We start from the raw sequence: 133,315 nt of genomic DNA, 5'->3' as shown, positions 1-133,315 counted from the left end.
AAAGAAGCAACTGAGGCGAGTGACTATGTTTAGAAACGGTGACACTTTATCACGCCGTTTGCCTACCGTAAAGTTGCCCGCAAAACGGTGCCTCGGAGCCTGTAACTGCTGCGCTAGCTGCTGCAGGCCGCGAGCCATTAAATCTTGTGATAAAAATGTCCTTTTGGGTTGCTATTTTCAGCGCCAGATTTTTCCATGCCCAACTTGTAATCCACCAATATGATTTTTTGATCGGTTGTATGATTTTAGCACAAGGTAATGAAAGCTGGATTTGACCTCTCCGGCGGGCCGACAGTGGGTCAGAAAATATTGAGTAAGAGAGCTAACCTTTTACTGGCCCGAAACAGAGCTAAGAGCATTATTTTAATGTTTTCTTCGGATTCGGATTCAAATCAATACAAATAACGTGTCTTCCATGCTGTCAGTCCACTTGTACACCAGCTTGCATGCATGACTGACAGCCTTTACAGTTTGATTGCACGCAAAGAATTTAAAGATTCACGGTGCAACGGCAACAAATATCCGTTTTGTGGGCAATTTTTACGTAAACACGTTCGGCCAAAAGTAATTTGAATAAATTTGATTTGATTTATTAAGATTTGCCAAGTACACCTTCTTTCGCAACGCACCAAACACACGCCCGTTCACCGTCGTCAAATCGGCCGCCCTTCGGCGGCCCGCTAGTATTAATAGTAATTATTTGAAATTTAACGTAATGCTGTTCCTAAAAATTGCTCCTACCCGTTCTCCGGTATTATCACGCAACGGTTTTTTGTAGTTTTGCTCAAGTAGTTGCATTCCGTCCGCTCGAAGCTCGAAGATCTTCGGCACTCGACAAAAGCGAAAATCAGACAGCTCTATTCTGATAAGCTTACTCGTCCGCCTTTGATGTCCATCGGACGCATATGCTAGTGGTGGGGAGCAGTTCTCTTCACACTGCGTCACCTCATGTTCCCCGCCACGCCAGTGTGGTCAATTTCAATTGTAATAGTACCTACTTACATACTATGCGTTAAAGAGTTTAAATTCTAGATTCCGCGCGGGACATATTCCGCGCGGGTTCTCCGCACGGCCTACCACTACCCTAGAGAAGAGAATAAATAGAAAAAACGTTCTAATCATACTCCTTCCGATAGTGCTGCGGACTGCGGATCGCCAAATGTAACCAACTCCGTTCCGTGGCCCCCGGGCCACAGCACCGGAGGGTCGTAGCGCAGCGCTTAATCATAATTGCAGGTTTTTGGTATTGTTTCACTCAGCGACTACCCTAGGAGCGAATTGTGAATAATTTGTGGTTTGTTAATTGTAAAGTTTGCGATATAACAGTTTTGGTTTAATTGTTTGCTCATGTAGTGTTGGTGTGTTTACGTGTTAATGTCGCGTTTTGTCTCGTAAGGCATTGTTTACTTATTCACGTGATAAAAATCCTGACTCTGGGACGTGTTCCATACCTTGGCGCTGGCAACATAAACAGAACCGCCTTTTCGACGACCAGGTCACGCAACCGAACGCAACGAATCAAGTACAACTCGGACCCCGATGGGACTCTACTTAAGATGGTGTAATTATCTGTAAAAATTGACTACAAAACGACTACGTAGCAATAGCGAAGCGCTAATGCCACGGAACAATACTGAACTCTCTACTCACTTACTAGCTGTGCAACGCAAAACGCCTACAGTTGCGACCTCTGACTCAAAAGATAAAACTCAGTTTCGCTGAAAATCCGAAGGGCACGAAAAGCCAAGCCGAATCTAGGTCTCCACCAGGACGTGCGTGAAGAGGTTGTGCAGTTTCAGGCCAACCTGCTTGTAGACCAGCGAATTTAGGCCGTCGGTGTGGAAGCGCAGCTTGCCGTTTTTGAGGAACGCATGCCGATCCTTGTTCGGCGCCTCCTTCCGGTGCTTCAGCATCGTGTACTGGCTGTAGGCCGGGCTGAAGCGACAGATTTCGATCTGTTTGTTTTGCAACCGGGCGTACAGATCGTCATCTTCGCCGCCCCAACCGCTAAACATGTTCGACATGCCGTTAATGTTGAGGAACACGCTCGACTCGATCGCAACCGCTCCACCGAACAGCCCGCGATACGGCAGATTGTACCGGAACACGTCCAAACTCGAGCACATGTGGCGCGGTTTTCGCGAGCACGCGTACAGATGGCCCAGGTTCATTGGCATCAGGTCGACATCCTGCAGAACCAGGCATGGGTAGTCGAGGCTCATGGCAATCAGTGCTCCGATGTTGAAAAGCTTCGCCCGGTTGAATGGTTTCGGGTCGTACTGTTCGATCACGAAAATCCGGTAGTGGATCCGCTGCCGTCGCAGATAGTTGTGCATGTAGATGAGGAACTGATTCAGTTGGCGCTCGCGCTGCCGGTACGGTATAATGATGGCCGTAGACATAGACGGTAGACACTCCTCGGGGTAGTACTCGCCCCCGAGCCGCACATTGTTGTTGATGATCTCTTCCGTGAACGGGGGCCGGAAGAGGGACAGATTTTCCTCAATAACCTCACTGTAGTCACACCGGAGACCGTTGCGCATCTGAGAGATGTTTTTCGTCGTCTTGCGGATCAGCTGATCGTAAATGTTCTCTCCCTCGATGTACTCGTACACGCTGGCGAACCGTCCCGGCCACAGGAAGTACACCATCAGGACAAGGTACGCCACGTAAGCGTACACACTGCTCGACACCCGGAAGGTAATCATCGTGTATTACGCCAACCGATTTTCACTCCGCAAACGCGTGGAGACCACTTTTCCGGGGCACGGAAGACGGGAGAGAAGTGAGGTCGGTCAGTGTAGGACGAAAGCTGTATGGAAAGGATTCGAGCGGTACCTCAAGGATTGGCAGGAAGTGAACGTAAACCGGACCAACAGCACCGACACAGGGCAAGGACCAACACATACAAAAAGTGCATTCGGCAGTGCGGCCAGAGAGAGGGACGGAGTACGGAACAACGAGAACACAAACAATTAGGACGAAAAGGTGAACGTTTGTGCACGTAGCTGTGTGTGTGCGTGCGTCTGTGTTTGGGGCCAACAGTGTGCTAACAGAGAGAGGCCGGAAAGTAGTCCATTGGACGGGAAAAAACGGGCCACCCTACTAACGTCGGACTCTTCGATTGCACTTCGGCATGCTCGTCGGCACCGGTTTGGGCTGCTATGATGATTTTGCTGATTGTGTCGATGACGATGAAGTGAATGATTATCGCGAACACCGGCTGTCCTGCTCGGATTTCCTGGGCTTATGTTTTGGTCCCGTCTACCACCGCCGCACGGAACAACAAACGGAAAACGTTTTCGTAACGAAATTACAACTCCACCGTCGCACTACGTCCTTCAGTAGGGACTTCAGCTCGATCCGGACGTCTGCCTTCTTGCCAGACTCTAAACTCTCGACTGCAATTAGTTGTCCTTTTCCAATGTTCTATGCGGCGCGAGTCCTGACAGTGCGGCACATCAGAATCGGATTGTTTGTTTCCGAAGCACACTCGAAACAAACACGAAGCGGGAACAGTAAAGTGAGTAAATACCAAAGTGGCTTATTCAGGATTGCGTGAAACTGAGACTACCTTACTACGGAATTCTTTACATTCTGTGTTTTTTTGTGTTACTCGTAACTGTTTGTAGGGTCAGATGGGAGAAATCCATCGCACCGACAACAAAAACTGTTGTTGCAAAAACAAAACAGAAAATTGACAGCTGCTCAAGCGTTTGTACGAAACATCCGATAGCGTTTATGACTACGTGGCCACGGCTGCAGCACCCGGTCAAGGTGTTTGGAGATAGCATCCCAAGCGACCCGTTTACGCATTAAGATACCTTTTATTATACTCAATATTTTAAACATAACCTGCGTTCGTGGTTTGACTCAACAACCGTTTTGCGGCTCACACCGTAATCATCGTTGCGGTTGCCTCGGTTAATTAACTCTCCGTTGAGGCTGCTGCATTGCCAACATGCAATCTTGAAATGCTCCCGAGAGCGCCGATCTATTCGTCGTCCATGTCGGCAAAGAAATCGCGTGTATTCGTACGCTGCGAAGAGGGCAAGTTGTGCTTGACGGCCCGTTTGTCTGGTCGGCTGTTGCACTGGATGTCATCGAAGTCTTCGAAGTATTTTACATTCCAGAACCGCACGTCATTGTCGTGCGAGCTGGTCGCGATCAGCTCCCCACTGCCACTGATGTCCATCGTGTCGACCGCCATCGAATGTTGGCCAACGATGCCCAGCATCCTGCCTGGCACCATGTGCATCGCTCGAATAACTCCGTCTTCACCGGCCATCACCGCAATCTGATCGGTGATCGGCACCATCCGATTGGCACTCGGTTTCGGTCCGCTAAACGCATCGCAATGGTACGCAAACTGGTTCCAGTTGAACGTGTAGTAGTTACCCTTCGAGGTACCGACCACCACTTTGCTTTCGCGCTTGAACAACCCCATGCAGTTCATTTCCTCCTCGTAAGGTTCAGATTGAATGTAAAGCCTCCTAAAATAAGAAAGTGATGAAAAAAGTTTTTAAAAAACCAACAAAACACTGGGTCTCTCCCATCGCCCGTTACCGTTGAGCAATGTTGATCGTCGTCAGCAATCCATCACCGCTAGTCGTTAACAGGTACTTTTGTTGCTGATCGGTCGTGCAGATCGACGAAATAAAGTCTTCCGCCAAGCGGAGCGAAAACACCGGCTCCTTCTGGCGCACATCCCACAGCTTCAGCGTGCCGTCGTCGTCACCAGTGGCGAACGTGTGCACGTCGATGTTGGCCATACTGTAGACTGGTTCCTCGTGTGCCGCTTCCCAGCAGCGTGTCAACTTGCCCGTCGCGACGTCCGTCACCATTATTGATCGCTCGCGGCCGGTCGTGATGAGGGCCCGTCCATCGCGCGAAAACTCCACACAACGCACCGATTTCGTGTGCAGTTCATGTGTGGCTTCGAGTTTGTTCTCCTCGTTTGCATACCGATAGAAAAGCACATCGCCAACGGACGTGCCGATCGCAAGCAAATCCTCTCGGGTGTGAAACGACAGATCGATGACGAAATCGTCGGTCCGGATGTCGGGTGGTTTCGAACGGGGCTTCTTAATCTCCGCAATGATTGCCTTCACCACATCGTCCTCTTCCATCTCTTCGTCGTAATCATCAATAGCACGATGGGTAGCGGTCGTCCCGCTCTCACAATTGGGAGAAGGCGGACTGGAGGAGATACTTCCAACGATACTGGGATCAGAATCTTCGTAACTGTCCGTAGAGTCATCGGACTGTTCTGCTTCTTCCTCCTCGTCTACAACCTCAAGCGTAAAATCCGAATCGTTCGAAGCGTCCCCCATGTCGTTGCCCTGCGCGGTATCGTTCTCTCCCAACTGTTCCTCCGGCCCACCGAACTGCTCCAGCAGGTAAGGGTCGTCCACTAATAAGTCCTCGTCCTCGTTTTCGCTGGCCGCATCATTGAAATGGGGCGATTGAAAATTCCTCCTACAAAAAACGAGAGTTCTCGTGCTCCAGTTGCAGGCTTTCTAGGTTATGGTGCTTACATTGGCCAGAGCCACGGTTTGCGGTTACGAGCCAAACACTTACATGGCCACTAGTTGCCCACCGCAGAATGCTAACAGCGTTCTCTGCCTACGGCCCTCGCACACTGCCCGTTCCACTGCAACAATAGACGCAGGTACGCCGTAACAAACAACAACTAAAGACGAGCAGCACAATGCATACAACAGCGCGTTTTCCGTACTGTGCAGACTGTGACGATTTTTGTACGTCGTAGTCTTTGTTGTGACAGCACAAGCAGCCGCCGGCACAGGGTGCCGAATGGCGAAACATGCTCATAGCACTCAATCGCATTAATTGGTGCAGCTCGGTCTACTTTATTTACTGATTAAATGCCAAATGGCCCTTATTCAAAGCAAATCTACATGTTTAAAACAATTCTACTCCAAACAAAGGCGACTGGCGATCAAAATCACTTCACTAGCCGCCTGCTGGTCGGCGCAGTGCCCTGTCGCCCGCCATCTGACAGCCGCCCGTTGTCGATGTGTCAGAAAATATTTACGTGAACTGGTTTCTCCGAGCTCCGTTGAGTTTCGTCCCCAAAGCAGAAAACAACGCTTCCTGGTGCTTCCCGGACGTGTGCTCTACTGTTTCGCGCACTAAAAGCGATTCTATGTTGTGCGGGCAGCTCGTGTCCGCCGTACGGCATCTGTGAACTTCAGTTGGCCAGTCTTTTCGCCTCCGCTCTGCGCGCCGTGCTCGAGAACGCGTGTGTGCCTGTGTGTGTTTACTAGTGTTTCCCTTCGGAGGTCGATCGAGAAACTATCGAGTGGACCGTGAAAGTGGGTGCAGTGAATCATCGGAGCGGGCGAGGTTTCTGCGACTTATCCTTATCGCTCTGCGTCAAATTTGGACACAATCGCCCACGGTACGGGACGTTCGTTGCGGGTTTCATCCGGAGGATCGCAACTTTCCAACGGTGTCTGCGCCAAGGGAAGCCCCCCGAAAGCAAGCGATGACAATGGGAGACGATGCGCCCGTCGTCACATCCCTGGTGCTTCCGATCCTGATACGACCGATTCTGTCACAGGTAATGTGTCGCTTCTACCGATCGTTCGACGCCATCAATCCGCGGCCGATTCCGTGATCAGCCACGGGGAAGCCCGAATACATGGTGCAGGGAAAGCCGTTTTACTAGTTTTAGCGACGCAACAGCGGCAGCGAAACCACGGCCACAGGCTGCCGTTTGTCGTACGACGTATATTTAGCATAAACCACTTTTTTCCTTCCTGCTTTGTACGCCCGCTAATGGAACAGGCTCTGGTCGGTCGGTCGGGGCGGGTTTCTATCTACGGACCAAACGGTGCTGCACCGCAGTCCATTACCAGGATGTTTACGATTCACTTTTCATCGCTAAACGTTTGATTATGGTGTGCCAGTCCGGCGATGAAAGGTCCGGTCTTCCACTCGGTCCACTCCGCTTGACGAATGAATTAAATTTGATGCGCTCACGTTCCCCATGCGCTCTGCTGGAGGAACCGGATGTCACCGGTTTAGTGCCCGATGCCGATCGTTAGCGTTCGCAGTGAAGGGATTGGTTTGCAAAACAAATGGTAGCCACAGCCACAGTGACATTTATCGCCCCGTTAAAATCTAATTTCGAAAACCATTTCGTTGCATAATGATGTATCTCGTCTTTTCCGATTCAGCTCGAACGGCGCGATGTGGTTGCATCGCAGACACTGCGGGCCGCACTGACCAAAGCGGAACAGAGCCACCCGGGCCTGACGTACGATCTGGTGATGGGCATCATCAAGAAGGGCGACATTAACGTTAACATGAACGAGAGCATCCTTCGGCTACAGGGTGCCGCCACCGATACGGACCGTGAGTGTTTGCCCATCGCGTGTAACGCTGATTGATCAATTGGTTCTTGCTGACTTCTAGTGATCGAATATCGCCTCAACCGGACGGAGGATGCGTTCCAGGAGCTGAACAAAAAGTCTGCCGCCCTCAAGCGAATTTTGAGCCGAATTCCGGACGAGATTGCCGATCGAAAAACATTCCTGGAGACGATCAAGTATGTGAGGAAAAGGGGCACTCGGGCCACTCCAAATTACGCTCATTGTTTGTATTTCTTTGCAGAGAAATAGCTAGTGCCATTAAAAAGCTGCTCGATGCGGTGAACGAGGTGGTTGGCTTCATACCCGGTTCCTCCGGCAAGCAGGCGGTCGAGCAGCGCAAGAAAGAGTTCGTCAAATATTCGAAAAAGTTCAGCACCACTTTGAAGGAGTACTTCAAGGAAGGAGAGTAAGTTGTCACCGACCGTCGAGTGCGCAATTCACCCTTACCCGAGCACAATAATGTTCCACTTTCTCTCATCCTTTCAGAGCGAATGCCGTTTTCGTAAGTGCCCTGTACCTGATACACCAAACAAACCAGATAATGATCACGGTGAAGAATAAGTGCGAGTAGAATCGTTACATTACACCGTCGCCCCTAGCGGCCTAAATTCTAGGCACATTCAAACGGCCCGCACCGGTAGCAGCAGTAGTACCGAATGTGGCGAATGTTATGAACGAATGGGTGCCTAACGCTAGGGTTTTGTTGTTTGATTCCAATTATTTTAGGCTTAACGTTATTATGATTACTTTCATTTGTTTTTCTCTTACTCTACATCTTCCCGTGCACAGAAGGAAGGCACCGTGTTTGTTTTCCTTATTGTTGACAGTGTTGTTAAAGACAAGTAGTGAGTGTCCGTGCGGTGTTAGGTTCCGCACGGATTATGTGAGTTCACTACAACCAGTTCGAAAGGATGCCTCCTTTCGTAGATCAGTAATGCGACACAGTACAGCACTAATTTAATATTTACATTGCAATAGGAATCATAGAGGTGCGAATATTACATTAAACCATATAGGCAAAAGATATAGAACGAAAGAGGTAAATGAAGGTAAAAGATTGGCGCAACACGTTAGTGAGAAGCTATATACTATTATTACGATTAATGCTATTAATAAAAATATTACTGTTTATTTGAACGATCCTACAAGCCAACGGCGTGGATAGTGAAATAGGGAGCAAAAAATAGAAACCGTATCTAAAGAGGAAACTGTGGCGTCTTTCAGTAGTCCGCTGGCCGTTTGGATGACGCGAAATTTGTCGTTCGTTCTACTGCACTCGAGGCTATTGTGGTGGAGCAGAAAATCCAATAAAACAGTATAGTTTTACATTCTCGATGTGTGACTAGCGTTTCCTTTATCCTGCGTTTATCGCCTGACATACGTCTTTCGAGTTGTGCAAATTAAAGCCAAGGTCATGGTCTCTGTCCTCTCCGAGGGCGTCGTGGGTGCAAGAAAGTCACTTGATTTCCACCAGGACGCACATCAACGATAAAATGCAACAGTGCAAACGTTAATGAAGCTCCTACGGGCCATTTCATGCCACACTGGTCAGTAGCTTGATGTTTCAATTAAATGTCGACCCACCAGTGGGAACAAGCGGACGTAACTCGTGGCGCCGCATGCATTGTATCGTTGGTTCGTTGGTCCGACAAGTGGTCATTAATTAAATTTTCCTCTTGAAAAGTCATGCTCATGCCAGGAGCTTGGCCGGAAATCGCTGCTGCCGACGCGAAGAAAATTAAAACTAGAATAAGGGGCCTCCATATTCAAGCCGGACAAAAGGAGTTTTTGACCTTGAGTCAACATGGAAACAGTGGATTTTTATTTTTAAACAGGTAGGATATGGGCAACTCAAATGAAATGCTCCGTTGAACAAATCAACATGGAAATTGGTCTACGGTTCGATTGGGAATTTAGCTCCCTCCGAGCCAGATTAAAAATTTATTTGCAAAACGAGAATGCAGGTAGCTTGTATAGCTTTTTAATTACTATTTATGTTATGAAAACCTCAGGAAACTTGCCAAGTTTGTGCCTTGTACAGCTTTCCCATTTGGCTAAAGTTATTTGCAAATGACCAACTATCTGCAAGTAATCGGATTATGGCAATTAAATGCAAATGTGCGACCTGCGATAGGTTCGCTGTTGTATTGCAATTAAAAGTTTGTCGCAATTTATCGGAGCGTTCCATTCGCTTAGAGAAAGTGGTATCCTTTCGTAAGGAACCTCCTCTTGACATGATGGTTCACGAATGGCAGGACCAATATGGCCAGGTTTGTTGAGAAATAACACCATTAAGCTTCACTCACCCCCCAAATAACTTCCTCGGATGGAACTCGGATAGATATTCGTCGAAATACAAAGCCCACCTGTCCGTTTAACATCACGTAGTCCCGTAGTCGTACCCGATCACGTATCAACCCTTTTGGCTGTTGTTTTAAAACACATGAACGCGCTTCGATTCGCGCTTTGCTCTCGCATCAGCAAATTGTTGAACATGTCGATTCCGAATATGCTTCGAACGTCTGTGATTCGCTTCCGAAGGCACCATCCGATTCGTCCCACGCCGGAAGCGTTGACGCTAATTGCGTTTTCACCGGAAAATTCAAAGAACCCGGAAAGTGTTGGCCCGGTAGATATGCATCGATAAACAACATGTGTTGCCGTTTGTTCGCAACTTGTAGGGCGTTTTGTTTGCCTAGCAAGAATTCCAAAATTTAATTTTATTTTTGATTTGCAAAATAATAACTTCAACCATAATACGTGCATCTTCTATATTAAAAATTACATGTCCTTCCAGGAACATTAAAAACAACGTGCATTGTTTCACCGAAAATAGCACGCACTATTTGAAGCTCCGTTTTCGCAGGAACTGCGTTTAAGTGCGAAACGCAAAACCAAACACGTTGCCGCACATTGTTATCACGTGTTTTACGCAGAGACGTCCTCGTCGACTGTTCGACATCGTGCTCAGAAACAGTGCCGAAGGAAATGCAAGAAATGCCATGCGTTCTCCCGAACAGGGCCCTCGCGATTGGGGTGATGTAACGGGCAATCCGTCCGCCTCCAGCCATGCCAAGCAACCGACCGAACCAACGAAGCATGTTTTGAGGAGATTCAACATTTGCATCTTGAGACGCCGACAACGTCCGCGTGAGATGGCGAAGATTCGGAGCTGAAGGGTAGGGCCTTATGTTGTCAGCCTTGGGACCTTTGGGGTGGATTTTTGGGGCGCATATCAGACCACAGCATGTCGCTTGGCGGGTGAGCAATACACGTGGGAACGTGTGTGCAAATGTAAATGTAATGGCCTCCGCAAGTATGCTGCCGGCCGGAGGCTATGTGATAGACATCGCCACTAAAAAGCGATGCGATATCAACAGATGCCCGCCTCTCCGGGGAGGCCCAGAAACCGGGGTAGTAATGGGAGCCGGGTCGCGGGACGTCGCTGGGGTGGCGAACAGAAACATGAGCTTGCCCAAGCGCACGTTGCCGGTCCACGTGAAACACTCGCCGTCGGGTTAAGCTGTACAGGCGAGTGTGTGCGTGTCTGATGATTTGTTTTGTATACGGACCCTAAGCCTATGTACAGACAACACGGAGTGCAAACATTTGCAATAATTTTTTTTCGCGCTTCAAAACCCGCTCTCTGGGCCGAACAGACGACTCCATGTTGTGTTAGTGCGCGAAATGCGCATAGCGATCCGGCGACTTACGTATTGCGTTTCGGTTGAATAAAACATTGACCAATAACGATGGGTAGTAGTATTTGCACTCTCAACCGGATGCTCCTCTAACGGCGTTCTGGGTGAAGTCGAGCCTGAGAGAAGGCGAAATAAAATGTTCAATATGTGTCACAAGCACATAAGGGGTGGGAACCGACCGATTTACGTCCACAGTAACTCGATTAGACTTTTCTAAATTTTTAATTCCATCTCATTCATGGCGCGTCCCTGGACACCCTGAAACAGAGCACGCACAGAATTGTGCAACACCAGCGGAGCAGTGGATGTAAATAACATTGGCATACATTTGATGGTCCAAATGAATAGATTTCTGTTACACGTTTCGATCTTAATTTGGGAATTATACATGTATCGGTAGCCGACAGATGGAATGGTTTACCAAAAAAAAGCGTGTACTAAAAAGTGGGTTCAGACATTAGTACACCCTTTTAGAACAAATCTCAGTAGTCGCGCGCAGTGAACCGCAATCGACGACCGGGCCCTCTAGGATGATTTGTACATAGGCTACTAACGTTCCCTTTCGCTCACTCCTCACTCGACTCACGCGTTCTACTCTCCTACCGTCCTACTCGCACTCCCGTGGTGACACTTTCATTCAATAAGCCACCCATTCGCGCGCCGTTTGCTAGTGGCCCCGTTTTGTTGTCCCGCTTTCGCGCGCTCACTCCTCATTTCGCAGGTCCTTTTCGTTCGGTTCATTTCCGGATCCTACGGAGCCGAGCAAGATCCGAACTCGTGACGGAATCCTGCGTCGTCGGGCGGTTCGAAACACACGCCAACAACCCGCCGGGATCACTTAACGCCAGCGAGCAGTCAGCAACGGTCATTCGTTTCGGAAGGATCCCTCTGGTTACGCGGAGGTATCTCGAGGTTCGAATCGAGGGGAAGTTGTAGCGCACCGTGCCCGAGAGATAGCCATCCAGTTGTGCATCGTACGCCGTCCAGTGCGGGAGCTGTAACGCGGAGCTCACCTTCTACTACCTAACTACTCATTGTGGTTTGCGCAAATCCAAGGTCCACTTCTATGTGCAGCTAAAGTCTCTTAGAGAAAGTAGGCAACTAACAGAGGTGGATTGTCAAGCAGATTGTCACCGGTGGAGTGGTTAGAGTGAAATTTAGTGCAAAGTTCGAACAAGTTTCGTCAGTTGCGGATTGAAAAATAGAACACTAGAAAGGGAGAATGAGAACAGTAACGCAATAGAATCGCTTGAACCGATCACTACCAGCCAGCAACCGTGTATGTGTTGGCGTAACGACTATCAGCGGTATCTGCCCGACGGCGTCTCACTCACCTTCCGCGCCACCCTAGAATCTGGCCATCCACTCACACAACGGTAGAGCAGTTACAGATCAAATTACCCGCAATAGACACTTGCACGACGTAATCGTGCCGCGATCTGTGCATGTGTTGTGCATGTAAAAGAAGAGGAAAAATACCCCGTTTGCAATCACGTTTTTGCATCGCGGTACGTCATTCTCTGGACAATCATCGTCACTCGGAACCGGCTCCCAGCCATTTCAAGTGGTCGTTGGTACGATCTGTATGTGATGAAGTGGCGCGTATGTGAAACCTTATCGTGCCCATCGAAGCCAGTGATCGTTGGTCTGTTCTAAGCCGTGATCGTGTAGAGGCGAACGGAACGAAAACCAATAGAAAGACAGGGTTAGGGTGTTAAGAGATCCCATCGGTCAATTTAGTGTCGGTCAAGAACTAATTCTTCCGGGAAGTGCACGGCGAACGAGCAGTCCTGCGGTAAAAGCAATTTGAAATCGACCACCACAACGCCAACGATCTGTGACGTGTGTCACTTCGCATGCAACGGAACCAGAAGAAGGTAGGTACCGCATGTCACATGTTCTGACCAACGTTGTCCAACGGTCATCGGTTTGTCTTGCACATGTCCTCTGCGTACGGGAGTGGGGTTGTGTAACGATTGCGTTGGTCCTTCTGCTGCTCGTGTGCAAACACCACATGAGGTGCAAACAGATTGGCCACCAGTTGGACCATTGGGTGTTATAAACAGCAATATGGGACGGCTTCCAAGAAACACCGGCACCGGCAGACCAAATCCGTTCAGTCAGAAATCGGAATGCCACTAACGCTGCTGTCGATCATCTTCCACGTGAAAGGAGTCGGATATTACCGTGGCTGAAGCATAAATGGCGCATCACTGAGGGTCGTTATTTGTTATCTACTTGCAGGATTAGAGCGCCGCGTCAAAGTTCAAAGCCTTCGGGAAAGCATCTTCACCCACATTAAGCAAATCCTTGAATTCTTCGAAAGAGGGATGCTTTCTGAGTGGCACTCAGTGAAACGACGTTAGGGCTGAGAGGATGTTGATGCCACCACGTCGAACAAACATCATTCGTTGTTGGTTCCGGTTAAGATTCGGATCAAACGCTTCGGAGAATATTTAACATTCATATCCGCTGCATTGTGGAACGATTTGGAGCTTAGTGTTTCTATCGGAAGAGCGAAATCTCCCTTTGCTTTGTTTCGTCGGATTATACAACAACTTACTCTAAATAACTTCCCACTGCTAATTAGGGGACTTAGGGAGATGCCCAGGATAGCAATCTGAGTTTGTGTTCCTCATCGATCCATCCCTCCGATATCTCTCTGGTCGACAATAGTTGGCTGATTTTGTTAAACTTTTCCAACTATTACGCTACCCACGGATCCGACCGAATGGTATGTGGTCGGACGTGCGTGGACTGTGAATATCAAATGAAATCAATTTCAATCAGAAAAAGGTTGCAAAACTTTACGTTCAGTTTCGCTGTCTTGTACGCAATGAAAAGTTCTACTTTCCCTCTTTTTTTATCGAATTATTTAAAATTTCCAAAAACTCCCAAAACTCAATAAGACCCTCGGTGATTGTTGCATTGCCTTGACTAAAGCAGGTTTATGAAATAATTAGAGTTCATTTGTTACCTTAATGTTCAATTTGAACAAATAAATTTTCATTAGTCACTCGTCACACGATGAGCACTCAAGTGCTCCTCCGAGTTGCAACCTTAATGGGATATTGGCTGAATTTCACTATTGACATCGAACGGCAAACCGCCGTAACAAAAACGTGACAAACTTACGTGAACGCCGTTTCTCACCCACACGGACAGTCGCAATATGATTGTCCGCACATGCACGACGAGAGAGGCAACTGATGTCTGGGCGAGCGTTAGTTATAAGAGTGTCCGCAATGGATACCTTACTAAGAAAATAAGCCCATAGTTGGGGGAAATAGAAAATTGGAACCAAAAATTAATGGACAAACTTAATTTTCTGAAATCCCTGTTAAAGGAAGGTACTTTGGTGAGTGAATGAAGTGGCCACCTTTGAATTTTGTTGCGCGGAAAGGTCAAACGGTAGATCTTGATTATTTAAGAATACACGAGAGTCGTATTACTTTATCACCTTGGCGTTAGTTTCATTCTAGTCGGGAATCAAATACTCGACTGACGAAAACAATAACAAGCATCCGTTCGAAAGGGACATTAATTAGCAGGTTCGGTGTGCAGTTTTTCTTTCACGTAACCCGACAGTTATTTTTGCCAACGGACAGAAACATCGTTCAGCGGGTTTGTAAATTTTGCTTCCTTTTATTTTTATTTTAATGCCACAAACTGTGTCATGTCGACCTTCGAATTTTTTTTTTTTTTTTAGATTAAAACCCTTCAAGCGAGAATGTTTTCCAAGAAGGAACACTTCAATACTTCATCTAGTGCAGCCACCCGGGCCAATATTTGCATCGCATCTCTTGTCTTGACCATCTCTTCATCTGGGTATTGGATCCACGGTTTTACATCCCGATTGTAACCCAGAAATTCCGCGGGTACCCTCGAAAGTATTTCGCATTATGTCGGGCGACCAGAACGATTATTTTCAGCATTGCAAAACGTGCCAAAGTCCTTTTGGGCTCAAAACACAAGTCCACTTCTAGACTGCGTGCGGGAAAATACCGTTTTGAGGCATGTTCAGGCGAACGCAAAGCAACAGACGAACGTGCCGGTTCAAGAAGGACTGCAATCTCGAGGATCATAGGATTTCCAGTCTAAGAACTCTATTTCCGTCCCGACCGTGGCTGGCAATCCTTCGCGGCTCAGTTCTGCTCCACTTCAAATGCCTTGTCGTGTCCTAGAAACTCTTCTATTGTGTACGACTATGCTATTTTGGCCCAACCACGAGACCACGGTGGGAGTTCTATTTATTTCATGCACTCCGTTGACAATGGAATCCACGTGGGAAGCGGTAACGAAAGTTTGCGCCTCGAAATGCCGTCTCAGAAGGGAACAACAGCGGAGCAGTTTTTGTTTAACAATCTAAGGTCTAAGGTTTCCGAGAGGAGTCAACTTTGTTGCTGACAATTTTAACATCGCCCTTTCCCCAGGCTCGCCACGTGAAAGTGAGGCTAATTTAAGCGTTCTAAACTCGGTTACAAAGCGAGTCCTTTTTTAAACGCTGAATCGCCAAGACCGGCTCCTTCTGGCTCCTTGTCCTGTTGAGGTGTTTGCAGAACTTTTCCAGACTGTGTTGTGAGAAGTTTTCCGACCATCAGCGCAGGTGCTTTCAACGTGCCGGGCGACGTAACATAAGCACACAGCGTGCACACCGGCCTGGTGGCACGTTTCGACGTGAGTGCTGTGGAGCAGTCTGTCGGCCGGGACCATGTGCTTGACATTTTGTCCTTTGCCCGCCCGAGCAACAGATTTCTCGAAGCCCGGAAGCTGTATCATAATTCTGCAGTTCACGATTGAGACGCGGAGGACACGGAAAGTTATTATATTGTCAAGTGTCAATCGCACACCAAACTGATCAACACCCACGGGTCGGTCAGGGCTTCCGCAAACCGCGGGAGCGCTGAGTCTGGCACGTTGCGAGTGAAGCGTAGTCGATGGCTTAATGAAGCACGTTGTGTGTTTTCCACCGCCGTGTGCTTTCTTCACAATTTTCCGATACTCAGCGGTCTGCCGAGCCGGCAGAGTTCACTTGTGGATGGCTATTATGTACCACTTCAGGCCCCAAACGGGAGCTCCGTTCGTGTAAGTGGAGGTGGTTTAACAACGACATCGACATCGAACAGGATTTGTAACGGTCCCTGCGGTTTCGGCTGGCCCTTTGCTATGGCTTCCTGCGTGGGCCACAAAACAGCCGAACGGAAGGTGGGCAGCTAACAAAGACTGGACCCAGCACGATAGCAGAACCGCCCCCGGTGACTGATAGTCTGGTAGTATGGCCATATCCGATTTATAACAATTTTGTTTCGCTTCATCGCGCGTCGGCAATTTTTATTTGACGGCTCCGAAGATTGGACAGAAAGGTCAGCGAAAGGACAACATTATTCCATACATGGACATTCCGGCGGATTAAGGCGAGCAGCAGGCTAGAAATCAGGCAGGTTCCAATAGCTCGCGCTTAGATGGTTATGCCACACAATGCCCAAAACCTAAAAACGACTGTTACATAAATTTGCTTAAGATTGCAGCGAGCGTTGGCTTCTTTCAGGGAAGTGGAATTAGAATATGGAAATTCGTTCGGAATGCCAAACAAGGATATTTTTTTTCGGAAAGGTCACGATGAGCCATTCCTTCGACGCATTGGTAACAGGAATTCCGCTACAGCGGCAAACGTTTAAGAATAGCGTTTCATGATTGAGGACTGGTGTTAGTCCTGTTAAAGTAATTTTAAAGTGTTAAAATATAGACGCATCGAGAGGCTACTGGTTTTTAATGATTTGCCTTCAATCGAGGCCTTCAAAATGGAGGACACGAGAACGAGAACTTTCAGACAATGTTTAATTTTAAATACCTTTTGAATATTTATTTCGTTCTAAGCGACCGGACCCAATGGATACAGCACCTCGCTACCAGCAATCAGATCCTTGTTCCCACGGTGTCATCGTCCATTCAAAATATTATCCTTCCAAAGAAGCCTAGAGCGAAAACGAGCCAACCTCCCAGTCCCGAAAGCACCCGAATAGGTCACCGGCCGCCGGTCAGTGTTTTCTTTCCATTGCCGTGCGTCGGCTTGCTGGCTCTTTGAAGCGGAACGTGTCCCTCCCTGCCGTCCCTGCGGTCCAACAAGCCCCCGGCTTCACTGTCGTGACACGAAACAGAGGAACCACTTCCCGTTAGAGCATCAGGCCTCGCCATGGAATGGCTGCTAGCGAACCCGCAGATCAACAGCACGTTCGGCTCGCTCGGCACGCACGTCGACGATGCGTTCCACGTGCGGGAGGACTGTCTGGTCACGCTGGAGGAAATCATCTGTAAGCTGGCGGTGGAGGATGCGACCCTGCGCACGTTTCGCCGGGCGATCGGCTTCGGGCAGAACGTGAAGAACGACATCGTGCCGCTGCTGGTGAACGCGAAGGATGCGAAAGTGATCGACACCACCATCCGGCTGCTGGTGAATCTGACCGTGCCGGTGGAGTGTCTGCTTCCGGTGGACCTCGTGTCCAAGTCGGAGATCGGCCGGCACACGATCTTCGAGCTGAACAAGCTGCTGATCACGAGCAAGGAAGCGTTCGTCGACTGGAAGACCACCAAGGCGGTGATCGACCACATGAAGGGAGTGCTCGAGCGGGACAGCAAGCTGTCGATCCAGCAGTGCGACAGCATGAACAACTGTTTGCTGTTGCTGCGCAACATCCTGCACGTGCCGGAGCTGGGCCTGCACACGGCCGGCCACAGCACCTCGTTCCAGAACCAGATCATCTGGAACCTGTTCACGCAGAGCATCGACAAGCTGCTGATCTACCTGATGTCCTGCCCGCAGCGGGCGTACTGGGGCGTTACGATGGCCCAGCTCGTGGCGCTCATGTACAAGGACCAGCACATCAGCACACTGCAGAAGCTGCTGAACTTGTGGTTCGAGTCGACGCTCTCGGAGAGCTCGGAGGACAACGAGAGCAACACGTCGCCCCCGAAACAGTGCAGCGGGGACTCGAGCCCCATGCTCACGTCCGACCCGACCTCCGATTCCTCCGACAATGGTGAATGTCCACGCAGGCGGACCCCACCCCACCTGCACCACCAACCCGACAGTCTTATGAACGCTGTTTGCATTTTAGGCAGTGGCAACACGCCCTCGTCCATGAGCAAGGATTCGTCCGAGCCGGCACAGACCCTTTTCTCGCGCGCGATCAAGTCCCACCAGATGTACCACCACAGCCAGTCGATGAAGGCCAACGCCGTCGGACCGTCGTCGGACTGTAGCCCCAGTAGCACCCACAGCAGCAGCAGCGGCGGCAGCAGCCATCAGCAGTACTGCGAGAATCCGCCGCAACCTCGGAACAGTGCTACGGACGCACAGGAAGTTGGCCGAAACTTTGTATGTCCTCGTGCACTGTGCTGGGTTTTTAATTTATTAACTTTTGCTTTCAGACCAAAAAGTCCAAATGTGCGGCCAAGGGTCCATTGGAATCGTTGGTCCCCTCTACCTCCGGGTCCTCCGGCTTTTCCAGCGCACCGCAGCACCACCACCACCACCACCACCACCAACCGGCGACCGGCAGTGAGCCGGCATCATCGCCGGCCGGGGCCACCGAAAGTGGTTTCTCGTCGCAGGGCCAGCAGTCATCGCCCGCTTCCGGTGGTTCGCCAACGGCGGCTCAGCAGACGAAGCAGAGCCAGGTTTCGCTGTCGGAAAACTCCGACTGTGGCTACGGGACGCAGGTGGAGAAGGAGTCCATCTCGACGTCGAGCAACGAAGACGACAGCCCGCAGCAGAAGCCGGTCCATCAGAAGCCACCGACAAACCAGAAGCAGCGTTTCAATGCCGCAAATAAGCACCGCAATCCCACGTCGACACAGGAGAAGAAGGAACTGCGGCGCAAGAAGCTGGTGAAGCGGGGCAAGAGCAACATGTCAGTAGGAAGGGCCCCGGTTTGTTCGCAACGGCGTGTAGTAACTGAAATTTCCGTCCTTTTCCAGCATCAACATGAAGGGCCTGATGCACCACGTCCCGACGGACGATGACATATCGCATATCCTGAAGGAGTTCACGGTGGACTTTCTGCTCAAAGGCTACGGTTATCTGGTGCAGGAACTGCATACCCAGTTGCTGTCGGATTTGGTGAGTCCTGGTTCCTGCGGTTTGTGGAGAAGGTCCACTGTGACGTTTAATAATTCCGTTCCAATCCCTCTTTCAGCAAGTGCAGATCGATACGTCGCACTTTTTCTGGCTGGTGACGTACTTCCTGAAGTTCGCCACGCAGCTAGAGCTGGACCTGGAGCACATCAGTTCGGTGCTGAACATCGACATCATCAGCTACCTAACGTACGAGGGTGTGATGCTGTGCGAGCAGCTGGAGCAGCTGAGCCGTGTCACCGAAACCGACATTAAGCCCTGCCTGAGAAGAATTCATTTGGTACGTGACCGCCAATTCGAAGACTGTGCGATGATTATTAATGTACTCTGCCCACAGGTTGTAACGGCGATCCGCGAGTTTCTGCATGCGCTCGATACCTACAAGAAGAGTACACATCTATCGGCGGTAAGTTGGGACTCACCGGAATACCCACCACAATGCTGACCGTGGCCAATCTCTGTACCGCAACAGGAAGACAAGGAGAAGCTCAAGCTACTCCAGCAGCAAATCAGCTGCACGGAGGACCTGCGCTGTCTGTTCGTGTTGCTGCTCCGATGCTACAACCCCAACATCCAAAGCCGCCAGTACCTGCAGGATCTGATCGTGACGAACCACACGCTGTTGCTGTTGCTCGACGGGGTCCGCGAGCTGAACGCCGATGCCATGCCGGGCGACATGTTGGTCCACATTAAACAGTGCGTAGAGTGCTGGGCTTTCGGGAGGTTACTGCTTGCCAACTTCACCGTTCCTGTCTTGTTGTAGATTTGCCACCGTGGAGATCATGCACCAGTACGGGCTGCTGTTGGAGGACTTCCGCGAGAATGGGGCGTACGTGAACGATTGCATCTTCACCATGATGCACCACGTCGGAGGCGACCTGGGACAGATCAATGTGCTGTTCCAGCCCAGCATCCTCAAGACGTACTCACAAATCTGGGAAACGGAGTACGAGCTGTGTGATGTGAGTGTTCGCTTCGCGGAGTCCGAAAAGTTTCCATGCTAATGTCCGGTCCTTTACCCCACCACGATGAACAGGATTGGTCCGATTTGATCGAGTATGTGATCCACAAGTTCATCAACACACCGCAACCGGCACCGCTGACGCTCTCGACGACGCTGCCCGAGATCAGCACCCAGCTGCGGACGGGCAACCTGCTCGGGTGGACCCAGGAAGAGAAGGACTCGCTACACTGGTACTACGTGCAGTGCCGCCAGAGTAAGTGTCTGGTGGGCGACATTCTGAAGCTGTTCCAGGAGAACGGCAACCAGCAGAAGACGCGCCTCTCCATCATCGAGCAGCTGCTCGAGCAGGACATTATCGCGCTCGCCCAGTACGACGATCTGATGAAGCTGGAGAACCCGGAGTACGAGCGCAACGTGCAGACGCCGGCCCTCTCGGTGGCATCGGTCGATTCGGCGGGCCGCCGGGACGATGGTGACTCCAAGTCATCGCCCAAAGCCGTGGACGACATTCAGGTGTTGCGCGACCGGCTGCAGAAGGAGAACCGGGGCAAACTGATCGCCTGGCTGCAGAAGAGCCTGCTGGACTGTTGCTTCGTCAAGCTGAACCTCCTGAGCGGCCACGATCACGTGTGCGCCCCGAACACCGGCCCGTCACCGTCCGTCATGGAACCGGTGTCCTTCCACTGCATCCGTAAGAATCCGTCCTCCGGTTGTAAGCTATCGCAGGGGGACAAAGATACTGATACTTTTGCCTCTGTCGAATTTTCTGTGTCAACCACAGTGAAGAAGAAGTCGATCCCGGTGGTGCCCTGGAACCAGGACCAGTTCGCGGTCCTCTCGTACCAACCGTTCATCCTGCTGCTCCACAAGCTCGGCTTCCATCTGCCGGCCGACGCGAAGAAGATGTTTGTCCGCATCCCGGAATTCTGGACCGCCGACATCCTCTACAATATCGCCCGCAAGCTGGGACCGCTGGACAAATGTAAGCCGAGAGACCCGAGAGCCGTCCACGAGCCGCCGGGAATGGATCGCCCGCTCCGCCCCGTCCCCCTTGTGGAGCTGTACCGATAAACTGGTTTCTGTTTTTTTTTGTCTGTCTTTTTATCTGGACCTCGGCACGGCCCGCCTCCGCTTTCGGTTTCTTCGCGCGTGACCTCCGACGTGATTCGACAGCGATTCTTAAGTTCGATCTCAAGTACCTCAACAAGGTGCTCTCGATGGAAAAGCAAGCCAAGGCCGACTCTTGCCCGCCGACCGATTCTCGGTTAGAGAACTTTGGATTATCAAGGTCCAGTTAGCCAAGTCCTACCATCAGGTTAACTACTTTCAGTTTGATGTTTTGAGGATGCCGCGTCAGGGGTCGGCGCACTGCCGGCCCCTGACCGCTGCAGGCCCGGTGCAACGCCCCCCGCCCCCGCCCCCACAGGGGGTGGTTTGACCGTCCGTGGCGCCCGGGCCTGCACTTAAAACTATCATATCGAATCGTTTGTGTCGTTGCCGTAACCGTTTCGCTTCTGTTTGTGTTTGTTTTCTAATGAGTTTTGTACACCACCCGCACACCACCACCAGAGGAGTAGCATTTCATCTGCACTTTCGGCATGTTTCCGTGTCCGTGTCCCCACCGCGGAAGATCCATAAACAAAACACAAAGCATAAAGAAGCATAATCTTCTACATCCCGATCCCAATTGGCGTCGAGAGCAGGATGCACCACCCACCCGCCCACCACATTAGTATGTTCGCTCTGCACACCTACGCACGCACACACATGCACGATTCTCACGCCGCACAATTCATTTGTAGCGCCCGTCACCCGTCATTAACTTACCCTCACTGACCGGGCGACGAGGACGAGCTGCTGTTACGGGAGCGAGAAGTGGCCCCCGAGCTGGTGTGGCCAGGGTCAGTGTTTCCACCGTTAATTTGCTGATCCTGACCGTACCAAAAACCCTACTCGAAGGCCACATTCGCGTTCCCGTCAACAACGCCGTCGTCGTCGTCGTCGTCTCAGTAGTAGCCGCATCATAATCCGCATCCATAGGAAAAAGGCGCCGTGATTAATAATGTTTCCTTCGCCTCTCTGGTTCATCCGCAGGTTCACTCCGCAGATCACCACCAACTGGCTCGATGTAGTGATGCGCAGTAAGGCCGCCCAAAGGTAGGTCCAGTCTGGAGGGATCCTCCGAATTCTAATGTCTAACGAGTCTGTCTGTCCGGACTTCCGGAACTCCTTCTTCGCGCAGCGGAAAGCGTAAGTTCGATCTCGCCGGACCATCGAAGGTGATCGAAACGGCGAACGCTGCCCATCCGGGGGCCAAAGCGGGCGGTAAGTTGCCCCCCGCCCAGACGAAGCTACTGCACGACCTCTCGATCATCGTCGAGTCGAACGATGACGATGACGACGAGCTGCCGGAGGATGACGATGGGCTGGACAGCACCGAGGTGCCGGTGCTGGAGGAACACGACGTCGTCAGGTGCGTTCATTGCCAAGCGGTTAGGTCGCGAGGCCACCCCGAACCTCCGATGGCCTCCGAGGGATAAATTATTCGTTCAAGCAATTTTCCAGCGCGAATCGATCAGTGCGGGCGCCCCTAACTACTGTGCCACTGTGAGCCCAACATGGGCACTCGAATTAGTGCAACGACCAAAAAGCGCGGTAAACGGTTTTGTCGTGTAAGGTCAGCTGCTGTAGGGCCCCCCCAACAGCTGACATGATTTTGCTTTCACGTGGTCCGAAAAAAAACGGAGCGTCAAATCAAACATGGGAGCCCTTCGTCGAATGATCGATCGATTGGACAAATTATGCTACACTCGCGTTGGCCGGGAACCCTTGAAGGCGGCCGGCTACTGATTCGCGGGGGGGGTTCGAAAGATCATTTATTTTCATTTTTTACCTCCCCGAAACCTACCCCTGCGTTCGCATAACTTATGTTCTGTGGCACGTTAGTTTTCGTAACCGACGACGTGGCCGACGGTTAGTAAACATAATTCTTTTCTAACAACTTCCTTCCAACAACGGGAGTGAATGGCCACCAGCTCATGCATAAGTCAAACAACACACTCACCCAAGGGTTTGGCTGGACGAGTGACTAGTGCGTCTAGAACAGGCAACCGCAGCATAGCCATGGGTCCGCCCGGGGGCGGACGGATTGAAATGTTCACTTAATGGTGATTTATTTCCAACAACGACTGCCGCAGCCGCTGCTGCCACGGCACGGTGAGGTAAGGCATGCCGATGTTTGACTTTGGGCATGCTTTTGCTCCGTGATCCCCGTGTGCCGTGATCGGTTTCGGTGCAGCATAATTGATTGATTTTCGTGACGATCGTTGTACGATCGCGCAGGATATAGGCTAGCAAGGCTCACAGGCTCAATTGAACCGGGAGGATCAAAGTTCGAAATTAAAACAGTGGCTTCGTGAAATGTAATCTCTCTCACTCACGCGATCACCTTTGCTCTCTCTCTCCCTCTACAGTGCCTGCGAAACGGCTTCCGTTGCGTCGGACCTGACGCGTATGTACGTGAGCGATGAGGACGACAAGCACGACATCGTTCCGCCGATTCTGTAAGGAGCCACCGACATAAGACACAAAGCAATTCGCGACCAACGCAAAACCCCGAACCACACGGCACACTGTGCGGAGACGAACTGATCGAGGATTGGATCGAGTTGTGGAACCAAAATTTGCAATTTAGTGCCCAATGAACCATCTCCAGTTCCAGTTCCATCTCAACGTGTTAGGTGCAACGCACACATATCCTTCGGTGTCATCGTATATCACGCTCCATCTCCAGCATCACCAGAAGCAGCTTCGTACAAAATCCATCCACACTGATTGCCCCAGAAATAGAAATCGAACAATGCAATCGTTAGCCAAACTCTGCTCCTTGGCGCACATCGGAAGGATACTCCACAGATAGAGAGTGAGATGGATAGAGAGAAATAGAGAGAGAGAGGGAAGAACCAAAATCAGCAAATAAATTCTCCCAAGCAATGCTGGTACAAAGCATTTCAGTATCTTTGGTCAAACCAAAGCCCTAATGGTAGTGGTAGCGGTAGTAGCAGTAGCAGTAGTAGTAGTAGCAGCAGTGTCGGCTAGAATGGCAACGTTTGCGCTGCAAAAGATGTATTTTTAATATTTCGCTGTTTATTGCTCTCCATTGGCTGTTGAAAAGGAAACCCATCCATCCGCCGTTCCAAGCGAGGGAGCGAACCTGAACGGGACCGAGTGGGAATGGAGGAAAATTAGAGGAAAAAAGGATTATATTTACAAGCGAGCGAGAGGTTCGGTCCAGTACCAGTTTTACACACTCCAAAAGCTGCTGTTACCAGTTCCGGTGCCTTTTTGTTAGTGCACCGTGTTTTTGCATACTTTCTAGTGTTGATGTTTTCGTTATCGTTTCCCTATCGGCTAGTGTCCCGGAACACTGGGCCATCCACTTGGGGGGCCTGTCAGCAGGGTCTTTTTAAATCCCAATTTGCAAGCAGCCCTCGAAGCATAGTAAAGTACTGGCCACAGCTTCGTCGTGATGTGATTCGAATTGGCTTACCGAACATCGAACAAAACTTAGAGCTTTATTTTATTCGTACGCATGCCGCTCCGTTTGGGAGGGCCTACGTGGTGATAAGGATGTTGTGTGTTAGAGATTAAAAGTGGATTTAAAATAAATGTAGTTACTTTGGTGGATTTACGGTGATCGATTTACTGTTTGTTTCTCCCGAGAAAAGCTAACGACGAAAGCGGTGAGTAAAGGGAATGAAGTTAAAGGGATTAAACATCAAGTAAAGCATGGCCCAGTTGGTTTGATCTTGGTTTTCCGTCCACGGGTGCAAATTCATTACCAGATCATTAGATTCCGTGCATTTATTGGCGAATACAAGTTTGAATTTGAAGGGGACATCTTCCCGTGCCGTGGTGAGATAAAATTTTGGCCCACGAAGCTGTCCAAAATCCATTTTCACGTATGTTTCGTCGTCCAAAAGCAAGCATCCTTTTTAACTCGTAGGAACCTTCTCGTACAACTTTAGAGTTAGAACAATAGTCCGAACCGAAAGTCCAGGATTTTGCTTGATTGATCGCAAAACCTTCCAGTTCAGCTGCCGGTTCACTACGATGTCTACTCTGAATCTTTCGGTCTACGGTATTAGGTTCCCGAAAACGGTAAAACACAGCATATACAGTTGATTTTGCGAATTTTCGTGTTTTTTGTGCGCATAATTATTTATCTTCTTTCGAGTTCCATTAAGCACAACTTTTAAAAAAACTACGCGTACCAAAATGAAACTTTCAGCACCGAAAGTCGAATGTTTGCTAAAGATGTAACTACCAAAACATTTTAAATCCGACTACTAGAGGCGCTGCAAGAAGACTTTTCCCGATTCTAAGTAGGCCATGCTTTACAGGCAAGGAATAGTAACTATCAAACTAGAAGATTAACCGAACATAGAGCAAACCAACCAACAATCAAATGAAACTGGTAAATATTCTTCTTCTTCTTCTTCTTTGGCACTACAACCGCTGTGCGGTCTTGGCCTGCACCAGAGACAATTGTTAATGTCAATTATCCCTGGTGCTATCTGTAATACAGTTCGTTTTTACGGGCGGGGTTGTTGGTCCCGCGCCAACCCCCTCTGTCAGCGCCGGTATTGGGAATCGAAACCATGGCCGGTTGAGTGACAACCGATCCCGGGATTCGAACCCTGGTCAGCTGCGCTGACAGCGAAGAGCGTTACCGACTGGTAAATATTAAAGCCCTTTAAATCAACGCTACAAACTGAAGCGAAAAATTGATGAACCAACCAGGTACATCGAACCCCCGGGTGGCCGATCCTAACCGACAGCCTGTCATGTCCACACACGTCCTGTCATCCCGTGTGTGCGGTGTTCGTGTGCTGTGTCCGAGTCCGAAGGTGCCCACCGTTATCGGATCGCCGGTGCCGGTGACAGCCAATTGCTTCATCTTTCGTCACCATCACCAGAAGCCCGGCCGGGATCGGACCCCCGAGAGAATGCAGGTGGCCGGTACGACTTCGGTTGACAGTTACCGGTGCAGCTGTCCACACCGCCGTAACACGTGTTGGTGGAGTTTGCAAACGCAGCGCGAAACCTGAGACAAAACCTGAGCCCCCGTTTCACGTCCTTTGGCCCAATGCGGCCCATGTCTAATTGAAAAGTCGTGACCGATCGACGTGCGCGGTTTCGCGAGCCAAAATGTCACGTTACCTACATCTGGCATCGCATGCTAATGACCCGTGTGCCGCCATGCTGCTATCCGATAGCGGCCGACCGACCGAAAAGTAGCAAGGGTTTCGAGCTCTCAGAACTCTCCCCAATCGGCTCCACCGGCGGCGCCCCGGAGGGCAATTTTCTTCCGATGACACGTCCACGCCCTCGATGGCAAAACAGCGGTCGGCTAACGAGCCACAGCCCGGCTGCCAATGGCGGTTCAATCGACGATCGAAATGGAAAACGCCATTGCGCCACCATCAAACACGTCACGCGGACTGCGATCAGGTGTCACAGTTGATGCTCGGCTCAATTCGTCACGTACGTGTGCTTCGTGTGCGGCAAGCCAAGCATAGCCCCAGGGGCTGCGGACACGGAATTATGACATAAATAATGTATGTATCATAAACCGGAGCCGAAGTCGAAGTCGCACATTGCAATCAAACGAGCGGCAACCCGGCATTTCTTTTCTCCCAGCCCATCGGAGCCCATCGGAACACAGGCGGTCGTGGCCGCGGTCAGACCGCGTGGCAATTAGCCGAAGATCAAGACTGTTTCCGGACGTTAAAAATCGATTACCCGAGCCTCGCCTGGCCATGCATTATTGATGCGAACTCATCGAGTTCGACACTAGGTTTTTGGTGCCGGTGACGCAACGACACGCGTGCCCGGTCAAGGAGAAGGTGAAAAGGCGCCGTTTGCGACGAAGAAAGCCCCGTTGGGTGAACTTGAACTTCACGGTCGTTTTGGTCGACTGGCCCGGAGGCCCACTGGGCAGTTTGTTGGGCTGTCGTCGTCGTCGTCGTCGTGGCATTACATCGCCTCAAAACATCCGCTTTCGAGTCGCTTCGTCCACTTTACTAGCCACTTCCGGCCGTTGTTGCGAAACTGCCGCTTGGCGCCAGAAAGGGTCCCAACGGCGAGAGTCGCTGAGGTTCGGAGTTGCCAAGCGAGGTGTTTGAATTAATGCGATCACCTCCTCGCCACACGGGCCTGTGGGGACAATAGTGAAGGTCGTAACTGACCACACCCCTACACTAAAAAGGGTGGCTTCGATCGCCCCCGGGGTGGGTGAAAAACACGATCCCCAACTCACGTGCCGCTCACGATCACGCGTGACGGTGCGTAAGAACGCACGCAAAACCGATCACAGCTGTCCACGTGTTCATTTGCGTACCTATTAACAAGAATAAATCAACGATCTTGGTCCCTGGCCCACCGATGGCCAGAGCCTTACGGCTCGGTTCGGTTCGAGGCGACTGCGACGACGAGTGAATGCACTCCGGTGGACCGCCCTGTGCCTGACGCATAACCAGTCTGTCCGGTGGCCACGCCAACATGTTGCACAACATGGCCGAGCATGATCATGAGCCGGGCGCGGAGGATTACTTTTGCGCCGTTGCTTCTTGGTCCCTTCGCGGGGCGGAGGGCTCAGAAAGTGGACGCCTCGATGGCTAATGTGGTCATTATCTGGACGTGCGTGACAGTGAGCAGTGTAGGAATGGGACACACCAGAGTTATCCGTCTGTTTTCAATTGATTGGCTAGTTTTTTCAAGACCATCGGAGCTCGGGATGCAGTAAAACGATCAAAAGCCCTCGTTGGGTGAGACATGCAAAATCAGTGATTTCTTGCTTCGACTATCGTCACAAGAGCGTTAATTAATTTATTTTAAATTTATCCGCGAGGATAAATATCCTACTCGAACCTTAAACGAACTTTGAATTATAAATTACAAAGCCTGTAAGTCTAAAGTTCAATCAAACGCAAAATAACACCCCCGAGGTACCAAGAATTGGTCGCCGATACGGCGGATAAATTTCGCGTCAACAACAGGATGAGGTGGACTCAGTGGGTTGCGTTATTAATTACTACCGCCCTGAATTGCACCGCCAACAATTGCGGCGTTTAATTAACTCCACGTACGGGGCACAAACAATGGCCTCATATTGGGCCCTTTTAATGATGCGTCTACCAAACGCAATGAACAACATATTTCAAAAAAATAATACGCATGCCTTCTTCAGTGGCAGCCTTGCCATATTTTTCTGCGAATTAATCACCATTCAGTGGCCCTGCAGAACCTGCGGATTTATCTGAGGTTTCGTTCCGTGTCGATTCGCGCAGCGTTCGGGGAACAAAAGCACTAATTTCGTCCCTCACCCTACAAGGTGCGTTGGGATTAATCCATCCCACGCACCCACATCGGAGATATAAATTTAATGTTGTTTTGGACCCATACCGGCGAATAATTAGATTCAGCATGAGGGCACCTGAAGTGATGCAACGCACCCGGTCTCGGGCCCCAAACACCGAAATGGAAGTTCCGTTCCGATGAGTTGCTACGATTTTGGGGGGGTTCATCTCGCAGAGCAACGCAACTACAGCGTCGCTATGGTGATCGGGGGCTTGTCAGTGGCTTTTGCAGAAGAACCGCACGCTTTGATGGTAAACTGTGGCGGGCGCCCTAATTCGGAGTTGATGGTGCATTCGGCGGTTAATTTTGTGTGCGGTTTCTCTTAGTTGCCAATGGTACGCCCTCCTTTGAAGTCATGTGTCAACTCAATTAGAGCAGTAAATTGCGCCGCTCTATGGTGCAACTGTGGCCTATTAATATCTGCTCGGTACATTATGCGGCAAACAATTTGTAGCAGTTACTTAATTTATTTTACTATTTTTCCGTGCAGAACCGTGTATTGTGATGACTGTCGAAAAGGGAAAGTAATGTCGAAAGGAATCTCTCGCTTCAACGCACTCCTCAATAGGGCCATTGTGAAATCCCGATCTTGAAAAGAGTGTGCCCATGTCGTGAAAATGGGTTACCGGTGTACTTGTTGCTGTGGTGGCCCCTCGAAGGCCCATCAGATGCCATCATCACCCTTCGGTGGCTTCCGCTGAAGTACACATCCGCTCCATCGTCGAGTCACGCTTCGGTTCCAATCTGTCCCAGGTTACCGGTCCGTTCGATCGGTTTGTGACGGACAAATTAATAATTTATCGACCTTTCGACGTACCATTTAACGCGTTTGAACCGTCCCTAGAAGCATCGGCATCAGGGACCCCGCACACGACATGCCACATCAACACGAACCCACGAATATCGTCACACCTTAAAGATTGCAGAAAGTGCAGCCGCCAGACAGCAGACCCCCCCTTCGATGGCAATTGGAAGATGATGTTTGGTCGTGACCGGGCGAAAATCGTGCCGAAACTCTTCACCGTGCGCCGACGGAACCCGCGCCGTTATTAATGCTAAATTGAAAATTGGCGATCGATAATCTCTTTTACGGTGCCGCCCACCCGAGTTCCGGACCGCGGCTAAGCCTGCGAACTGTTTGAACAAAACAGTTTGGCGAACGGCAACAATCGAAAAGCAATCTACAAATGTGTGAAATCGGCAGTTGAGATTGGCCGATTGGGGGATTGGCACGAAATGGCGCTCGGTGAACTGAACGAATCTTTAATCCGTAGAATCGAAAGTTAATTCCCTTTAGTGCTAATTATTTTAATAAAATAAAAAAACTGAGTTTTTGTAAGAAACAAATTAAAGTGTAAAGGTAAAGTTCAATTCTTGAGAAAAACTTTAGAGCCAATCAACCGTCGACTTTCGCTGTCAATATCTTTTCGCAACCATAAGCGAGGTGGACAGTGGTGACGAAAAATCGGCAACATTGTCCAACGTCGTCAACTAATCCCAACTCTTGCCTCACCGTTGGCCGCCACCAAACCCTGGAAGCAGCATCGTCTCATCGCAAACGACAATACACGCCATTTCGGTTGTCAACGCGTCACCGGTGTTGGCAGAAAAGCTTAAGTGAACTCCAAAAGCCGGTGTCCCACGAACCTAGGCTCCGTTTTCCAAGCCGCCCCACCAACATTACATTGTAGCTTTCAAAGTTTGTCCGCTCGAAGCCTTCAGCCTCCGGGGGAACGAAATGGGGCTACCGACACGTGTTCAGCTTTCAGTTCTTTCACTTGCAGCGGACGGGTTGACAGGTTCGACCCTAGGACAGGTACGGGCTTGCGAGAGTAAATTTGCCTAGCTAACCACCGGGTCCTTATCTGTTGACCAAGCCGTCCTTTAGGGCTGCCCGAACTTCGACCGGCCGTAACCGATGTCGTCACGCCGCGCTGGTGATTAGACCTTCAACGATTAGGGCTCCCCGAATCCGCCCCAAACAAGCATTGACGCGACCCCGTTGCCTTGAGGGTTCATAATTTCTTTCCCATTCGCCGCCCGGGGTTGCTCCCGTTTGAACGCCCTGCCCTTTGGCCTGACGGTCACCGGTATTTGGGTGCGATTTGAATGGACCAACCCAAACCCTCCCCGTTCGAAAGGGCTTTTCGAGAAGGGCCACCCCAAGTGCTCCGTGCCAGGCGACTTGAAAGGTCACCGGCATGATCATGCTGACGTGTGGAGAGGCCCCCAGCCACGCTTTGTTGGTGAGCCACACCACGGCACGAAAGGCACAAAAAAAGAACACCAACTCCCCCTCCCGACAGTACGCCCTAAGGGTGCCCTCCTTTCGGTCCACCGTGCGCCGTGTCGTCCTAGGACCTAGGGATGTGACCATTATGAGGGAACGGAAAACAAAGTCGACTCCGTCGACAAACCGAGCTGCCTGTTGGGCCAACTGGTGAAGGCAGGTCAGGTGGCCGTCGGCATCGGATTCGATTCCCACCGACCCGAACCGGGTCGGCATTTTTTTGAGCTTTCCGATGCGATAGCCCCGTTCGCGGCGAGACGGCAGTGCATTGTGACTAAATTAGACCGGCAGCCGTTGGCGCATTAAAATTGTACCACTCCGAAGAGCCGACTGACTGCCTAAGCCTGACAAGCTTAGCTTCTGCTAAGGTTCCCCCCAAAAAAGGGTGCCCGCGAGACAGACCATCAGATCGGGCGCTGTCGGATCGGAGCCATCGGAGCAATAAATTCTTCATGCCATGATCGGATGCTGCCGCGGCTTGCCTGCCGTTTGACCGGTGCCGGCGGCCACCGATCTGCTTTTATTGCCTTTTATGCTGCGCGTGGCTGTACCAGGGCTCTAGGCCTCGCGTTGCCCACTTTACAGCCTCGAGTTTACAGCGTGTGTTTTTTTTAGTTGCTCCCTTACCTCTCGGTTCCTCCGGGGGGTGTGTCGGCATTGTAAAATTGAACAAATAATTACAGCAATAAAATTGATTGCTATCGAATGTTGCGACAAAAACGGAATACATTTAACATATTTTTATGGCATAACGTTGATTAGATTTTCGTGAACTCTCCAAGTCTTAGATTACTTATACAAGTATTTTATTTTATACAATTTTTAAACTTATTGAAAAGTGGAATCAATTTTGTTTAATACTAATCCAAATTAGTAGATTATAATCGGAGTTTCGGATTAGTAATCCGAAAATAGTATAAACGCTCTGAGCCTCCACGTGCTCCGTCAGTCCCCGAAGGGGGCCTTCGGGTATTGACATCGGGCTGGGCAGAACTTATTTTTATTAATTATACCCTACAGAGCGCGGAGGCCTGCAGCAGGCCGAATTTGGCACTGGTAGTAATTTGTCGCACCGGTTTCGGTAACGGCACTACGGCGGTGGCCATCAACGATCGGCGCGCGACAATGGCGCGGTCTACTGTAGCGAAACGCAGCGAATTGACCTATTGCTGGTTTGGATTGGTTGTTAGTTAGTTTTTTATTGTCATTTTCGTGTACCTCCTCGCTCGCGATTCTAAATAGTTTGTGAAGTGAAACCGTCCCACAGCCCCGTGTGACCTTTGCCAGCAGCGAGCAGGGGCGATAGTGGGTTTGCGAATGTATGTTGCCGCCACGGTTTTGCGTCAACCGCTGCCAAAGGTCGCCAACGCGTGATAGAAAACGGTGGCAATCGATTCGATTCGATCTAGCCGGAAAGTGTCCAAAATATTTCGTGTTCCTTTTTTTTGCTTCCTTCTGGCACGAGCCGAATGGTTTATCACCCTTTTTTTTCCTATCCAATTCCGGTCAATTTTCAATAGCTTCTTCAAACCGGCACTGCCAGAGCGAGTGTTCCTGCCAATGCTTAACCTTAACGACGCAAGTTCGATGGAAATCAACTTTGAGTCCCTTCATTAGCATAATCCTTTCGACGAACCGAGCCGTCCACCGCGGGAGTTGTTATCCTTACTTCGTTCGACTGTTGATGGACGGGAAATAGAATCCGTAATGCTAATTTGCGAATCGCGAGATGGCCTTGAATGGGGAACGACCAACGATGTGTGACCGAAGAAAGGTTAGCGCTTCAAGCGCTTGTAACACTTGAAGTTTATAGCACTGTCGACACGACCATTAGCGACGATGACCTTGCCATCGACGGTGAAACATTGCACCGAGCGGCCTGGGGGCACATTCTTTACGCAATCGGGTGCTTCCCAAGAATTTCGGTAGCATCTGACCCTGCGTGCCCAGGCCTAGGTGAGTCCGTGAGATAATCACCCGCGAACTGCACGGTGCGACAGTTTTGCGATGGCGTGTCGGCCATCGCAAGGCGCGCGCGTTGAGACGCCCCGAAGCCATTTCTCACGCCAGCCTGTCTGCCTAGAGCGGCGTTGATGACGATCGAGTGATGGTAATCGCCACCCGGGGGGAGCAGAACGAGCCACTTGACGCTGGGCCGTGCGGTCGGGAAGGTGATAAATTTGCCGTTACTCTAAAGCTCGAGCGTTTACGGCTTCTGCTCGTTCATTTAACGGTCCATTATTCGGTAGCTGCGAGAGGTGCACCAGCACCCGATGCTTTCACAACACAGAGCACTCCGTCCCCGCAATCCCTCCCGGGGCCACTAGTCAGCACCCGGCCCGGCCGGGGCGGAGAGCTTCCAAGTTTATGCGCGAAACGTGCCCGAAGGATAAATTAGTCCGATCGTTTAGAACAACGGCGATCGAGCCCGAAAAGGACACAGCGATCGGAAAACCCGATTGCGACCGTTTCTTGGCGCAATTATGATTCTGCGCCTTGTGCGCGTCTAGCCCCTAATGGACAGTGGCAGGGACGGCACGAAGCTGATAGAAGGCTGACCTTTCAATAAAATAAAAACGATCCGCCAAGCAAACATGCTGCTGAGTGAGTTTTGTAACACCCGCAATCACGCCGCCAAAGATCATCGATCATCAACCCCTCGGGGGGGGCGGGACGGATCTGTGCCACCCACGGGTGTGTGGCACGGGCGGTAAAAGCATAAAAGTCAATAATCGTAATTATCATTTGTCTTCCAGCGGGCTCGATCGGGAGCTAACGCTCTCGGGTCGAACGATGAAAGCTGCGCAGAACAAAAAAAAAACAACAGATCGATTTTTTTTCAATAGAACCATCGAAAAAGCTGCGAATGGCCGGTGTCTACATTGTACGGCACGATTGAAACAATAAGAAGAAAAAGAATGGGGCGCGATCGATCGACGCGCTCTTAAAGCTCCACTCGAACACGAAAGACTGCAACGAAAGCGACGAACCCGGTGCGCAATCCGATCGCGCGGGACCCGGCTTCGGCCCGACCCGGTGCCAGTGATCGGGTGCGTCAAAAGTGCACCGCTCTGCAAAACTCGGCCTCTCTCAGCATTCAAACGAGGTCCAACAAATGGCGCACGAACGGAGCAAATAAAACAAAAGTCCGACCCGGGGACCCGATCACCACCGTGTCCTCGTCGACTGCGTCCCCACTGCGCGCCTGATGACGAATCCTGCACCAGCGCGCGATCGCGCAAGGAAGGGGCGAACCAGCGCGCGAGCGGCACACACGGAGTGCTTTAACTATTATAAAGTGAACTTGTTTCGGTCAGATGTTTTCAGTGCAAATTTGTACGTCTCGCCAGCGTTTAGTAGCGCGTGGACTCGCGTGTAGCGTGGCGGATCGATGCTCAAGAGCGTAACGGGAGCCAGCAGTAGCAGTGGCCGGCGCAGAGACGAAAGCGTGTGATCATTCGGGGTTTTTGGAGGATCGCAAAAAAAAGTGACCGAGACACGCGAGCAGTACGCGAGTGCAACAAAGAACAATTCTTTGATGAAAATTGTGTCCCAAAAGACAAATCAGTGAGACCGTTGTGTTCCGTGGTCGGAGATCGGAGTGATTGATAGAAGCTCACAAATAAATGCAAAGTTCACCCATGATCGAGTGTAACCGAATGACTGTTGCTCCACTCGCAAGTTCTAAACCCGGACTAGAGTTCTAGCGCCTTCTTCGTAAAGTGCCCCCCCCGGTTCTGCCCGTCACATCAGCATCTCTACCTGACGCCAGCTACTGCGCTACTTGTCCCTGCACTCCCAGGCAGCTTCCAGGCTGAGCACAGCATAATGATGGTAACGTAAACGTTGGTCCGCAGAAGCCCGTGTTCACGTCAGGCGAACAAGGTGCGATCGTCACCCGACCAGCGATCGTGGCCCATCGCGCAAACAGCATAATGGGGACCAAATAAAGCTATCTCCTGCCATCGATCGCGGGCTGACCGGTGGCCCATAAATCATTCGTTCAGAGCTGATGCACCTGTAGCGTTGCGGGGTTTTTTTTGTGGGCTATGCGCCATGCCCGATGAAGCTACCCCATTTTTGGCTCGGCCTCGGAGCAGAGAGAGATGCGCGCGATCGCCCGTAACTGCTACGTCCGGTGATCCTGTCGTTCGAGTTATTTTTCTCCCTCTTCAGTTTCGTCCATCGTGACTCAGTCGGGGCAAGTCGTGAGTGTTATTAATCAGATATGTTGACCGCTCGCAAGGCTCGCACGTGATCGGTGTGTTGCACTTTGGCCAAGTCGGATCCCAAACTGGAATGTCATTGTAGTGGCGGGCCGCAATTCTTGGTTGCAATTTAAATCGGCGTCAAGTCCTCCAAGTGCAAGGCACGAACTTTGTAGCGAGCGTTCGCTGCACGTGCTGCGGCTAGCTGCGTGTGCGGATGGCTTTGGACACATAATCTTTGGCTCTCGGTGGCCGTTTCGAAAGGTTGAACTCCCAACGTCGCAATAGAAAGGGTACGGGCTACCCGTAAGATGATGATGATGGTAATGGTGATTGTGGCCAATGGGGTCAAATCTTTTTTTAACTAGCCAGCCGTCGAGTGTCAATAACGACCCGGGAGCGGGCTGCGACCGACGGCGTATCTGATCGAGATGATGTTAGACGATAAATATGTTGTACATTTTATTCTACCACGTGTAAAACGGTGTTCCATTTTGGAGAAGGGACCCCGTTTGAGGCGTGGGCCAAATGTGACACGAAATTTGTTGCCACCGTGCCACTTCGATGTAGGATTGCAGATAATGCCGGCAGCGTGCACGTCAATTAATCACTAATAGCCGTAGTGGCAGCGATTAATTATGCGACGCCTAAGATGAAACAAAACGAAATGTGTTTCGTAACCTTCTCTCTGGATCCCGTGAGGCCCTTGCCCGAGTTCCTGCTTCTGCCGACAAAGTATGGCATCCGTTCGTACTAAACATCCACCCAATTAAGAGTGACAGGCGGACCGCGGGCAACGGAAGTATCTCGGGTGGCAAGTGCCAAGCAATCCGAACACCTTCTCTCCACCCGAAGGCTGTCCGATGGCGCTAGTTTGTCAATAAGCGGTGGACGGATCGATGCTCGAGGCCTTCCCTTGAATGCTTCCGCCCCTCGAAGGGGTCATATCTCACCTCAAAAACCACACTCGTTCGATCACACCTTCGTCACCCGGAGCGTCACATGTTTGGTGTTGCTGGTTGCTGCGGTTTGAAATAATTCATCACACCGCCAACGACCCGACCGCGGCCAGTAATTTCAACAACGGATGCCGTAGAGAGAACGAGACAGAAGCCTCTGACGAGCACTTGTAGTGTCCCTGAGGCCTCGTGAAACGGACGCACGGATCGCTTCAATCGGACAGTGAACGCGGCGCGAACCAGTGCACCAGACGGATGTTTGCAATTTAATTGCCCACTTTTCTGGGGGTCAACTTTCTAGGCGCGAAAAATTGCAAACTTTCAGTGTCAGGCGGCAGCGGCAGTGTCAAAGTGAAGAAGTGACCACCGCAAATGAAACCGAAAGTACACCGACCAAAGAGTAGCACCGAGCCGAACTAACGATCTGTTTCACGCCTTGTACCGCGTTTTTCGTTATCGACCTTAACTCAGTTTTAGTTTCGAACAGCTGCGAGCGTGCCGTAATCGGGTTGGATGATTTAATTTGGCGCTCCACCGATCCGGATGCTCCCGGCCGAGCAATCGATTGGCGCGAAAAAGGATGAATAATGGCGCGGTCCGGGATTTTCTCACCACATCGAGCACGGTTATTCGATATCGATCGGATTGATCGGACCCGATGATAGAGAGCCCCGTTGTGCTGGGCCATCGATAAGGGGGCGCTCATTCGAAGCGAAATGCCCGCCGGGATGGCTGGCATCGTTTATATTTATCGCTTCGCTGGCTAAATGACGGCTGTGCCACGACGGGAACCACGGGGACGAGGATTGGCGAAGGCCCTTGGGATCGAATTACATTGTATCATTAGATCGGGCCGGGGGTAATATTTCAGCAACTGGCCGAGGCAGGGAGTTTGCAAGCGAGGTGGCCTCAAAGTGTAGGGCTCAAATCTAGAGCCACGGCCAGCATAATTGAACGGCATCAAGCGGCATGGCGGTATTTGCTGATCCTGCCGCCGTGATTGGGTGTCGTTCGCATCGACGGACACTTTATTAGTTTGTTTTGAAGGGAGTTTATTAAAATTACCCACTAACCGACGGTTTCATCGGACAAGGTCCATCTAAATTGGTCCAGTGTTTTGCGTGTGTCCTGTTCACACAATCAAATGATTTTGTAACCATCAGCGATCGTACGAGACATGGAGTAAAATATGTTAACAGCTTTTTCAATCAACATTAAATTTTCATCAATGATAATCGGTCTGGTTGATAATCATATAAATTACCATCGGGGTTTCTTCAAGCTCCCAAAAAGAACAACAAAAGGGTGCTCGACGTAGGCCTAAACATTAATCGAGTGATCGCTTCAGGCTGATCAATGGGTTCAAAATCCATGTCGGACGTCGGACTGTAAACACGATGTAATGGGTTCAATATTTTGAATATTTTGTCTGATGTAACATGAGCCCATTGCTTCGTGTTTACCTCCATCGTACGCATAATCCCTCTCGTTTACGAGTGTCTGACCTACGTCTGATCCACTACGCTCCCTGGAAACCGTAATCCGTGCCACCGAATGTAGCACCCACTTTGTAGAACGGCCAGACCCGGCCAGAAACTTGCTTAACTAACGGCAACATTCATTCACCGAGCGGTGTCACTTCACGCCCGGAATGGTCCGGTTTTCCATTGAAAACTCTCACCCCGGGCCGGCCCGGGTTGATTTACGTGACACATTTCCCATCGTGGTCCAACCCCTTGTCCCGGCCGGGGGTCAACATTTATTAAAATCGGCCGGTGCACCTGAAATGGCGCAGTTAGGCGCGTGGTCAGTCAGCTGCATTTCACCATTCAGGCGGGTTCTTCGAAACGCAGTCCGCGATCCGCGAGGTATCGCGCATTCTGCGAAAGTGGCCCTCCCCGAGCGATCCGGGCCGGAGGTTAAGTAAACCCGATCGCACGGACGGACCTGACTGACACCGGGCGGCACGTTGAAACTCAACTCCCAATTCCCACCGGAGCTCCAGACCGAGTCACCGAGGGTCACCGCCGTACGGGATGTCGGCGTGTCTTATTTATCGTCCCGACGCATTTGATACCGGGCACTCGCACTGCGACCTGATTTCGTGTCGACCGGTTCGGGGTCCGATTCTGAGGGCGAACGGTCTAGTTAAAGTCTAGCCCAACACGACACGACGTCGGGTCCTGTGGCCGTGCGTAGAGTAAAATTGAATTACACATTACGCAACACAACGCGACCATCGGCCCATCGGTCTATGGGTTCCACTGGCGGCCCGTCCTGACGTGACCGGAGCCGGAGTGTGGAGGGTGCGGCTCCGATCACTTTCGATCCGTGCATGTGTGCCACCAGCTGTCACCGTTGGCACTGGGTCAGCGCGCCGGGAGCCGCGTGTAAAGCCGCGGTGAAGAAAGAACCGGGTCCAAGAACTAGGCGTACCGCGCTGGCCGGTTACCTCACTGGATGTGCGAGCCACTCGGCGAGTTAATGAATGAAAGTGTTTCATTGCGCATTCGCAGGACCCCCTGCTGATTCAATTCGCGGATCTTTGGGGTTACGTTGGTTTGCTCCCCTCGGTTTTTTTCCCTCGCCGCACTGACTCATGCGTTATTGCAGAACCATTAAATTACGGACCTGGCGGGCTTCATTCGGCGCCCCAAAACGACAGGTTGGCTTCTTCTCGCTGGGTCACGTTTCGTTTCGGATTCCGTTCCTTTCTTTTTCCTTCTCGTAACGAACTCTCTTCTCGCGAATGTGCCAATATTTACGCACGGGGCTTTGCGTGGACAGATGCAAAATTAGGGGTTCACTTGCACGCCGGTCCGGTCCGGGCCATTAAAGACGCGATGGGGGCCACCGAGAAGGATTTGCGCCCAAAGTGGCCAGTCCCGGGTGGGCAGAGGTCGCTCCGGTGCTCCCGATGATGGATTTGAAGGGTTTGTTTTAAGGCCGTTCAAGCGACCGTTAATTGGTGCACTAAGCTTGCACCGGTCCGAAGTGGCCCGAGGGCTCGATCCACAGGTCGTTCCCCTGCTGGGAACCGATTTCGGGGTGGAATGAAAGTAACCGCGCGCGGCTAAGCTTAAGCCGATGTATGTTGCAATGGTCAATCAAAGTTAATCGCGTCGCGCCAACACGCAATTTCGTGTCACAAGTTCTCTCTCTCGCTCTCTCGCTCTGTCGGTTAAGCGCTCGGACCTGGGGAGCATAATTGGGGCCACACGACGAAGGCCTAACACTAGGGACTCTCCCGTAAAGTGGCTACTATTTCGGATCTTGCTTACCATTTTGCGTCATTTTGGCACGCTAGTAATTGTGAAGTTGTAGTTCCTTTCGGCAAATTGGTTGGTGGATGACTCATTTGGGTGTGCCAAGGACACCAGAAACAATTTGGCGGGCGTCGTGTTAATGGAATATGGCTAAAATTATGAAAAAAAACGATTTCCTCTGTGCCATTTCGTGTGATCGCCTTTTAACTCTGTCCCACATTAAGGGACAGAGGAAATGGGGCCCGACTTGATGCGATGATGATCAATACATTCATTTGAAATTTGTTGCCCCAAATTCAATTCAAAATTTAAGAAAAATGTATCTCTTTTATTCAACTATATCCTTTAATCCTGCACTTTTATTATGTTAACTTAAACGCAATAATCATAACGAAAATACTTCGCGGAAGAATTCACCAAAAAAAGCCTCGTGAGCCCTCACGTTCACAGCGACCCCCCGATGAGTATCTCCATCGCCCATCCAGCGGTGCCAGATGCAATCTGGGCTCGTGTATCATCGTGCCATCTAACAATCCTCTCATTACACGTAATTGCGGTAGCAGCCACCCAAAAAGGGGTACGGCCGGTCTTCAGCGTAGCCAACCGATCGTGATTTGCCGTGCCCAATGCAATGCGACGAGGAATGCCTGCTGCGCCAATGGCCCAGCGATAGCTTCAGATAGGAAAAGTCAAGTGCATGAGACCCATACCGCTGTGGCTACGCGGGAAATACCGTGCGACGTTTACTGGGCGCGAATGAAGATGTGAAACATACCGATCGATGAGCGTCCGATCGACTCGATCGGCGAAACATGACGGATCTTACATATCCGATTACCGATTGGAATCGACGCCCCGCGGGTGCTATGTTAATGGCTTTGTGTTGTCCTTTGTGCATTGTTGTTGCTTTTGCCCTTTGTATGTTATTAAAGATGCTGCAAGGGTCGTACCGAAGGGTCGTCGTTATTTCGCATAGAGAGTCGAAAAGTAACATTTTAAATGATCACAAATCACAAACATTTCAAATAATTTGTAAAGAAAGTAAAGCTTGAACGCCCGGTTCACCCGTTATTAACCGGTTAAGGGAAACGAATCAAAATAGAACAATTTAAAAATTGGTGCGGTGCGGATTGCATACTTTAGGCGTTATTCGAAGGCGCCATAGAAGATCATTGTTTGCTACCAGAATTCCTTCCATTCGTTTGGTACGGGACCCAAACATAGGAATTAAGCGTCGTTTGCATAATTACGACCCACAGTAACAGCGGTATTGTTTGGCCTATTGGCCTCACCTATTCTGTTGGCAACGAACCTATAATAATCAAACCCGCTGATGTCTTGGGCACTTCATGTTGTTGACACTGACATTTTATATTGCCTCGGCGCATGGGCCATTGTGCATCGTAAAGCTGGAGTGCCATCGAATCGGTTGCAATCGCGACGGAGGTGTTCCATTCTGACCTGACCGTTAACACGTGGGGATTGTTTCATATTGGCGGGGGGGTTGTACTTTTAATGCTTCACTTCCTGACTGTTTGCCCTAACGTTGCCCGTGTTTATGGTTCTTTTCCCGCCGGTAGCCACCGTTAGCGACATGCTTTCTACTGTTCCTTTTGGTTGCTGCCTACCAGAGCGGTGTCTCGGCGAAAGGAACCAAGCAGAAGCGCCTTCTCATCGATCTGAGCGATCCTTTGCTGACCGTCACCGATCCAACCGTCTACTTCCACCACCAGCGACCACCACCGGTTCACCTGGCGGCTCCGACCTTCCCGACGCCAACCTTTTACGCCCCACCACCTCACGCCGGTCTACCACCGTCCTACGGCGAAACGCACCCGAGGTCTCTGGCCCCGCTGAAACCGGCGACCCTGTTCAATGGTAACCTCTTCCAGTACTCCAACTACGGGTCTCCGTTTCCCTTCCTCACCGGCAACCATCTCGGTCTGGGTGACGGCGAAACGTACGTGGCCGATGGGCGCATCCTGAAACAGTACGCCGTGATGGAGTTCCACGCCGAGGAGCGGGACCGCAATCTGCACCACGAGCGGCAACATCTGCTCCAAAACGCTCATCCGTTCCGAACCGGTCCAGTCCGTACGCCCTTCCCGGCGTATCTGACCAAGTTTTCGTCCCCTTACGAACCACTGTACGCCGGATCACCGTTTGGTTCTCCACTGCCGACGTTTGCCACACCACTGCCACAGCTAACCCCGTTCAATCCCCGCTTCGGGGTACAGCATGATCAGCAGCGATCGCCACTGCTGACCAAAAACCATGGTCCCATTGCCCTGGGTTCCGGTTCGCTCGGTTACATCCACGGCCCGAACGGTGTTACCGTTGGCTCGGGATCCCTCGGCTACATCAGCCACCAGCAGCACCGGGAAACGTTGGCCGAGCTGATCGAGCGGAAGAAATCCAAGCACCTGCCCAGCCCGCTCACGTTTGGCCATAATCATAACTGAGGGATCCCAACCGCACGAGCAAGTTGTTATCCTATTGCTTTTATTTCATCGAATCAATAAACAAGCTAGGTGATCGTGCGACGCTACGATCATCTGCTTAGCGATTGCGCGCGTGCTGGAGAAGGTGTGCTTACGGTTCCTGTGCGCCATATAGTGTGTATTGAAGAAGCAGTGCAACATGTATAACTATGTACATAGAAGAACGTGTACAGAACCGAGGACGGAGGATCCAGAGTGTACATAAGAGCGTGAGGTTGGCTCCCGAAAATTCCTAAACGAACGAACCTACGTGCGTGCACTACCGAAGGTAGTTGCAATTGTTAATAAAATTACGTTATTTAAATTATAGTTAGCTGTCCTTTTTCACTATCGCCAAGGTTCTCGAAATGAATGAATCGTGAGAGTATCACATTGACCCGCGCCAAGCGCACGTGGCGCGGACCCTTTATGCCAATGAAGAGGAAAAACCCCGGGTAATCCGGAAGATTGTGAGTGAAGAGACTCGCATGCCGACCGAGGCCGTACGCACATTGACCGTGACTGACGCGGTGCTCGAGATTATGCTGAAGTTCGGTTTTGTCGGGTGTGTCCACTTCAGACGAGAATCGATTGTTTACCGGTTATCGTAGCAAACAATCGTTAGAAAGCATTTCTCTTCAAGTGGGTTTGTTTCGTACGATTCTTCATGGGTGACGATCGCCCATCGGTGGCGTTATCAGTTGATAATCCACAGTTTAAGTTCACTGCCACTGCCGATACCGAAGCTCAGTATATAAAACGGGGTACGGCCGTTCCAGTGACCATACGAGTATCGGACAAGATGTCGTTCAAGATTGCAACTGTACTGGCTTTGGCTGCTCTGGTCTGCGTGGAAGGACGCAGTGCTCCGTCACGGGGAGATCCGTGGAGCCGGGATCTTCGGCCCCTGCCCAGGTTGCCGCGATTGCCATACGGTGGACATCGTATCGTAGGCGGATTCGCGATCGACATCTCCGACGCTCCGTATCAGGTGTCGCTCCAGAATCGCGGCTCCCACAACTGCGGTGGTTCGTTCCTGTCCAGCAAATGGGTCCTGACGGCGGCTCACTGCACCGAGGGTGCCTCCGCGTCTAGTCTGGCCGTTCGCTACGCTTCGTCGGAGCACGCTAAGGGAGGAGTCCTCGCCCAAGTTGCACGCGTCGTCATGCACCCGAAATACGACGGCGGCACCATCGACCACGACTTCTCGCTGTTGGAGCTCAAGGAAGAGGTCCGTTTTGACGACCGAGCGCAACCGGTGGATCTGCCCGAACAGGACGAACCGGTGGAGGACGGAACCCTCTGTAAGGTGTCCGGCTGGGGTAACACGCAGAACTGGAACGAATCCACGGAACGGCTTCGTGCTGCCACGGTGCCAACGGTGAACCAGAAGGAGTGCGAGGAAGCCTACGCTGACTTTGGTGGAATCACGGACACTATGCTGTGCGCTGGCTACAAGAAGGGTGGCAAGGACGCCTGTCAGGGTGACTCCGGCGGTCCGCTGTTCTCCGATGGCAAGCTGGTCGGTGTCGTTTCGTGGGGATACGGTTGCGCCCAGGCTGGATACCCGGGAGTTTACTCCCGTGTGGCCTCGGTACGCGATTGGATCCGCAAGACTGCTGGAGTTTAGAACCGGAAAGCCCTTCCAACTGTGCACAAAAAACATTCAAATAAACGAGAAAACCACTGCATAAGAAAATAACCTTCGAGTTGTATCAAGATAATTGTAAAATTTTCCAACTGAAAAAGAGGTGCTAAATATGCTCCATTAGCATTTTCGCTGCATCGATTTGGTATTTAAGTATTGTTCCCAACCTTTAATTATTTTGAACTTTTGCACAACGATACGTTTCTGAAGGGAGCGCAAATTGACGTTTGGCCTGCGGTTAAACGTCAAACGCGTCCGCCTCCCGGCAGCGCCACATTTTTGCTTACGTTCCATACCAAAAGACCAGTTCTGGGCAAACAAACACAAAGGCCCGATCAATCTCAGCGGCACACTCGAGAACCTTTCAGCAAAGATGGTGAGTATCTGCAGTGACTGATGCAATCCGTTGCACAGGATGCATCACGCAAAAATCGATTTCCTGTTACTTATTCCTTCCCCCGGGGGTCACCACCAGGCCAACGAGCGAAAAGGGACGTTCAAGGTGGAATACCTGCAGAAGATCGAGCGGCAAATGCAGGAACGTTGGGAGCTCCGGAAGGTGTACGCAACGGAACCAGTGAACCAACCGCGGCAACGGGACGATGAGAAGTTCCTAGTCACCTTCCCGTACCCGTACATGAACGGTCGGCTGCACCTGGGTCATGCGTTTTCGCTTTCGAAAGCCGAATTCGCTGTGCGCTACCATCGGCTGAAGGGCCGTAAGGTACTGTTCCCGCTTGGGTTCCACTGCACCGGAATGCCGATCAAAGCGTGCGCCGACAAGCTGAAGCGCGAAGTTGAACTGTACGGCTGTCCGCCAGTGTTTCCGCGGGACACGGAACCGGTTGTCGAATCGGCGGAAGATCGGGACGTGGTGCCAAAGGACAAGAGCAAGGGCAAGAAGAGTAAGGCGACCGCGAAAGCTGGAGCAGCCAAGTTCCAGTGGCAAATTATGCAAAGTTTGGGCCTATCCGATGAGGAGATCGCCAAGTTTGCCGACACCGACCATTGGCTGGAGTACTTTCCACCGTTGGCGATCCGCGATCTGAAAGAGTTCGGAGCGCACATCGACTGGCGCCGGACGTTCATTACGACCGATGCGAACCCGTTCTACGATTCGTTCGTTCGCTGGCAGTTTGAGCATTTGCGCAAACGCGGCAAGATCATGTACGGTAAGCGGCACACGATCTATTCGCCGAAAGATGGGCAGCCGTGCATGGACCATGATCGGTCAACCGGCGAAGGTGTGGGACCGCAGGAGTACACGCTGATTAAGATGCGTGTTACCGGAAAGGTACCGTCGGTGCTGTCTGCAGCCGCCGGTAAGCGTCCCGTTTTTCTCGTGTGTGGCACACTCCGGCCGGAGACGATGTACGGTCAAACAAACTGCTGGGTGCATCCCGAGCATCGGTACATTGCGTTCGAGACGGTCAAAAAGGAGGTTTGGGTTTGTACGCGCCGGGCCGCGAGGAACATGTCGTTTCAGGGCTTCACCGAAACGGAAGGAGTTGTGAAGGAGCTAACCGAACTGGTTGGCCAGCAACTACTCGGTCTGCAGCTGTCGGCTCCACTTACCTCAAATTCCATCATCTACACGCTACCAATGCTGTCGATCAAGCAAGATAAGGGGACGGGTATCGTGACGTCGGTCCCATCCGATTCTCCCGACGACTACGCGGCCTTGGTAGATCTGCAGAAGAAGCAAGCGTTCCGTGAAAAGTACGGCATCACGGATGAGATGGTGCTCCCGTACCAGCCTGTGCCGATCATCGAGGTGCCGGGTCTGGGTAATCTGTGTGCCGTGCACGCGTACGAGAAGTTCAAGATCCAGAGTCAAAACGATCGCGAGAAGCTTGTGGAAGCGAAGGAATTGGTGTATCTGAAGGGATTCTACGATGGCGTGATGCTCGTCGGAGAGCACCGTGGCAAGAAGGTGCAAGATGTGAAGAAGGAGCTGAAACAGTATCTGATTGGGCGGAACGAGGCGGAAATCTACTATGAGCCGGAAAAGACGATCCTCTCCCGTTCGGGAGACGAGTGTGTCGTTGCGCTGTGCAATCAGTGGTACTTGTGCTACGGTGAGGAAGGCTGGAAGCAAGAAACCAAGGCCCACCTGCGTACGATGGTCCTATACCACGAGGAGGTGGCCCGGAACTTTGAGCACTGTCTCGAGTGGTTGCACGAGTACGCTTGCTCGCGAACGTACGGTCTCGGAACGAAGCTTCCCTGGGACACCCAGTGGCTTATCGAGTCCCTGTCCGATTCCACGATCTACATGGCGTTCTACACCGTGGCCCATCTGCTACAAGATGGCTCGTTCCGGGGTGAAAAGCCTTCCCCTCTCGGCATCACTGCGAACGATATGACGCCGGCGGTTTGGGACTACATCTTCTTCACCGATGCACCGGCACCTTCCAAGTTACGTTTCCCGATTAAGGCGCTGGATCAATTGCGGCGTGAGTTCAACTACTGGTATCCGGTCGATTTGCGCGTTTCGGGCAAGGATCTCATACAAAACCACCTGACGTTCTTTCTCTACAACCACACGGCAATTTGGCCGAAGGAACCGAACCGGTGGCCACGGGCCGTACGCTGCAACGGCCACTTGCTGCTCAATTCGGCCAAGATGTCCAAATCGGACGGTAACTTCCTGACGCTGCACGAAGCGATCGGAAAGTTCAGCGCGGACGGTACGCGCTTCTGTTTGGCCGATTCGGGCGACAGCATCGAAGATGCCAACTTTGTCGTGAGCAACGCGGACGCGGGCATTCTGCGGTTGTACACCTTCATCGAGTGGGTCCGGGAGACGCTCGCAGCAAAACCGATGCTTCGGAAAGGCCCAAAGGACAGCTCGTTCAACGATGTGGTGTTTGCCAGTGAAATGCACCTACTAACGAAGCAGACCGATGACCACTACGGTAAGATGCTGTACAAGGAAGCGCTGAGGACGGGCTTTTACGAATTTCAATCGGCGCGTGACAAGTACCGTGAACTGTGCGGGGCCGAGGGCATGCACGAGGAACTGATAATGCAGTTTATCCAATGCCAAGCACTGCTGATCGCTCCAATCTGTCCGCACGTGGCAGAGTATATCTGGTGCGAGCTGCTAGGCAGCAAGGGCTCAATCTTGCAAGCGAAATGGCCCTCGCTGGGACGAATCGATGAGCGAAGCATCAAATGCAGCGCTTATTTGATGGAAGCGGCCCATTCGTTCCGCTTGGCGTTGAAGAACGCCACCCAGCAGAAGGGTGGTGGTGGTGGTGGCGGCGGCAAAGGAGGCAAGGCACCCTCCGTGATGGCCACCGGGCCAGTAAAACCGAGCGAGGCCACAATGTGGATAGCGAAGACGTTCCCACCGTGGCAATCGTGCGTACTCGATACGATGCGTGCGTTGTACGATCGGAGTGGCGCTCTGCCGGACAATAAGACCATTGCGACGGAATTGGGACGGCAGGAAGCGCTGAAGAAGTACACTAAGCGCGTGATGCCGTTCGCGCAGATGGTTCGTGAGCGGGTCGAAGCCGTTGGTGGACCAGGCAAGCAGGCGATGGACGTGACGCTCGATATCAACGAGCGGGACGTGCTCTCAGCGAACGCCGAGTATCTACGGAACACACTCGAGCTGGAAACGATCACATTTCGCTTCACGGACGAACCGGACACACCGGAAAAGATGCGCGAAGAGGTCCGTCCAGGCGTGCCGTTCGTCGTGTTTACGGTGAAACCGTTCGTAACCGTGACGCTCGAGAACCCAATCGAACGGTCGGGACTGTTCACGGTGACACTCAACCTGTCCGATGGCGACACAACTCAAACGCTGAAGGAGAAACTGGCAAAGCAGATTGGTTTTAAGGGTAAATCAGAAACTTCTTCCAGCAAATGTTTCTATTTTGCTAATTTGACCAAATGTTTACGATATTTTAGCGGATCTTTCGGCACTGGAAATTCTTCGCTACGAAGACCCGACACTCGGGCCACGGTTGCTGCCAGCGTTCCAGGACTACCGCAGCGGCAAGATCACAATCGAGAACGGTACCTTCCGTGTGGTGCCGGAGAAAAAACATGTCTTTCTTGGCAACGGATCGCCAGATGTTGTAAACACCGGCACAAGCTTTATCTACGTCATGAACTAGTAAGGGACTACCGGAACGGAATGGCTGTTGAATTAATGTTTGAATTTGTTTCGAAACGAAATACAAGTGCTCCAATGCTAACATTTTCAAAAGCACAAAGCGTGTGAATTTTTAGGCAAAATTGGCTGTTTGTGCGCTTTTCAACCGAAGCCAACTTTAACGTGCATTTCAAACCATCAGTCTACTCACCACGAACGATTCTCACCACGGGTCAGATCACGCACACTTTGCCATTCGAGGTGTCAAACTTCCGTCTGGCTGTGTCTGTGAGAAAAGTGTTCCTCTCGAAGCTCTGCCATTTGATAGTGTGAGCTTGCAGAACCTTAAACACTCGAGTATTCTGTGTAGAGTAGGAAAATCATAACAAGCGCCATTTTTTATTACCCTCCCGAACGAACCGATCGCTAGGCAGTTTGTTGTGGGCAGAAAACGGAGCCGTGCGTGGTTTGGTTTGTGCGAAAAAGAGGGTCCTGGGATCGAGTGCAGATCCTGTGGTGCATTTGTTGGCTCTGTGCCGCCAAATAGCGCCGTGAGAGGAGTCCGCCAACGAAAGATAAATTTTTCTCGCTTCCTGTGCGAACATGCATGTGTGTGTCTAATCGTGTTTCGATCGTCTTATTGCGCTTGTCCCGTGGTCAACCGCCCGCTCGCAAGTGTGAGTGAGACCCGCACAGTACACGCAGCAGCGCCGCGGACGAGTTGTGACGAAAGTGACGCGCGGTCAATTTTAACAACACACGGCAAGCCGTCGAATTTGTATTGTGTTTTGCGCCCAATCGAAGCGTTGTGTTGGCCGAAAGGGGAAAAAAACTAAAAGCTGAGAATTGTTTTCGCGCAACCGCCGCCATCATCATTCGCCTCCTCCTGTTCGGCTTGGCGTCGGCTTATCGGACACCCTAGTTAATTGCGTGCGCGTTTGTGTGCGTGTCATTGTGCGAGAGCGTGTGACGTAGCGCCAGTAGCGACATAGGAGCGGATCGCGACGGACGGAGTGTGAAGCCTTTCTCATCTTGTGTGCACAAAACAGGCGCGACAATTGCAGTACACAACCGCGGCCAAAAGTCAACAGTGGCCTGAACGTAGAATCTTCCTGAAACCAAAGCAACTTCGGAGCCATAGTGCGAGCGAGTGGAGCCAGCAAGAAGAACAAGGAGGAAAACAAACAAACATGTCCGACAGCAAGGGTTACGCCGTGAACGATCTCGTTTGGTGAGTTTGGCAGCACGATTTGCGTGGCGTTCGCAGCGGGAGCGAAAGCACAACAAATGCCTGTTTGGTGTTGGCCGGATGTGGTGCCCTTCGGCGTCACTCTTGACAGCATCCCCGGCTGCGGGGTAAATGTTTTGGGCATCATGTGCAGCGTTGCATTGCATATGCGCTTCGCCATGGGAACAGTGGAAAGAAGCGGGAGAATGGAGCGCACCACATAACCTCAAAATGGAAGGTTCGCGCGCTCTCGGCATTGCTTGTTGTGAAATGGGCTCGCCGCGTAAAATGGTCACGCAAAACATCGGAAACGTGCTGAAAGCCGTTTAAAAAGAATATATTAACTCTTTTAACCCTTTTAACCCTTTTTCGATTCTTGACGCACTCATCCCCGGATACAGGGCCAAAATGAAGGGCTTCTCACCGTGGCCCGGCCGGATCGCCGTTCCACCGGCGGAGTTGCGACGCATCGCGGTAAAAAAAAGCAATCCCGTGCAATGTATCTTTTTCTTCGGTTCCAACAACTAGTAAGTAACAGAACGCGGGCCCGTAGATTACAGGGAAATGATTATTGGCTTTTTACACCGTGCCTCGCACCACTATCTCCAATTGCAGTGCGTGGATCGAGGAAACACAGATCAAACCGTACGTTGAGTTCAAGGACAAATTGCTAAACTTGTGCAAAACGGCCCAGTTCAAGGATGCCGTGAGGCAGATTGAAGATTTTATGGTTAATCCGGAGGTAAGCACTGGTTGGCCGAATCCGTCTGCCTGACTTTAACGAGCTGTGTCTTGCCCACTACAGAAATACCAATCACTGTTTACGGGTGAAAATGAAGCGGCCAACCGACCCGATCCGGACGCGGAGTTCAACAAGCTCCGCGAAGGCGGTTCGGCCAGCGGTACGGAAGAAAGTGGTGAAGCCGAACATTCACCGTCGGTAAACAATACCACGACACCGGCGGCCCTCGAGTCGGTCGAGGAGCTCGGCAGCACGCCACTGTCCGTTAAGAAGACGTCCGCGAAGAAGAAAGTACGTGCCTCGCTGCCTATCAAGCTGAATGTCGACAAAGTTGTGGTACGTTGTTTGCCATTTTTTCATCCTGCTTTCATCAGGTTATGTTTTCGTTTATACGAATTGTCTTTTCCATTCTGCCCTATCTAGACGTCTCCAGCAAAGATGCGTGCGCCCGGTGGCAAAGCTAAGGCGGCCACTACCCTGCTGCTGGACGATGAAACGAGTCCGTCGGCGACACCGAAGCGCAAGAAAAAGTTAGGAAACGACAGTGCGACCGATTTGGCATCGCTCGTTATCGATAGCTACTCGAGCTCCATTCGGCGCAATGCTCCGATTGCGCACCTTCTCAATCGCCCGACCGTGGCCCGACCGGCCACGCCAGAGATCGACATGTCGAGTGTTTCGGACGCGGTTCAGTCGCGCAACATCAAGGCGTCAGATCTAAAGTTTGGCTTCCTCGGGCTCGGCATTATGGGCTGCGGGATCGTGAAGAATCTGATCAAATCGGGCCACTCGGTCGTGGTGTGGAACCGGACCGCCAGCAAGTGCCGCAAGTTCGCCGATGTCGGTGCCGTGATCGCGGACACCCCATCCGATGTCGTCGAAATGACGGACGTTACGTACTCGTGCGTATCGGACCCGCAGGTTGCAAAGGACGTAAGTATTCAGCACTCGCGATTGCATTGCTCCTACGTGGATGACTCCCTTATCGTTTGGTTACTGTCTGTAGCTTGTCTTTGGCAACTGTGGCGTCATGTCGGCCACACTGTCCGGCAAAGGTTACGTTGAAATGACGGGCGTTGATCCCGAAACGTCGCAAGACATTGCCGAGGCCATCATCTCCAAGGGAGGTCGCTATTTGGAGGCTCAAGTAAGTGGTCGCTTTTCGTGCTTGTTTTGTAGGTTTTAACCACTGACAAATTAATTCGTACGTCGTAGCTTCAAGGCTCTAAAAACCAGGCTGAGGAGGGTACCCTCATCATTCTGGCCAGCGGCGATCGGCTGCTGTTCGAAGACTGTCAAAGCTGCTTCGAGGCGATTTCGCGCAACTCGTTCTTCCTCGGGGACGTGGGCAACGCGACAAAGATGAATCTAGTGCTGCAGATGATATCCGGCATTTCGTTGACGGCGATCGCCGAAGGACTAGCGCTCGGTAAGTAGACGTTCATTGGTTTCCTTCTGCTTCGTTCTACAGTTCATCTTATGTCCATCCCTTAGCCGATCGAGCAGGACTGCAACAAAAGGACGTGCTGGAAGTGATGGAACTGACGACCATGTCTTCGGAGATGTTCCAGGAAAAGGGAAATGGTAAGTGTGCATTCACAGGAAGCTCTGGTGATGGTTAAATAATTTGCGCCGTCCTGTGCCGGTCATGTTTCAGCAATCATTAAGGGAGAGTTTCCAACGCACCAAGCACTGAAGCACATGCAGAAGGACCTGAAGCTGGCCCTCAGTCTGGCGGACGGTCTGGAACAGTCTCTGCCTATTGCGGCGGCCTCGAACGAGGTCTTCAAGCATGCCAAGCGCCTTGGGTACGGTTCGCACGACGCCAGCGCTGTTTATGTTCGGGCGCGGTTTTAACAGCGACCACCGACCACAGCCTACAGTGGCGAAGACGACGACGACGACAAATAGATCCCGACAAAGATGCTCGTAGCGGGCATCGCAAGCGTCAGAAGCAGCAGAAAAACAGAGAGCAAAGGGAAAGATAAGGGTTTGTTAGAAATGAGTTTATATTTTAATTTTTTTACATTACCTTTGGAAGTGTTTTCGCGCGAAACCAAATATTGCAAAAGAGAACGAAGGGCCTACTACCCCCGCGTGGGGTACAAAGATAGATTTGGAGATGAAGGTGGGTTCGTTTGTGTAAAATGTGTCCCCATGAAGTACTTTACGGTGCACTGTGCTTTACCTACATACTATCGTTCTTCGATAGCCGGATTTCACTATTTCGGCTCTGTCAATCGTTATTCCTTCGATCAAACGACGGATTCAAGCGAATCACGAATCCGAGACGCTGAGAAAGGTACGCCGAAAGGGAGAGAGACAGACGTAGAGAGCTTATATTTTCCTAATACAAAAGAAAACCGTCATCATCATCATCATGGTTGAAAGGCGCGCTCGGGCCGGTAGCTGCACTGTGGCTACCGGTAGCGTCCGTCGGAATATCTACGCACGCATAAATGCATATATAGTGTTACATATTTTCTTTACTTTTGATGAACTATCACGATTTAAAAATATTTTCTCCTTCTGACCTCCCAAACGATGTTTGATTTTTAGAACGATTATAGATCGTAGCATTTAGCGAAATTAGTAATAAAATTGCGGCACACGCGTGAGAGACGCGTGCATGTGTGTGAATACCATAAAAGTTCAATTTTCTCCCTTCTCGCGCCTCGCGCAGTGCGAACACCGAATGTCGAATTTCGTTCTTAGACCATGCCGTTGGACACTCGGAGAATGTGTTGCTCCGGGTTGACCGCTTCGTTTCGTTTCTTAAATGGCTGTTACGGTGCTAAAGGGACAGTGTAGTGTAAAAGTATCTGGCGATGTCAGGTGATGCGTGTCAGGTGCAATAACCACCCCAATGAGTCGGTATGGTGACACTTTTAGTTTTCACATTTGCGTGTTAGGTTGGTTTGCAGTAAGGTTGGGATACGAAAACGAGGCAATTCCTACAGTTTTTGGTGTAGTTTTTAGTGGTGTAGCTCTGAAAGCATCAGATGCTAGCTGGCCGCTGGTTGGCAGTGGTAACGGGACACAGCTCACTGCAATGGCAAGAGCTGCACTGCGAGTTAGGTTAGAACCACTACCTGAAGCATAAGTTTCTTTCCTTTTTGTTGGTTAGTTGGATTTTTGTGGCACGTGTGGAAATTTAGCCTTTTTTCCCCTGCACAGAAAGTTCTCGGTGTGAACGTGAATTCGTTTTAGCTCTCGTTGTTAGTTTTACGAACCGTTTCACATTGCCTCCTCTCAGCTGTTGCGCCGGGTGACGACCCTCCGACGAGTGACGGGAACCAACAAAACAGGGCAGCCACAAACCGTTCGAAGAGGTACGAATAGACGGAAAATTCAAAACTGTAGAACGAAATTCATATTAACTTTACAAGGCGCGAACGACGCACGAAACGGGAAGCTCTAGGAATACGATTTTTTGGCACACAATTTAGGCGTACGAAACAATTAGTTTTGTAAAATAAAATTTAGAAATCGGTTCGTGTCCGCAGGACACCGGAAGTGCGCAAAGGCTACGATCAGGGCGCACGAGCGAGACACATCTGTTTAGGGCCCGATCCTGTGCAGCAAACACATTTTCTTTTATTTTGTAAGACATGCAAATAACACAATTATACAATTTTCGATGAATCGAGAGTGAATAAATAAATGTTGATTTACGTATCGGTAGCAGAGCGCGAACCTGAGCGGATTATTTTGAGAAAGACTTCGACACAGCAACTGCCAAGTGCTCTTGGTTGAGTAGTCCTGGAACTGGTTAAATAACAGCTGGTGCCCTATATCGTAATCGCTTCTCCTGCTACTTTTTGTTTTTTAATTAAAATCGGCGTTCTGGCTTCACCATGACTATGTCTTGGGAATAATTTGCAACGGGCATTTCATATCGATGGCTTGAAAGTTTTCATTTCGTTCGTTGCACGGTTCGTTCTGTTTCGTTTTCCAATGAATTGTTTAATTATACAAATCGAAACAGCTGCTTTATTTTTGGTATATGTATATGTAATTAAATTAATATTTAAATACCCTGAATGTTCCGCCGGAACGAGCTGAATAGGGCTGGCCAAACGCTGAATAAAATGTAAACAATAGCTTTGTCAACAATGACAGCAACGTTCGTTGGATTGCCAAGGTGAGTACAGTGACCGTCGAGAAAGGGTTATTTGTTCGATTATTGTGCGTATGCTATTGATTTTAACTAATCAGTGTGCCAGATCTATCGCATTTCGCATTTCGGTGGCCCGTTCGGAGCGCAGCCCTGTCGTTTCGGGCACAAACGACCACCGTAGCGCTCGATCAGTTGTTGTAACAGACGCACGTCAAACGTCAAACCACCGACGGCCGCGAGCAACAAAGCAGGCTTTGCTCCCGCTCACGCGCACGGGCGTTCGCGGGCACGCTCGTGCGCCGTCCCGCTCCGGCCCGTGGATCGTATGCTGGCGCCGTGTTCGGTGCGCGCTCAACCCCTTGAGAGAAGAGCGTAGCAACAGCAGCGTGTAGTAGGATTTTCGTAGGTTGAATCGGGTTTGTTCGGGATTTTTTTTACTTTGAAACCAACCAACATCACGACCAGTCGCGCGTACTCCGGCCGTCTGACTCGAGGATGTGCGCGCGCGAGAAAGAGAACGCTAGGCAGCAGTGAGCGAGGTAAACGCGCGGCCACCACGGCCAGCAGCAAAAAAGACCAGCAATAAGAAAATAAAATGGCGATCTTTGCGTGTTGTACATTTTTCATTACGGACGTTTAAGGTGAATTTTCCGCCGGAAACGGACACCAACGGGTGCAGCTCGTGTGGGGACGGGTAGGCGGAAGTGGCCAACTAGTGCGTATGCTCGGATGCGACCGGATGTGACGGCTCCGGAAGTGGGGAATCCTGAAAACCCAAACTGCCGCTGTGTGTGCTGTGAGCGATTTTTTTTGTCGAAGCAAACCTTGCACGGCTATCGATGGACGGAACAGCAGGACCGCCGCCGCCGTTCCGCCGTCGTCCCCGACCGTGCCATCGTGCGCTTGCGTGTGTATGTGTGTAGATTTGTGTTGGTGTGCCTTAATGTATCCCGACGTGGGATCCACACATACACAGCATAGATCCATACGCCGTGAACTAGCGAGGTCCATCGTAGTAGCCACATCGTCATCACGTAGTGAAACCGTTCAGTGCAACTGCCTGTTACCTTGCATGACCCCCCTCTTGCCAGCCCCACCAGTACCCGCCGCCAGTGGAAGGCTTCACCTTCGTTGCTAACCCTCGGCCGCCTCTATCGTAGTGTCCCGTCCCTTGGCCCCGCACCGACCGCCACGGGTCCGCGCACTCCGTGCTGCCACCAATTGATGCCCTTTTCGCAAATCATACATTTTCGATCCTCCCCTATCGCTGTTCCTTTCTCTTTCTCTCGCGCACACATACAAACACACCTAGGCTCTTGGCTTTGCCGTCGTCGCCGTCTTCGCGCTCACTCGCACCTTCTCGAAGGTGCCTTTTCGAGCACACACAACGGCGCCGAGAGAAAGAAGTTAAGTAAGAAGAGAGCACCATGGGAAAACAGTAGTAGCCACAGAAGCAACACAAAATCATCCCCTAATGATGAATCCCGGGTGCTGGGTGAGTGGTCGTCGGCGGTCGCCCCGAACAATAGATTTGAGGCCGCGGTCGCGACGGAGGATTGGGGCGCATATTTTCCCTATCGCTGTCCGTCACAACTTCGCTGTGGTATCCTTTTTGGTTTGGTCGTCGGCGCAGGGAAACTATTTCACGGTGGGACAACTACCGACCGGCTCTCGGGCGACGAGGTGTCGATCGTGCCGTTTTCTGTTCGAAGAGGTCGTGTGTGATCTTTTCCGCCTCGCTTGAATTTCGTGAACGTCGCATGTCCGTTCCGCGGTGAAAGTAACACACTCGTAACGAGACAGAGAGGCCCAAGAAGAACAACAGAATTGAAAAACAAACACACCAAAAACGAAGCAAGCCGTATCCGGTTGTCACGACGCGTGTTGAAACATTGGGGTGCGCGAACGGATTTGACGTTCGCGGAAAGCATTGTGAATTTTGTGATGACAAACGTTTTTGAAGATGTTATGGGGATGCTGCATCGGGTCGGGAAGGAAGCACAAGAATGAAGAGCACCGATACACATCCCCGGAGGCTGTGCACCCCTTCCACGGGATGACTGTGACACGAACCTCGTAGGCCAAACAGCGTAAAGCAAGGCGAAACCGAAAAAAAAACGCAAAACACCTCTCAACCGTGCTCCGTATTTGTTGCTGGTCGTGCTGGTTCAATTCCTTACCAAGCGCTGCTGAAGGCCAGTGGAATTTCTGCAAGTGACACAGTGACAAGGTTCTGTCTCTCCACTCCATTTCCGAAAATCCCTGAATCGGTGCGCCCCGTAAAAAGGAAATACGATCAACGTCGAGTGGGACGAATGGCGCCGCAGGCAACAATCGGCGCAATTTGAGCATAATTGAGAGTGAACCGACAAATACACGCCACGTACGGGGTGCTGGAAGCTAAACCCGAAAACGAATCACAGATCGAAGACTCTCTCGCACAAGGATTAACTGGCTGGTGGACTGGCCTAATTGATTGACTCAGTTACGAGCATCGCGCCTACGATTCAACCTGATCCGAGCATTGTTAACCAGTAATGGATCAAAGATATTATGCAAGGTGAGTTTCTTTTCGGTTTGACTGGAGCCACTCGAATACACGAGCTTACGGCATTTACTATGTTTGAATCATTGTTATCTTGGGCCGAACTGGCAAGGATTTGAAGCGAATGCTCTTGTTTTATTGTGTTATCGGGACCATCGAAGTGATCGGACGTGCGATATTTTGCCACAATACTGATTGGGCCATTGCAAGCAGCCTCCAAGCAGACTGGAAACTATGTTGCGGATGAGTAAGTTTCGTTCGAAGCCCGTTTTAGTACGTGTCGTGTAAAGATTTCGCCCTCCGATAGGGTTGTCATCTCCCAGGAGGGGCCGACGAAGACGTTGAGATGGTTTATTATTTTCCGTGGCCATATCACGCCGCAGACCCAATTAGCTCCGGCGAGACGTTTTCAAGATGTGTGACTTCCTTCCGAAGCTCTGCTTGTATGCGTGATACGTACCGCGTATCTATCTCTTTCGCTCACTAGCTCTATGTTGCGATGTTCTCTCACTTCGAAGGAGTTATTGTTTTTCGTCTCCTTTCTTTAACCTGTTTTTCTCTTATGCTTTCAACCGAGTCTCGTGACGTAAGCGAGAAGCGCACAGAATGAAACAAAAAAAAAATATTTGCCAAACAGCACCGAACGTTGATTTCCGTTTCAACCGATGGACCACATTCAAAACATAGTTGCCATGGAAAAATAAATCTCTTTGCTAACAAGTTGCCGCAAGGCAAAATAAGCAGCATGGAAAGGGTCACCACTCAATTCCATGATTGGCATACTTTTCTTGCTGTTTTCCCGATTGATCTCACTGGTGCATCTCACTGCCCTTTTTTCCAAACCTTGCACAAACGAGCAAACGCAAGTGAGTTAGAACCGAGTGAGGCCCTGCGAGTGTGAGGAGATGATGTAAGTGAAGCGAAGTGAGCATGAGCCCGCAGTCAAGGCAGGCTGCAGCAATGTCTAGATTTGTGCGATGCTCCGTGGCCGATTCCAACGTATCTGTGTGTTAGTGATCGACCGAAGCCGTAGTTAACGGGCGAGGAAAATAGGAAAATCAATTGGGCAGGCCCCGCGACGGCGCGAGCCTTACACGGCCAAGCGCGCACAGTTTGAGGTCTGATTCGGAAAGCCCAGAACCATAGAGCGGGGCGCAACCCTAACTGCACGATCGTGGCCTTCTTTGCCTGGCTGTTTCGGTGCCCAAGTGTTTGTGGTTGCAGCGGAAAAGAAAATACGAATTTCTAATGAAGCTCTCCGGTGGTTGCAAGTTTCCTACCAAGTTCCAAGTGAGCGCTGCTGACAAGGAGGGCACCGAGCAACGGGGTGTTTCATTCACCGTCCGAATTGCGATAACCGAGGGTGGTGCGGCCAGGTAGCGAGAAGGGCGCGGAATATGTTGTTTTCTTCGCGAGCATGTCTAGTGTTTGTGCTGTTGTTGTTGCGTGGCCAGTAGGAGAAAGGGACAGAGAGATGTGGACCCATCAGCAACATACGCACGTTACCTGTCCCTCTGTCGATCGTTGAGTTTGTCTCGTTATGCACGATCATGCCTTTTCCTAACCGTGATAACCACAATCTTCACGAAACCGAACGTCATTCGGTAGAAAATGAAACGAAGATAGTTGGGGCTCTGTATTCGCGTGAAGGTAAAGAGCCGCAGATTAGCAAACGCGCTGAGTCGCGACAAAAACGCAACCGTGAGGAACAGTGAGTGGAGCCAGTGGGCTCCAATGGCCTGGCCCCCGCGGAACGCGATCGCTTCAAGTGGTCGCAAACACCATTGCGCCGACACGGACACAAACGGTAACACCAACACTCTGACGCGAACCGCGCGCATAGACACGCATGCCACGGCCAGCGCACTTGAAGGCCAGCGCGACGAAACATCAGCAAAAACCAAACAGCTGAAGGGAAATCCCTCCGACACAACGCACACCGAAAAGGGATGCCGATTACTGTGCCAGGTGAGGCGAGAACCGTGTTTCATTCATTTCTTCACTTTTCGTTCACCTGCATGGATTTCGAGGCGGGTGAGCAGCAAGCTTGGCTCACTTTGTGAGCACAGGTGATCATCGTTTGGTGGTTTATTGACAAGGCCATTGCCATTTTTCTCAGCAATCAGTTTGATCACCCAAAGTCATCTTTGAAAAGCCAGCAAAGAGCAAAGAATGTCGGACACAGATCGGGAGAAAGTGTGCGGGGTGGGCCTTTGGCTCAAATTATGGTACCAATCAAGCGGCCCGTTAATCAATCAACATTCGAAATCGACAACAGGACGTACACAGGGAGTAATAAATAACCGGGCGCACCGGCGGCGCAACAGGCGGAGAAGGTAGGAAGGCGGACGGCTTCCATCGTCACCCTTGCTGAATCCTCCCTCTATCCTCCCCGGGGGCTGCGCTTTTGATGCAACTCCCATTGGCCGTTCTAAGTGATGGTGCGACATCGTGTCCGTGCGATTGACGAGACACACCACTTTGGCTGCACGCGCCCCGTGCGTGGCTCTACGTTCACGAACATCGTCGGTGTGTGGGAGCGAAGATGATGGTGCCTATGATGATGATGATGACCGTCGGTCAGCAGCGCTGTGCTACTTTAGCGCGGCCCCTTACAGGTGCCTTCCTTTGGTGTGTTTGTGGGACGGACCAGTAAGGGGTTGCTTTTGGTGGGTTGGCGAGACGAACACCGAACCCGGCCATCGAGAAGTGGCTCGGCTTGTGCGGTCTAGAATTGTGTCTGGCAATTAATTGTGCACCATTAGCTGCCGTCGAATAGTTTTCCTTTTTGAGCACTCCGTTGTTTCATGATTCCTAGTTTTTGTTTAAACCATTCATCGGTTCTGATGTATAAGCCGTCTGTTGTTGTCGAGCGCTGCATCAACTTGTTGTGCACTTTAATTTGATGACAATATGGCTCCAGCAGACAGTAACATTGTTGTTCACATTAACCCTCTGTAGGAGGCACATTCTCGAGTTATTGGGCCAAAGTCGTTCAATCCTTTTCGTTTCGTGTGTGTTGACTCACACGCTCGTCGTCTCTCATCGCAAACGGCATCTGTTTATCGCCCATTTAAAGGATTGGCGATGACTCACAGTAATGGCGAATGAACGAGCGGCATGAATCACACTCCATTGGCAAGCAGCCCGGTTGAAAAACTTCGTCAGTGCGAACGAACCCCAAATCCATGTTGGGTGCTTTGGGGTACTGAAATTTTGTGGGTCACACGCAAAAGAGTGGCCATATAAGCGCGGACCATTACCATTCCGGCGCCTCCCTCATCAGGTGTGACTCCCAGCGTTTCACCGTTTCTCAAGAGCGTGAAATAGATGTGAGTTTTGCTTACAATTTCGGACCCCTCACGCACCAAACTATAGTTGGGCATATTGTGTTTGCTCGCAATTGTAAGTTCCGCATTGGAACAACATTATTATGCTCATGGGCGGATTACGTCAGCTCGTTTTGTGGAACCCATTTCACACTTCCTTCCCCGTTTGCTGCGTCAACCGCTGATATCGAAAGACAGAAAAACTGCCATAAAATAAACAAACCAAGTTCCTGTTCCCCGCGCCCGTCGCGTCGAGGAGAGATCACGGAATAACGGATCGCGAAAGTTTCGCGCTCGATGACATCGTTTCTTCTGCGCGCTATTAATAGGTTATGCTTGACGCAACTTGTGTCCTGCGGCATGCGGTGCCCTTGCCCTTTGCCAGCATAATTACATTGGCGTGAGGTGTTCGAAAATACACCAAAAATGTTCTTCGAATCCCGAGACTGTTCCGTTCGTTCGAGGAAGCTCCGTTAAGGATCATCGACTCGCCGGGAAAAAAAACCATAGGTTAACACTGCGTGGGAGCGAAGGACGAAAACGAAAAAGGAGCAACATATCAGGGAGCGATAGAGAGAAAGATTATATCGCAAGGAACGATTGTCTATCCGTGTGTGGGTCGGAAGGTTTCACGGAACTCCCCCGGTTTCATTCGGTGTCTCGGGGAGGTTGTCGGATCCTGTCGATTTGGTCGTTGGCTAATGAGTGTGGGAGCACATCATGATATACGCGAACAGTAGGAGTAGGTTTGCGATGTGTGCGATCCAAAGTTGGAAAATAATATCAAAAATAATTTCGCAACCCACACGCTGACGGACGAAGACGAGGACGACGTCGTGTGAGCGACTTGCGGACGGTGTGCGTTCTTCGAAAAGTAAAAACAGATTCGCATTTTAAGCGGAGTAAATTAAATAAAAACCCTTGCCAACATGTTTGGGGCATCATTTGGAGCCGCTGCCGTCGCCGCCGCCTCTCGCTGGGTGGATGAAAAGAGCATAAAAAGTGATTTGCCGCGAAGAAGGAGGAAGGCAGGCGCCAGCCTCGCCAGTGTCGAAAGCGTGGAAAACCTCTCCGGGGCACGTTTATTTATTTTCGGTCCTCGTACCGTATGCGCGCGGCGCCGGAACCAGAGGGCCGAGCGCCCGTTCCGTTTGTTGTACCCTTCTACGGTTGTGAGGACGCGCTTTGCGGTCGTAGTAGTCGTCGTCCCCGTCGATGGTTGTGTGCGAGCGTGCTCCACACAACGACACACCGTATCGAGCGGACCAGGCAGGCGGTGAGTGAGAGCGAGCGAGTGAGAAACAGCCAAGTGGTTTGGTTTTGGGTCGACGCGTGCGTTATGCTGGAATTCGGCAATCGTCGGGTTGGGGGTTGTGGGAAAGGAAACGGCGGGGACTCAACCATGTTGCCGTGTGGTGGTGGTGCTCTAATGTTGACGCTATGCTGTGTGTGCCGCGCGCGCCGTATGTCTTTCGGCCGCTTTTGGGGTACTTTCTTTGTTATGATTTTGTTTCGGGTTTTATGTTATCTCACTCTCGCTCACTCTCACTGACGCACGGTCGCTCGATGATCACTTTCTCTCACTCGTTCGCGCGCGTCACTTTCTCACCTCGCGCTCTCACCAACTAACCAACAGCACGCTCGTGGAATGTGCATGTGATTCGGGTTGTAATTGTGTCACCCCTAATGCGGCCCGACCCCTCTGGCCACCGAAACCGGACTCGGAATGGCTTGGAGTAGGCCATCCGGCAGAACCGGCACTGGCCACCGCCGCAGCATAATCATCGTGACAAAATGCATCGGATTGTGCCGTGCCGGATGAGAATTATGCTCTCGTGCCGGGAAGCTCGCGGTAACCGGGGCCGGTCGGTGTAAGCATTGCGATACATACTGCGCAGGACTAAACAAATCCCCCCACCCCCCGGCCGTTTCACCATAACAACGCCACTCCGCGCGGGTTCATCCGTCCCGATCCCGGTTAGTGTTCGATTGTAAATTTTTAAACTGAAATAATCTTAGAAGTGCGCTTTATCACCTTTCGTTACCGAAATTGGTTTGTTTTGCAATCGTTGGGGGGGCCCTTATCGGCGAGGGTTGCACTCGCAGATAAATGCGAATCTTGCGGGGGGAAGCAACAAAGTGATAAGATATCGCCAGGCTTTGTTCTAAGAAAACCTCTCCCACTGTGCTGCTTAACGAATTAGTAAAATGCCTCGCTTAAAGCCCCGCGGCTGGAACCGATACACCGTGACACGTGTTCACCTCGGACTAAATAGTTTTCTTCAGCGAAGCACTTCAAGTGTTTGTGTCGTCGTCGGGGTCGTTTGGTTCAGGTTTTTGCCGCCGCATGTCGGCAGGCTCCGTGGTTTGAAATCTTCGGCCGGACTGTGGCGGATCAATAATCGAACTACACTTCATTTCCTTCTCTCTCCCTTGTGACTTCTTATCAAACGGCGATGTCGGTCAGTAGCATCGCTTCGGGGTGCAACTGTGATTCGGTGGACATTTGCATGTTGGTGCCCCGAATGTTTGGGGGCAAATTGATCAATCAATCGTTCATTAAGCCGGTCGGCCATCGATGGTGTATTTTCATCGGTTGAAGCATCGAAGAAGCATAAATGTGAATGTCCCACAATTGCCGGCGTTCAATGGGCGCGCCGACAGGAGGTTAACTTATTGAAATGGTTACTTGAACTAGCGTTTCATTCACGGTCGGGATGTCTTTCAGAAGAATCACACCCCCTATAATGCAGGGACCCCATTATTGCGTAACGCATGGAAACGCATCTTTATTATGCCGAGCCCACTTCAAGTTTTCTCCAGTGAACCTTTCCTGCACCCACACCGGAAACCGATCACGAACACCGTGCTCAACCGACGGAAACGAAAACAGAGAAAACACTTGAATAAACACTCACCAACACATATGTAGCACGGGAAGTGCAAGATTCTTCTCGTACTCTTTCCGAACATGTGACACGCTGCATCGTCTCCGGGGCTACGCGCCGTCTTGGGATGGCAGCTGGCAGCGATCCTACGCCCGGTGCTCCCTCCCTCTGCCATGCGTTCAATTTTCGTGTGACATTTGGTTTCGATCTTCGGTACTACTCCACACGCTCCGCCGGCACGCATTATACGAATATTTTACGAGCAATTAAACACATTTTCCAAACCGATTTGTGTGTCACCCGTTGGAGGGCCCGTCGCGTTCCCCAGTCCGCCCCCCCCCGCGGGAGGATATGCAACTTTGTTGCGCTGCGCATCGACCGGCATTGGGAGCGCTGCTGCACCACTTCACACGATTGGACGCGCGCGGATATCGGGGCAGAGTGTAGCGTGGAGAATTTAAGATGGTCGTTAATCGGTCGTAAACTGAGAATATCCTGGACCTTCTCCATGCAGCAGCCGCCAGTTGCCGCCACGAACCGCGAACCGTCGAGTCGGGTTGAGCAACAGTTGGCTTGGCAAAAGTGTGCCGCATCGAGCGAGGATTGCTTCCCGGAACACTTCTCGTGTGTGCGGTCGACAAGTTTATTGGCCCACTATTTTGCACCTTTCTTTGCTCCTTTTGCCCCCCGCCAGGGGAATCCATGTGCGAAAGAAGTCGCTTTGCATACGGGAAGCAAAACGAAATCGAAAAGGAATGAGGAGCCGCCTCTCTCTCTGGTGTTCGTGTCCTGATCGGCTATTTGATCGGTTTGTCGCGTCAATCAATGTTAAACGACCAGTCGGTGGGTCAATATTGGTGATGTTTGTGTACCGAACTTGTAAATCTTCTGTTAACCATCATCTCTAGGTGAGATGATTTACTACTTCTACTTTATGGACTCGAGTTCTTGTTGCTCGCGGAGCAGTGTCTTCATCCTTCGTTCGTTAGGATATTGCGAAGTCGTCTTGTTTTCTCTCACATTTCGCGCTTTATCATTTCCTTCGGTCAGAGTTTTGGCACAGGTTTCTGCTTTAGTCGCCGGCAGAATCTAATCGGTGATGCCAGCGAACCAATAAATCGTCCTCAATCCCACCACACTGGGAGTACGGGAGAGGGACCTCGTGAAAAAGCACTTTTTGATGGGTGATTCTTCACTTCCGCCTCACGAGTGCCCCGCGCCGAACAAAGAATCATCGTTGCCGCGCGCGAGACAGGACGTAAGGCCCTCGTCCTGGCCCTCTCCCCAGGCGGGTGAGTGTTGAAAAATGTGAAAAGTGTATGCAAAAATTTTCTCGGTCATGTCCCACAAATCGCGCGCCTGACCGGCCGGCCGGCTGGCTGGCTGGCTTGCCGGCTGGCTGGCTGGTCGGATGCCCGGTTGGTCTTAATTTCACGGGAGATGCCTCTCTTCGGATGGACGTTTTTTTTGTGTCTTCTTCTTGTCCGACAGTGTCCCGCCGTCGTTGCGCGATGGCGGCATTTCGGCTGTGTGCGTATTTATTTTTAGCACCTTCGCCCGCAGAACACACATTTCTTTGCGGCCGTCGCCGCCGTTTCTCGTGTTGTTCTTCGCGTCTTGGGTTGGTTTTCATTTTTTTCGTGTCGCCCGCTCTCCCGAGAGGTGGACGGCAGCAGCATATCATCATCAGCGAGTGCTAACATCAACATCATGAGCGGCCCCGGCGGGGGCCAGCAAAGTTCAATCGAGCGAATGCAATAAGAAACGCAATGAAGCATCTCGCGCAGGGAAACGATTTTGTCAAACGATTTCGAATCGTGCGGTGCCGTTTGGTAGCGCGGAACGCGCTGTGTCGCGGGTCGGGCTCGCAGGATGGGGACACACCAGAGAAGAGACCAGAAGAGGTAGAGAGAGGGTACGCGGGAGCTTTGGGCTTTTTTGCACCGATTTCACAACGTTTCACTTTCACTGAGGCGGCGGCACGCGTAAGTGTACGCCCGTGTGCGCCAATTATCACATCGTTTCGGAGTCGTTGTAATAGCGCGTGGCCGTCGGGGGCAAATCGTGGGGACCGTACCGTGGGGGCGCCGTTTTTCCGTAGCCCCAATTGGCTAGATCGTATCCCGCCCCGGGGGGGGTTTATGTGTAGCTTTTATGGTTGACCCTTTTTTCAGGCCAATATTAAGTTACCGTTTTATTTCATGTTACCAGTCCATTTTACCATTTTATTATTCATATCATATGTGTTAATTTTCTCTGTATGTCGTTTAAATGTTTAATTTTTGGCACCAATTTTCTTTGATTTTCAAACGAAAAACGTTCGACGTTCGTCGCAGGTCGTACAAACAGTAAACATGTTGATTCCTCTGATCGTTTGCTTTTATTTCCGAGATTGGGCGGAACGCGCGGACATGGCGCTAGTCGGGGACATAAAAATCACATCGAAACTTTGGAGCGTTTGAATAATTTTCAGTGAGTAACACACTATTTCGGTGAATGTTTTGCATTTTCCTCCGGACGCTCCGATACTCCCCCCTGGAGTTACTCGGTACCGCTCGGTGCTTCCTATACACTTCGATTACTTTCTCTCACGAAATAATTTATGTAGCTGCCGTGCCTCTCCGTCGGGTGCCGGTCCGGTCCGTGTGGCCCCAAAAGTGAGCAGTTTTGCATCACATTCCGAGGATCCCTTTCACTGTCTCTCTATCTCTCGCCAACACTCGCTGTCCATCCATTCAATGCCTTATGTCCCTGCGCATCGCATTCGTTGGTGACAGGAAAATTCGAAGCAGCAACAGAGAACTCCCAAGACGGAGCCGCACGATTCTGTTCGGCGCAGAAGAAAGGCGAAAGCGCCGCAATCATGGTGAGGACGGAAAGAACGACACGGCGGAGAGAGAGAAAGGGTGGTCGATAAAGTAGAGGTGCATACTAGACATGCAAATCTCGAATCCACCACCGCGCAAGGCTGTGGTGGGCGTCGGCCGCGTTGCGAAGATGATCTCGCGTTTCGGCCAGGGATTTGTGTTTTTCGCTTCAATTTGCTTTCCTTTGCCAGTGTGGCCGGTGTGTGACTAACTTTGTGTTGTGGCGCATGTTTACAAATGTTTTTTTTCGGAAAATATTTTCTATTTTTGCCAGCTACACCACCGCGCACCGGAACGCGAGCAACCCGTGGCGCCGCGGTTTTCGAAAGACATTTTCCAACCCGACCTTTTTGGGGGGCGCTGTGCCGCCGCCGCTGCCAGTCGCTCTCGTTGCTCCTTATCGATTTGTGTGTTTTCGTTTTAATTTAATTACTGTCCTCTAGAGGTGTGGTGCGTCCTTGAGCGTTTCTTAAACGGTGGTTATCGGCAAAGGGGTGCAGATTTGGATGATTACGACGATAAGACCTGCAATGGTTTCTGTGCCAGCGCCAACGAAGAACTCCATCACAAGAGCACGCTCCTGAGCACGGGCACTGAGTTTGGTTGGGGAAAATTGGTAAAAAATCAACATTGGCGCTCTGGCAGGATAACAGGATAAATGCTGGGGGGATTATGCTGTGTGTCGTTATGCTTGTTCCCGCGGCAGTCTACCGGCTTGGGCGGGTGGACCGCGAGCGTGGCGCGAGGAGTAATCCAGTTAAGGAAGGAAGTGACGACGCAGACCATTGGAGACCGATGCGAGGTTTTTCCCTTTTTATGAGATCCACTCGCGTCTCGCGCTCGCGTAGCGTGCGCGCTAAGCTGCCCCGGGCTGGTGGAGTTGGTGGTGGCATACCATGAGTCGTCAGTAATTGATCCTTGTTTTCGGTACAAACAGGCTAATTGTGAGCAGCAACCCCTCCGTCGGTTGTGGAGCGATTTTTCGCCATCCGTAAGCATAAGCTCCATGTTTACTTATTTCCAATCTACCCACGGGAACGGGAACGCCTGTTGAATCCGGTTCGATTGAAGGAGCGTCAATAATTGTAATGCGATTGGCGAGAATTGATTTCTAAACTACCATCCGTACGGAGAGAGAGGGTGCGTTTGGCATTTGGTTGGCTTTCTAGGGGTGTCCGTGCCGGCCGTTGTGCCTATCGGACGTGCCGCCCCAAAGTGCATCGATAGTGAGATCATCATCGTCGGACAACAAATCGCAACAACACCATGACAGCAGACATTTCGCTTTCATCCCAGCCCCGATGTGGCGCTTTTATTGACTTTTACTTTCACTCGATTGGACAAGATACCATCTCGATTAAATTATATCCCGCCTGGACTCGGGCGAATGAACGATGCGAAGATGTTGGTTCCCTAACCGCTATCTCCTTTTTGGGGGTTCAGCACCGGGACAGAACCGGAGTAGCACGAAATCGAAATGCGTCCAGACGACGTTTCTTCTTGGGTTTTTTATTTCGGTTTCGGTTTGCGGTGGCGGAAACCGTTCCTTAATCACTTTGAGCGAAACCTCACCGAGTGGTTTCTTGGTCTGTTGTTGCCGTCGTGGTCAGGGGATTTGATTTAAGAATTTTAGTTTCACAAATATTCACTCTTACGAGTGTGAAACTTGACGTGCTTCTTCCAGTCGACGGGGAAAGCCCAAGAGAACCGTATGGAGCCCGTCCATTCAACTGACGTTCCATTTCTCTGCTGATGCTGTAAATTGAATGTTACTATTTCATGCGAACCGCTCTCCGCGCGACAGCAAAAGACGGGTCCCCGAACGAAGAATTCGCGTGCCCGAAGAAAACGTTCTTGACGGTGGGTCGGCATGGAAATTGCTTTTTGGTCTCTCTCTCTCTCCGTTTCTATCGTGGCACGACGGTGCATTTCGTTTTCAAGTTGTGCCGGGCCCGCGGGTTTGTGCCAAACTTTGGTGCAAGGAATGCAGCGAGTGAATATGTAAACGACTCTTTAACTCCCATTCGGAGTCGGTTTTATCGCCCTTCGGTTTCTTTTTTTCGGTCTTCGGCGCTTTATCGTTTTGCGATTTTAACATTACCGGGCCACCGTTAGTTTGGGGTTTTTTTTTCTGTGGTCCGTAAAAAGATGGAGCCGAAAGTATGCTTTATTGCAGAAAGTTATAGCGAACGAGCACGAGCTCGCCTTTGCTTGCAGTTTTTGCAATTAAGTAGTTCTCTGTTTTATTCCGCTGCCAGCGGAGTGAAGCCATTGGGATAGTTTTGCCTCACGCGACACGAACGACGCACGTTTAAGCACTCAATTCGAAGCGAATTACGATTAATCGCCTTTCGGTACATACTTTTTATTGTGTCCTCTCGTTTTAAACACACTTTGCGAGCTTAAGACGTGCCGGCGAACGTGCCATCGCCCAGGAACCGGGGGCCACCGCACGAAGAATGCAATCGACAGTCGTGTGTCGCAATCATCCTGTGATGTGTCACTTTAAATCTAATGGTCTAACCGAAGCAGTAAACTCCGTTGCTTGATGCGCTTCGCCGGGAACCGGTGCCGGTATCCTTCGCCGGTCGGAAGAGGAAAATTAATTTCTCGCTTGGTGTGGGAACCTGTTGCACTGTCGTCCCCGTTCTGTGCGCTCTGGTCGGATCCGTCACGACCCACGAACGCATAAAAATGTACTTAAAACCCGTGTAGCGAGGAAGGATGGCAGTTCTTGGCAGTTTCTAGCCGTGCAGAGGACGATGGCGCTGACAGCAGAACCGAGCCCGAGTATTGTAGCAAAAGAGCACCTAGCCAGGTGAGAAGCTTCCGTTGTGGCTCTTCCTGGGACGACGGATTGACAACGTTGCACCGGGCGGCAGTTTGATTATCCGAGTTACGATATCTGCTGTGCGTACGATTCCCGGGGCGGTGAAGGCGGAAGCTTAACCGTTCGGATCCGGATGGTTATGTGTCGATTTGGTTGACAGCTGTGTACGGTGCAACCGATCGGAATGGAGCCAAACTGGCAGGCAGGGTTTTTAGTGGCACTGTGAAGATGGATTGCCACCTTCTAGGGATGCTCGGTAGCGAACCGTAACGGAGAGAACACACGCGATCGGGTTTAGCATGATTTCTCGAGCGGGGAAGAAAGTGTCACCAGCAGACGAGGGACACTGTTCTCCAGCGTGAGACGTAAAAAGGACTCGAGACTCGAGTTTGAGGATGTGTTGAATGGAGCACATTTTATGCTTCTCGCGCGCCTTGAATTTGTGTTTGTGTTTTGGAAGCACTTTTCGGTAAACATTTCGCTGCAAGAAGCACTTTCTCAAAGTCAGGTATTTCTCAGCTTGATTTACGGTCGAAAAGGGCTAATGGTGCAGCTCTTCAATCTTTGGCGTAATTTGTTCATAATTATAATACCGATCCCTACGCAAATCCAACCCCACTAAGCACTACTGTGGCAGAGGGCAATTGTGCTGGGCTCAGTCTCTCACTGGTGTCCCATATTAATGTGGCAATGAAGGGCAACTTCAGAACACAAGCAAGGGTGGTGCAGCAGCGGATGTATGCCTCCGTTGCTGCTGCCATGCTGTGCGCCGTATCAATGTTGGCCGCAATGTACGGGTTCGACATCGCTTCTGTGGTTTGGTTAAAAGCAATAATAAGAAAATCTAGCCATCTGTTACATGGTTCCGGTTCCATTCCATCCCTTGTTCCCACATCTTCCCAGGGAGATTTACTGCTCCTAGCTCGCCAATACGAGATTTCATATCTTGCTCTTGATTATGAACAAATAACAGAGATGGGAGAGAGAGAGAGAGCGGGGTGGTGGCATCGACGATGGCACACTGACTGCCGTTCCCGGAATTCCACTTCCGCCCCGGTTTGCCTTGCCCCACCGTTGGTTCAGGTTTCCTTTGGACTAATTTTCATTCTTTTGTTTCGTTGTAGGCAGCCTCCCAGCGGACTGCGAAAAGGATGCCGGACCTGATGGAGTGCGTGTCTGTGCATGTGTTCTGAAACCCGTTCCACTGCCGAGGAGGCTCTGTGGACTCACGTGGGTGTGGGTTTGATGAGTGAAGAGCAATAGACACAGTGGGGCAATCGCTCACCACAATCCCCGATGTCCGAAGAGTCAGAGTTCCAGTTTTAACTAAAATCCATTTTTCCCCCCATCATCGCTGGCGCAGTAGGCGAGATACGTGTATTGTGTGTATCGGTGTGTGCGTGAAGCAGGCAGGTGATCAAACAACAACAACAACACAACACGCGACACGAGAGCCGCTCGGGCGGCAGTGGCGTGTGTTTGTGGTGCTAACATAGTGTGCGCCGAGCTCCATACACGGCCGCGGCCGCGCACGTAGTGAGAAGTGAGTTAGTGCACACAGAGCGTTAACAGTGCGGCATCGTCGGATCGGTGTGGCAACAGTGTGATTAAAGCAGCATTGTGATTTATCGGACACATTTTTTTAAAGAGAAAACCTCGAGAAGAGTGCGTGAGTGAAAACGAGAGAGAGAGCGAGTGGAGAAAAAGGTTGAAAGAATATTCGACTCACGAATATCACGAAGTGTGCGGCGCATCTCGTTAAACGCACGCGCGCCGCCCGTCAGAGAAGTAGCCCGTGTCTCCGTGGTGCGACAGGCGAAATCCCATTGAGCAATAGAGGGGGCCTCCCCAACAGTAAGTGCCGCGGGGGTGGGGGACCCGTTCCCCGAGTGTGTGCTCGTTCGTTCGGGTGCCTATTGTGCACCAACACCACCTGATCGGTGGTGGAATAAGTTGTGAAGAAAGTGAAACCGATCAAAGTAGCCTCCAGCAACAGAGCACGGTGGTTATGCGTGTTTGAGTGCCTGTGCGTTGTTGGGTGGATGGTGTATAAGTCCGCATAATATTGCCGCCATTTAGGCGGTTTATCCTGCGGCGCGGTGCATTATCCTTCGCGGGTCGCGTGAAGAGAAAAAGGAGAAAGCATTGTGAGCCGCGACGTGTTCGACAGCGACACAACACAGCAAGAAGCAATAAAGCAAATAAAGTGCCCAGCACAATAGCCGCACACAAGTGCTGCGCGCGCGCGCGCGTGTGTGCGTGTCTGTGCGCCCGGCACGTGGCTGGGTGAGTGTGCGTGTTGGTGGTGGCAGCAAATCGATCGATCGATTTCGCGAACGGCGGCCACGGGCACGGCTGTTTGACGTAGCCGATTGTTGGGTTTTTTTCTATTTTCCAAGTGAGTGTGCCCCTGTGCCTGGGCTTTGAGTACGCGAGCGGGGTGGCAGTATGTCCGGCAGCGCCCGCATCAGCGTCATCATCGATGCCGGCGAAAGACGATCTGTCGCTGACGGCAGCGAGGATGCTTAGAGGCGGCGCGTAGAGCAATGAGAGGTAGCAACAGAAGCAGCAGCAGCTACCACCACCCGCTCGCAACCGGAACCGGAACCGGAGCGGCACCCACGACGACGACGACGGCATTTTCCTCGTCCTACCCATCGTCCTCAGCGGGACCACCGTCACTAGCGTCATCGTTCCTATCGAGCAGCCGATACCCATCATCATTCCCTCAGTCGTCATCGGCACTGTCCGCGTCCGCGTCGTCGCTCGGGACGACCGGCGGAGTCGGTGAATTGGACATGAAAAAATCGCAAAAACCAAGGTAAGTCCACCGGGTCCGCTGGTGTGTGCCACATTTATGTGGCTGATCATTACCTTCCCAACGACTTGCTTCCGCCATCCCTAAAGTCCTCGAGCTGGCCCTACAAACTTCAAAGGCCTTCGCGGCCTACGAAAGTTATGTCATTTTCTGGCACCGGAAGTTCACCGGTGTCCGGCGATTATGTTGAATACGGTCCCGACAAACTTTCCGTTGGCAGTGTTGCGTCGTCCTTGCGAGAAATGCACAATTCTGTTCCCGTGCCTGGCTCCCCCACCGGCGCTCCTTAATCGAGATCTCCCGTTGAGTTCGATCGATTCCCTGAGCGGCGAAGGAGCGCTACCACCGCACCGGGTTTTCGTATTAATTAAATTTCACTCGCTCCGCTTAGGCCGGGAGGCAGCTGAGAGGTCACAATGCGATAAGCGGCGTCGGTTTTTTTTTCGCCACCTTCCTTGGCATCAATTTGCATCCCGCTCGCGAGTCCTTTGCGTTTTCCGGTATCGTGCCGAGCTTTCGCTTCCGATCGACATTCCGACGGATGGCGGGAGAGGCGGTTGACTTCGGCGTCCGACACCCCTTATTGTGTATGGGAAGAATTTGAAGTTTTGCCCTCACAACCACCGGCCGGTTCCGGTGCAGGACGAAAAGAAATTATCGTCCATTTTCGTCCGTCTTTCGGATGATGATGATGGCGCCCCTATAGGCGCTATTGGTACGAAATGAGAAAATGAATTTTAAACAATTTTTCTCCCAGTTCCTTCCGTTTCCTACGGATTGACAGTGACGGAGTTTCCAAGCTGCCGGCGCGAAATTCCGCGCTACGTGTATATCGTTAATCCGACCTTTTTTTTTTGCGCCCGCGAGATTCTGATCCACTCCAGTCCACGGGGGGTGGGTCCGCAGTTCCTTCCGGGAAATTACGCAAACAAACGTCCGTTCGTAATAGTTCGTGGAAAACCCGGCGCTTCCCCTAAAACGTGTCATCGCCCGGTGTGAGAGGGTGGCGCTTTTCCTCGAATCTTGCCCGTTGTTGGTAGATGGCTGCCGCTACGAGGGAAGGTTTCGGACCGATACTCGCCGTACCCGGGGTGGTGTTCCGCTTAAATTGTTAACCTAATGAACCGTTGGCGTCGTCGGCGAGCGAACAGAAGGAAAATATGTCGGGAAAATTCCTCATTTGCGTTCGGTTGGACTCCCTCCCGGGGAGGGTAGCGATTGAACGGAGAAATTAATACAGAACCACCGCCGGGGTCGCCGGCACCGGGGCTGTTGCCAGGAAACATTCGGTGAGACGATTTTCCGAAGCGACCTGACTAATGGCGCGGTGTCGATTTCATGCCGGCGGGGATTGCATCGGAGTTGGGTATTATTTGTTATTAAATCACACGTTAACATTCACGGCCGTTGGTCGGAAATAAAGAATTTTCCAGCGCCGATAAACCTCGGCAGGTTGTGAGCACATTCAGTTTAGTAGAAGAAACAACTAAACTACTCTACTGTTGAACTGGAACGTTGGGAGATTCATTTCATGTCACGTATTGCTGATAACACGCTTGCCAGTAACGAAGCATTTTGTCACCCTCCTAAATGCTTACACTTTGCAACTCAAAGCTGTACATTTAGTTGGTACACGATTGGAAGATAACTCGAGAGTGTGCGATTCTAGCCTAACCGTGGTTTAATCTGGTAAAAAAATGTGACAAAAATATGATCATAAACATATTGCTGTGAACGTACGCAACGAACGTACTAAAAGGGATGGGTTAGCTCAAAGAAGACGAGTTGAGCTATTAGCATGTATTTTCTACTACAAAATTTTTGCTCGTTTCTCTACCTTTCTGCTTCAAATTGTTCAAAAAACAAAATCTGTTTAGCAACTGACTTGAACCCCAATACACCACTGTGGTCAACAAACAACGGGAAATAGTTTTCCTGGATTATCGTGGTGTGTTGCATTATGAATTCCTTCCAAATCTGTGTCACCTTTTACCCTCAATCTGTGAGCCAAGAGTCGAAACGAAGAATGTGTTGAAAGCCGTATTCGTAAAAAGAATTCTTGGACCGTTTCGAAAACCGATTCCCGATATTCTTTGGCCCCGGTAGGCCACTTTGCAGCCATATCCGATTGCGCAAAAACGGTGATTGCACCTCTCGTAGCTAGGGGACAGAAAAGAAAAATGGAATTAAATCGGCAAACGTAACACAAGCGCGCACCGGGCACGAAAAACGGCTGGTGGTGTAATTTTAGACCACAGGAAAACAAATAATCTGGTTGAGCAATTAGAGGCAAATGGTGCTGCGGTGCCAGACGGGGGGGTTTGCACGCGAATTGCACCGACGACGACGTTTGACCACAGCACCCGCACTCCGCCCTTGCTTGCGCCCTGTTATCAGCGGGGGAAAAGTCACCGCGAGGACCTGATAGAACGACGCCTATGCGACGACGAACCACATGTGCGTTTTGGTTGTCGTTGGTGGCCACGGCACTCGGGTGATCGACGCCATTGCGAATTGCGGTCCCCCCTATCCCGATAGCAATTAGCGAAATCCTGGGAACGCAAAAACTAGGGGCAAGATTTGTGGCAAGGCGCTTGTGTTGTGTAGGTGATGCGGATGGCGCGACGGAACTTTTGCGAATCGCCGCCTGTCGCTGGGTGGCTTGGCTGTGATCTCAACTGAGAGTTGCACGCGCCTCCATCTTGTGTGACTCTCCTGTGGCGCCATCATTAGCGCCTTCGCCTTCGCCGAGCTTGCTGAGGTGGGGAGCGAGAGAGCGAGGACAGTCACGCGCGTTTGTATGCGTGTCCCGAAAAGAGGCGATTAATTTAGGTTAACTGTTTTGAATGCCATCCTGTCGCCTATCGGAGGAGACACTGCGCGATGACCGCACAAACCGCGAATGGCAGCGGCATACGCGGCGACGGAGATGCGCCTCGAAGCGGTTGCGACCCCCTGGGTCTAGTTCTTTTATGGTTGTTGTTTTTTGTGGGTTTTTGCGCACCACCCCGTCCGTGTTCCGACCGAGACCGAGAACCACCGCGCAATAATCGGCCGCGCCGTCGGTTGTGTGTGCGTGTCACGGAGAGGTGGACCCAAGTTGAAAAAAACACAACCCAAAGGGGGAAACTCCGCGTAGCTGTCAGTGTCCGAGTCCGGATTCGATGTGTCACTGTGGTCGTCGTGCCGCGTTGTTGTTTGTTGCGTTTGCAATCACTCACACGCGCGAACCGCAGGAGGAGTGGGTGTGTGTGGCACGTGGACTAGAATGAGGGCCAACAACAACAAGAACAATAGCGGCAATAATGCGAACCGTCATAACACATCGCCCCCCGCAGTCCGCAGTACACAGGTCTGGGTCAGATCGTCGTGTGGACCGCGTTGTTTCTTGAACTAATTTCTCGTCAATATTTGTTGAGCCTGTTGCTGTTCGTTCTCTGTCCCGATGTGTCCCGCGGGAAGACGGGGAACTAGGACGAGTGATTGAAAGAGACAAAAATGGGTTCCCTTTCCGGCGCTAGGTTGGTTAAGTGAATGGTTTATGTGCAGATAAGTTGATTCGTGAATTTCGCGGGTAATGCAAACGCCACTTAAGAAGAAATCTCAAAAAAGTCACGCTCGATTGAGCAAGAATTTGGTGAATTTCGGAGGAGATTTTGAGAGTTTTTTAACGTACTTTTTACGGCTTGATAATCAGTATCATCGGAGATACATAACAATAGAAAAGAAAAATATTAGAATTTATACAAAATGATAGATTAATTGGTACAACCCTGACACATGGGTTTAAAAGTCCCGGATCTAAGGAGTAAAAGGAGTAAATGGTGTTTTGGTCAAAGTTGAATTTGTTCATCAACCTAATATCCTTCAAGAGCCACCCAATTATTGCAGCTTCGCTCTAACTTTTCTATAGCACTTTTATTGAACGATTTAGCCTTTGGCTTAAAATAGGTCTAAGTTTCAACAACTCTCGAAGCTTAATTCATGTGTCATTGTGCCATTGTTTTGATTGACTTCTTTGGCATTTCGACTTTCAAATGCTATTCAATATTCACTGTTGATAGTATTGCCCTTCTCAAGACAATCAATGAATATTGCACTACTCAGACAACGAAAGCTTTGATTCCGAAGTGGAGGGATAATTCCATGCCTCATCCATTGCCACACATCGACGCAAAAAACACTGCTCACAATCATCAACAGGTTGTTGTTTTTTGTCAACAGTGAGAGCGAACGCGGTAGTCACTTTGAGCAGAGCTTTCTCATAGTTTCGAATGCTCAAGCAATATAAAGCCAACACGTTCTTTTGTTTCAATGTCAGTGTAATGTTACTACAGGTACAATGTTACTTTTTTTATCATTCAAAAAACGATTTTGTGGATTTTTTCATCGTGTTGAGGTGTTACGGCCGCATTTGGACGTCCAATGCGTTCTGCATCATTGGTGTCTTCACGACCAAGACGTTGGAAGTGAGCAAATCAACGTTCGATTATTTTTTTCTTCATTCATTCATTCTTTCTTTGTTTTGCTTCGCTTGAATGGTATTTTTCCCATCAAGAACCAGTTCCCATCAATCAAAACATGTTAATTAGTTCATTGTTTCTGATACAACATACAACATGAATATTATGAAATTTGAATAGTTTTCTTTTGAAGAAGTGAAAAAGCGATGAATAAAATAAAACTAACGCTTTTTATGGATTAGGCCCGGGACTTTCCACCCCATGTGTTACTTGGCCATGACCCTCGGCCGAGTTATTGCAGGATTCTTGATCGATGGAAGGCCTAAACACTTATCGTGCTCAGTGAGAATCTAACCTTCGACACCACCTATAAATGTAAAAGATTGACACGACGAATCAATCAAAATGTATTTTTCAAACAGAGAAAGACTTTCCATTGCTGCCAATGCAGTGCAATGGCAGATTACCGATCGGCTCGCTTTTGAGGGCGACATCTTGTTGTTGTAAACACTTTGCCCCCATTTTGTTGCTTTTGTCGGCTCACCTCATCGCCGACTGCCACACGGTTCTGCGGTGCGGTGCATCGATGGTCGTGGGCAGCGCGGGCGGTTCTGACGCCCCTGACACACAGCCGCCGACAGTGACGTTCGCATTTGTGTGCGCACGGGAAACGATCGACAAATAAACAACGTTTAGCGGGCAACAGCGTGCCCAATGCGCAATCGCGACGGCGGTCCGCGTCTGTACGCGAGAACCACACACCGGAATTATCAGTCCGCGCCACCTCGACGCGCGTGTGTTGTTGCGTACCGACAGCGAGCAGCGCGCCGCAACCTTCGCCGTCGCCGCCATGCTAATTCGTCGCCGCGGCTCAGGGCCTTCTCCCTCTTTCTGGGGCGGCTTCACTCGATGTTCACGTCAATTTTTGACGGCTGACGGTGAACACGACGACGATGGGTAGTAAAATTTTGAATCGGAAAACAACCCAATTGTTCGCCCGCGATATAATATGTCGCGCGTAATTTGAGGCGTACAATGCGTAGAGAATTGCGTTTTTCGCATCCTGTTTACCTCGTGAGCGTTCCAGATGGTGGGCCACGGTGGGAATAACCGGGATCGAAAACGGGTTTGCTTCTGGGTGGATGGATGAGGAGGTTAACGGGCTCAGAACGGGTCGCATGTAAATTAGTAAACTTCCAACTGGGGCCTACGTAGAAGATGCTGCTATTGCGCGAGATGATCAGCTACGATCCTCGGAGAGGTTAGATTGACTTACGGTTTGACCTACGATTGTTGATGGTTGTTGCTCGTTTCGGGTCATTAACATCATGCCCCAGCTGCAACACGATCCCTCCTCATCCCTTCAAAACGTCATCTAGACCTTGTTTTTATTAAACATTCTTAGTTACTTACCGTGGAGTTTTGACAAACCTTTCGGTGTTACGGTTACGGCGAAAAATCGACCTTTCAAAAACAATCAACAAACACTTAATCTGCCGTGGTCTCTGATAACGCACACGTGCGCCCAGCGGGCTCCACCACCATCAGAGCGTCAATCAAATTGAGACGTGGCCACGTTTTATGTGTGTGGGGTGTGTGCTTATCGGACGGGCCTTCTTCCTCGTGACCCGCTCTTGAAGTGGTGATTAGCCGCCATCGTTTCAATCAAACGGCTGTAACTTTAATCGAATGTAACTTTAACGATGCGTGAGTCGCACTGTGTTACATTGACCATAACCGCTCGCTGTCTTCAGCCACCCCAAAAAGGGCTCAGCAGAACCTTCGTAAATGGCTCAAACAGGGGGCGATAAAAAAAACTATAATTTAACATTGTCGACACACAAAAGAAAGTGTAAATGAAGATAAATTACTCCCGAATTACGGCGCGAGTTGAAGCATAAAACCCCGGGCGACGGGCTTCCTTATTTTACACGTGGTAACTACTTTGGCGGTTTTTTGTGCCATTTCGACCGTCTCATTTACCGTATCCCTCGGGCCTCAGGGAAAGGGGTTCAGTTTTCCCTCCCAGGTGCCGTAGATCGGTTTAGTTTCCCCGTGACTTGTGTCAACCCCGACGGTGTTTATTCAAGAGCCGACACTCGGCGGATCACCGTCACACACCTTCTGATCGCTGTCAGCCAAGCCACATCATCATCATCATCATCATCATCAAATTTCGTTTCCCGTTCGCCACGACGAACCGCTCGCGCGTCACTTGAACACGTTTTCGGTTTCGTAATTGGAATTTGTAAGCGAATTTAGCGGGCCGGGCCGGGCGGGCATCCGGAAAACCCGATGTGGCCCATCCGGAAGAACGAAGACACACCGGGCGGCGACCTGGGCCCGTGGAAATCCCCTTCCCGAGCGCCGTCCGTCCGTCGTAATTGTGAACGAAACATGCAAAGTGCAGGTCGGCGGTGCATAATCAGTTGTCTGCTGCACACGGCGCAGTTGTTTTCCTCTGGGGTCTGGCCGTGTTGAGGTTGTATTGTCGTTTTTTTTTCGCTTTTGGCTCATTCACTATTTTTACTTCGTAAGACGCACACGACGGCCCCTTGTTATGCTTCCACCACCGAGGGAAGCGCACGGAACACTGTTCCCCCTCCGGTCGGACCCTGCCCCCGGTTTAATGAGAGTAAGAAATGGGTTTCCTCAACCTCGACGAAGGAAAGAAGCTACACTTCTCGGTTACAGCGAGCGGGAGTTTCCGAAAACAGGACGTCATAAAGATAATTGTAGGCCCTCGGTTTCTGGAACGTTTGACCCACGGTGTGGCCCATTACAACCGTTTTGTGCTGTTGAGAACAATATAAACTCTCTGCTGTAAGGCTTTAATTGCTTTAATGAATCGCTTTTCTTTGACAATTAGATGATGGGCAACCGTCCGGCAGCAGGTTGCTGATTGGAACCCCTGTTATCGGATTGGAATCGGGAAAATCGAGTGACGTCGGTCGCGTATCGCACTCGGACGTCGCTCCCCGGCCAGCTTCAGACAAAACGCAACAATAATAATTAACACGCGACTTAATGTTCTCGTTCGGTCCATTAAAAGCCCGGCCCCCCCCCCCCGAAACGACGGGAATTAAGGGCAGAGAAATCGAAATCGCGATGCGCGGCTGTTGAATAATGATCACTTCAAAGTGTGTCTCGAGGAAGTCCCGACTTTCCCGCGACACAGTAATGGTGCGAAAATAAACTCTCTCTGTGTGTATACGTGGCTACCTCGTCATCATCATCATCCCGATCGCGATCACGATCACGATCGTAAAGGCCGGCCGCGGGTGTGCATTTAATTTCGGTCACTTATTTTGGACGCATTACCGGGAGCTTCCTTTTTCGTTTTTTTTTTCTTCCTTCATCCTTTTCTGTCGATCCCGAGTTCGCCACCGCTTTAAATGATGCCGGTAATCATGGTGGCTTCAGGGGTGTCCGTTGGACGCGAGGCGACGGGGGTAAGGTAATATTTCAATTAATTAGTGTCAGCGCTCTGGCGGCGGTGGATGCACTTTTGCAGTGCTTTCGCGCTACGCCAACGCGAAGCAGATGGAAAATCAACTCCCCCTTGCGTTAGTGTTTGTGCCGTGGGGGAGGTCGTTGCCACAAACCCAACAACAACAACCAGCACACCCGCCCCATCGTGTCCAGCTACTGGCTGACGGTGGCCTTTCGGAGCTCGGGCGGCCAGTTGGGTATGTTGTGCAACATTGCATCCACAGCACCAACTGCCGGACGACGATGTGGCGAGCGACGGCGAGTGTTTTAACATTTTGTGCCCTCTCTCTCTCTCTCTCTCTCGCACTGTCAGAGGACGAGAGCACAGACAATATTTATGACAAATTAAAAGTGGCCGGAATTGCGTGGCACACTTCCAAGTGATTTTTCCGTTCCGGAGGAGCCCGTTACGCCGGTGTGCGTAACGGTTTTATTTTCTCTGGCTCGGGCCCACTGGCTGGCTTATGCTGGCCGCGCGCCGCTGCGAAAGGGTTACGATCATAAATATGTGTGGAGATTAATTAGTGGGGCTGTGGCCCACCTCGAGTGGCATTCATTTTGTGGTGGCAGCGGGTGGCGCGGCTGCACTCAATGCTCTCGTCTAGACCGGATGCATAACCCGACCGCGAGGGGTCGCCGTGCTCGTTACGAGCCTTTTCTGCGCCCTTTTGTCCAGGGTGCATAACGTAGACAACAAAAAAAAGTGATAGTTTTTATCCAAACGACACATTATTGGCACGTCGAATGACACAGTCTGCGCGAAGGCCAAGGCTTCTTCACTTTGACCGCTGACCGGTGGAACTGTGTCCGAGGATTTGTGCAACTTTCAGGATTTCCCCCTGTAGACCGAGAGGGCACCTGAAAAGTTAACGAGTGCGCCCCGGGTAAACTTACTCCGGTCAATCGGGAAGCAAACGACGGGGCAGGGGTTCGATGACGCGAACTGCAAACTTAGGTCCGGTTGCCCCACCATTCCGGCTTCCTTCCCGGATCTAGGAAATTTCCACGGGGGGGCAACGGCGGAACACAGGTGAAAGTTGTCGCGCCATCGCGCGTAACTGAAACCACTCTTTTTTGGGCCCGGGGTGAGCAATCCGCCGGGGGCAAGTGAGCGGGCATTTTTGCATGCGTCTCAAGTCCGACTAGAAGAGACTCCAGGTGCAAGAGCGAGAGAGAGCGAGAGTGCGAGAGGTGTCAGGTGAAGGTTGTCCCAAGGTTGCCGCTCCGCTCCCCGCCACCATTTGTGAGTTGTCCGTGTCAGAAACTAGTATTTTACAGAGCTCGGCACTCGGCGTGCCGATTTACTGCAGAGCGGACACGCGGATCGGGGTTTAATTGGTGTTGGTTGTGGTTGTAGTGGTCGTGGTAAGACGGACGGCCGGCCGGCCAGGGTAGAACGCGTCTGCAAACTTTGAAGCAAGCAAGGTCCGATGCGAAAATTAAAATAAACAACTCCGATCACCTTGGGCCCCTTGCCTCTCGAGTGTAGAAAGTGTGCTGAAGGACCCATATTAAGTGCGAGTGAGAGAGAGCATTCTGCATTATATGACGTTTGGGACCCCATGGTTCTTTTATTGGCCACGAAGAAGTCCCGCTACTTCCAATTAGGAGGTGCAATTCAGAGGCAACCTTACGGCGGGCGCCAATGATCCGAGTCAATGTGTTTTTAAAAGGCAAACAATTAATTTTCGTTTCTTCGGCCTGTGCGCTGGATTGGAGTCAGCACTTTATGGGACTTTAATCGAAAGTTTCCCAAGCCATTCTTGAGTTGGCCATTAATGAGCAGGTTTTGGCGAAGCTTCGGCATCGGCATCTCGTATCTCGTCGGGAATTCGGTGGCTGCTAATCTGCTTATGTTGCACCACCAGTGCTGCTGCCTTTCGCTAAGCTGCCCGGTTCTTTCGGCTGCCGGGCCAATGCCGGGTGCGCTGAAACGCTTCCGGGAAGTCGTGGCGCGATGCGCACACTCGATAAGCCACGTGGTAATCAAATCATAAACCATCATATTTATCCAACGTTCGCATCGCGTCGTCGTCGTCGCCGTAGTCGTAGTACGCGCGCTCTAATGCTTCCTGTTGCGGCTGGGGGTCGTGTGTTCCTGCTCCTGTCGGACGGCGGGCGGCACCATCATGAAATCAGTGGCTTCTTTCACACATATGCTCTCCTCCGCGTACGGCTCCGTGGGCCGCGATGGGTTTCCGCGTTGATGATGTGTTCCGCAACGGCAGGCCCCTCGGGGTCGCAGATGATGGTGGTGCGTGCGGTTCGCAGCTCTGCACTTCCGGGCGTTTGGGCAGCGAGAACGACCGGTGCCATTCCACAACACACACTGCCAATTATAGAGCGGCGCGGTTGTGTGCGTTTTGCTGCGAAATTATGCAACGGTCGGCTGGAGAGAAATGTAAATAACGACACGGACGCCGGTGCCCTGCACTTGCCGCGGTTTTGTGTTTGGACGAAAATAATTTGATGTACTTGAGAAGGCTTCCATTTCACATTTTGGTCAAAAGATTTTTTTTCTTCCAAACCGGCATCGCAACTCGTGAAGTGATGGACATCGGTACGGCCAAAGTACAGTGTACACGCGTGATGCACTAGAAACCTTGGTTAAACTGATTACCGTGGCACTCCGTAGCGGAAAGCAAACTCAGAAGAGTTCGTCACCCTCAATTGCATTTATTCACCTAAAATTGCATCTAAAAATTTCCGAATCAATTAACGCCCGTAACGAAATTCCGTTCGGTCGAAGCTCGCTGAACAATTGAACTCCGGTGGCAGCAGAGCTTCAAAGGGGCAAATTGGAGGGTTTAATGTTGTTAGCAGCGCATATTGGGGAGTATTCAATTTTTGAGATAAATTGCTCGTCGACAGCATAGCAACATAGATTTTTTGTAGGTTTTTAGACATGAGCATGTAAAACATTTACGCAACATAATTGTGCGGTATTTCTTAAAATACGCGAGGATGCGCTTTCGGAGAGCTACTCATGAGGGGGTTAAATGTATGAATCGAAATTTAGTTTCGCAATTTGAATCGGCAACTAGTGTTTTGTGTCAGCTTCATCATCTCCTTCCGTTATCGTGATCCGGCGATCGGAACGGCATTGGCGTGAACTAGTTCGTTACAAATCGAATTCCGTTCACGAAGAGAGCTACGATACGCACCTCGACCTTTACCCACCCGTTGTGACGGTAGGGTTGCCAGTCACCGTGAAGCTGAGTGGCAGCATCGCTTCACTCACAAACCGATCGGCGTTCCAATTGAATCCAAATTGGGGAGCCAATCGAGAGCCACCGGCACGTTTCCCAATGACTGGTGGATGAGTTAGTTTAGCTTCTGTGTGGCTCTTGGTGAATGCGTAGCGGACATATTCGGTAGTGCCGCCACTCGAAAGGATGATGGTGGTGTTGCCTAATTAGCTATCAAGATATTGGCCGTTTTTTTTTCGGTGATCGTCCCGAGTAATGGATGGTAACGTTTACGGGGCCTAGAGATACATCATTTCGCAACACACCGGCGGACGGCAGATGTCACGCGAGTGGCGCGCGTAGTCGCCGATAAGCTTATCACATCCCGCGGCAGCCGTTGAGGTTGTGAGGGCGGCCATTAGAGAGCCGAGTTCGATTGGCGCCCTTTGGGGAACAGCCCAGCCCACCGGGCGTTGACTGAGGAATTAAGTTCCTGTGATTGATTGCCGTCGCCAATATTTGAACACGACCGTAGCGAACGATCAGTTCCCGCTCCCGGTGTGGGGGATTTGAGAAAAACAATTCTCGGGGAAAAAAGGCCACTCGACTTGGTCACCAAGCCACGAAAAAACGGGAAACGAATAAAAACTCCACACCACACACCTGTTAATGGACGGATAAAAATGGGCGAAGAAACCAGTTCCTACCCTATCTCAGCCCAGCACGGACGAAGCATATTAGAGCGCCCGCAAGCTGTTTCTGGAGGCATTCTAGCGGAATGGCACCCTCGTTTGGTCGGCCCCGCCCGGAGTAGGGCAGCGCAGCAATGCTGCTAACGGGTTTTGCGTAGTTACGCATAGAGTTATGCCCATCCGATCCCCTCGCAGGCCGCCCCCCATCGACTTGTGATGTTAACAACCCCCTCATTGGATCGGTTTTGCGGAGAGAGCACCCCGGGGCCTGGCGAAGCCGGGATTGACGCAACGTTACGGCCTCTCTCCGGCCTTTGATAACATAATCCAACAACGAACCAACGAACGGTCGGTTCTTTCGCTCTCGGTGTCGGTGGTTGGGGAACATATTTTTGCGGTCTGCTGGCCCGGTTTGGCCGTGTCGTCGTTGTGCGGTGGGTGGCACAACACAACACCACCCGCTAAACACCGCACTATCAGTGATGATGCTGATAAGCGTCGACGGTTTGGTGCGGTGTGTGCCGGGACCGGGCAGTCGCATGTGTCGACTCCGTTTCGTTGGCGGAAGTGAATGAGTGGCCCCGCTTTCGGTAACGCTTGGACGCGTTAGATGACGCGATTCGGATCGTGACCGGATCGCGCCTATGGGCCGCGGTAAGAATACGCAGAGAAATGGTGCGTGTGGCCATTAGTTGATAATCGGAGTGGTGTCGTTTTCGGTCCACTCCATTTTATTGGGAGCCACGGGGGGACCGTTCGTCGCAGGCCGATTGTATGCCGATGTTTCGGATGAGGGACAATTGGGCCCTCGAATTACACATTTCCCATCGTGTGTGGCTCTTGTGGAGGGGAAAAAAACTACGATTCGGGAGACCCACGAGCGGTGGATCTCGTGGGGAAATCACCCCGACCGATCCGGGCCCGGCGGAAGTCGTACATTTTCTTCTTCTTCTCCAAGTGGCCCGTCATCTAACGGGTGTTGAATGTAAAAAATCACCTCAGCCATTGTGTGCCGAAAGAGGCGAGACAGAGTGCCGCCGACAGTGACAAAGAGAGCAGAAGAGAACGCTCATTGAGCCAACAAACGTATATGATGAAGTCTTGTAAAGTGAAGCGAAATGCCTGCCCGGAGGAGAGGATGGTTAGTGAAATGATTTAAAGTAAAAAGCGAATTCCGGCGACTAAGGACGATAAAGGGAGATGCCCCCGGGGGACGCATACTCACGTTCGTCGGGGCCGACGTTCCGTTCAACGCAACGCATCCTTTTCCGTGCCGACGAGGGGGCATCGAGCAGCGAGCGAGCGGGCGAGCACCGGAGAGACAGGACCGGTAATGTCCATTAAGTATGCATGCAGCGCCACATCAAGGCCCCACTCGCCGGGCGCGCCGGGTGTATGTGCCCGAAGAGAGAGTGTGTACGTGTGCATCCCGGCGGGTGCTTTGACGACCTTAACACAGGCCGCCGCCACGTGCTTCTCCTTGCGTCCTTGCAGGGCGCCCCTCGGAACACCCCACCCCGCCGGGTTAGTCTAATGCGATGTGCAAAAACCGGCCGGGGAATGCACAGACACATACACGCGAGCACCCCAGTAGAGCTTTTGGATGAAATTGTGAAAATCCGACCAAAGTTTACGCCGGAGGGCGGCCGGACGGCGTAGGAGAGCCGGGGGGACACGGCCGAGAAAGAAAGCATGAAATGATAAATAAATTAGCATGCGAGCAGCAGCAGCGCTGTAGGTTCCGGTGGAGAGGAGGATATTGCTACGGTGGCAGGGATGTGTATGTCCATCGTGAGAACGCGTCCATCTTGCCGCTCGAAGATTGGGTCTCGGCTTCAAAGGGAAAACGAAAGGGGAGAGAATGTGCCTCGCCCTCGTCTTTAAATTGTCCCAAAGCTCGGACGCATGACGTGTCTTAGCCAGATCCTCCTGCTCCTGTCAGTTCTCTGTCTCTCTCTGGGTAGGCCAGCGTCACCGACGCCCGTTGGTTCACCGTTGTTTAATTGATACTTTTTGAATATGCAACGAGTACTTCCGCTTACTCTTTTGCAAAGTAATCAAATCGACTGTCAATTTAGAGTCTAAATGCTCGTAAATCTCTCCGTAGGAGTAGCATGTGGCTGGAGGCGTCCATCAATGGTTCGTGACGGGTGTTTAGTTTATTTTAAAATTAAAAGTAAACCAACCACACGTAATCCATCGGAAGTGGTGATACAGCGGTAGCAGTTAAGTTGTTTCCCAATACCCATATAAATTACTAACAATGATTATTACGGACACAGTCTAACGGAGCAAATAACGAATATCTACTTATTGATAATAATGATCGAACTGAAGGATGCTGCAGAGCATCTAATATTCTAATTGACATAAAACGACAAAAGATTTGCTTAACAAAATATATTTTCGTTGAGTTTTTTTCATCAAAACATGTACGAGTAACAACGGCTAAAACTAAGGTAGTCATGTGTTTATTTATCAGCAACCTTAACAGACCTTGACACAGTTCGCTTCATCCGTAAAGGTCTGATTAATGATTGGTTATTTTGTCGAGGTAGTTGATCACCTGCTTGATCGATCGATCCTTGGAAATGCGTTCCCGAGACACAGTTGGCCATTCGCAAGCCACATGAATTCATCCTTTCCCGTTTACTCCGATGGCGTAGTGCACGTGCACTGCACTCAATTTCGATCCATTACTTCTTTTTCGTTCGATTCGAGCAGTTTTGAGTAGCAATGAAGTTTGCGGTTTTTTAAGAGCAAAAACTAGCTTTCAAACAAATTTCGAGATTTTTTTAAATTCAAATGTGACGCTTAAAACATCCATAGAACTTCCTTATGAACCCGGAAAACCAGAATTGGCCCAATCGGTTCGTCTCTGTTGGTTGGCTCCCAAATTCGAGCCCTAAGAATGAAGAAGACAGCGGAAATCTGGGCTTGAATGGGGACGGAAATGTGTGCGCCAGGTCCAGCAAATTAACGGGTTTTGGTAGCACGAACTGCTGTGTAAAAAATCGCACCATTGTGTCCCCTATTGCTTCCCCCCCAAAAACGGTTCCCCACTGTTTCCCCTTGGCAGTGAAACAAAAATGGAATAGTGTTTCACGGTCACCATCGCCGCCGCCGCCGCCAGCATGGCGCGGGCATTCCAGCGCCGCCCCAAGGAGAGCAAATTAGATTTATGCGTAGCTCATCACCATTCAATCGATGGCCTTCAGTCACAGAAACGGCAACAACTAACCGGTCGCTACCGCCACAGTCCCAGCCGGCGTGTGTACCAGATTCCGACAAGGCCACCACCGCCGGCAGGGAATAGGTTTTATTGCGATGCAATGCTCGGCTTGGTGGAGAGTGTTCGGCGTTCGATAAACCTCGAGTCCGGGCGAGCGGACGATCCTTAAAGGAGTGGACCGAACGGGGAAACTTTGTTGCTAGAGTTCCGGGTTGCTGCTGGCCCCCGGAAGAGGCAACAGGCGGGCCGGGAGCAGTTCGTGTACAGCATTATAATTTCCCATTCGTAAAAAGGTCATTCGTCGCGTTCCGCTCTGGTTGTGGTGGCGATTCGATGCGCTTCGCTTCTCGGTTGCGACCGCGAAGACAGTGCCGGGTGCCGCCGCGGATGCGTGTGGGACCTTTTTGTGTTTGAACGGCCCAATCTGGGTCCCAATTCGCTGTGCGCCGTCCCGATCGATTGGCCAGTAGGAGGGCACTCCCCTCCATACGTGATTTCTGTGGTGCGCTCTGCGTCTAGCTTTTTAGTGCTGTATGATTGGCCGCACCGTGCACCGGGAATTTATGTGACCATCATAAAACAGCGCGCCACGCAAACCGCGGGCAGCAGCGGGAGAGGAAGAAAGCCACGAACGGTTGGCGAGGAATTTTAATGCTCTGCGCGCCGTGGGATTGGCTGCGGCAGGAACCGCACGACGATGCTGCGTTTAGCGTCACGGTTCCCGCGCACTGTGGGGCCGAATCGATGGAATCCATCGAGTGAATGGCAGTTATGGCAGTTTCCCTATATTCCCATTCTTTGAGCGGTGCACTTTATTCATTGTTTAGCGCGTCGTTTATGAGGCACACACAATTTCATTCTGTTTCTTCCTTTTTCTTTCACCGAACAGGCACGATGAGCATGATAGGATGGAGCGTCGAGAGCGGGATAAACTGGCCCGTGCCCAGCTGCATTCCGAGCGGGAGCCGGAACCTACTGGCCCACTATTCACAGCGCCGTTTAAATTGGTAAGTGCCGATTGATTGAGCTACTCTGGCCAACATCTGGTCTAGCGATAACAACGTTCGTGAATTCCAACGCTATCCCGTCAATTGAACGAACGCTGGGATGGGCAATAAAGTAGGGAAGAAAATTCTTGACCAACTGGAAACGCAACGAGGAATCTGCTTGGACACTCGTAGAGGACGAGAGTGTGAAATGCTTCACTTACACATATGGCCGTGCTCGTCACTTACGATCGCGCCACATCAATCGAGCAATAATGTTGATTTTAATCTCCTTCCTGGAAATTGGTCCCAAATTTGGTTCTAATTTACCCCCCACCAGGGTTGGTAGCGGATCGATACTCGATTTCCATAATTGTTGGTGGGACAACCCCGGCGGAACTCGTTTCGAGTGATGCCCGTCCCCCGTATTGGCTAAATGAAAACTGATTGCCTCCGATGCTTTGTGGTTGGGGTTTTCTCGCAAAAGAATCCGACCTCAGGAAAAGCGACCACCGTTTGTTGGTTGGCCTGGGAAAGACCTGCTTCCCGCGCGTTCGTTCGCCCAGTTGGTTCTCCAGCCACTATCCAACTTGACATCTTGACTTGGCCGCCCTCTGGTGGTGCGTGTTTGTGTGTGGCCACATGCTCCTCTGCCGTCGCACGTCACTGTCAAGTGTTGTGCCACCGAAATACGTACACACTGGCCGTCCCCGACGAGAGATACCAATCTCGGGTTGGAACTTAGATTTTCATGAATCACCCGAGCGGGGCAGAAGAAGCTTCAGGAGTGAAGCAAGTCGGTCAAGCTTGAGCTTCAAGTTTTTGATTCGATCTCAAGAGCAGCCAGAAGGGAAGAAGAGACACACCGGGGGGGACGAAGAAACTCAATATTTATCCAACCATGAACAACCCTTTCCCGAGAAGAAGAAGAGTGTGTTCGGTTCGGTGCCGACAGGCAACAGTGTACCGTGTTGGGTGGGTGCTTCTCCGGAGCGCACTTCTGCCTGTCTTGAAGACTGCGTCTCCGTTTCAGCTGGTGGCGCCGATCGGGGGCCGGTTTCTCTGGCGGTGCTACAATTTCGGGGTGAGCCTAAGACTCTAAGACCCGGTTCGTCTATTTGGCTCGCGTGTTTTTTGCCCGCTTCTCACCATCCACGCCGCGGTCTTCGAAGGGAACGACGGACTCGGATAAATCAAAAACGAGTTTTCCATGATACGCTTCTTCCTGGGGTTTGAAAGGCGCATTACTCTCGTGACCCCCGCAAGAAGTCTGGTTCAAGTGAAGGTGCCGTGGTCTTCCCTGACTTCTGCATTCGCCAGAAGGTTTATTAGATTGCTTAGCAGAGACAGATAGAGACGGACGGAGTAAAATCGGTTCGAACCTTTCCGAAGGTTTCGACCAATCCATTGGCCACCACCGTAAACCTCCTTGCGCCAAGGCGTCTGAAGGCGTGTGTGGACACACAAGGCACACACACAGAGCCTTCGAAGCACATCAAAGCGGGTTTTACGATGAGCCGGTACCACCGGAGCGTGTCGAAAGTTTTCTGTCGGTCTTCTTCGATGGTGTGTAGTGGTGTCCCTTGGTGCAACAGTCCCGTCCAGAGTGCCTTCCTTGGCCTCGGTTTCTGCTTTTCTTATCGTTTTCTTGTGTATAATTTGACCACTTTGTACACAAACTTGTCTGACCGACCCGACTTTTCCGGGTTCTCTCTGCTCACCGTACGGAGGGAACCCCGAGTGTCCAGGAAGTCGGTAGCCCAAGCGAAATGGTGTTCCCAGTGATCTGCACCTTTTTTTTCCTGTTTCGTGTGATGGTCTCCATATTATGTCCTTCCTGAGCAGAGTAGCGCGCAGTCTTCGCAGGATATCATTCCTGGTACACTAGCGGCCACACAGACACACAAACACGTGCACATTACTTCCCGAGTGCTCGCGATGAAGAAACTCACCCGTTCGGACCCCCGTTGGCTAGGACGCGCAGGATGTTGGGAAATATTGGTAGCAAAGTTTGCACCACTTTTGCAGCTCCATCTCGGGGACACGGCAAGGCCGTAGACGACCGGGCCGGCTGGGGGGGTACACCAGCCTCCAGCACATCAGCTTTTAGATGAGTTTCCTGCAGCACACGCTCCTACGGTCCGTGGCGATGGTTCTAGAATCCATCCTGCTGCTGCTGATGCCAGGGTTGGTGCTGGTGCTCTGAACAGCGCCCCGAAGGCGCCCAGGATGCGGACTTACCTACAGCTCCCGACACACGGAGGACATAATTTGGGGTTGGCTGCTGCAAAAGTCGGGGGTCCTTCCTACCTTCTCTCCCACCACTGCTGGAACTTTTCGCGGGCACTCGCCTGCCGGCTCCCTTGGGGCGGATTATTGTCGAGAGAAATTAAGGCAAAAAGACGAAAATAATAAAAGTGAAGCACAAATTCTTTTCCACTTTTCGGTGAACCGAAGAAAACGATGGCTGAATTATGTAGCAAATTTTGGTGCCCCGGCAGAGGACGGGCACACATACTCGCGCACGTGTTTCGGGAACGTGTCCCACGTGAGCTTTGGTGCGCCGGGTTCGGTTCGGTTCGGTTTGAAGTGGTGTCACATTTGCTCCCTTTTTTGCCAGATCACTGCACCGACGGGAAACAACCCCCTTCTTCGATGGGGGAGTTTGAATGTGTTCCGTAGAGCATTTTTCGCGTGTCCTTTTTCCGTGGCCAAAGGGGGGTTCCTTTGACTCGCCGGAGTGTGGGCGAAATTAAAAACGGATAGCGTTCGGTTTGTGTTTATCATGCCGGAGTCATTAGCGGTGGGTTTGGGAGGCTGAGTTTTGGAACTGGACACACAATGTTTTACCGCTTCAGCGCTCTCTCTTCATCCAATTTCGGCGCGGACCTAAATTCGAGGACATTTTGGAACTTCCTGTGAGGTGATTAAAACTCGTCCCGCCTTTCTTTCAACACACTACTTTGTATGCTCTCGAAAGCAGCTCTCGGATTCCTCCGGGTGTTGACGAAAGAGGCCGATCGATATCCTAGCAATGCGCGCTGCTTCCGTCGATTTGCGATGGCAGATGGCACGCTCTCTCTCTCTCTCCCTCTGTGCTGTACTTCAGTCGCCTCCAACATCAAAGCGGTTTCGATTGCACACACATTTTGCATGCATTCTATGTACGCCCCGCGACCCTCTTTCGGTGCATAACAAATGCGAAGTGAAGCGGAAGTATGTAAAACAATCACTCGCAACACGGCAGGAACAACACGGCTACGATGGCTACCCGTCGTAGGGATGGAAGATGCACCGGCTTTGAAGATGAGAAGCTCACCTGCTCACGTGGAGTGTGCCCGCAGGGACCTCGCATCCTGCCGGGTGCCCGCAGGCTTGTAATTTCTTGTGCGCAACAAATTTCTTTCAAGTCGAAAAGTAAACTTTTCTTTTCAGACTTTACCCTGTTAGCGGGTGCAATGTGCGATGAGATTATCCTCGCGGGTGTGTCACACCTTTGAAGTGGCCGTGCGATGGGGTGTGATGTAAAACAAATTGTGTCCTTCGAGTGGGATAAATATTCATTCCTCTATTTGCATGTGAAAAATGGCGATCGGATTTGTATGCGGCCCTTGATTCGACCTATTTGATTTATCTTATAATTCCGTCTTCGGAGGCAAAATTCGCTCATTTATTTATTCGCGCCATCGTGATCCGTATCAATCATTCAAAGCTCCACCATCGTGGGCTCACCGGGTGACATTTGAAGATCCCGTGGTGCGGTGGTCGAAGAAGCCGGTCAAACAGATTAAATACGCCGGTCACTTACCGGTCGCTCCGCTTCGCCGCGCGCCATGATGGATGGGTCAGCATTGCTGTGCATAATGTACCACATGTTTCCATGTGCGCCGCCCCGCCGCGATCCTTGTTGTCCGTCCGCGTCCTCCGTCACAAATGAGTCAGCAAACCCACCGAACGGAGGAGATTGCACCTGACAAAGCAAACACTAATTACCATAATTAGTCGTTGGAAATTGTTTCTGGAACGTGGCGGTGCGACGTCGACAGAAGGAAGGTTGATAGCGGCGCCGCCGCAACCCGGCAGGCAGCATAAAACTCTTTCAACGGGGGGCCGCATGAGTGTGTCCTTCGTGTGGTGTGGCAAATCGAAAGGAAAAAGTTGTGTCATGTCGTCAGTGTTTGGCGAAGGCCACCGTTTGGTGGATCGATTGCCGACGGTTCTGTGTGGAGTCAAAAGTGGAGTTGAAACAACAACGGCAGGAACGTCGTTGGCATCACCAAATCCGGTGACAAACTGCAAGTGAAAAGAACATTTTTTTTGCTGACGATACGACGTCCGACGTGTTCGGTGAATCGGTTAAGGACTCTCTTGTGGGTCGAATTTTGGCTCCGTCCACTTGACGTGGACTTGAAAGGGACCGATTTGCCCCAATAAACCTTCATTACGGTGCTCCTGTTTAATCTGTTGGCGTACATTGTGTTACGGGCGCATCGGCAAAGAAAGCAAAAGGTGGGTAAGTTCCTGCGCCTCCCAAGAACGAAATGATGACGGCAAAAAAATGGGAAATCATACATCCGACAGAAAGGCAGTCCGTTTTCGTGGCGTGGAAATTTTCCTTCAACAAGTGCAAAGGCCAATGGCGCTCCGGTGATAACCTTTGACATTATTGACGTTTCTTGCCGTGGGTCCTTAGTCTGTAGTTGTCATGACGGTTTGACGGTCGCAAAAAACGGGGCCAGTTTATTTCCTTTGCGCCCACCGAAATCAACCGCCTTCAGACGACGACGAAAACCTTCGCCCGAAAGCGAGGTTTCAGTTCCCTCGGTAGCAGGCACGGTGACGGAAAATAGAACGGTCTCTCTCGGTCTCGGTGTTTATAAATGGAAATAATTGATCGATAAAATATGTGAACGGTAGACAAATCTAATCACGAATCTGACGATTAAATTTCCCCTTCAGCGGGCGGCGAGAACGCCTTCATTGGTTGGCGGTGGCGCTCTGGCGTCCAGGCTGCTGAACTGCTGCTGCCGTAGGACGATAGGTCGGGCCGTTCCTTGCGATCGGGAAAATGACGTGCACCCACCGACGACATCCCGAAGCTTTTCGGGCGAGAAAATGAATTAAGGTCGATATTTACGGGGGCGAGTGATGCGGGGGGCTGGCTCTCCGCTGCCGGTGATGGATCGCTCCATTGGATGGGTCGAAAGTTGTTCAACTGCACCGCAGTCATATCCACCGTCCACCGAAAAGCTGTCACTTTGAATCGAACATTCGCTGGCGAGGTTTCGATGATCGGTTACCGTTGGCGTTGGTGGCATCCTTTTTCCTGCGGGGCGGTGGTTCATTGAACGATGGCATAATCTTTGCCGATGGCTGTCGATTCGATTCGGCGCTTTGCGGTGTCAGATCGCGTTATAAACTGTGTTTTATTATAAAGGGCCGTGTTTTATTTCGAACACTTGAAAAGTGATTTGACAGTTATCACAACTTTTTGGCCTCAAGTGCTTAACTTACTTAACTTGTTTTTGATACTTTTTATAGTATTTACAATATTTATATAAAACTTGTAAATCGCCCTGAAAGTCTCATATTCCCCTGAAACGCTCAACCGAGAGATGCACGGATTAAATCCACATAACTACCCGGTTGATTGCACCATTGGAGCCCCGGGGCATAATCAATGCGCTGAGGTGCGGGTATGTGAAGAAGATGCAAATGTCACCTCGCATGATGCATTTCAACCCGACCCGGTCCTGCCCAGCACCGGGTTTGCGTAAGAGCGCTTCGAAGCAGACGCGCACTGGCGGTGGCCAAAAATGCCGACAGCATCCGTTCGGATCGGCTCGGCCCAGCAGACCAGCCGACGATGACGACGACGACGACGACATACTACATCACATCTGTCATTTGGGTCCCCCTCGGTCGGTCGGCCGGCCGGAATAATCACCTCGCTTACGCCCGGGACCAGCCGCGTTCCAGCCGTGGCCGCGCACCGTTCATCGCAAAATCGGTTGCAGAATGATCCGGTTTGTTGCAACTTTAATTACACATCGTTCCCGGCGTGGGACGTGAAGGGCGGCAGTTTTGTTGTGGATGTTTGCAGATTGAAGAATGAAATGCCGGGAAAATGCTCCTCCATGCCGTCCCGTGCCGTGCCGTGGTAGGCGAACGCTTTTCCGTGGGCTTTGGAACGACTTCCACTTCCACCAGCGGGACCCATGGTCTCTTTTGCACTTGCGCGAAGTGCTGGAGTCAAAGTTTTGCACAATATTTGACGGACACGGGGGGCGGCGCGCTGGTGGTGGAGCGGTCCCGGCAACCACACGGTGCACATTTTTGGTCCTGTGGTGAAAATATGTAGCCCGCTACCCGTCGTCGTCGGCATTAAAAGAAGAGCGCTCGGGAGGCTGCTCCCGTCGCAATCGAATGCACATCAACCACGGCGAAGCGCACCAATACCTTTTGGGGGGGCCATTTCATTCCCAACGTTTGCGCAACATATTGCGCGAAAGGCGCGAATGGTGCGAATGGTCTCAAAAGGAGTTTGCGTGAAACCATTGTTGGGTGCGCTTTTTAACGGAAAGTGTTCGAGAAATGTTAAAAAACTGGTCGTATTGTCAATTTTTGCAGCTTTTAAGTAAAATTTCGAAGTAAGAGTAGAGAAAGATTTTTTAACTAATTTCAGTAATTTTGTTGATAATGCTCGATACTAAATTGATAACAATACTGTAAAGTTAATTCAAAAGGCCCACAATGAAAACTTTGCCATGGGTAGTGAAACGAAGTTTGCGATCGGAACAATTTGAGTAATATGTGAAAACATGAGTAAATCTGCTTTTCGAATCACATTTTAAAGATGTGGACAATTAGTTTGACCTCCCAAGAGCAAAACTATGACTTTTAAATGATATTTTGGTTGAATCTCGTGTGCTTGAAGGTTTCGGTTTTTCACATTTAATTCCATCTTTTAGCTCAGTATCAGTAAAACAACTAGAATAGCTTTAGTTGTTTAAAGGTGAGAAACGACCAATGAAAACATTATTTTGTTTCTCAGCTCAGCGAAATATTCTAGTTTAACGTAAAAAATTCAATGATATTGCCGAAAATGTTCAACAAAATGAGACTAAATAATCCATTGTAATGAAAATGAAGGTCCTGTTCGTCGTATTAATACTGATGGGCGTAAGAGCAAATATTCGCAAAATATGTTATTTCATTGAAATAAGCTTTGGTTCGTACTTATCCACCGTACTTGACGTAGATTGATCCCCGGAGCAAGTTTTACATAAATCCTATCCCCCTCCGGCACTGTTCCGGGGTGTGCGGTAGATCACAAAGAGGACAGTACTTTGCAGAACACGGTTCATCATGCGCGATGTGGAAAGAAAATAGTAATGAATGCAAAATGTCAGGAAAAGAAGTGAGTGAGCAAAAAAATTCGCCCCGGCACTTCCCGCCGGAAGTGATCCGGCACGAGGTTTGTTTGGGGGTTGTTTTCCCCGGTTCGTTCCCGAAACCGGCCGGTCCGGCGATGTGTATGTGTGCGTTCCCAGACGTGTGCGATTGCATTTTGTGCTGCGCTCATAAGCTTATGAGAGGTGCTTTCGAAATGAGTAACGACCGGGGTGGCCGCCTAGGCTGCTCTGCTGCTGTCGGCCATGCCATGCAAGTTTGGTAGATGGGCCCCCCACACACAAGTGCGCTGGACAATCCAGGCTGACTGGGCGGCCGGCAGGCTGTGTGCGTGGGTTCATAAAATGCAGTGATTCGTGCCAAATGTCCTCGCCGCGTCCTATCGCACCGCGCGCAGTGGAACGGCCGGAACACATTAAAAGCACCGCCGGTTCGCGTTCTGCCGCGCGCCCGTGAAAAAGTTTCGTCCCCGCCGGGTGCCGTAATTCCCATCGCCAAAGGAAATGCGGGACAAATGGTGCCCGAAAATAGTCGGTACTAAGGTTGGTAGTTCCGACGACGATCCTCCACCGACGACGACGACGACGACGAAGGAGCGAAGGATTTTTCGGGCTACCTACGACGGGTTTTCGGCGTACAAAGCGATAGGTTGTCGCTTTGGTTTACGTGCTGCGCTTCGTCCGGGATGTGCATATTTTGTTTTTCTCGTTTGGCTCGGTTCGTTCGTTGTGCACGGTGCCGGTCGATGTGCAGATGCACATCGCCGCCGTCCGTGCACTTGCAGCTGCAGGGCTCCGGCTCCGGGTCTCTTTCTCGTGGCCGCCCTTCGCAGTAATGAAATGGAATGGATGCTGCTGTGGGATGGCAGCAAAAAATGGACAAATAAATAAATAAAAAACACCGGATTGCCGTGCGGAACCACCGAGCGTTGGTTGCCTCTTTTGCGGCCTTCTTCTTCATGTTTCGAAATACGGAATGAGATTTTATGCTCAATCCTTTTGCACTCTTGTCGCCCCTCCCGGTTCGGTTCCCGGCTGTGTGTTGGGGGGCTTGTTGCACTGCGGAACAGATGTTCTCCGAGTTTTAATTTCACATGACCGGATAATGGTGTTTTTAAGGTTTCATTTCTATCGCTTGTTGTTGTGTGGAATAGAATGATAAGAAGACTTGAGAATGTTTTTTAGAAAACTATTTCTTTTTGAAATATGGATAGTTGGTCTCTCAATGGTCAATTCGTTCGTAATATTTGTGTAAACATAACCAGAACTAACATCACTTCTGGCTCAAATAGCCCTTAAAAGCGCCATTCATAATGCGCACACCCGATAACCGCCAGCGAAGGAGGGCTAACTATCGCTTTTGGTGCTCGTTCGGAACTTTATGTGACTTGGCGAGCTTTGGTTGAAGCTCAGCGTCCAAAAAAAAAAAAAATATGGGTGAATAAGAAAATATACGACACCCACTTCAGCTCGAGTTCTAGAGTGCCACCGTAACATCGACCCGACCCCCCCCTTGGTCCCCCCACCGGTGAAAGCGAAAAGCCAGAGAGAGTGTGGGAAAATTGAATTTCAATTTTCCATTTTACTCACGCGCGCCCGCCAGCCACACGCGGGCCCCGGCGGTCGAGTCTACGTGTCGGTCGGTGGAGAGATAAGGAGAAATATGGATGTCCTTCCACCGGCGTGAGCGGGCCAACCGCCTCCGTCTCTCTGTAAGGATATCGCGACCGTGTCGGTCGTCGCGTGGAGCTGCCGGGAACTCGCAGGACATTTTATCGCCTATTCGGTGTAATAAGAGTGTCGAGGTGGGGTCGTTGAGCAGCGGCACCGGCTTTTTTGCCACCTGCAACAGCACCAGCTGCACTCCCACACACACACACACATCTTCTTTCTCGGTGGGATAAAAAGGGTTTTGATCCGAGCCACGATCCGGTGGCCACCAATATTCATTTTCCGTCTTTTCCGGTTCACGAGTGGTTCCGGTCCTGCCGCTTCGTAGAGCCGGGAGAGCCGGGAGACCAGCGGAGCGGTCCCCTCGGGGCGGGTGGTAGTGTAATAAATTACAATTCAGTGCTCCTAACTGTGAAGAGGCCCCAGGAATCCCAGTGGGGGTGGTGCCGGATCGGGGCGGATGTCCTGTGACAGGCTTCCGGTAAAAGTGCCCTTTTGTTTGTGGACCACCCCGGTCACCCTGGTGGGGGTGGCCAGTTGGCGGTGGGTCTCCCCAGTAAATGTCCTTTTGTGCCGGTTGGTCCGTTTTCGTTGGGGCAGCATTTTTCCACGCTTTAGCTGGTGGCGCTCCGCCGGACACATTCCGGTTTTACGTTCGTATCTACTCGCCTGTTTGCTGTTTCGAGGATTATTGCGAGCTTTTCGATGTGTAAATTCGTTGCCGGTGGATTGGATCATCCGTCGCGCGCCGATTGACGGTGGACGTCACTTTGGGTGACAGCGCACCTCAGTGGCGGAATGCAAACGATCCGTAATTCGATGGTAGTTGTGGATCTGTGTGCGTCCGAAATAAATAGCGACACTTTTGGCCCTCTTCTGGTTGTGGTCCTCGAAGGACTCTCGCGGCACGCTCTTCTCTAAAGCTCATTTCAATTGAACAAAGTGCCACAACGGACGCCTCCGGTTAGGCCGCAATCAATTTGCACGGGCTTCGTGCGATTATTTTCCCATTAACGGTAGCGAAATTTGCCTTTGTTTCCGAAGATCGGAAAAAGAGAGCCCGGAAAATTCCGCGCATCGTTGTCTCCACGACCGGCCGGTGACAGTTGCCGCTGGCGGTCGCGGAAATCTCTGGTTCTAGCGTGTGATGCCGACATTGTTTCGGTGGCCAACAAATTGGGCCACAGAAGCATTAGTGCTGTTTCGCTGATGCCCGACCCGGCTCAATTCCGGCCTGTGAAAATGGCGGACGGAATCCTGAATTTTCAACGACGCAAGCCGATCGAGCCGACGTGAGGCAACCGATGCAGGGGAAACAAAAGTAAAATTCATAACGGCACCAAGAGAGAAAATACGCGAACCACCGGAGGGACCATCGTCCGCCCGGCTTTTCAGGACGAGCGAGCTTCACAAGGTGCGCCACTCACTATTAGTGTGCCGGTGCTTGATGCGCGAGAGCATATAAACTTCCCGAAAACTCCGACGCAATAAATTGGTGCTAAACGGCGGAACCGAGAAGAGAGGTGTGCCGGTGCCAGTACACACCGGTGATGATGATTTTCAGTCATCATCAGCGTCATGCACTGCATGGCGGCCTGCAGGCGCATCTTTTCTCTCGAACCGAACATTTTGTGTGCGGTCAAATGGGAAATGGGAAAGTTTATAATTTTCACCACCCTTCAGCGGGCGGGGGTTGTTGGCTACCATCATCATCATCATCATGTTCGTCGTCGTTGGCCATCACTAGTGCGATTTTCCGAAGGAATTTCCGAGTTGCTACGTTTTCTTGCCAGAGCTTCATCACATGCTTGTGGCAGCAAGAGCCACCGGTTTGTCGTCCTTTTTAATTGTTTTATCTTCCTTTTTTCGTCCTGCCACTGCCAAATCTTGTTGATTTCTATTCCGGCCCACGTTTACTCGAGGATCCCGCGGGAATGTTGTTTTTCCTTTGTGCTTAAAAAAAGGCGAATTCTTCCACCGAACAGGAGACCGTTGTGAAAGAAAACGGGATGCAAGTGTAACAATAATCAAATACTAAGCTCTCTCTCGGGTTGCCATTGCGGCGCCGCTGCGCTCTCGTTAATGTTTGCCAACTCCGTAGGGCGCTTTTTGCTGGTTGGTTATCCGGGAATTTCTTGGAGAGATAAATGAGAGGGAGGACATGAGCGGAAACATGTTTTATGGTAGCAACAGTGAAGTATTACTGAAAAGATTAATGCACCACACAGAAACACGGGGACATCTTTGTTCCTTACCAGCGACTTCTTCGCATTGCGTTGTAAAAAGTGTATCAAATACTTGCTCATTTAATTGCTGAAGCCGGAACTTCTTTTCTCCGGTTTACAAACTTAATGACAACTGTCTTATTATGGCCTCCGATAAATTGTCCGCTTGAAACTTCCCAAACAATGTTCACGTCCCTCGACTCAGGAGCGACTACATCCGGGAAGTTGGCTAAGTAGTTACAGTTTTATGTCGAACACTCTGGCCGTCCGTCATGCAAAAGGATGCCCAGCACGCGACATGGCAACAGTAGCGACTAGCCCTTCCCTGTCTCATTTTTCACAGTTTTGTCCCCGTTCGTGTGGTAATTGAATTTTGGTTCACTTCTTTCATCGCGTTTCCGCTTCGATTATTGATTGCATTGTGAAGCTAACGATGGTAGATTGGAGGAGGGTTTTACATTGGCGCTCACCTAATGGCAGTTTGTTTAATTTAAAGATTTATTCTCCAACCGTCATTTCTGGCGTGTGTCCTGTTGGTTGCACACGCTCCTACCGACGAACTACGTTTTCTGTAATCAATTAATGATAATATTCGCTATAAATCGTACATTTTGACCTACTAGAAGCAATGGCCATTGATGAGGCTAATATTTCATCGCCGCTCCGCGACTCAGTTAGCTGTCGTTCGGTACGGGGTTCGTGATCCTTATCCCGCCCCACCAGGAACCCAACATAAATAACAATGAAATAAATTGTACGGAATCGGTGTGATTTAACGTACGTCTGCCGGTGGCAATAATGGTACTTTAATCAACTATCGTTGTCTTGCTTCATGCCTTTCGATGGCGTTCCGTACGGCTCGCGTGCCGCGAGCGTCCTTGTAATAACTTTCGAAACGCTGTACATTAAGTCACGCTATAACGAGCAATATCTGTCCATCGATTGTGGAGTGTATTTTTCGGGTGGCCCAGTGAAACACAAAACTGTGACTCCTCACGACCGAAACAGAAAGAACCGGCTGGCGGTGGCGCGTGTCAAGATGTGTTTCGTCCATTAGCTTTAATGCAGTGGCCGTTCCGTATTAGCGGTGATCGTTCAAAATCCCGGTCACCACCACCGGGGTGAGAAAGTAAGGGAAAGCTCTTTCTCCCTTCGCCAACCAACTTCTCGGGTGATCAATTCCGGAGACAGGCGAACAAGGAAGCGAACGCAGGGCGGCTTCGACTGCCGCGCTGGGGACGCTTCTAGGCCCGAGGGCCTAGACAGAGCATGTTCGCCGCTAGTAATGAGCCTTCCGTAAGTTCGCAAGAACCTTGAACTCGTCGTGTGGCTCTCCTAATGTGGTTGTTGTGGCTGACGCGGTACTTACACGCGCGCTCACGACGTCAGCCGGCGCTGAGAACCTCCAACTCATCGTGTATCGTTACAGGCTTTCTTCCCCGTTCGCCGTTCTACGGGGAGCACTGGTACGCTGTCTCGAAAAAAATGATAATTATCCTGTGCGCAATGATGGCTTAATGCGTCGTCATTCAATTATAGTTAATCATTTCGCCAGGAGGAAGCAGCGTATGTCTGGGGCTTCCGATCAGCATAAATGCGACGAGACGGGAGACGACGAGACGGGAGACGACGATGCGGTGCGTATTGCTCCGGGCGGCTAGATAAAGCTCTTGCCCTCCAGCTGCTGGTCGTTAACGTCCCGTGGCACACTCTAAGGACATCGTTGGTGTTGGTAGTCACACTGAATAGCAATATATCAAAATGTGTTTTTCCCCTGTTTCGATCGCTTTAGAATCATCCGAGGTTTATGTCTCCAGCGTCGTGATCTTCGGGTAATGTCCAGCATTGATTTATTTATTCCACAGTCTGTTGGAAAAGGAAATGGAAAAGTTCGGATGTTACTATTAAACAAATATTTGCGCTCTAGTCACATTAGTGGTTCCCGTTCCGTGGAAGGCCACGTTTATGCTAAAGCTCCTGACCCAGTTATTAAGCTGCCGTGTGCTCCGTTCACTGCAAGCTTTCGGTTGGAAAATGTAACTTTCGTGTTTCGGAGAAGCCAGAAAGCCGGTGCCGGTGAAGGATTTCGACAAACTCACCGACAATCACTTGCCTGCACAGGGGACATTTCCTTTCGCGGACACACAAAGACACGGACTGTCACTGCGGATCACCTCACGTGTGTTTGTGTATTGTCTTTTCCACAAAACAACAACGACTTGTTCTTCTGCACCAATTCTGCACTCATGCAAATGTGTGCCAGGGTCAAGTATGAATTCCAACCACCTGGCCGTCCGAGTCCCAGATTTGGTTTGGCTCAAGTCACCCGCCGAAGAGCAATTAATCCGTTCCGTCGCGGCCCCACCGTGTAACGGACAGATTTATTGTTGGGACCTTTTGCCTTGAAATGGTCGGGGCTGTCTGCAAAGTTTCGCTGAGTCAACGAGAAAGCTCCGCAGCTCGCGAGCGTGTTGAGGGTCTGGTCTCGGTGACTGTCGTCGAACTTGGGTGCTTATTAGCGGACAGAGAACCTTGGTGCCGGGGTGCCGTGTTTTGACGACGTGATTACAAGCGATAAGTTTCAGGGGGCACTACACAGGAACTGCTGGAAAGGGAGAATTAAATCAACGAAAAATCGACGCTTATTTTGCTTTCCACTTTATGTGTTTATGTTTTTAAAACAATTGCCTTCTTAAGCACACCGCACGCACCGCACATGAATGATTTGCAGCGAAGAATACTATACCCAAAACAAAAACAAATCCATTTCGAACACAACACGGCGGTCCTCCATGTTTGTTGCACAATTTTGTGCGCCGCCCGCCATGGTGTGTGGCGAAGGAAAACAAATGGACGATGGTCTCGAATCGAAACGGAACAACGCCAAAGTGTACGTGGATGGCAGTAAAGTGCCAGCCGCTTCGACGGACATGCGTGTGACGTAAGGATAAACATAACTTCCCCGGGGCCGGCCCCTGTTATGCCTGGGCAGTCTTCGGGATATGTGTCTTGCTTGCGGCACTACGGGACGATGCTCGGGCCCATAAACCAGACAAGAAAGACCACTCCGCCGTCCGTCCTGCGGCGGGCCGTTTTCCGGGGGGTGCATCGCCCGGCTAGACAGACGACGGTTCTCCGAATGTGACAATTTTCTGCAATTTCCTCGCATCGCGTGTTGCTTTATGCTCCCGGCCGGGGCGGCGACTGTGGTGCGCTCCTGTTGAATCCGAACCGCCCGTTACTGGAAGCGATCCAGTTGATCGATGCGCTGATGGCCGATGGTGGTGGGACGTAAAAGAGACAGAGAGCATATTTATGGTCTGACATCGGCCGGCCGGTACAAGGGAAGGAAAATTCTCCTCCTACGAAAAATACCATCGGACCGTGGTCGAGAGAGAGAGAGAGCTCCGGAATCGTAGCGGCGCTGGCAGCACAATTAATGATCAACTGACGTCCTCCGTGCTGTGGGCCTCGCCGTCTATTTGTTCAAACGACGGCGGCGCATTTGTCAAATTTTATTTCGAACGGAATTTGGGAAATCGAGTATGGGATAAATTCAATCTAGTTGAGTGTTATTCCTGGTGTCCACCGATGGGTTGCACACGGGGGTTGAACCGGTTCGAATCGATAGGGCCATAAATCTGCACGTCGGTTGTACAGCTCGATGCTGTTGGTTGCAAACTTTTCACTTAATTCGCCTGTGCATCTAGAAATTTATGGTGTTTATGCTAATTTAATCCAATCTATTTGTGACCCCTTGTTCACAGCATTCATTTGCTTTGATGTGCAAAAATCGGTAGTGTATTAAAACCGTGTGTCTCGAACGTGGATCACCTATCGATTGGTCGGCATATTACAACGCCTGGTTGTAATTTTAAAGCATGTTTGTACACCAAATTCCCCATCAAATAACTGTTCGTTGTGTTACCGAAATCGGTTGCAAAAAGATGGAATTTATTTAATAACTTCACTTTTGAACGGTGAGCAATGTTTTTCAATAATTTTCCACGCAGCCCCGGCCACAATCCTGGTGGCCGCCGGGTCACGTGTAATTCATTAATCGTTTGCCATCATTTAGCAGCTGCTGATCATGATGGGCTGATTAAATTTCAATCCTCCCCAAAATCGCCCCGCTTCCGGTTGGCCCGCTCTCTAGCAACCGACCGACGGACCAGGCCGCGGATGGTAAACAATTTGCTGCGGACTCTGTTTTAGCTCAATTTAATTACGCACAACGTTCCGGGCGGGAAGCGGCTCCCTCCCGGCTGGCTGGGTGTCCTGGGAATGTTCCCCCACACCGGCTCAACTCCGGTCCGCCGGTTGCCACCTTTTTTCACTCCCTTTCGAGTGGGATCAGTTTCAAGGGTGGCCCCCTCTGTGATGCTGTTCGATTTGATGGGTGACACTTTTTTGTTACTTTATTGGTTTATCAACGGACCTCTCGTTTGGACCATTGTACCTGGTGTTGTTCGGGGACAGTACTAATCTTACTTCAACAATTAGTGAACAATTGTAATACCCTTTCATTAATTCGCATTCTTTCCTTTGCTTTTGTAGGTAAGTCAAGAAAAACGCTTGAATGAAGTCCGAGGTGTCTCTCTTCGCATGAACTGCATTCGGTAAACCAAAGTGGTGAGTGGTTAATGAAAATGTGGACAATTGCATTATTCTCGATTCAACAAAACGCCGAAACCACTTGGAAGTAAAGAACCATAAACTTGGCTCAGTGCTGTCCCCGCACACATATGCCCCACGGTCGTCGCTTTCGCGACACTGCACACCTTCTGATGGTGTGTGGCACTCCACGAAAGTTGTTTCACGGCGGCAAAGAAGTGCTCGTAAGAACTGTTTATGACTGCGCTTGTTCACCGTCTTGCTGCCGCCCCCATACGTGCGTTGCGGTTGAAAGGTTGAAGTGTGCACGTTGTTCGTAAACGTTGCTGCCGGAGACGCTCGTGGGGTGACGCTTTACGATTGCATGTTAAGCGACGGCAATGAATGATGATTGCCCCCAGCGTATGTCGTGGCCCCAACGCGTATTTGAAAGCGTTTCTCGGCAACTTTTGCCACAAAGCTCTTCCGGCTCTCCGGTTCCAAAGGAGAGGGTTCCAATTTTTCAATGCCCACCACACACTATTGGGAGAATATTAGCTCGCTTTATCGCGCGGTGTGCATCGATGATACGGACAACGAATTATGCAATCAGAAGCGCCCGACCCGCGATCACACCGTATATTGGCTTAATTTTCATCTAATTAATATTCATTCGTCGGTCGGTCCGCGATGGTGTCGTGTGATGATGAGGTTTGTTGCGCCGCTGCGCTGCGCCACCTTCGGGTTGCGGTCAAACGGCAATGACTACATAAAACATTTAAATTTATTGCTTTTAAATGAATTGCAGGCGCGTAAATCGGAGACACATAGTCCGCCCCGACGGGGGGGAGCGCACGTTAACAGGGCCACGAACAGCGCCGAAGTTGCTGCCCCCCCCAAAAAAGGATGGCGCAAAAGAAGCGACTCTTCTCGTTTGCATTTCCCAACCCATTTGCCGGCGGTGGCCGTGTGGTAAATTTACAAAATTGCACGCAACAAATGAACACACATTTCATCGCGCGCGCGCGCGCGTAAAATCTCCTTTTATTGATGTGTTCTAGGCACGTAACATTAGCCGTCCGTTTAGCGGCCCGAGTGGCCACGGCAACGTGTACACCATCGGCGATCGAATGAATTAATTATTTCGCACTCGGACTGCGGATCTATTTTTATCCGGCTCAAGTCCGACATTCCCGGATCCCGCATCTTCGAGAGGCAATCGGGATGCTGGCCGCGTGGGGCACGGCATCGGCTCGGATCACGACTCACGGCGGTTACTTATTCTTGGAAGCATCGCTCTCTCACCTGCTTTTGATGCTAATCGGTTGGAACGGAACTATATTCTCGCCAACGGGGCCAAGTCCAATATTTCAATCACAAGACACACTCTTGGCGGTGGCCTGTCAGCACCTCCTTCTGAAGCTGCCGGGCGGTGCGCGCGATGTGCGTGCCCAGGATGATGTGAATTTGATTAACATGACGCGCGACGGCCAGATTCGATCGTGGTGGGGGCCGATGTGATGTAACATTAAAGTTTGTCCATTTTTGTTGTCGTTCTCTCTTTAAAAAAATGGCGTAATGTTACGATCAACATTAACTTCCAATTGCACGGATTGTGTCCCGATTCCGGAACACACGCGTGCGTACGTGTGGCTTCTTCGAACGGCAAAGCTTTCTGCTCCGTGTAAGCTCTTCTCCGCACGGGACGCGTGAAACTTTTGACCACGGCATCATAAATCTAACGGAAATGTCCGCGTTTTTGACGGGCGGAGATGAAAAAGATGATATAATTTAAGACAACATCTGCAGGTGGCCCATCGCGCCCCAGTCAGCCAGGCACAACAGGTGCCGCCCTCGGGGGCCGGCTGAAGGACCCACGGAAAGCCCCCGCAAAAAAACACTCCGAGGAGAGAAAAGCGGGTCAACAAACGAATAGAGGCGAAGGCCAGGCGAAGATGCGAAAAAGATTAATTGCCATCAACTTTTCGCATGTTAGCATAACTGGCCTGTGTGTGCAGCTGAAAAGGGCTTCCCCAGAACGAGAGAGAGAGAGAGAGAGCAATCCACCAGCAATCGACCATCTGTGTTACGCGGCTGATTATGCTTCGATGCTTAATTTGGGAGGCCGCTCGGAGGTCGGGTCTTTTGGGGCCTCCACCAACTAAAGAGACGCTCTCTGACGCGGCAAGTCTGTAGTTTCCAGTTTTCCAGATGCCACAGTAATGGCCAGTTATCAATCTGCTTTCCGAATGCCTTGCGCACAAGGTTCACCGAAAGCCGTCAGATAATGGGACCTCCGTCCGAGTTCTTCGGAATGGGACCTTTGCTAACCAAAGTTTGTGGAAATCAGTTTATGCAAGTGCATACACAACACTCTCACGGTCGCCAAGTTTTTGCCGGGGTCGGTGCGCACGTGTATGACGCGCGGCCGCGTCTCCTGTGACGTCCCGGACGAAACTGTCTGAAAGTCACGTTTCGGGTCTTCACCGCCGGAAACCTTGGCTGACTGGCTGTGGCTGGCTTGGCTGCGGAAGCGCACTCGTGCAGCAAATTATTCTTGGCGATCGCTGATTGTCGCCGCCACCATCACCGCGGTCAGAACTTTCCGCCTTGACGGTTGGGTGGCGCGTGCCCGTGTTTTCAGGTGCGCGATGTGTCATTTTTGAAGACGTTTGCACTTTCCAGTGTTGTGTCTTTGCCCTTTTTTTTTTGTTGGCTTTGCTTTGTTCCGTTTCCGCAGTTTCACACTTTTGATCGAATATATTTTGGGTTATAATTGTTTATTTAACGCTATGACTTACTATAACTAATGCGAGTAAAAAGAAGCTCCCACAGCGTGTTCCGTTTCATCGGACGAAGTTCCAATATTCCAATTGCAACTTCACTTCCACTGCTTATCGTGTGTTATCTATTTTTCGACGAAACGAGGAAGGCTGACTTTTCGACGATCGCTGCAATCGTCTGTGCACCGTTCGAAAATGTTGACACTCGAGCGGCTGGGGGACGTCAAGTCCTGGTGCCGCCGTGCTCACGGAGCACTCCATGTTGTGACCACACACGTGTGCGCCATGCTCTCCGGCTCCCGTGGCTCCCACGGATGGAGACGCCAGCCCACGTGTGTGGTTCGGGCGAAAAGCTCAAAGTGCAACGTCCTATGCTCCTCTCGACTCGTCCCGCGTCCTGTGCAAACGTCTCTCAACCTTAACGACGACCGACGAATGCTACTGCATCATCGTTTTTTTGCCAGCACAGCAGCATAGCACGACCGACGGTGGTGGTCGTTGACATTCCGCTCGTGTCCGCCGCTTCGCCAGGTGGGAAAGCACTTTTCTTGCCCGCCCCGACCGCGGGAGACGTTGTCGAAAAGTTTCACGTGCTGCGATTGCGAGGAACGAGCATACAATGAAAGTAAGGCCAAGAAGGAGTACTTCTGCAAGTAGTCGGAAACTAATATACAAACAGAGGCGCTCACACACGTGCCCCCGGCGGAGCACTGCCGACCGCCAACTTTCCTTTGGCGCTTTCCGTACTTTATCGTGCTCTGCAGAGTGTCCTCGGCAGCAAAGGGGTCCTCCTGATTTTGGCTTCAACAAACCCCCTTCTAAGGTGTCGAGCACGAGACCGAGACTAGCATTTTATCGGTAGACTTTCCAGCATAGGCCCCCTCGTCGCTGCCTTCCCGCGAGGCACGGAACCGTGGAAAATGTTCACACCGTGTATCTCCGTGTGCGAGGTTCGATCAATCGGTTTTGGGGGCCGCTTTTGACGAGAAGCGTTTCAAAAATTAAAATGTCCTTAATTGGTATCCTGTTCAATATCCTGTTGCTGCTGCTGCTGCGGAATGCAGTGTTGCTGATTTTGTAATGATCGATTGGACACTCAATCTGGTTCCTGCTGATGCCGCGGCCAAGTGTTAATTTTTCAATTTTCCACCGAACGAACTCCATGACCCTTCCGGATTGCCGATGATATTGTATGCTTTATGCGGTGCCATCAACCCAGCAGCGGCCAGTGCGAGGAACGGTGGTAAATTTATTACAAACAGTTACATGTCAATAAATCTCTTTTCCAATTCGACGAATTGGCCGATTAAATTTCATCCGTTTTGTTGTTGTTGCGGGAGTGCGATACCGTATACCGAGGCCGGATATCCGCTTACTCCGGGGGGCTAGCAGCAGCGCGGTGCGGCACGGCAAATAAAGTGACGACAATATATTGATTTGTTGAAATAGATCGTCTGAGTGCGAACTGTCAGTGTGACTGCGTACTACTTTTGTTTTACTGCCACAGATCGGTGTGTGCGTGTAGTGACTACTAAACGATCCGGAACCGGAATCGGATTTGGTTTGAATTGTGTAAGCTATGCCTGGCAGTGATGGAGAGACCCCCCGATCGATGGGGAAGAAATATTCTTTCACGTAAATCATGTCCCTAAATTGGGGCCGTTTGAAGCGAATTAAATATTAGATGAGCCACCTTTCGAGTGTAATTGTTCCGTAACTTATGCTCCAGAGGTCGTTGGCCCCATCCAGCCGCACTGTAACCGATCACATTCAAGCGTATCGGAAAGGAATTTTTTGTCGACGTCCTTTCCGGTCCCTGGCATCCGCGACCACGGCCCCTTGCGCGTGATGTAATTGAATGTCCACCATTTCACCAATCCATTTTCCATCAGCCACAGAGAGTCGCCGCCGCCGCCGGGGGTTGTGTCCGGTTGGCTGGAGGGCCGCTGGCTTGGTGCCGTAAATGCACTATCCTTTGATGTGCGGCTATTGTTATTGGATTGCGTTCCACAGGATGCCAGCGTGTAACTGTTTGGTTTGAGCGTACTTTTGAAACTTCAAAAACATAAATACTAAATTTACACATGGTAGAGAGGACACGAAGCAGCGTGCATAAATGATGCATGAACTGATATTTATGACAAAGCGCGCTCTGGGTTGGCCAAAGACAGCTGGGGTTGGACACTCTGCCAGTATTGATTGACCCACTAAGCAGCAAGTCTGGTATCGACTGGCAGATCCATTGAAACGAAGCAATGAACATTCCTCAAACACACCCAATTTGGTTAAACTTTTACACAAATAGTAAATTGTTGTGTAGTTTAATGATTTGACAATTTTTTAAACTATTCCTCAAAAGGGTTACATACATTACATCATGCGAACATCATGCAAAGCTGTCGGGTGAAGGTGAATAAATTGGCTCCAATTCCCTATAGTTCAAAGTTAGTTTTGAGTTACCAGCAAAAAAAAGGGAGGCTTAGAAGAATAATGGTGCGCTAAACCGCGATTCCTATCGATTAAATAAATTCACAGAACCGACACCCGGCCAATCGTCTGTCCACTCCACTAAAAAGAGCAAGAGCTCGAAGTGATAAAATGGCATTTTGGCAAATACGGGTTTCGGTTTCCGGTTGCCACACGCAGCAGGGCCCGGCGGCAGGACCCTTCCGGCAGTTGACACACCCGTGGCCCGTACGGTACGGTTGATGTAAAATTGACAACAAATTTTCACACTCGTTAATCATTTTCCTCGGCCGGCAACTCACTCACAACTCTTCTGTCTGTCGGTTGGTCAACTCGGCCAACCGGAACGGATCCGGCCGGGTCCGGGCGGGAGTGTATATCGATCAGTGCCGCTTTTTGCCTCCGCCAGGCCCGTGGACACGGATGCGTTGATTTTTCCAACAATTTTGCTCAGTTCGTTCGTCGTCATTTTTTTTTTGCTGCACTGTGGTTGCGCTTGCCTTTCGGCGCTTGGCCACCGGGGAGTAGTGGCCAGATTTATCGATAGATGCGCCTGCGGTGTGGTGGGGTTCAATGATTCACGCCGGCCCCACGCGTGACCTCTGGAGTATTTATTTTATGCTTTTGCTACACATAAACTAGAGACCGCGCCATGTTGACGGGTGTTGGCCTGGGCGGTGGTCAGTGTTAGTTGTTTCAGTTTGGTCGGCCGCCTTTCGCTGCCCCGCCATTTGTTTCCGCTAATTGAGCTGTCGACAGTTCCGTGGCTTAATTGTTTTGCCTAGCGGTTTCTGCCGTACGACCTTCCGTTGGGTTGACGCGCACGGCCTCGTCTCATCTGTAATCAACCGCGGTTTGCGGATTTCTCGAAATAATAATTAGAGAAATGGAAAGCGGCTGGACCGGCGCCTGTAATCCGCGAAAATACTGCGAATCAGAAGGCATTCTAAAATTGGTTTGTGGGAAACCTTGCGCCCCAAAAACGGGTTCCTCCACGGGAAAAAGGATACATTCTTCAGGGACACTCGACGTCAATGTTTTCCGATTTTGTTGCTCGGCGGCGTGGCTACTGTTCTGGCCGTTTCTTTCGGAACGCTTGGCCGGCTTGTTGTGAGTCTTGGCACACTAATTAGGCTCCACTAATTAATTGGAATTCAATTTTGTTGCTTCGTTGCGTCCAGGAACCAGACACCAGTGGGCGGCAAGAGCAAGTGGTGTGCGTTGCTAATGGTAAGTGCCAAGCAGACGGCTTTCGTGAACTTTGTGGGAAATCAATCAGAACGAAGCGTGGAGAGATGAGGATCTTTCATGCCGAAAAGGACCTGTCTTTGTTGGGTTGATGGCCGTCCAGAGGGGTGCACAATGTTCGATTGACCCGGAAAGCCGGAGAAAATTAAAACTACCGCAGCGTAACGCCGACGGGATCGCTCGGGAAGCGGAAGTTGCAGGCGGAAGACGCTGCTGGCCCTCCAGAACCCCACTGACACTGTCTGGACAATCTCTGAGGTGCTTACGTTTTCCTTCCTGTCGGTCCCGGTGTTTCCCCGTTTTTGTCGGATGAAAAATGGTCGGGCCGAAATTGAAAATCATCGAACGCGGCAGCAACGAGATAAAACACAAACCAAAGCGAAGAAGGATGTCGAAATAAGAAAATAGAGCTGAAGGGCAGAAACTGATGGACGTGACCCACGACTTGGTCCAGTTCCGGGGATGTTCCTCTCTTCGATTTCGTGACTTCCGGAAGTCCTCCGGTCCGGCGATAAGGACGATTATTAATCGAAAGAAAAAGGCGGACAATCACTCTTCACTCGGTTGCCACGGTTGTTTGTTGCGTTCTCTCTCGCTCTCGCTGGTCGGTCAATTCAAAATCACGTCCACGTGATCGGTGGAAACGTCGTCTCCGGCCGGTCCAGAATCGATGGTGCGCGCTCCCGGTTGATGTTAGTTAATTGAATTCTGGATGTCTCTCTGTTGTAGGGAGGCACCGCCACACCTTCGACCTCTCTCCGTCGGGTTGGTTTATGTAAATATTTTTGCACCCGACGGTGCGACATCTTCGTTTTATTGGTTGGTTCTGATTGGGTTGTTTATTTTATTGCCTAGTGCTTCGAGCCCTGCAGACGATGCCCCTGGTGTTGCAGATCCTCACAGCTATGGGCCTATTAATTTAAACGAAAAGCGCAAAACAAAGCTTTTCCACCGCCGAACGTGTCAAGGGTTTCGTTTGCCGCTTAAAAAACCACGTGACGTTACCTTACTGAAAGCTTCATGTTTTGTCCATTTTTCAACGGCTTTTTATGGTATGTTTTGTCAGCTAAATCATGTTCTAACGTGTTATGTTGCTCGTCGCATCTTATCGTGCGCGAAAACGCGACGCTTATCTTAGACACAGAGACTTAGCAGTGAATAGCAGTAGCACCTGCGAATGTCCGATCAATAACCCCCGCCCGTTATCAGCTGCTGACAATCAGCTCCCAACGCGGCGTCAGATAAGTCGACCGTCGGTGGGTTTTAGGACCGTGTCCACTCCCTTACGGAGCACAGTTTCATGAAATGAAACGCATGTCCGACGCGGGGTTTGATTTACTGTCCACGGCCCGATTTAGGCTAATTTATTTTACGCCCTATTGGGTTCGCTCCGTCGCGCCGTGTCCGCGCATAAATACGTACGCACCACCCCGGTGCAATTGAGTAATTTATGGCCCCGGCCCCAGTCCGGCCATTTTCCGGTACTAGCACCTCCAGCACGTATTACTTTTCACGACCCAACAGAGGACCATCCTTCTCGATTGCCTTTATGGCTGTGTGGCTTGCGACATTGGAGGAAGTGAGTAATTCCCGTACTTCCAGGACGTGACACGTCGGGTGCTCTAGGCGAGCTGTGAAACCGGCTGCTCGTTTCCCCTTTCCCAGAGCGTAAGGACCTTCCTTTTTTTTCGTGTGTGACTTTGCTCGACCCAGCGCGCTTCTGTGTCGTCCAGAACTTTTTCTTGGAATGGCCTCAAAATGAACTCCACTTCTGGTGTGTGTGGTTGGGAAAAGTTCTATCGTTTCCACTTTACAGGATGCGCCGTGTCCATTTTGGTCCCTTCCTTCTCCCCGGTTGGCCGGTTGTTGCTTCGGTCGCCAAGAATCCGTCACCTCACGAAGTTCTCACGGCTCGGATCTCGAAAGCCCGTGCTTTGATGGCACGTTCCGCGTGGTTTCTTCGCGATTCTTGCTGACTTCACTGCGCTGGTAAAATGTGATGGGGCCACTGTTTTTGGCGCCTTTTTTCGTTGCTACTAGGCCCATGTAGCAGCACCACAGCCGATTGCCTGCCCTCTGATGTGGGGTGTAGGTCAAATTTTGAAATGCCACTGTAACCACGCTGGAGCGAACGCGAGTATCAAATGGCAAATGGTGCCATCTGGTGTCGGATGGTCGGAAAATGTGCCCACCCTATGGTGGGCGACGGAGAAAATGGGACATAATGCCACGCAATGACGACTCCCACAACACATGCTCGATGGTGCGCGCATATCAATAAATCGTCCGGTGGGGGTGAGTGGAGCAGCAGCAGCATATTCTTCTCTCTCCGGGTGGCTCCGGGATATCCTGTGAACGGGCCGCGGGATGTACCTTGCAGGGGACGTGCCTAAGCCATCCAGGACGCGGCGCGGAGATCCGGCGCAGGGCGTCGTTGGCGACGATGTAAGCGCCATAAAACGTGCTCCGTGGCTGTCGCCCGGTCCACGGGGATGTTGTTTTGTTCCACTTTCCCGATCCCCTATCCAATCCGAGGCGCGGTACGGCGTTCCCGTCGTCGTCGTCGGCGCCCGTTTCGTGGTCGAAGCGTGGAAAAATTGATTTTAGCATAAATCACAAGCGAGGTGGGTCGGCCTCGGTGGGTGAAAGATTTATCTCCCGACGCCGGCCCAGCGCGAACATATGTGTGCGGTGTGTGTTCCAGTTCTTACTCCCTTTGCGCCATTCGCGACCGACACGCTTTTCCGGGCTTTTCTCCGGCCGCTTGCTGGCGCAACGCTGGTGTTTGTTGTCGAGAAGCGGCCCTTTTTGTGGGTACCGAGTTCCAGCCGTTTTCCCTTTAGTCGCTTTTCCTGTGGGCCTCCGTGTGCACTGTGCCTGCGCTTCTCGTCTTAAGCGACGTGTTTTGCACGATGCGGCTCTGGGAAAAAAACGAATCCCGCACGAAAGTCACAACACAGAAAACATATCAATCCATTGGGGCCGGAGATCCTTCGGCCAGCCGGGGATCGGCTTCGTGCTATCGATCAGATTGAAATATGTGTGTGCCGTTGGTAGAAAGCTACCGGAAAGTGGAAGGACCAGGTCTCGCCCAAGGCTTCCGACGACGGCCTCGGTAGGCATTCGCCTCGGCGATCGATTTGTTCCATCGAACGGATTTTTTTCTGGTTCGAGCATAGATTAATTGGGTTTTATAATATGTTGGTAACCATTTTCGGAAGTATCACTATTTTTGCCAGCCCGTGCCCCTCGACGTTGGCAATGGAAATGCCCCCAGAGGAGAGGTACATCAATCGCGTAATGGTGCCCGGCCGTCGCTGCCCTGAAGTCCCGTTACAAAGTGATCAATAATCGTTCGCTCCTTGCCGGCAGGCAATCATCCAGAGTCACAGCTTATGTGCGGTGGCTTTCGCTTCCAAAATCAAGGGAAACACCAGACATCCTGTGTGGAGCGTTCCGGAGCCACGGCAACCGAGTCTATATGGCTCCGCTCCCGTCCCCTCACACACCGCGAATGGTGGCCCCGTTTTACTGTGCTTTCGTGTGGTGTGTGCCCCCGAGGAAGCGGTGTCAATGTCATTAACATTACGACCGTGGAGACCAACCTCCTGGGCCCTGCGCCTGGGTGGATGGGTTCCGTTCGCCAATCGAGGACACACAGCGCTCGAGTTCTGGTGGCACTGGGCTGTGGTAGGGACCGTTTACACAACTTCCAGAACCCCCCCCCCGGCGGGTGGCCGGCACCGGCCGAGGTCACAGGATGGGCACGGAACCGAGGGCTCTTGGGGGCAGAAAGTTTGACGGACGATCGGACGTCCGTTGTTTGGTCGTTAGTGAAACGGCGCCGATGCAGCGGCAGCAGCCCCAGCAGCACCACCACGGTGGAAGTAACTTTGGCGAAGCATTTAATGCTAAGCCGCGGCTACGACAAAAACCAATGGAGAAAAAAGGAAGCTCCAAACGATTCAAACTTTCCTCGGTATCCACAGACCACAGGGAGCCGCACCCCGGCACACACGGGGGCGCTTTATTCATACACCGAGAAGGGCTTGAGTACCGACCCGGCTGTTGTGGAGCACGCCGCTGGTTCCCCGGAGTTTGTTTTATTATCCAATTTTCATCAATTTTAAATCTATTCGAACGTGTGCGCCCTTCAGTTCGGTCCTTCGTTGTGTGGTTTGCTCCTGTTTTCCTCCCCGTTTTCCAGGATATTCGAACACGAAGTGTAAGAATAGAATGTAAAAACTCAACTCAGCAGCGAGCTGTGCCGCAATTGACTAGATTAATCGGTAACATGCAAACTTTGACGCGTGGACAGCTGGTTTCAACTTTCAAAGCATAAGTTCGGGTTTTCCATTGACCCACTGAGTTCAGTTCAGCCACTTAACTCAAGTTAATTTTAATTTAAAAAAAAAGTTGGCTACTTGCCAATCAAAAACGGGTAAACTGGAGAATAGAAATGTCTGGCATCCCATGAATGTTCAGTAACATCCCTTTTAATCACTCATTGATCTCGTGCCGAGCTTTCACTGAATCCCAAATTATTTACCCGAGGAGCAGTTGAAACCGCATTCCGCGACTCATGTCCGTGTAGAATCGAGGCCCCCCCGTCAGCTTTATCCTTGTTAGCACCTTTGTATCGCATCCTGCATCCCCGTGGAGGTTGCATCCGGTGCATTCCGGTCCGGCTTTTGGCACAGACGTCGGACGCTGTTTAGCGGATGCGTTAATTGCCCCGACCAGGAGTCAGGTACCCGGGCAGGAAGCAGCTTCTTCGTCGTAACGGAAACCATAAGTTCTGCCAGCTCGGGGATTGTTTTATGCGCCACCTGACGGGTTTGTGTGACGGTGTGCGAATCCAAGTACTTTACAGTGTTGTGAACATGCCACTGAACGGTTCTTCCGAGGGCGAAAAGGCGCAAACTTTTAAACCCACCAAATAGCCTTGTTAAGATGCTCTCTCTCTCCCCCGAATGGCTGACCCATTTATTGCTACTTAATCGCCCTTTCTTAAGGCCGGAAGGCTGTGCGGGAATCATCTCTTCCGTTCCGTTCCCCCTTTAGTTTGTTTACCGGTTTGAAGGAAGCCAAGGATTAAAGTTCGACATTATGTTGCCGCTGCGCCTTTCGGTCAGAGTGTTCCTCTTTTGATATAAGACCCACAAGGACTATTTATACGTCACCATCGAAGGCGAGGGGCATAAGCGCTTTGCTCGTCGCGTAAGATTTAAGGCCACGAAGTGAGGGGCGCCGAGTATTATGTGATCGCGGTACGCTTACTTCTTCCGGTAGGTTGCACAATCCGATTCGCACCTGTTGGCCAGCGACGTTCTTCGAGTGTTACGACCTCACCCGGGACTTTATTTTGTTTGTTCACATTTGCATTCCTTTTCGCGCTCGTGTGTTTGTGTGAGGCGTTTATGTTTGTTTCTCTTCTTCGTCGTCGTATTCACTCGATGTCTCGACTGTCAATTTCACTTTTACCTCAAAGCGACCTTCCGCTTATCGAGCACTCTGCTGCAATATCCGCATCCCAATGTCACAACAACATCCCGGCGTCCCGGTCCCTTGTGCCCCCCTTCGGGGTCCCCTCGTCCAGCAAATCTCGCGCCGCCGCCGCCGATCTGTCGCGGTTTTATGGGCCATAAAGCGGAACAAGCTTGTAGGTCCTGCCTGCCGCGACGAGTTCAATGGTCGCACTTGATTGGCCCGGCGCGCACAGGAGGACCGGCAGCTTTTGGGGGGGGAATACCCGCGAGGAGGTGGTGGCCGTTAAACGATAATCATTTAATGAAATAAAACGCGAATCCGGAGCGATATAATGATAAAAAATTAATTGATTTCATTGCGCATCGATTATTCAGAGAGAGAGAGAGAGAGAGCGTGGCGCGCTACGTGTGTTTCTCGCACGCCCGGTCTGATGCTGCGGATGCTGCTGGCGGGGAGAGATTAAATCCGATCCGGTCGGTCCGTGGGGGCCAGGATACCCACAGCCGCCGCTACGGCCGATTATGTTGCGTGCGTGCGGCCGATGGCGCCTTGGCTTGTTGTTGTGCCAGCGAAATGAATAATCGATGAAAACGTGCCTTATTTCCGATTTTTCTTTCGGGAGTTTTCCGTGCGGCTCTCGACACTCTCGACCTTTTCTACACCGTGGCCGCTTCGCGCTTCTAATGTGTGTTGTTAGCACTGCGAGTGTCAATGTTTAATCAGATCGGATTGTTATTGCGATAAATTGTTGGCGACCGACCGAGCAACAAACAAACGGTATTGTTTCCACAATTAAAAATAATTTCTTTTATACAAACCCTTTCAAAAGTCGCTAAATTGGTTAAACAGAGAGATTCTTTGAGGGGGAAAATCGTTTAAAGTGGGTAACCGGGTTCTATCGGGGGTAACCATCGATACGGGAACCACAAACACAGCGGCCAACTAATGCCCCGTCATGTCTGCTTTCTCTCCTCCTGCAGCCAAGTACGTCGGACATGGATATGCACATCACGCAGCGGCTCGGCAACTACGAGGCGGTCAAGAAGTGCTTTATGGAGACGTCCACGTCGTATCATGTGATCGGTATCGCGACCAGTCCGGCCTCGACGACGCCCCGGGCCGGCGTTATGTTAACCTCTTCGTCCGCCGGCAGCCACCATCGGTCGCTTCCACCAAAAACCAATAGCAATAGTAGTACCATTAGCAATAGTAACGTCAACTTCGTCAAACCGGCCGACAACCGCTCCCTCTACAACGGTGGCCGGCCGTCGGCGGTGGCAGCGACGACGTTGTCCTCGTCATCGTCCTCCTCCTCTTTGTCAGCGTCGTCGGTAGCTGGCGGACGCAGCAGCAGCGGTGGCGCCCCAGGCGGACACTACTCGTCCTCGACCGGCGGTGCGGCAGTCTCATCATTCAACAAGCATGAGGTAGGTCTGCTGTCCTCTCTCTGACACACACGGTTGACACTTTTCGGTCGGATAATCAGCGCGTTGCCTGCGGTCGGTCAATTTTCATACGTGACTACCGGTGTGTTCGCGTTTGACGATGTGAACCACAAAATGGCCAGTCGTACCTGTCCTGTCGAAAAGAAAGGAAATTTGCGCTCACAATTCATTCTCCGTTATCTGAGTTTTTGATTTGATTTTTTGGCTATTTTTATTCTATTTCTTGCGTCAAAAAATAATAACTAATTTTTTTAGCTGTTTCCCGCGGTCCTTTTGCCTGGTCTTAATTGCCTAAATTGTCCGACACTTGAACAGATGACAGCCAGCCATTTTCCGAGCCTTTGTACCTGTTCCGGTAGTAGTGGTATCGGGTTACAACCAAAACCCTTCCTTAATTGTGTCCTGTCAACCGTGTTCCCCGTATCACCCAGTGGGTCACCCCGTGGGGTCACAAGCGATAAATCTCTGGTAATCACACTGTATCATCTTTCCCCTTGTTTCCAGGTGCACGGTATCCCATCGAAAGGACCGCCCTCGTCGTCCCTTCTGCCACCCTCGCTGATGAATGGCCGCGCGGCGTCCGGCGGCTCGGCGGTTGGCGTTGGGAGCGCCATCGCCGGTGGACTGACCACAGGACCTTCCGGTGTTGGCGGCGGCGGTGTGGATAAGTTACCCTCGCAAATGCCCAACGGCCGACTGCCCCAGGTTGCAAACGCAAAAATGCCTAGAGTAGTTAGTTTTTTTTCTGTTTTTATGTCCGCTCCGCTTCCGAGAACTAACCATGCCCGCGCCGCTTCATTCTCGCTTCTTCTCACACTAACGAATCGATTCACGAATCCCGGCCCCCGGGATGTTGATGTTTGATTAATACCGTCGTACATTAAAATTACAGCAACGGTCCGGACCGCCTTAATGTGGTTAGTCCTCGCGCCACCTGAAAGGTGTTCCCTTGGTCGCTATTGACGTTTGCGCGAATGAATAATGGGAGAAAAATGGCGTTGATAGACAACTTTTGGTTTTTATCTTTCTGTTTGTGTTGGTTTTTTGCTTCATCGAAAGTTTAATTAGTTTTACCGGTTTCAATCCGCCACCTGTCACAACTTGCCCCAACGACGTGGGCATGTTTGTTGTTGTGCGCGACCTCCCGGCCCCCCATCCGGACTTACGTTGCGTGCATTAATGTTTCGTTTTGAAAACCTCCTTACCACTCCCTACCATCCTTGATTCCCCGTGGCGCCCCGCTTCCAAAGTCGTGGGTTCCGTTCCGTGTGTTCTAATTGCGTGCTATCATTTTCTTACTTTCGTTTCATACTCGCATCTGGCGGTTCCGCTCCCAGAACTCAAGTGATATTTCCACTCCGCTCAAACAGGGCAACAATGTGGAGAAAATCCTGAACGAGATGAAAACCAACCTGAAGACGCCGCTGACGGAGATCGGGGCCACGCCGCGCAAGGAGCTGGAGTCCAAGTTTAGCTTCGGCGCGAACCCGAAGACCAAGTTCGTGTACGCGGCCGTGCCCCCGGTGCTGGGGCCGTTGACATCCCTGCTGGCGCCGCCGCCGCCGGGCGGTGGAACGGGGGGCAGTACCGGCCCCGCCGGAGTCTCAAGATCGTCGCGTGAGTAACATGATTTTTGCACCACGGAAAGATTTCCTCCGGCGGGTGGTGATGGGCGGGCGATTGAGGACCGGTCAACGTCGCCCGGAGGCAGTCGACCGTTCCCTCGAAGCATCACAAATGGCGTTTATGGTGGGCGGCAACGCTCCGTACAGAAGATGATACGTTCGATGATACATTTGCTGAATGAGTTTCCACATGTAAACTGATCTGAAATGTTTTAAATAGTTATCCTTCAATTTTGCTAATTTTCGCCGACTTCTTTTATACTCTAATTTTGTGAGGTCTTCAACTGTTTAAATTGTTCATTTTAATATTTTACGAAAAAAAATTCCATTTGCATTACCCATATTGCGTGCCTTTGGGTAAATATTGGAGGCCCTTCAAGAGGCGCCCACTGTTCGTTTCACGTTGCGGTGGAAAACGGGGTCCTCGCCGGGACAACGACAGCCCAGCGCTGATTACTATCGACCCGCTGGGCGGGTCCTGGACAGTATCGTTGGGAGGATGACTGTTTGATTGTCCTTCTGCTCTCTCTCTCTCTGGACGCCCCCTTTACAATTGCCGTCGTTTGGGACCTCACGTAGCGGGTTGTCTTCGTTCTTTGTCAACACCTCGAACCATCACCAAACCCACCGGAGTTGTCGCCTGACCGCCATCTGTGCTTGAATTATTGATTAGAAATTTTTAATCGATATTCTTTCATTTTACTTGCCTCTTTTCATCACCATCGTCGACCGCCGCTCTGTGGCCGTGTTACAATGTTGTCTGCCGCCGTCCGTGTGTAATGCCCGCGACTCACAATCTGCACAATCACCCGTCCACGGGTTGTCCACTTGTGCCCGGTACGGAATCGGACCATTTGGATCTTCCGTTTTGCACCGTGCGCTACACAGTTTCCGGTTTGGGAATGCTACGTCCGCTAGGGTAAGTACGCCATAGAAGACAGTGGCCCGTGGCAAGAAACTGATTTGCTGATAGTTCTTTCCACGATCTCCACCACCATAGACCGAGCATCGAGGTGGACGACAATCAGAACGGTGGATCGGAGCGCAACTCTAGTGAAAGCTCGTCGAACGAAAGTGTGGACGAATCTTCGAGCGAGGACTCGAACGTGGGCAATAAGCTCCCATCGGAAGCTGCCGGTGGTGCGGGCGGTGGCGGCGGTAGCAACAGCAACGGTGGTTTCCTAGCTGCGGCCGGTTCGATCACGCCCCTCGGAGATGGTGTAAGTTCGAACGGTGGCGCTGGAGGAGCTTCCACTGGGAACGGTGGGGCCGGTGTCGGGGGCCACACGGTGGCCGACGGCAACGGTAGCCCGATACGGCGGACGGACTGGTCGCTGTTGAACTTTCTGCAACCCGCCAACCAACAAGTGCCAAATGAAAGTGCCCACGCTGGTGGTGGTGCGGCCGGTGCCGGTGCCCATCATCATCACCATCAGCAGCATCACCACGAGGAGAGTTCGATATCGTCGCCCTTGCGGCCGCTCAAGATGGCGGGCAGTGGTGTCGATGCCCTATCGCCTCCCTCGGCGTCCGGTGCGTCCATCAAGAACGAACCGATTCCCCCGCTCGACGACGACCATCTGTCGAATGCGAGCAGCAACAACAGTGATCCTTCCACGGCCATTATGAGCACCGCGACGGCGGCGGCGGCGGCGGCGGCGCCGTTGACGAACGGACTGGTGGCCGTTGGCGGCGGAGTGTTGCCTCCTGCGTCGTCAGCCTCGTCGTCGTCGTCGTCGTACGTGAAACAGGAACCGTATCCCAGCGAGAACAGTGCCTCATCGCCTCCACCGGCTCACGGCGGCGGCATCAAGAGCGAGCGAAAGGATGATGTCACCGATCGCCTGTCGCTGTCGAGCCCGATCAAAAGCCCGGAGGTTCATCATCTTCTTCACCATCATCCCGTTGGCTACGCCAACCATCAACAGCAGCAGCAGCATCAGCACCACCAACATCTGTTTAATGACAGCGTCGAACCGGACGATGTGATAAGTGCCCTACAGGAAGCCAAAGAGTTTAGCCTGATCAAACCGATTTCGAGCATGTCGGGCAGCAGTGATTCGGACGATGCGTTAGCAGACCCGGCCGCACTGGTGGACGGCGTGGATGGTCCACCCTCGTCCAGACAACTGGCCGCAGCAGCACCACCAGCACCGCAGCACCAGGATGGCGGCAGTAACGGTCTGCTGCACGATGGCCCGGGAGGAGCGAGCACAGTGACGAGCGTCGGTGGAACTACGAAAAAGAAGAAACGGAAACGCAAGCTCCCGGCCGGAGGCGGGTTGACGGGGGAAGCACGGGAATCACGCGATGCGTCCACGAGCAGCAGTGAGGATGAGCGGTACGGAAGCGGCGCACGCCGAAGTCGATCGCAATCGTTCGAGAAGGACAAATCGATCCTGAAGGCTCGGGGGCGACCGCGGAAAACGGGCAATACTCATGGTGGTGGAGGTGGGACCACAACCAGTGCGGCCTCCAGTGCCCGCTACTCGGACGCCGACTCCGTGGCGAGTGGAAGCACCAGCCGACGGGGGACGAGCAAAACGCCGTCTCACGGATCGACACCAACGAAAAAGCAACTGGCGGGGCTCGGGGGAGCCTCGGTCGTGGCTTATGGGGACCCCGGAAGCATTATGAGCCCTCCGCTCAGCATTCCACCACCATCGTCATCCACGGTGGCGGCAATGGTGGAAGCGAAAGGTTCCTCCACCTCGCGCAAGTCACGACCGGCGAAGAAGGGACGCACCTCGCGAAGGAGCAGCACGTCGTCGTCGTCGGGCGAGGACGACGATCCATCATCCGGTGATGGTGGTGGTGGTGGTGGTGGGCACGGTACGTCCGATTCGTCCGAACCGGAGGAGTCCGATTTTGTTGATGGCAACGAAAGTCCGGCCGAACCGGTGTCGGCGCCGGTCGTGGTGGAACCGCCACCGCCGCCAGTGGTGAGCAAAGGCAAAAAGGTGAAATCGAAGAAAAAGGCGGACAAAGCCAGCGGGGCGGTGGGCTCCGGCTCCGTTCACATCTCGCCGGTGAAGCCGTCGAGGATGGGCGACGTGGGCGATCAGCAAACGATGAAAAATGGGCCAACGGGCGGTGCAAGCAGCCGGAGTAGCAACAACAACTATAACCTGCACACCCTGTCCTCGGACAGCAATGACGAGTAAGTAGTGTGGAGGGCGACAGTTCCTCTCTGTGTTGTTGTTATTTTTCGACTGTTCCACTCGTGAGAAGAGTCTGTTCTTTTCCCTTTGTTTTAAATGAAACGTGTTAAAATTAGGCCTAAAATAAACCTTCATTTTCTTCTTTGCAGGAGAACGTCAATTATTTCGCCTCCGTTTCCCAGCAGTGGCGGCCGATCGGAAACGCTTGGAGCAGCACCTACGGTGGCCGGTGGCAATCGGTCGAAGAAGAACCGCAAACGATCCACGGCGTCCACCGCGGAGGAGGACAATCGAGGTGCTACTGCATTGCACAAAAGCTGCGACGATGACGATGATGACGATGACGACGATCGGTCCGATAGCAACAGTGATAGCGACAGCGATGCTCCGACCAAAAAAGAGAAGGTACTATTCCCGTTTTCCATCGGTTTCTGTTGAATTCTTAGTCTCAAGGCTCTCGTTCTCTTTTACTTTGCTCTCTCATTTGCAGCAAAAGCAAAACAAAAACAAAAAGGCTGCCCTGTTTGCGCGGGTATTTATCAACACGGCGGCCTCCAGCGGTGGCAAAGGAAAGGGTGGCAAGGGAAAGGGTGGCAAGGGCAAGGGTCAAGTGTACATTGACCACGTGGACGAGCTGCACGTCGGGAAGCAGGCGTCCACGACACCAACCTCCACCGGAAACCAGCCAACCGTCGATCAGCGAAAGCACCACCATCAGTTGGCCGTTCCGTCGGCGGACGTTTCTAGCACGTCGCCACGGTCCGTGTCCTTGGCCAACGGGGGTCGTCCGAGCAGCAGGGGAGGTGGCGTGGTAGGGCCCGGTGACAGTAGAGTGTCGCCAGTGCCGTCGTCACTGTTCTCCCCGGTTAAAGGTGCCTTAAGCAACATTTCGCTCATCTGCCGTATCGAGTTGAGCCGCCTTTGGAAGATACCGCCACCTCCGCCGGGCTCGCGAGGGAGCAAAGGGGGCGAACAAAGCTACAGTGCCCAGCGCAGTGCCTCAGCTCGCCAGAAGAGCAAAAGTCCCTACGAGCAGCAGCCACTCGGGGCGACGGCCGCGGGAAAGCGGCGCCGAAACTCGGCCGGTCAGCAGCAGCAGCAGCAAGACCCGGACCGCAGTAGTAGCTCGGTGCACAGTTCCTCGTCGACCCCGCGGCTCGAAGAGCGACCTGGCTCGGCCACCTACGGCGGTCGGCTACCACCGACGGACGCGTTGCTCGGTGAAAGTGGCACCGAAGGTCCGGTACGGCATCGCAGTAACTCCATCAACAGTGATCACAGTGGTGCTGCGCAGAAAGCGCGCGATTACCATGCCGGTGGCGGTTATGGCAACAATTCCTCGTCCTCTTCTCCCTCGCTTCATTCTAATGGCAACCATCGGCATCACTCGCCGATGGTGGGCTACCACCCGAGCCACCACCATCATCACCTGCTCGCTAGCGGCACGGACCCGCCGAAGGGAAAATCGACACACCCTGCATCTTACGACGAAAAGCTGCCCGCCAAATCCGAGAAGCTTAGCTACGGTACGCTCAAGGATGACAAAGCGGCCGCCCTGCTGTACACGAGCGGTGGCGCTAAGTACTCCAACTACGGTGTGATAAAACAGGAAGGACCATCGGCCATCAAGCAGGAGTACGCCGGCGGAGAACTGACAGGCGATGGTGTATCGGAGAGCAAACTGCTCGGTACGACCGGGAAGCTCATTGGCAATGGCGGGACGGTGGCGGCGGGTGACGGTCAGACAGCGGTTCCCCCACCGGGGACCCGAATGCGCAAACGCTCCACCAGCTCGAGCAGCACCTCAAACAACACGTACAAAGAGAAGCGCCGGAAAAAGGATAAAACAACCAACAATGCACAGGTAAGGCGCGATAGGTTCTCCGGTTGGTTGTCGTACGAGTCACTAATGGTTGAGCCTCTTTTTTTAGACTGATCCGCTTGACCAACTTCCACCAACCAATCACGATCGGTTAGCGGCGGATGACTGCCAAACGGTGGCAGGAACCAACGCAGGAATGCTCGTCACAGTCCAACATCCGCATCCAGCAGCGACAGCAGCGGCGGCCGGGTTACATCACAGCAATCACCACCATCACAACAGCAGCCACCAACAGCAGCAGCAACCGCCTCAACAGCAGCTTTTGGGTGACGTCGCCGATCCCATCGGTACCAGCGGAACACCGGTGCCGGAGGTCACCGTGCAGATTAAGAAGGTGTACGTGTCTTATTTTGAGCGCAACGACGATGAAGTCGTCGCTGGGGATCAGATCCGGTACCTGTCGGAGGCGAAGCGCCTCAAGCATGCGGCCGATCGCGAGCAGGACCACCTGGCGCAGGCCATGCTGTACCTGGAGGCGGTGCTATTTTTCTTGCTCACCGGTGACACGATGGAACGAGATCCGATCACCGAGAAGGCGGCCTTTACGATGTACAAAGATACGCTTTGTTTGATAAAGTAAGTGCCGCGCCTCGGGATGCGAAGAGGTCACCGTCGTCGGGTCATTAACTTTGTTCCAAAATTGCAGATTCATTTCATCGAAGTTTCGTAGCCAACTGCAGCACCCCACGGTGCAGGGCAATATTCACACGAAAGTTGCCATCTTGAGGTAAGCGATTACAGACGCTGTCGGTGAGAAATGGGTTGCTAATAATACCAAACTTTGCTCGCTTCCGTCCCCGACAGTTTGCGGTGCCAATCGTTGATCTATCTGAAGTTGTACAAAATGCGCCGGCCGGATATGAAGGAATCGTGTAAAACGATCGCCGAGTTCAACAGCAGAACCAACACCGTACCGGCCGAGCTGACCAACGGTAACACACCGTCGCCTCTGTCTCCGACATCGGTTGGCTCACAGGTAACGTCGCCTCGCCGCTGAACCCGCGCTTTTCGAATGACGATTTATTGCTACTCTCTTTTCGCGCAGAGTTCTGGCTACTGCTCCGGCCACAACAATCAGCCCGGTGCGATCCCACCGATGAATCTGTCGCCCGCCCAATGCATACAGATGCCGATCAATGTAAGTTTCGACGAACGTTCGTAGACCGGCACATCTCGTACGCAGCGCAAGTTAACAGTTGTACTTTTGGTCCCTTTGGTTAGGTTCACAATGCGTATCAAAAACAAACCACGCTCTTTACGAACCTGTCCACCTGTTTCGATCTTTGGGAACAAGCGGATAGTCTCGTGTTACGAGGGAACCATATCGGTAAGTTGGGAACGTTTGATCCGCAGAACTGCTCGTGCTGACCCACTTCGTGGTTCCGTGTTTTAGAATTCTTCATCGACCTTGACCACGAAAATGGTCCTATGACGCTGCACAGCTCGCTGTACAACGTCGTCAAGTACGTTCAAGCGGGCATCCAGAAGCTGCGGCGCATGTAACATTGGGCGCTACTGGTGGCGCCAATGCAGAAGCAGCTTGCCTTCTAGCAGTGGTAGTGACAATAATCGAAGTGAGAGCGAGACGGAGCACCGGAGAAGATGGGGTTCAGTGGTCACCCGGAAACCAGCAGCATAACCTTAATTCGTCTACTCAACACACGCGCGCGGTGGTTGGTAGAAGTGCAATATTTACGTGACCGCTGTGGGGAGGTGGCGTATCCGACGCGGTAGAAGCGAACGATTTCGTCAAATCAATCAATCAACCAAACATATGGGAACACATCACGGTGGGAATGACGCTACGCCGCAGCACCGGAAGGGATCAGCAATCATGAAAGGCTTCGTGGAACAATCAGTTGGCTCAATCTTTCGTCGAATCAAGGGACGGGTGGAATGTGCTCGTTAGTGAAGCAAAATATAGCCAATTTAAGACCCCTTCATTTTCCTGCACTCAAAACCTGCATCGGCGCTCGTAGCTATACGTTTTTGCATTTGCGAACAACTCATGCTTTCGTTCATTAGGTAAACAAATTTTATTTTTTTTCCCTCATAAATTCGTTTCTGTTTACACCGTTTAGCTTCAATTCGATCGTTACGGATCGTTGCGATTTTTGCTTTATCCGGTTCCTCCCATACTCACAAATGTCGGCATCCGAATGGCCGGCAGCACACAGTTCGTTATAAGTTTTTATCAGAAAAGGGTATTTATTTTTGTAGTCTTTTCGTAACGAAACGAAACGGAGGTGATGTTTGTCGGCCGTTTTCTATGACGCGTTTGCGCTGGGGTGAGACCAAATAAGATCGACCACCATCGGCCACGGCGGTGCGAAAGGGACAAATTGTATCCACAAGTCACATATTACGATCGTTAAACTTATTCGTAGACGGAGATAAAGGAGGAGGTTGTAAAAACCGACCAGATGCAAAGAACCTAAAGGCTATTTCTATACATATGTTGTTTTATACGTTCGTTTTTAATTAGTTATACGATATTGCTCACCAAGAAATCAGGAGAGAATAAAGAGAGAATTGGAAAGAAAGGTTGTTCGTTATAGGAACGTGGCGTATGGCCACGATTCGATGCAAAACCACTATTATTCGGTAGGATGGTTGAGCGCCAGCAAAAGGGGTAACGGAAATGTTAGTGAAGAATCGCAAACACCACAAGATAGTGTGACACTAGTTTAATTTATTGCTCTAAATATTCCGCGTACAGGTGAACACTGTACCATAGATTGTGGCTCACATCAAAGATTAATTAGTTGAATTGTAGGAAAAATGACACTACGAACGGACGAGGTACGATGGAGCGAGGCGCGTGACGCAAGGAAAGGTTGCTGCCCGCCGGCGCACATTCGCAGGGACAGAGAGAGAGAGAGTGTACAAATCGTGTATTGTATTCTTAGATACTTTTGCAATTTTTATTTTTAAATATAACAGTGTATAGGCCTCTTTCTACACCTTTTGCCGCTTCTCAGCGAGTGAAATTCAGTCTAATCGAACGAGTGTGTATTGCGTTCTTATTAGTTTATCGCTTGTTTTCTACGTTAGCGATTGTTGTTACCGCTTCGTTTGTTTGGTGTTGCTTTATTTTTATTTCTCCTCGCCAGATTGAGATATCGCTTTATTGCTTCTCGCGTACGCCGTATAGCTAGGCCGCGTATGGTAGAAACGTTATGAATATGCCTTTACAGTAACTCTGCAAGCTCCGAAACTGAACCGCCGTGGTGACCGCGCCAATAGGTTGCGGTTCATGTTACAAAAGTAAGACACAAAAATGGCTCAAAATCAGAAAAGGTATACTAAATATGGCCAAATTCTCTTCAACGGTGATAGCAAGTTAGGACAGCATGATGGCTTCGCTGCGCAATAAATGGACGAAGCACCGATCATTTGCACTGACAGTGGTCGACAGACGGCTCATATCATAAGTTTACTTTTGGCAATGAGATCTATTGTTTTTGGTTTTATTAAAGGGTACAGAACGTTGTTGGATCCGTTTCGCTGTGCATCTACAGAGGGTACTTCGTTTGCAAAAAGAATCAATGTTTGTTTTATTATCACTTGTTCTAAGCGTTCGGTGAGGTTCACTCAGGGCATTCTTTTTCCCAGTTTTCTTTTTCGACTCGTTTGATTTTCTATTTTTTTATGTACTCGTTAAAGCTTCTGTCGCTGTTTAGTTGGTTTGCCTGGATCGATTGCCAAATGGCGGATTGAATGTTCCAACTGTCAGTTAATTTTAAAAGACAACTACTGGGAGACAAAACCTGTTTGCTGGTGCTTGTCTTTGGTTTCTGGGTGGGCGGACCAATGGTTTCATATCAAACAAGACTCCTCCCAATCGATTATTTTCTAAGCGTAGGTCATGGATCACCAGCAAGGGTCCAATGATCGACTTTGCATTACTGCAGACTTGCGTGGGGAGGCTTTTTTCCGAAATAATCATGAATCAATGTCAGGCGGAGCCTGTACAGCACAACAATTATGCACTAGTCAATGGCGTTGAACCTCTTGGGTTCACCGCTACCCGGCATCGACGATCTGTTTACGAAACGCTTTAAACCGAGCACGAAAGGAAGGCGCGAAGTGGCAGAAATCAAACGGCGGAACAAAATGTATTGACGAAATTAGTGTGTGAAACGCAAAAAACGGCAACACAGAACTAAATCCAGGGAAGCAAAAACCGAACGGAACAAATGGAATCTAATTCAATCACACTACTATCACGGAATATTGTTCGTAGAACGACACAGCAAACGGAAGAGTCCCTCGAGACAGCAATCCGCGGCGAGAAAGACGAGCAAACCAAAATAGAATATTCATTCACAAAGTGCAACTCCAAAAATGTAAAAGCAACACCTATTGATAGGGTAAGTGCGAAGCAAGTCGAACAGTAGTAGGCTGTTACCGTCGAAACGGCGATCAGCCGCCGCGGACGGAACCACATTTCGCAAAACATATAGAAGCATTATACTGTGTGAAAGACTAACAGAAGCAACAAACTACTGCACTCGGTATCGGTGTCCTGTGGAAAGAGCAATCGAATGGATGCTTGTCCCGGTCCCGGCTTGGCTGGGATGCATCACTTAAGACTACTAGTACGGAACAGTACACGGGACGCTGTTGTGCGGTATAGGAAACCATACACCACAACGGGGTTGGGCAACACTACAGCAAGCTTTAGACGTTAAGCGGGGTCGTAGAACAACAAAAATGTCACAAAATTGGCGATTTAACGGAATCGAGTCTCCTGTGACAAACCACAAACGTGTGCGTTACGCTGGAGGCAGTCAAATGAGCCAAACCAACCGGATAACTGACTCAACAATGGTGGAACTTAAGCTAAATCGGTATTGTGAGATATTATACAGTGCTATACATCTATATATACACACATACACATATTATATTGTATACAGAGTAGAGCAGTGCAACATAATAATACAACAAACGTGACAAACCCCACGCACCTACGGATGTAGAGGAAGGGAAGCGAAATTACCAAAAACAAAGAGAAACCGAAACACGGAAACCACAATAGGACTGATGGATGCGACCGGCAGCATTTCAAACCAGCTGTTGATTACTAGGTGTGACCCATGCGCACCAGGGAATCGTAGACAGAAGAGACTAGAACACTAACAATTCGTCAGAACGGTGGACAGGTAGTCGAATGACGATTACTCCTAAACTAAACTAAGAGTTCGCGCAACAGTGCGCGGGCCGCGTAATTAAAACGAAACTATCCACAACAACTAAACAAACAACAGCAAAGCGAATCAAGACACAAAATGCTAACGGGGTTGCCGCTAACGGAATAACAAAAGAGAGAACAGAAACCTATTTGTTTAACACGGTAGTCCGCAACGAATGTAGCGCGCGACAGGGAAGACAGTTTATTTACGGTGATAGGTGATTTGATAATGAAACCGCACTATGTGACAATGGGGGGGCGGCGACCGGGTGGAGATCAAGATTGAGTTTAACTTGGCAGTAAAATTAGTACTGTATAAACGTAGCGGACAGCAAGAAAACAATATCTTGAGACAGAGAATAAGTGTAAATAAATTCTATATATATACACACACACAATATTAATATATACCATTAATATTGCTATTAATATTAAAGTAATTATATTATAAAACAACAAAACCTACAATTGAAAGTTATGTAGAAATTTTAGAATAAAAAGAGGAGAAAAAACGAATACTAAGTTAACATAAATGGGGACCATCATGATGTTTTTCTTTTTGCAATACCTAAGTGGCTCAACTTTAGTAGCTCTTTAGTACAATACTTTAGTAGGACCACCGTTCGTTCGTAGCTCACCGATATTAACCGACGAGCTGGCAGTTTCGAACGAAAATGCTGTCAGTTGGCTTGCTTGTATAGCCACACTTTCTTGCATGAGCAGAAAGAGCCATATTTGGCATGAACAGAATCGTTCGACAGGATCTGACGTTCGCTGTCAAATCGGCCGATTGAAAGGTTGCAATCGGGGTAAAAAATAAAAATAGTCCGTCGGAGTGTTTTTCAACCGTGCGTTCCGGTGCGTTTGCGGGGGGAAAGCTTCAACCTGCCGCGGCCAGCGTAGTGTTCATTTGATCTCACCCTAAAGTTAACCTCACAAGCGCGTTACGTTTCGTTTGCGTAGCCAACGTAAAGCTGCTGGTTTCCGTTTGTTTGTCGAAAGTGGTTCCGGTGAAGCCGGCACATTTCGTTTGTTTCCGTCGTGAAGGGTTGCTGCGTCGCGGGGATTCTCTGTTGTTCCGTTGTTGCGATTGCGGTGGCGTGTGCTGTTTCTGAGTTGTTGTGTAGTTGTTAGGTGTTTATAATTTTTCTCCCCCAAAAACTGTCCCGTGGAACAACTCTCGGACATTGATGGACCAGCTAGCAGCAACCACCACCGTGACTATCCCGAGACGAGACCCGGAAAACGGGCAAGGACGGCCACATAGCGTGCGATTCGGTATGTAGAATGCCAATTACAATGTAAAAGCTTTCTTATCTCGCCGTTGTTAGGAAAGGCAGGAAGGGTCACGAAACAGTCGAAACCCCAATCGGCGGGAGTCCAAACAAACTGCCCCAAAGGTCGGCCATCGAAATTCAAATTCGGAAGCCCTCAACAGCATTACAATAATCGATTCCGATAATTCCATGAGTCGAGCCCACTGGCCTGTGGTGTTTTCGATTGTTTTGCGAATGTTTAGCGGCTTCTTATCGTTTCGACCTGGTTGCGTGAGCCATTCGGTCCCCTCGTTTACCATATTTATTCGTATTTTGTTTTGGCCAAATGACGAATGAGAAACGAGTCCTTACGATATTGATCGCTATGGTCGGTTTACGATTACACTCCAGTTTGCGTTCTCTGTTGCCCTTCGCAAGGGCTAGTTATTTATCGGCTGGCGTGACTATCACAGTCAATAGTTTTATGGTTCGTTTTCCTAAAATGCTAACTGACTGTTGCAATATGACGTACAAGGTATAATCTTTGTATAATAAATTATTAGAACGATTACAATCGGCGTAATCGCCTTGCCCAAACCGTCGGAATGGAATGGTAACATCTTAACCGTATAAGCTTAAGCAGCACCGGGGCTTATCCGGTGTTAATTCTTCGATCACAGTTTTGCTATCGGCCCTTCGGTGCTTCGGTATCGGTGTGTGTGGGAACATTTTTTACTCGCTAATCCGAGCAACGACCTCCTCCTGCTGTGACCTGCATTTTCGGTTACTACATCCAAACAGAACTCCCTCGAAAAAAGGAATCGCTCCGTCTTCCGTCCCGCTTGGAGCGACCCCACCCAAAACGCGCGGGGGTTGTGCTTCATTGACTGCGTTCGAGAGCAGTGCGATCCCCAGAGCAGTGCTGAGCCGTGCCCTAAGTTCTCGCCAAGATTTGGTCCCGTCCCGTTTCGCGCTTTTCCCTCCGCAGCCACGACCGACCCTTCGCGCCCGGTTCGATTTTCTCGGGCGTGGACTTCGTCTTTTCACGCGCTTCGTTTCGCTGGGCAAAAGTCGGTCAAGTGACCGCCGTCGGCCACCGGATCGCAGTGGATCATCCACTTCGCCCGAGCCCGACCGGCGGATAAAGTCGGCCCGCCGCCGTGCTGCAGCTCGCGACGAACGATTATGCACCGGATCCTGCCGGGTTCGGCTGCGGTCGCTCGGGCGGGCCATCGGTCGGTCGGTCGGTCGGTCGGTCGGTCGGTATGCCGTGGCGCTGTTCTTCTGCCAGGATGATGGCCGTGTCGGCACAGAGGCACAAAAAAAGGCTGTACCCTCAGCCGCGGCGTTAGACGCCCAGAAATCACGACGGATGCGCATGCTCCTCAATCGGAGGGCGACGGTTGTTCCGGTGTTTCGGAGCGAGACTTGTCATGCACTTGCCGGAGCCCGCGTGCCCGTTGCTGGGTTTGAGGCAAGGATCCGAATTCCGGGCAATTCGGTCAAACCGATTTTTTTCCAACCAACGCCTTGGGACGCCATTTGAAGTGGGGTCGTAACGATTGATGTTCTGTTCATAATTTTAGGAACCGTACCGGCCGACCAGCAGCAGCCCCACCGAGAGCGCTGCTGTGTGATGGAATTCCGGGAAGCATTGGTCCTTTGCTCGTGCCACCAACACACTCGCATCCGGTCGTCCTCGGGACGCTCGCGCCTGAAGGGCACTCACGCATACAGTCACGGGGAGCTCCACCGCGAGCAGCTGTAGCGCATCGAAGGATGCTGTGAGCTCCCCATCGGATGCCCGATCTCCTTCTCTGTCTGCCGGCTCGCTCGAACGGACGTTTCTTTCTCTTTCCCTCGCTCTATTGCTTACCGAGCCATTCATCTCATCTCAGCCCTCAGTTTTTTTTACGGCTGGCCACAGGATAACCTGGGTGGTGCTGACGACGGCGGACCGTTCGTCGAGCGAACCGATCCGGCCCGTCGTCATTTAGTTGCCGCACTCAATCGAATCAAGTTGTGTCCGTTTTTGTCTCTCTGTCTCTGTACCCGCCGCCACAGCCACCCACCACACAGTTAACCGCGCACGTTAAAAACGAAACACCATTACATCGATCGTTATCATCACCCGCCCTGTTGCAAGTCCCCACCAGCACCGGCAGGAAGTGCATCCTCGGTTGGATCCTCGGTTGCCATCGCCCCCGGCCCACGCCGAGTGTCCTTCGGACGCGCCACCACCTTAACTGAACCGCGCGTGTGTGTCTGTGTGTGTGTGGTGTGCGTGCGTGCGTCTGTGCGTGTGTGCGTGCGTGTGTGAAAAATCGAGATTTTCCTTCGTTGTTTCCTTTCCCTTTCTGGGTCACACACTCAGTAAAAGCGGGGCACGGCACAGAATACGGGAGTTGTCGGTCGGCAGGTCGGCAGGTCGGTCGGTCGGTCGGTCCTTCCTCGGTTTCGGTTTTTCGGTGTCATTCGAACGCGCCCAGCCCACGGCCCACGCCTTCCTTTCGTTGCCGGTTGCCCTTTGGCCGGGGGCGAATCGGGAAAACGAATCCGACAGCTATCGCGAGGCAAACTTACTACACTTAATTACTGTCTGGGTCGTGTCAGTTGGCCAAGGGGGGGTCAGAAGTGGGCCGGATCACTTACTCAAAACACTACTTTCCGAGCCAGTTCACCGTTAGTTGTAAATTCTGTGCGTGGCGTTCAACAGTCACGGGTTTGCGGACGACTTTCCCGTTCCGTCCCGGACTGTATCCCGGGCGGCCAGAACAATCCCAACGAAAGGCGCGCTTCGTGCTTCGGTTGTTGATCTGTTAGTCTGTGGTGTATGTGTCTGCGTGAGGCCAGCCAGCAATCCAGGTGAGCAATTTCCGGATCCGGAAAGGAATCTAAATCCTAGGACCGATAGTTTAGTCCGTCATGTTATATTGCTGCTGTTATGTAAGCCCAAGGACCCGCGGTCCGAATCGGCTCCGTTTTGTCGATATTTATTCGTCTTTCATAAATCATAATTATCGCTTTCGGTGGCTGGACTGATGATGGCCAAAAATCCCGTCCCGTCTACTGTCAACGGAACGGAATCATCGATCATTTGTCCACCATCGTCCGCCAGTAGCATGCTCAGTGCCGTTCTCAACAAAAAAAAAAAACGGCCCAGTAATATGGCCGCAAAAGGACATCACATTCTGCCAGCCAGCAGACACACCTAGATCGCCCGACTGTGGCCTCGTTGGGCCTCGACCGTTTTTATGGTGCTCCCTGCTGTATGCTTTCTTTTGCGCGCCGTCCGTTTCACGCACTTGGACCCGAGCCGCTGGTGGCGGCCACTTAGTGCGAAACCATCGTACGCTCCCTCCGGTCCCTCGACTGGGTGGGGCCGTGTCCTTGGTGGGTGATATGTTTTTGCTGTTCCACTTTTTTCTCCACTCCGAGGGCGGGTGTTTTGTTACGGCCGCTCGCTCTGTCTGTTCGGTCGGCGATGGGCAGCGACGGACACAAGATGGCAAAAATGGTGTGCCCATCTCCCAATCGCTGCTTGGGCTTGGGTGATGGCTGCTGGCCGAAAGGGTGCTTCTTGAAATGGAACATTTAATTGAGGGGTGCGCCATCCGTCAACGATATTGTTTTCCTGCGAACAGGGAAACAATAGAACCGGGGTCCGACTGAACTCCGCCGATGGGAATCGGGTCACCGAAAAGCTCCTTGCATAATGTGATCACCGGTTCACGGCGTAAGATGGAACCGAGTTCCTTTTCACTCCGTGCACGCTTCCCGGAGACGAGTTCGCGCGTTGGTGCGAATGAATAAATTAAACCACTTCGTCGTAACTCACTCGCGGAGATCGTTAAAAGGGGCG

General features: G+C 51.1%; 9 protein-coding genes across 10 annotated transcripts; 7 read left to right on the top strand and 2 right to left on the bottom strand.

Moving 5' to 3' along the window:
* Nucleotides 1-583: 583 nt before the first annotated feature.
* LOC131210052 (beta-1,4-galactosyltransferase 2) lies at nucleotides 584-2,925 on the bottom strand. Its single transcript, XM_058203243.1, has 2 exons — nucleotides 2,839-2,925; nucleotides 584-2,755 (listed from the first exon to the last, which is right to left on the bottom strand). Exon 2 carries the CDS (start codon nucleotides 2,706-2,708, stop codon nucleotides 1,755-1,757), a length of 954 nt encoding a protein of 317 aa, XP_058059226.1. The 5' UTR covers nucleotides 2,709-2,755; nucleotides 2,839-2,925; the 3' UTR covers nucleotides 584-1,754.
* Nucleotides 2,926-3,816: 891 nt separating this feature from the next.
* LOC131209576 (WD repeat-containing protein 55 homolog) lies at nucleotides 3,817-5,729 on the bottom strand. The gene is made up of 3 exons (XM_058202672.1): nucleotides 5,581-5,729; nucleotides 4,567-5,478; nucleotides 3,817-4,493 (listed from the first exon to the last, which is right to left on the bottom strand). Coding segments are annotated over exons 1-3 (1,413 nt in total). The 5' UTR covers nucleotides 5,583-5,729; the 3' UTR covers nucleotides 3,817-3,994.
* Nucleotides 5,730-6,066: 337 nt separating this feature from the next.
* On the top strand, nucleotides 6,067-8,719 carry LOC131209167 (programmed cell death protein 10). The gene is made up of 5 exons (XM_058202166.1): nucleotides 6,067-6,583; nucleotides 7,203-7,380; nucleotides 7,441-7,573; nucleotides 7,639-7,803; nucleotides 7,884-8,719. The coding sequence occupies exons 1-5, from the start codon at nucleotides 6,509-6,511 to the stop codon at nucleotides 7,966-7,968; spliced, it is 636 nt and encodes a 211-aa protein (XP_058058149.1). The 5' UTR covers nucleotides 6,067-6,508; the 3' UTR covers nucleotides 7,969-8,719.
* Nucleotides 8,720-12,165: 3,446 nt separating this feature from the next.
* Nucleotides 12,166-24,880, top strand: LOC131211278 (protein timeless). Its single transcript, XM_058204689.1, has 15 exons — nucleotides 12,166-12,975; nucleotides 16,976-18,135; nucleotides 18,214-18,458; nucleotides 18,527-19,008; nucleotides 19,076-19,217; nucleotides 19,294-19,512; nucleotides 19,570-19,638; nucleotides 19,705-19,928; nucleotides 19,996-20,194; nucleotides 20,269-20,887; nucleotides 20,978-21,178; nucleotides 21,370-21,484; nucleotides 22,291-22,353; nucleotides 22,439-22,669; nucleotides 23,670-24,880. The coding sequence occupies exons 2-15, from the start codon at nucleotides 17,292-17,294 to the stop codon at nucleotides 23,761-23,763; spliced, it is 3,747 nt and encodes a 1,248-aa protein (XP_058060672.1). The 5' UTR covers nucleotides 12,166-12,975; nucleotides 16,976-17,291; the 3' UTR covers nucleotides 23,764-24,880.
* A 428-nt stretch (nucleotides 24,881-25,308) lies between these two features.
* LOC131208044 (uncharacterized) lies at nucleotides 25,309-41,802 on the top strand. The gene is made up of 2 exons (XM_058200687.1): nucleotides 25,309-25,356; nucleotides 40,921-41,802. The coding sequence occupies exons 1-2, from the start codon at nucleotides 25,309-25,311 to the stop codon at nucleotides 41,800-41,802; spliced, it is 930 nt and encodes a 309-aa protein (XP_058056670.1).
* Nucleotides 41,803-42,607: 805 nt separating this feature from the next.
* LOC131209059 (trypsin-1-like) lies at nucleotides 42,608-43,522 on the top strand. Its single transcript, XM_058202033.1, has 2 exons — nucleotides 42,608-42,687; nucleotides 42,766-43,522. The coding sequence occupies exons 1-2, from the start codon at nucleotides 42,623-42,625 to the stop codon at nucleotides 43,448-43,450; spliced, it is 750 nt and encodes a 249-aa protein (XP_058058016.1). The 5' UTR covers nucleotides 42,608-42,622; the 3' UTR covers nucleotides 43,451-43,522.
* Nucleotides 43,523-43,780: 258 nt separating this feature from the next.
* Nucleotides 43,781-47,665, top strand: LOC131209057 (leucine--tRNA ligase, cytoplasmic). Its single transcript, XM_058202030.1, has 3 exons — nucleotides 43,781-43,844; nucleotides 43,944-47,322; nucleotides 47,393-47,665. The coding sequence occupies exons 1-3, from the start codon at nucleotides 43,842-43,844 to the stop codon at nucleotides 47,599-47,601; spliced, it is 3,591 nt and encodes a 1,196-aa protein (XP_058058013.1). The 5' UTR covers nucleotides 43,781-43,841; the 3' UTR covers nucleotides 47,602-47,665.
* Nucleotides 47,666-48,037: 372 nt separating this feature from the next.
* Nucleotides 48,038-53,239, top strand: LOC131209058 (cytokine-like nuclear factor N-PAC). 2 transcript variants are annotated; one of them, XM_058202032.1, is made up of 9 exons: nucleotides 48,038-48,810; nucleotides 49,209-49,334; nucleotides 49,423-49,549; nucleotides 49,613-49,882; nucleotides 49,973-50,482; nucleotides 50,556-50,696; nucleotides 50,765-50,978; nucleotides 51,044-51,133; nucleotides 51,207-53,239. In XM_058202032.1, the coding sequence occupies exons 1-9, from the start codon at nucleotides 48,770-48,772 to the stop codon at nucleotides 51,404-51,406; spliced, it is 1,719 nt and encodes a 572-aa protein (XP_058058015.1). In that variant the 5' UTR covers nucleotides 48,038-48,769; the 3' UTR covers nucleotides 51,407-53,239. The 2 variants fall into 2 exon arrangements, with proteins under 2 accessions (XP_058058015.1, XP_058058014.1); XM_058202031.1 differs by having other exon boundaries at nucleotides 49,613-49,885.
* Nucleotides 53,240-53,664: 425 nt separating this feature from the next.
* LOC131208043 (AF4/FMR2 family member lilli) lies at nucleotides 53,665-124,513 on the top strand. Its single transcript, XM_058200686.1, has 18 exons — nucleotides 53,665-53,693; nucleotides 86,903-87,020; nucleotides 115,868-116,175; nucleotides 116,236-116,314; nucleotides 116,837-117,064; nucleotides 117,670-117,949; nucleotides 118,846-118,876; nucleotides 118,958-119,094; nucleotides 119,143-120,899; nucleotides 120,993-121,117; nucleotides 121,271-121,523; nucleotides 121,609-122,982; nucleotides 123,050-123,576; nucleotides 123,647-123,727; nucleotides 123,805-123,976; nucleotides 124,046-124,138; nucleotides 124,222-124,327; nucleotides 124,394-124,513. The coding sequence occupies exons 1-18, from the start codon at nucleotides 53,665-53,667 to the stop codon at nucleotides 124,501-124,503; spliced, it is 5,808 nt and encodes a 1,935-aa protein (XP_058056669.1). The 3' UTR covers nucleotides 124,504-124,513.
* The last annotated feature ends 8,802 nt before the right edge of the window (nucleotides 124,514-133,315 follow it).

Source organism: Anopheles bellator, chromosome 2 (genome assembly GCF_943735745.2).
Source record: "Anopheles bellator chromosome 2, idAnoBellAS_SP24_06.2, whole genome shotgun sequence".
Taxonomy (NCBI): Eukaryota; Metazoa; Arthropoda; class Insecta; order Diptera; family Culicidae; genus Anopheles; species Anopheles bellator.
The sequence above is the reverse complement of the archived record's forward strand: the minus strand, read 5'-3'. Positions and strand labels throughout refer to the sequence as shown.

Excerpts from the sequence above, each read along its gene's own strand:
- LOC131209167 (XM_058202166.1), top strand. The coding sequence starts at position 6,509 with ATGACAATGGGAGACGATGCGCCCGTCGTCACATCCCTGGTGCTTCCG. Across the intron at positions 6,584-7,202 it reads TACGACCGATTCTGTCACAG|CTCGAACGGCGCGATGTGGT; the intron begins GTAATGTGTCGC and ends TTTCCGATTCAG. Across the intron at positions 7,804-7,883 it reads GAGTACTTCAAGGAAGGAGA|AGCGAATGCCGTTTTCGTAA; the intron begins GTAAGTTGTCAC and ends TCATCCTTTCAG.
- LOC131209057 (XM_058202030.1), top strand. Across the intron at positions 47,323-47,392 it reads AAAGCAGATTGGTTTTAAGG|CGGATCTTTCGGCACTGGAA; the intron begins GTAAATCAGAAA and ends ACGATATTTTAG.
- LOC131210052 (XM_058203243.1), bottom strand. The coding sequence starts at position 2,708 with ATGATTACCTTCCGGGTGTCGAGCAGTGTGTACGCTTACGTGGCGTAC.
- LOC131209576 (XM_058202672.1), bottom strand. Across the intron at positions 4,494-4,566 it reads ACGATCAACATTGCTCAACG|GAGGCTTTACATTCAATCTG; the intron begins GTAACGGGCGAT and ends TTCTTATTTTAG.
- LOC131209058 (XM_058202031.1), top strand. The coding sequence starts at position 48,770 with ATGTCCGACAGCAAGGGTTACGCCGTGAACGATCTCGTTTG. Across the intron at positions 50,697-50,764 it reads GTCGCTATTTGGAGGCTCAA|CTTCAAGGCTCTAAAAACCA; the intron begins GTAAGTGGTCGC and ends CGTACGTCGTAG. Across the intron at positions 50,979-51,043 it reads CGCCGAAGGACTAGCGCTCG|CCGATCGAGCAGGACTGCAA; the intron begins GTAAGTAGACGT and ends TCCATCCCTTAG.
- LOC131211278 (XM_058204689.1), top strand. The coding sequence starts at position 17,292 with ATGGAATGGCTGCTAGCGAACCCGCAGATCAACAGCACGTTCGGCTCG. Across the intron at positions 19,639-19,704 it reads AGAGTACACATCTATCGGCG|GAAGACAAGGAGAAGCTCAA; the intron begins GTAAGTTGGGAC and ends GTACCGCAACAG. Across the intron at positions 21,485-22,290 it reads GAGAACTTTGGATTATCAAG|GTTCACTCCGCAGATCACCA; the intron begins GTCCAGTTAGCC and ends GTTCATCCGCAG.
- LOC131209059 (XM_058202033.1), top strand. The coding sequence starts at position 42,623 with ATGTCGTTCAAGATTGCAACTGTACTGGCTTTGGCTGCTCTGGTCTGC. Across the intron at positions 42,688-42,765 it reads TGCGTGGAAGGACGCAGTGC|TATCGTAGGCGGATTCGCGA; the intron begins TCCGTCACGGGG and ends CGGTGGACATCG.
- LOC131208044 (XM_058200687.1), top strand. The coding sequence starts at position 25,309 with ATGTCTACTCTGAATCTTTCGGTCTACGGTATTAGGTTCCCGAAAACG. Across the intron at positions 25,357-40,920 it reads GTATTAGGTTCCCGAAAACG|CCACCGTTAGCGACATGCTT; the intron begins GTAAAACACAGC and ends TCCCGCCGGTAG.
- LOC131208043 (XM_058200686.1), top strand. The coding sequence starts at position 53,665 with ATGACAGCAACGTTCGTTGGATTGCCAAG. Across the intron at positions 117,065-117,669 it reads ACGCAAAAATGCCTAGAGTA|AACTCAAGTGATATTTCCAC; the intron begins GTTAGTTTTTTT and ends TTCCGCTCCCAG. Across the intron at positions 121,118-121,270 it reads TCCTCGGACAGCAATGACGA|AACGTCAATTATTTCGCCTC; the intron begins GTAAGTAGTGTG and ends TCTTTGCAGGAG.